This window comes from Octopus bimaculoides, chromosome 2 (genome assembly GCF_046866305.1).
Source record: "Octopus bimaculoides isolate indiv1 chromosome 2, ASM4686630v1, whole genome shotgun sequence".
In the NCBI taxonomy this organism is placed as follows: Eukaryota; Metazoa; Mollusca; class Cephalopoda; order Octopoda; family Octopodidae; genus Octopus; species Octopus bimaculoides.
In genome coordinates, this window is record NC_142929.1 from 37,888,992 (window position 1) to 38,033,170 (window position 144,179).

General features: G+C 34.7%; 5 protein-coding genes across 18 annotated transcripts in view; 3 read left to right on the plus strand and 2 right to left on the minus strand.

Annotated features, from left to right (window-relative positions):
- Window positions 1–2,405, plus strand: part of LOC106873459 (uncharacterized) — a 45,631-nt gene extending 43,226 nt beyond the window's left edge. The window contains exon 5 of the mRNA XM_014920827.3: window positions 273–2,405. Coding sequence (XP_014776313.1) covers window positions 273–1,253 — 981 coding nt within the window. The 3' untranslated portion in view covers window positions 1,254–2,405. The remainder of the gene's footprint in view (window positions 1–272) is intronic.
- Window positions 2,406–4,722: 2,317 nt separating this feature from the next.
- LOC106873456 (actin-related protein 5) lies at window positions 4,723–50,308 on the plus strand. Of its 6 annotated transcripts, none has more exons than XM_014920818.3 (20): window positions 4,723–5,446; window positions 12,034–12,176; window positions 13,376–13,464; window positions 16,089–16,193; window positions 20,139–20,250; window positions 20,820–20,915; window positions 21,762–21,955; window positions 26,458–26,574; window positions 34,881–34,979; window positions 37,511–37,600; window positions 39,353–39,478; window positions 40,159–40,311; window positions 41,180–41,263; window positions 41,365–41,473; window positions 42,320–42,387; window positions 43,116–43,210; window positions 44,193–44,273; window positions 45,941–46,058; window positions 48,054–48,165; window positions 50,121–50,308. In XM_014920818.3, the coding sequence occupies exons 2-20, from the start codon at window positions 12,047–12,049 to the stop codon at window positions 50,288–50,290; spliced, it is 2,148 nt and encodes a 715-aa protein (XP_014776304.1). In that variant the 5' UTR covers window positions 4,723–5,446; window positions 12,034–12,046; the 3' UTR covers window positions 50,291–50,308. The 6 variants fall into 6 exon arrangements, with proteins under 6 accessions (XP_014776304.1, XP_089199518.1, XP_089199525.1 ...); XM_089343392.1 differs by having other exon boundaries at window positions 4,999–5,065; XM_089343399.1 differs by lacking the exon at window positions 4,723–5,446 and adding an exon at window positions 5,460–6,266.
- Window positions 23,469–38,134, minus strand: LOC106873457 (uncharacterized). Of its 5 annotated transcripts, XM_089343415.1 has the most exons (5): window positions 30,135–30,339; window positions 28,290–28,358; window positions 27,891–28,018; window positions 25,929–26,218; window positions 23,469–24,109 (listed from the first exon to the last, which is right to left on the minus strand). In XM_089343415.1, exons 4-5 carry the CDS (start codon window positions 26,149–26,151, stop codon window positions 23,733–23,735), a joined length of 600 nt encoding a protein of 199 aa, XP_089199541.1. In that variant the 5' UTR covers window positions 26,152–26,218; window positions 27,891–28,018; window positions 28,290–28,358; window positions 30,135–30,339; the 3' UTR covers window positions 23,469–23,732. The 5 variants fall into 5 exon arrangements, with proteins under 5 accessions (XP_089199541.1, XP_089199548.1, XP_052832378.1 ...); XM_089343422.1 differs by lacking the exon at window positions 28,290–28,358; XM_052976418.2 differs by lacking the exon at window positions 27,891–28,018.
- Window positions 50,309–54,215: 3,907 nt separating the features above from the next.
- LOC106873462 (ciliary microtubule inner protein 2B) lies at window positions 54,216–68,692 on the minus strand. 5 transcript variants are annotated; one of them, XM_089343448.1, is made up of 6 exons: window positions 68,262–68,692; window positions 60,976–61,217; window positions 58,629–58,798; window positions 55,757–55,895; window positions 55,339–55,476; window positions 54,216–54,423 (listed from the first exon to the last, which is right to left on the minus strand). In XM_089343448.1, exons 1-6 carry the CDS (start codon window positions 68,441–68,443, stop codon window positions 54,335–54,337), a joined length of 960 nt encoding a protein of 319 aa, XP_089199574.1. In that variant the 5' UTR covers window positions 68,444–68,692; the 3' UTR covers window positions 54,216–54,334. The 5 variants fall into 5 exon arrangements, with proteins under 5 accessions (XP_089199574.1, XP_052832437.1, XP_014776315.1 ...); XM_052976477.2 differs by having other exon boundaries at window positions 55,261–55,476; window positions 68,262–68,686; XM_014920829.3 differs by lacking the exon at window positions 68,262–68,692 and adding an exon at window positions 62,983–63,252 and having other exon boundaries at window positions 55,261–55,476.
- On the plus strand, window positions 66,731–82,997 carry LOC106873449 (deoxynucleotidyltransferase terminal-interacting protein 2). Its single transcript, XM_014920803.3, has 6 exons — window positions 66,731–67,481; window positions 74,169–74,277; window positions 77,442–77,519; window positions 78,382–78,546; window positions 80,905–81,014; window positions 82,886–82,997. The coding sequence occupies exons 1-6, from the start codon at window positions 67,126–67,128 to the stop codon at window positions 82,962–82,964; spliced, it is 897 nt and encodes a 298-aa protein (XP_014776289.2). The 5' UTR covers window positions 66,731–67,125; the 3' UTR covers window positions 82,965–82,997.
- The last annotated feature ends 61,182 nt before the right edge of the window (window positions 82,998–144,179 follow it).

Sequence of the window (144,179 nt, forward strand, 5' to 3'; positions counted from 1 at the left end):
GTGATTATTCATGATCATGCATTATTTATTGGAATACAAAGGATTATTCATCTCCTCTTTTCTTCCTTAATTCTAAAATAGTTTCCTAATTTCCTAAGTCAATAATGTGTTAATGTTTCCAATGAAAGAAATGTGTTATGTCTCTGTACACAAAATATATTTTTAAATGATTTTTTTTGGAGGGGGGGGGGTTCAGTTAGGCTTTTAATGTGATTCTTTGAAATATTCTGCTTTTATTGTTTTTCTATAAATATGTGTTCTTTCTTTTCTAGGTTCACAAAGTTGTGTTGATTGCTCTTAGCCCACAACTTTTAACATTGCCAAATGCCACCGTAACATCGGGTTGTTTCCAGTTGACATTTTCTCAGGATATTGGTGGTGATGCTTTATGGGCATTTGCTAAATATATGTACGAAGGTGTTGTCTCCCTTAATGAGGAGGTATTAGAGGATATGGAGCATATTGCGAAAATCCTTGGTTTAAGTGATCTATTAGATATGTGTAAACTTTATCGGAAGCAGGTTTTGAGTTCTATTGACAATCCTGTCACAACTAAGGCCTTAATCTCTCAATCAACTGAATCTCCAGGCATTATAAGGGATGCCATTTCAACAGAGATTGTTAATACAATGGATACAATGCCTAAAACTGATGGCCCATCTTTATCAACTGGTGTATCTTTCGTGGGTCTACCCAATAGTGATATTACTCCATCAATCTCGAAACCAGTGCAACAGTTACAGAACTTAGCTACAGAATCAATGACAAATCAAATACAATTCCAAACAAAACAATCAGTTCCTCCGGTGATCCTTTATTCAGCTGATAAAGACTCTTCAGTTTCAAGCTATGCCAATGATTCTGTAGGATTAAAACAAGAACCATCAAGTCCCTTGAAAAAAAGGTGCAGTAAAAAAGATTTCTTATCTTCTTTTCCTTCAAGACACTCAGACACACATATTGTTGTCCACGATGATTTATCAGAACCTTGGCAACCACATTCTTACTGTGATAATGAAGACCCAAAAAGTCCTCCACCTCCAAAGCGTCTAAAATCTTCAGAACTACCTGAAGACTCTTTATCTAATTTATCTCACTCAAATACTGAAGATTTCAGTCCTCACACTAAAAGTGCCAAAGACTCTTATCCTATCAAAATTGAACTTGAACGAGACTGTAACAGTGATTTAGAAACTTCTGGGATTCCTTATGTTGTGTCGTTAATTCAAGCCAAAGGCCTGGACACGACTTGAACTTGTTTAATTGGCAAAGGATTCAGAAAAGAATGTTATAAAGTCATATATCAAATAGTTATCAATGATCTCAATTCATCTCATTTTAATTGGAAGTTCCAAGTAATATCCAGTTTTGTTTTTTTCTCTTCCAAATGAGTTCAGTTAAGAAACCTTTTTCTACTTTTTCTTTCACCTTGAACTTTTTCTGCTAATAAATTAATGATCTGAGAAAAATATAATATCAAGAGATTGCAACTTTTCCTTACAATTAGAGATTAAAATGACGAAAGATTTTTTTCATCATCTTAACATGGTTTCTTTCAAAACATTTAAACTGTCTGAACACCTCTTTTAAGGAGAAACAAGAGCTATATATTTTTCTTCTACTCAATTAGGTCACTTTAGCATTTGTGTCACCAGATGACAGACATGTCAAACAGATAATGATCAGCGTTAAAAATTGAACAATAATATTTTCAAAGTGGTAAAAGCTAGATAATGTATGTGGCTACACAATGGAGTGCTATTATTTTATTTATAATTTCAGCTTTATCAACAGTTCCTCATTTAAATTCGTTGGAAGGTTGGTCTTAAATAGTATGAAGAGTTATGAAATATTTCAGTCTAAAGCCTCTGGATTCTTTTAACTTTCAATTTACTCTGCTTTTATCTTTTATTTTCCAAGCATTGTTTCCAATGATTGTAATTTAAGATTTTTAAAAGTGAATAACAAATATATTACTTATGTGATCAGCCTTTGGTTTGGAATTATATCTGGATATTTAGTTTCACAGCATACAAAAGTTAGCTCTCATATTGAAATTTTAATATTTTAATTTATTAAAGATTTTTAATTGTGTGCTATTATTGTTAACAATGGCTTTGTCTGGATTTTTTTTTCAGCAATCCACTGGTGCCTAGCAACTGATAAATAGATTAATATATAGTGTATTCCATAGTTTGTATGTTGAACTGTGGATAAAAAAATATAATTTTTTTTTTTTTTATTTGTATCGAAACCAGTGATGATATGCATGTAAAAATTGTTATGGTTAATTTAGCAAACATTCTGTAACTGGATCATTTCATTGAAGGAAACATGGCATAAATATATTACATTTTTTACATTATTGAAAAGTTTACTTTGGTAAAATAAACAAAATAATCCATTGTCGGAATTTGCTTGTATTTTATTTAAATGTTTGCAACATCTTGCAATTTAATTTGTCAAATAAAATCTGGAACATTTTTACTAATGAAAATTATAACCAACTTTATAACTAAATGGTTGCATGAAGATTGAGGACAAAATGTCTTGTTGCTGTTTTTGTTGGATTAATAATTCATACTTGTTACCTGAGGGTTATTGTACCAATCTATATTTTTTTCCTTTTGATAAATTCTAAGATGCAATCTTTAAAGTAACAAACCATCAAATTTGTCATTGAAACCAGTTCAATAAACTGCTTCATATCTGCAACAAATACATTTGAGGTCACACCAGAAGAGATTATTAAACTGAAGTTTGTACAATGCGACAAAAAGTCAGACAACACAATATAGATTTGTGCATGGAAATGTCATTATGAGAAATATAATCCTTTCTATTATAAGCACAAGGCCTGAAAAGTATGAGTAGTATAATGAAAGCCAGCCCTGTTAGGTCTGAGTGGAACTGAAAGAAAGATCAGCTATATGTATTAGTTTCAGCATAATTGTTGCATGACTCTGCTGAAACTAACCTGAGATTTCATCATCATCGTTTAACGTCCGTTTTCCATGCTGGCATGGGTTGGACGGTTTGACTGAAGTCTGGAGAGCCAGCGGCTGCACCAGGTTCCAATCTGATCTGGCAAAGTTTCTACAGCTGGATGCCCTTCCTAACGCCAACCATTCTGAGAGTGTAAGTGGGTGCTTTTTACATACCACCGGCACAGGAGCCAGTCAGGCGGGCCTGGCACCGATCATGTTCGGATAGTATTTTTTACGTGTCACCTTAACAAGGTATCTTAATAATCTAAAGGAAGCTGTTCACCAGAGGTCTGTTCTCAGACCTGTATTTTGAGGTAACACAGGAGTCAGGAATTTTTATTGTGTGTGAGATTATAAAATCATTGCAGAATCTATCAGAGATTCATAAAAATGTTCAAACCTGCAAGAATGGTTTGAAGTCTAGAGCTCATCATAGCAAAAGTCAAAAGTGCTAACTAATAAATGAAAAATAAACAAACATTAATGTTTTGTTGAAATACAAAATGATACCAATGTTGATTCTCCTAGTTAAGCTGTCTGCCTGTGGGATTCATCTATTTTAGATTGGAGGCTTCTTGTCAGATGATACCATATTTGGATGGACCACTATATAACCAACACTCCATCAACTACTGTGTGCACTCATGGTTTGTTTGTGGCTCATAGACTCCTTTAAGTCATGTACAGTAAAAAAATTTTTCACTATCAATGTCTACTTCTGTGTAGATCAGTGGTTCTCAAACAGGGTCCATATAAGATTTTTTGAGGTCCACACAACAAAACAGTAAATTGGGGATCCACAATAGATTTTTAAGGGCCCTGAAAAAATTTTGATTTTGATGTATATATTGGTATGTATTGCAAGAAACAGCCAGGTTTCTTTCTCTAACATTTTACATATTTCAACAAGTTAATGTGTGAAAAACAAAATAGGAATTTTGAAACATGTTTCTATAAAACTAGTTTTTAAACATTGAATGGTTGTGGGGGTCCACCAGAATAAAATAGCAATCAAAGGGGTTCATAAGTAAAAAGTGGTTGAGAATCTCCAGTGTAGATTATACCATTCTTCATCCCCTTCCTTTAATACAACGTGATTGCATCCAAAAGAAGGCCATCTGGCTGATTGGCAAAGATTTACTCACCAACACATTACAGTCTCTAGCCTCTGTTGCTCCCTTCATGGTCTCAGCTTCTCTGAACCAGCTAATTGCATACCACTGCCACCTGACACATTGGCCCCACTGTTTCTCAATTCCCTCTGGAATTCCCTTTTCATGTGAACACCAGCTTACATATTGTCAATTTGAATATCAGTTGAATCATTCTCTGAGGACCTGTGTAGTTTATGAGCATTGTCCCTTCCTCCTGGCTAGAAGGAAGAGGCAATGCACAAAAAAGAGTAAAAACAGAAAAAAACTATATAGGAGAGAGAAAAGGAAACTGGATGCTTCTATTACAAAAGGTCTTTCAGTATTATTGTATATATATTATTATATGGTCCTTTGAGAAAGGATATTGTTTTGAGTTCAGAATTTGTCATATTTCACTCCACAGTTAGCTGTCGGCCAATAATGTAAGAGGCAAAAAAATAACTTGTTAGCAGAGTACCCAATGAACAGCAAGCTACTAGCTCAGTTGTGCGGCGCCAAAATAAAAACCTCTCTCACAGAAAAGTCGAGTAAAAGATAACATTTTGTTTAGTGCTGCTCTTAAGAGTAGCCTCCCTTGTCCTATGCTTTAAAAAAAAAACCGAAAAAAAAAAACCGAAAAAAAAAACCGACGCGTTTACATAGACTATATTTACATGATTTTGTAACATTTAATGTTAACGAACAATTGCAAAGGATTATTTTGAAATCGAAATTCAAAATAGATGGATGGATTTACGAAAAGGGGGCGAAAGTAGATACATTACGTAAAAAATACTATAAAGTAACAATACTTAACAATTACTAATAGTAGAAGTATCAGAGCTAATAACCTTATATTTCATATAAATTTTCTATATATTCATGGTTTTCGATACTTATGCCGGTGTTGAAACAATTTTCATTTTAAAAGGGTCATATATTCAAGTATGTTTTTTCTAATCTGAAGCATCCGCTTTCATTTTAGTCTTATTAGTGTTGATTAAAACACTCACACGTATCAGGAACGTTTTATACATTGTAATTTTGAATATCAAAACTAAACGAATTCCACTTTGTAAAAATGACAATGCATAATTCAGTTAATGGCTAATATTTTAATACTAGACACCATAATTTTCTTTGTGCCTTCCAATCTCAGTATTTATTCCTTTTTAAACTGACCGGTCTGAAGAAGTGGAGGTGCACAGCTTATGCAGGCTTTCCTAAATTGGCTTGACCGATGTCATTAGTATTCCTCCCGAACATTTGTAAACCAACACCTGTAGGGAAGGTATGAGCAGAGATGGCGGTGGTGGATTCCGGAAGGTAAGACACTCTTGAAAGGAAGGACTGGATGTACTGATTAGGGCAAGACTAAATGAGGACTCACTCACTAAAAGACGGGAATGCCTGAGTGGAGGCAGTATGAGTCTAGCTAGATCTAAGGAACAGAAGCCATTATAATAGCAGTTGACAAAGCAGACAGCATGCCTGTTGACCAGAGACTGAATCGTGTCAATAAGTTAGGTGGCTCTTAAATGGATGTAGTCGAGGATGTCTTGTGTCTAAATATGCTTTAAAACATAATGCGTCAAGTGAAGCATGAAACTTTAAAGAATATTTTGACAAAAAGAAAAACTTAAAGCAACATTATTTAAACCCAGAAAACAACTGCTTGATTTTTTATTTAAAGAATTTCCGCTAGATATTTAAAAAAAAAACCCGCTGATTAATGGCAGAGGAAAAGTATGACTGCTCATCAAAATAACAATAGAAGTCATCCCTTCTTAAACAAAGGTTTTTAGTGATGTAGTTTGAGGTGTAATAGCAATGCCATCCACCCAAATCAGTGCTGAAAGACTGTTTTCTGCATTATAAGTAATCAAACCACATTTGTGGGCGTCCATGAAGGATGATCTGGAAGAAATAATTTGGTTTCCGAGAGCAAGATATCACATTTTCGATATGAATTCTTGATTCTATAGAAATTTCAAATTCCATATTCTATAGAGATATGGTTTCTTTATAGGGGTTGTAAGGATAAAATTTTCAAATCAATCCTTGATGGTCATTGTTACGTCTACTTTTCCATAGATTGGACAAGATCTCTTGAGATAATGGCTGGATGCCCTGCCTTGTTTTTCAGGTAAGGTGTTTCACTGGTCTTTGCATGTTGAACTACTGAGTTGCTGAATATAAACAAACGTAACTATTACCCAAGTGGTGTCAGTGGGAAGACACATGACGACAAACACATACACATATGCAAGATTGTAAGGTAATCTTTTTAAAATATTAGGGTGCTATGTTAGCAGGTTGAGTGCCCAAACCCCCCGTTTTCGGATACGGAGGTCCCGCAAAATTGCCAAAAATTGGCATTGCAAAAAAATTGCCCATTTTTCTGAAAGTTATGAGTGAAGAAAGCTGATTAAAGTGAATTTTCCGAAACTTCTCACTCCACTCTCGGAAAAAAAAATTCCACCACAAATTGTAATATAATCGGAATCTACACCATTTGAGGAGTATTTGTAGAAAATTTCATTCCTGGAAGTTATGAGGCAACAGATTCGTGAGAGAGTATACGATTAGGAAAACCGAGTTTTCATAGAAAGAATTTAAAATCAGGTTTGAAAAACCAAAACAGACACACACACACATACCTACACTGCCCAAATTGTTGAAATTTTGGTTTCATAGGTATGAAGTCCGAAAAACAAAAGAACACTTTCATCACATTTGACCATCTTAACATCTGCTCAATCAGAAATTGTAACCTAAAGCCGAGTCTTGTTCCGAGTGCTCAACAATTAGGATGGAAATGCTTTCTTCTCAAAGTAATAATAGACTTAATTTAAAAAAATTCTTTTGCCAAAACCCCTCGTTTTCGTATGTGGAGGTTCCGGAAAATTGCCGAAAATCGGCATTGTTAAATTCCCCCACTCCCTTTCCCCACCAAATTCTTCAATTTTGACTTTTTCCCCCAACACTAACCCAAACCCTAACCCTAACCATAACCCTAAAACCCTAATCCCAACCCTAAAGCCTTATCCATAACTACAGAAATGTTTTGAAATTTTTGTCCGAATCATAATGTCCGTATTTTTCCGCATATTTAGAAGAAAAAAAAATTCTTAAAAACAAAATTTACAAAAATTTTTGGAAATTTTTTTCAGAATCATGATCTCCGTATTTTTCCGCATATTTTCGGAAAAAAAAAAATTCTGAAAAAAGTTAAAAAATGAAGGAAATGGGGGGTGGGGGTGGAGTGGGTTGTAATTTAAAAATGCCGATTTTTGCCAATTTTTTTTGCAGATTTGTATTCCCCGTAGCCGAAAAGGCGGGCTTTGGGTCGAAAATTTTTTTTTAAGGGTTGGTTTCGGGGGTGGGGGAGGGGCGGAAGTCTTGCCAAAAATTTGGAATAGACCTCGGTGGAATTTGAACTCAGAATGTAAAGATGGATGAAATGCTGCCGAGAATTTTGCCCGGCGTGCTAACGATTCTGCCAAGCTCGCCGACTTACTCCACCCAAAGACTGTTACATCCAATGGGGCTTAGGCTCCAACTTGAGCAACACTGAGTAGAGGCTCTAGTTGGCTAGAACTCTTTGCAAAGTTGAGTAGCAAAATTACCAAATTCAGTATATTGCTGGCATTTTTTGTTGACTTGAAATAACTTGAGAAAAGATTTGAAACTGTCTAGATATAAAGGATATTTATTTCGACTATATAAAAGTTGTGGATAAAATTTACTATAGTAATATAAATAAACATGCACCGTCTTGATGGAAATGTTTTCGTAATTGTAAATAATTGCTTTTAAACATTGCTTCAAGGTTTGTTAGAGAGCAGACTTTAGCAAGAATGCTTTAAATGTTACCTCGATACATTAAACAACTAAGCAGCATAATCATATCAACAATTATAAATCTAAAACCTTCTAATACTTCTACCATCAATAGAACTCTCTTATGTGGAGGTATAAATTGTATAGTGTCATGTCTGTCTATTGCTTTTTCTGAGTTGCAGCGGAAGGTAAAAATAGTTTTATTGTGTACCTAAATTTTTCTGAAATATTGTTTACTTAAATTTTTTAGTTAAATATACATTTTATTAGCGTTCTTATTTTTAATGCATGGATTAGATAATTTGAATAACTCTAACGTTCATCTGAGATCTAGTTATCCTTTCTGTATACAAAATATAGTCACTTTACACTTTTAAATCGAATTTGTCAGTTTTGGTATGTCAGAATTGTTATATAAAAACTTATATTCATATTTATACACAACAACTTTATCTGCCATTTCTGGTAGATTATTCATTAATAAAAATGCATTAGTTTTACTCAAGTATAGTACCTCGCTTAATACTAAGCCGGTTTCAATTCAGTTAAGCTGTTATTATCCTTGGAAAATCATTCTTTAAAATATCCCATTTCTTTTCACTAATACATTTAAAGTATTGTACTTTTAAAAGAATTATTTATTACACCGAATTCCCTTTTCTGTTTATTAATGCAAGGTATTCAGGTGGTAAATAACAAGTCGTTATTGTAACAAAGTAGACTCAGAACGATATTCTTGTATTTTCAGATTTCGTATTTTAGACAGCTATGTAATTTGTATTACTGTGCAGAGCTCCATGCAAAGCAAAAGTGATAATTTGAATTTTCCCGTTATGTGAGCAGCGAAGGAGCTTCCACGAAAGCCCGCTAGAAATAGTAAACAAATCCTTTTCTACTGTCATAAAGAAGGACCCAATAGATGATGTAGTTAACAATAAAAAGATGAGCGAGTACATGTAGTATACCTTTCAACATTAGTTTATCCAGAGTTGACCTAGAGGGTGTCTGCTGTTAAAAATAAATAATGAATAACGAACTACAGAAAACGTAGTTCTATAAGTGGTAGTTATAGTTGTTTACTTATCTATGTAATAATTAGTTATATAATATATATGTCAATTAAAAGAGCCTTCTACTCTCAGTAAGTTTTGTAACACCTGATGACACAGCAATGGTTTTAAATATATCACCAGGAGGCCCAACTTCACTACCCATAGGGCTAAGCAATAATGATATATATATATATTTTTTTATATACAGTGCATGGGACAAAATTATGATTACACACACATACACATTTATGAGAGAGGGAGAGAATAGATAGGGATATATCCTGGCAGGTACCGTTCAAACACTGAGTTATAATCTAAGTTATGGCTAACGATAACAAGTGGTAAGAAACACCTAGGATTATTTAAAGTAAGCAATCCAAATGTATTTCACACAATGAGTAAATCCTGGGTTTGCTTCATTGGATTATTATAGTTAACAGAGTGTACAACCAAGAGAATTACAATGAATATGGAGATTAATACATTAGTACATTTTCTATTTTTACAGATAATTACACAGCATATTCAATTTAAATCTATCTGAAATATGTTTCCACTGTACAGATGTCTAGCAATTGCATTTGCTCCCAGTTTCATTCATCTAGTTAATAGTCTATGCACCTTTATTCTAGGTTCAGCCACTGTCTTGGTTTGAAGTGAACTTAGGGTTTGTTGTTTTAGCTGGTATTATATTTAATAGGGGACTATAGTGTTTGAGTGCAAAGAATGTAAGAGGAACATTTGGGAATCTGATCCAGCTATAAAAACATTTATTGGGTTGACCCTATAATGCCCCAGGTTTGAATTTTGAATCATGGATACTAGATCCTAAATTAGGTCAGAGTATATTTCAATTACTAGCCTTAGGTAAATTACAAATTAATGAGTTTCAGTGAGACATGTGTACAATTATGGGTCACTAAGTCAGATATATTTAGAGATATGAAATAGGTAGAACTTACTTGTAAGATCAATCCAAATCTTTATTTTATAAATCAAGTTTAAATCTACATGTAGATTTTGTCATCCAAGATATGTAGTAAGTTATTTCATATTTGGAGTTTTACATCTGGAGAATACTAATTACTACTAGGATATAGGCAAACTAGATATTTGCTATGTAACTCTAGTATCTCTGATGTACAGGGTGCTTACCTAATTAAAAACTCTTTCTCTGAAAGTTTTTGAATGCCTTTCTGTAAAGGTGCTGACACCTTAGGACTAGTTCCTTATTATTTAGTGTGTTGATGTGAAAATACAGAACATCTCTTCTCGGCAAAAATTGCATTTTTTCCCCTCTGATTACATAAGGCTCTACCTCGCCTATTATTTCTCATTCTATATTAAAGTTAGTGATTCTATCCTTTAGGGACCAGATAAACCCACTTAAGCTTATGTTCTATATTATGCTCTCTATCCTTAAATGAAGCTAAATGATTTGCTAGTCTCACCTTAAAATTCTATGCAGTAGAAACACATGTAGGACAGATTTAAGTTAAATATGTTGTAAAAATAAAAATGTGCAGATGTATTAATCTCTTATACACACACCCACACACATATATTTATACACATATATTCATACATATATATACATGTATATAAACACACACACACACACCATAAATAATGTGGGGTTTTTTCAGTTGCATGAATTAAAAGTCAGAGGGGATGGGATAAACTACCTGCATCACCTTGCTATAAGAGCAGGTAGTAATTTTACCTTGGGTTTATCCTTATTGCTTTATGAGTTCAGTAAAGGCAACAACGCAACAGAAAATACAAGGAATATTAATGCAGTATATGAGGATTGGACAGTAAGTGTAAGTCAGTGCCAACGGTGGTTCTAGAAATTCTGAGCTAGAAACTACAGCCTAGAAGATGAGCTTCATCCTGGAAGATCTGAAGAGCTCAACAATGACGTCCTGCAAACCCTAGTGGAACAAAATCCCATCATAACTGTTGAGGAACTAGCAGAGAAGCTTAGATTTGGTCATTCAACCATTCATGGACACCTATACACCATCGGAAAAGTCAGCAAATTGGGTCAGTGGGTTCCTCACAAACTTTTCGAGTCTAATCACATGCAGAGAGTGAATGTGTGCTCTTCTTTGCTGTCATGTCTCACGAATGAACCTTTTTTTGACTGAATAGTGACTGGTGACAAGAAATCGGTTCTTTATAAAACTGTCAAGTGCCAAAGATAGTGGGTAGGGAAAGGAGAAACACTGGCACCCCAAGCTAAAGAAGGTCTTCACCCATGTAAGGTGTTATCTGTTTAGTGGGATATGAAAGGTTTAGTCCACTTTGAACTTTTAAATCCAAGCCAAATGATAACAAAGGAGATCTACGGCAAGCAGCTTGAGCGGCTTAAGTCAGCGCTAGAAGGAAAACGACCATCTTTGGTTTCAAGACGAAAGGTGTTCTTCCATCAGGATAATGCTTGGCCACATACAGTGAGAATGACATTCCAAAGGCTGGAACAGTTTGAATGGGAAACGATGCCCCACCCACCATATTTGCTGGACATTGCCCCATCTGATTATCATTTATTCTGCAGTCTTCAAAATCATTTGGATAGAAAAAGTATAAATTCTGTAGATGAGGTCAGAACAGTACTGGAGGAGTATTTTTTGTCACGAACAAGTGAATTTTGGAAGAAGGGCCTTGCAAGTCTACCAGATAGATGGAAGAGCATTGTAAAAAATGAAGGAGAGTATATTTTAGATTAAAAAAGAACTTTATCTTAATTTTGACGCATTATTTATGGGATGACCCAATATATATTCGAATACTAGAATACCCAAGAACATTGTGTGCAACACTGTGTTTGTATTCTACAGCATAGTTATATATTGTTAGATATATAAAGAATATCTCACATTTCTCATTTACTTCTGTACTGTAAAACTTGTTATTACATATACTACTTTAATTGTATATTTTCAATTCATTTTCTTTGTCTTATAAGTTTGTAAAAATTTATGCCTTGTTGACTAGTTCAAATTTCTTTTTAAGTTTATAACTGAGAATGTCTGCTGATGAAGAAGAGGAGGAAGAGAATGTTTTTTCATTTAAAGATGATCGCCCAGTACCAGACTCTGTTTACACATATCCTTCAGGATTGAGAGAAAGTGCTATTCCATTGGTTATTGATAATGGTATGGTTTCAATTTAATTTTATAAACATTTCCTTTTATCTGGTTTGATATGAACTGAATTTTTCAAGTCAACCAATCCATTACATACTAGATGACTTGGTGTTTCTATGAATATTATCTCTCTGACAGTCCTTCAGTTAAACTTGTAAATGTTTATTCATTGTACACTCTTCCAGTTTTCCTTTTTGCAAAACCATAAATATACCGGGAGAAAAATAGGTCTCCATTGAAATGGTATGAACTCTAGATCTTTGAGGAATTGTTTAATGAATAAAGCAGACAACTAATCTCACTCAAAATAAGTTATATGGATTGCATCATTCTCTGTGTTTTTCTTTTCACCATTATCTTCATTGTCAGTTTTTATATGTTTAACCATACTTACACAGGTCACAATGGCTTGTTGTGCGCATATTTATAACACTAAATTTTGTAATCTCTGATCTAACATTGCTACTATACTTTCAATACTCTATTTCTAATTGTACTCTATCTTTAAAATAAATGAGCAATAAAGGACTGAACAGTGAAATATTTTTGTAGTAGTTGGAATCTACTCACCTGCTATGTTAAGATTTAATATAATGTATACTTTCTTTAATTCAATGATTTATTATAGAAATTACTTCTGTTTAGCAGTGTTTTTTTTTTTAAAAAAAACTTGTGAGAGTGAACTGGTTGGTTTTATCATTGAAAAGTTACTTTCACAAAATGAAGAATCGTTTAAGTATGTTTTTTTTGCTGATTGTCTGTCTCTTTTTAAAAACAGAGTAAGGGTTCATATCCCACCTAGATCGAGACATTTATTTCTATAAACAACATAAATTTCCTGAGCAGCTGCAGGAAATCACAACTTTTTAGAGAAATTTTCTATTGCTTGAATTGTCACACTATGTTTTGCTAAAATAGTTCCCTAAGTGGCAAGAATTATTCTTTAACTTCATGAATAGCTGTTTTGATTCATAAACTTTCAATTTACCGTATTTTGAGTCAATAAATTAGATACCTCAGATTTAGAAAAAGACTAATGTCGTTGACACTTTTCCTATCAGAGTGAAATAAATAATTATTGATTCATTCATTCATTATACAAAATTAGCAGTTTGTTAATACCTCTCAAGTATTAAGCTAAATGAAATTGTTTTGAAATTCAAAGAACAATCTAATAGAGAGTTGCATTTTTTTCATGTATATTTCAGGTTCTTATCAATGTCGTGCTGGCTGGGCTTCAATGGATAAACCTCAGTTAATATTCAAAAATGTGACTGCTAAACAGAGAGGGAAAAAGGTATTTTTCATATAAAATATAATTTTTTTTTTTAAACCTCATTAAAATTCAAAAACTAAGACTTTATAGAAGACAAAATATCTTAGTATCTGTTCAAAGCAATAGTTTTTATCATCATCATCATCGTTTAACGTCCACTTTCCATGCTAGCATGGGTTGGACGATTTGACTGAGGACTGGTGAAACCGGATGGCAACACCAGGATCCAGTCTAATTTGGCAGAGTTTCTACAGCTGGATGCCCTTCCTAACGCCAACCACTCAGAGAGTGTAGTGGGTGCTTTTACGTGTCACCCGCACGAAAACGGCCACGCTTGAAATGGTGTCTTTTATGTGCCACCCGCACAAGCCAGTCCAGGGGCACTGGCAACGATCTCGCTCGAAAATCCTACGGGTGCCAGTCAGGCGGTACTGGCAACGGCCACGCTCAAAATGGTGCATCTCATGTGCCACCCGCACAAGAACCAGTCCAAGGGCACTGGCAACGATCTTACTTGGCTTGCCGGGTCTTCTCACGCACAGCACATTTCCAAAGGTCTCGGTCAGTAGTCATCGCCTCGGTGAGGCCCAATGTACGAAGGTCTTGCCTCACCACCTCAGCCCAGGTCTTCCTGGGCCTACCTCTTCCACGGGTTCCCTCAACTGTTAGGGTGTGGCACTTTTTCACGCAGCTATCCTCATCCATTCTCACCACATGTCCATACCAGCGCAATCGTCTCTCTTGCACACCACAACTGATGCTTCTAATGTTCAGCTTTTCTCTCAAGATACTTACACTCTGACGGGTATTCACATTGACATTACACATCCAACGGAGCATACTGGCTTCATTCCTTGCGAGCTTACGTATGTCCTCAGCAGTTACAGCCCATGTTTCACTGCCATGTAGCATGGCTGTTCGTACGCATGCGTCATACAGTCTGCCTTTTACTCTGAGTGAGAGTCCCTTTGTCGCCAGCAGAGGTAAGAGCTCTCTAAACTTTGCCCAGGCTATTCTTATTCTAGCAGCTACACTTTCAGCGCACCCACCCCCACTACTAACTTGGTCGCCCAGATAGTGGAAGCTATCGACTACCTCTAGTTTTTCACCCTGGAATGAGATAGAAGTTGTTTCCTGTTTGTTTACAGTCTTTATTGCACTTGAACATCTGCCACAAACAAAAACTAACTTGCTAGTTAACCTGCCTTTGATGTTGCTGCACCTCTTATGTGTCCATAGCTTGCACCGGGTACATCTTATAGAGTTACTACCTACTCCTTTTCTACATACTGAGCAGGGCCATCTACCTGAAGGGGTTTGTGTTTTATCTACCTTCCTACTTATTAGGATTTTGGTTTTAGCTAGGTTGACTCTAAGGCCCTTCAATTCTAGACCTTGCTTCCACACCTGAAACTTCTCCTCTAGTTCTGATAGTGACTCTGCAATTAGGGCAAGGTCATCAGCATATAGGAGCTCCCAGGGGCAACCTGTCTTGAACTCCTCTGTGATTGCCTGGAGGACTATGATAAATAAGAGGGGGCTGAGGACGGAACCTTGGTGGACCCCTACCTCTACCCGGAATTCATTGCTGTACTCATTTCCAACCCTCACCTTACTGGCAGCATCTCTGTACATGGCTCACACAGCTCTCACTAACCATTCTTCTATCCCAAGTTTCCTCATTGACCACCAGATAAGGGATCGGGGGACCCTGTCAAAGGCTTTCTCCATGTCAACGAAAGCCAGGTACAGAGGTTTATCCTTAGCTAGGTATTTCTCCTGCAACTGTCTCACTAGAAATAAGGCATCAGTAGTGCTTTTACCTGGCACGAACCCAAACTGCATCTCATCTAAATTGATTCGCTCCCTAATTAGTTGGGCTATGACCCTCTCTGTAACTTTCATAACCTGATCTAACAGCTTGATGCCTCTGTAATTATTTGTATCTAAAGCGTCACCTTTACCTTTGTAGCAGTTGACTATGATGCTGCTACACCAGTCATTGGGTATGACTCCTTCGTGTATCACCTGGTTCGTAATACGGGTGACTAGGCTATAGCCAACACTGCCAGATATTTTGAGCATCTCTGCAGTGATTCCTGATGGGCCGGGGGCTTTCCCGGTCTTCATACTCTTAATTGCTTTATCTACCCTGGTACTATCAACTCGGATAGCTGGTCCCTCTATTGGGTCGACATACGGCAGGCTCTCTTTCTCCCATTCATTCTCTTTATTCTGTAATAATCTATAACAATCACATCTAAATATATGTTGTGCTCTAACCATAATACATCATTGGCAGTTGTGAAATAGATTCAATATTATTAGTTGGTATCATTATGTCCCTTAAGTATATCTAAATAGAGAGCTTTGAATATTACTTACATAATCTGTTTTGGCACCTTATATATTTTGAATTTAAAATCTCCGGTGTTAAATTTTATTTTAATTTTTGACAAATTGGCAAAATGTATAAATAAACATCAGTAATATATTCTTGCTGTTGAAAAATGATTCAAGAGTTTTCCTACATATATATAATCTGTTTATTTACATACATACACACACACGCACACATTTTTGACTTATGTGTTTTATTTTATAGAAATACATTTTCAAAAATTCTTATTTTCAATTGTACATAGGAATCTGAACTGCAAGTAGGAAATGATATTAGCAATCTAGAAGTGGTGCGTTGGATTCTTCGGACTCAGTTTGACAGAAATGTGGTAACACAATATGATGTCCAGGTAAATTGAGTTGTGTGTGTATGTATATATATATATATATATATATATACACACACACACACACATACATACATACACAAATACTTATGTTTTTTATTCTATATTAATGTTTCATTTCTAAAATCAATTCTGGTAAGTGAACTTGTGTTAAAAAGTTTTTTTGGTTCAATGTTTAGAAGTAGTACACACACCCAGTATCTGTAGCCACTCAACTTTCTTGGGTACCAGATGAAGCTTCAGTGTCTCTTTGAAAGCAGTACGTTGAATGAAGACGCATCATTTTTAGAAATTACATAAAATTTTGTGTTATTGGTATGTTTTAATCATATATTTTTCTTTGTTAACCAGAGAAATGAAATCAAAGAGGATAAAATTAAAATTACAGTTTTTTAAATATATCATATTCAATCAAAATTATCAATACATTTAATAATCCACTAGATCATTTGGTTATTTTTAAGTTTCTATAAATTTCCTATAGAATCCAGAGCCAAAAAAATTTGTAAAAATAAACTTTAAAATGAGAACATTGCATTGCTAATGTAAAAGTAAGGCACAATATTGACTTATAAACCTTTAATATATTTGGTAGTATATTATGGTTGAAGAATGAAATACTGTGTCCTTGCTGCAATTAATATTTTGGTTATTGGAAGAAACATCTCCTTAACCTGGGATGTTCCTTTGAAGCCAATGCTTAGCTCTGGTTTTATTGCATGAAACAAATGAAAAGTCTACTGTTGGATGATATGCCTCTCTTCTGAAAACAAAATTTCCAGATAAAATATCTCAGGCGGATAGCTAGGTTAATAAAAAATGGAATAAAGTGTTCTGTGCCAAAATATGATTTGTTAAATGCAGATTTGAATTTATGGAACCTGAGGTGGGACATTACTTTATAGAAACCATGCCAAATCAGACATAGGAGTTCAATGTGACCCTGTGGCTTGCCTGTTATCCTATCAAACCATCCAATCTATGCTAGCTTGGTAAATGGGTGTTGAATGATGATGAAACATAATTTAAAACAGGCATGGCTTTATGGATTTGGTTTTACAACCACATCATGTATTCTATTATAGCCTTGTTGACCAATGCTTTGTGAGTGTTCAAAAGCCTGTCATATTTATATACGTGTGTGTATCTGTTACCATTTTCATCTGTTGACACTGCTTGGAAGATGGCACTCTAACCCTAACCCTATAATCTAGCATATATCAATTCATTAGTACCAGACTTAAAAATAAGTCCTGGTTCAACATGTTCAATTAATACTTTTGAAGGTGGTAATCCAGTATGTTAATGACTTCAAGTCGAGTAAACTGTATGAAAAAATATAGTTGTGATTTCTGAGTCATAAACATTTTGACAATGTATGTAAAAATTAAGATGTTTTTTTGTCTCAAATTATGTGTAGTTTGATGTGGCATTACCAAGTTATTCTGATGATAAATAAACCAAGATGAAATAAAAGTAGTTAAAATGACATTTTCAAACCGATAAACATAAAATTACAGGATGAATAAATGGTTTGCATAAGGGATGATGATAACTGGTTGAGAGGAGTGAAGGAAATGAATGTAGAAGGGAGCAGAGGAAGGGGGAAACTGAAAGACTTGGCTAAAGATAATAGAGGAGGATGTGAAGGCAATGGGAGTTTGTCAAGTGGTGTATAGGATGAGTCAAAATGTTAAAAAAACATTATGGGGCTCACAAAGCTAACCATTGTTCAAGAAAGAAAAAAAGATTTTTAAGGTTTATTGTTGAATAAAGAATTAACGTGAAATGACTTGATAACAAGGGGAAACGACTCTGGTAAAAGTTGTGTAAAATGTTTACACATAAATAATAATGAAATTATTGTGTTCAGTGCTCAGGTGCAAAATGTCGGGAAAGTGAACAGTGTATGAGTCATGATATATACATGTGTGCATGCGTATGGAGGTGAGGATATCAGGTGTAGTGTTGGCGAATTTTAGGAAGCCTGGAGGTTTTAAAGGATGCAATACCTCAGCAGCTAACAATTGATGCAGGTAATTTGTTCCATGCTTCAGCAACAGAGTGTGAAAGAATGTTTCCAAAAGTCATGGGAGCTGTGCTGTTTTCTGACTTTGTAGGCTTGCCCGTGTGTGTCAGACACTTGGAATTCAAAAAGGTGCTCAAGATTGTTGTTGGCATAATGGTTAATAATTTTGTGGGTGTTTACCAAGTTAGTTGCCAGATGTTGCAGCTTCAATGTATCCATGCCAGGGAAGCAAGGGGTTTGGAGTATGGTAGATGCCTGATGGAGGGTATTCGCTTGGTTGCATGTCTCTGAACAGTTTCCAGGAGGTCAATGTTCTCAGCAAAATAGGGGTTCCAGACAGGTGATGCAAATTCCAAGTGTGGCCACACCATAGTCATATACAGCGTTAAATAAATAGCTGGAGAGTGGCTGACAAAGGTTTTGTTGAGTGATGCCTAGACACCCTCTGCCTTCTTGACAGTTTTAGAGATGTGCTTTGTCCAGTGCAAATTGTTGCTGACAGTGATGTCCAGGTTATGTTTACAAGAAGACTTCTTGGTAGTAGCGTTGTGGAGGGAGTATGTGGACGCTGGGAGTTTCCTCCCAAAATGCATGGTGGTACATTTGTCCACAGCCATGATCCATTGCTGCATTGTCTAGGTCCAATTGCAGGAAAGATCTATAGTGTTCAGGATCTATCCTTTTGATCTCGAGGTACAGCTTGATGTCATCTGCATATTTCAGCACTGTGGCATTTGTCATTGATGTATGTAACAAACAAAAGGGGACCAAGAACAGATCCCTGCTGTACACCAGATGACATCTCATAGTGAAGAATACTGTCCTACAACTGTGACTACTTCTTTTCAATTGAGAATGGACTTCAACCAAACTCAAGATAACTAAAAACAAAATGAACAAAACCTGTTTTTCATCTTTCAAATCAGAGTCAGATTAAAGCCAATTAATGGTTACACACACATACATAAGGATAATGTCAAAGAGAAACATTTGTTCCTCTTTAAATCATATCTTTGAAACTGTTAAATGATAAACGACCATCATTCTCAAACAAACAGTGGTTATTTGTTTTTTCATTTGGGTGGTTGGAGTTAGGAAGGGCATCCAGCTGTAGAAACTCTGCCAAATTAGATTGGAGCCTGGTGTTTCCATCCGGTTTCACCAGTCCTCAGTCAAATCGTCCAACCCATGCTAGCATGGAAAGCGGACGTTAAACGATGATGATGATCTTCATTGTACAAGATCCAGTAGCTATAGTAAAGTCAGCAACATCAAATATATAGCCTTGCAATTTGTTTCATTGTCATTAGCTAATTCAGCAAACATTTTACATTAATTTAAAACTTATAAAAAAAAAATTACAAAAATAGATTGTTTTATGTAAGGGAGAAAAAGGAAATATTTGATAAGAGATAAGACAGCAGTAGAAGCATCTGTTATAATTTTACTTTTATAATGTCTACATTTATCTAAATTTTTGTTGTCTCTGATAAGTCACAAAGGAGATCATCAATCAACATTTCAGTGTTGTCTACAATGACTGCTTTATAGTAACAAGCTTACTCTGATAAAGCAGAATCATCTTGTCTTTTGTATGTCTAGGACTAAATGTCTGTTTTTTGCCTTCAAGACATGTTATATAGCAGGGAGACTTGGCTGTTTTCTAGCAAGTTGAGCAACTATGTAGATTCTGTCCTAGGTAAATGAAATCATAGTTCTGTTTGTTTTTTTTATATTTTATATCATCCTGGCCTTGAAATGTAACAAAGGGTTCTTACATAAAATTATGATGAAAGGTTTATTTTAAATGTGCACATTTTAAAATAGACAGTCTTGTATCATAGAATCAAAAGTGTCTCAAACAGATTGGTTGTGTAAGGGTTAAAATGGTAATTTTCTTTTCCTTATTCTTTTTTCAGGAGCAAGTGTTTGACTATATTTTTAACCATTTGGGTATTGATACTGAAAGTTGTGTGGATCATCCCATTGTCATGTCTGAAGCTCTGTGTAATCCAAACTATTGCAGACAACGTAAGAAATATTTGATATATCAATTTATTTTTAATAGCTGTGGTTAGGAAGCTTGCTTCCTAGCCATATGGTTTTGGGTTCAGTCCCACTGCTTGGCACCATGGGCAAGTGTCTTCTGCTATAGCCTCGGGCCAACTGAAGCCTTGTAATTGAACACTTACAAAACTTATTCTAATGAATCCAAAAGAGTTGCAGTTCGTTCATTATAAACCTTCAGGCAAAACAAAACAGTGGCACATAAAAAGCACTATCTGAACGTGATCGATGCCAGGCCCACCTGACTAGCACGTAAAAAGCACCCACTACACTCTCAGAGTGGTTGGCATTAGGAAGAGCATCCAGCTGTAGAAACATTGCCAGATCAGATTGGAACCTGGTGCAGCTGCTGGCTCTACGGACGTTAAACGATGATGATGATTGAAGCATTGCATCAGTTGTGCTGGGTCTGAATTTCTTTCTGCATTTTTAGCTAGCTAAACTATCATAAAGAGTGTTTGTATTGGAGAAGCAAACTGTTGATTTCTTGTTTATAACAAATTTGTAAAGATATTTTTTTGTTTTCATTCCAGAAATGTCTGAGTTGTTGTTTGAATGTTACCATGTTCCTAAAGTTGCTTATGGCAATGATGCATTATTCAGTTTGTACAAAAATCATCCAAAACCAGGTATTCTCATAATTCATTTAAAATCGTTTCAAACATGTCATTAACTTTTATTGTTACAATTTTTCTTCATCAGGTAAATTGGAAAAAAGATAGATGTGTTCGTTTGTATCCATCTCTCACATGAAAACAATAGGGAATTTGGAAAATTGCTTTTAAAATAGATGTATCCTGCATTGAATAACTTCGGGTGGATTTTATTTATGAATTTTAGTTCTATTTTTGCTGAGCTGTTAGCCTCAACTACAGATACTTATCCCTAGTGATGGGAAAAATGAATGATGCACATGTTGACAAACAAGAAAAAGTAAAATATTAGTTACAAAAGTTTGCAAATTGTTGATAATGTTTCTCATGTCAACTCCTGTTATTTTCCTTCTATTACTCCAGACATTGAACAGCATTATAACAGCTTTTACCGTCTACATGTTAAATGAAATTACTGTTTTAGATAACATAATTCCTTCCTGTCATAAGTTACTTTACTCATCTTCTCTCTACATTATGCAAGCCCAATTTTACATTTTTCCTTTGACACAGACAAGACTGTTTTTTAAGTTAATCAATCCCTAGATATGTTTTATATTATTGTATCAGTCCATACCAGCCAATTTCTACAGTCGCTTATTAAAAATTTCATCCAAATGTCCTTTGGCACATTTTACTCACTTAAAGGAAGGACACAATCTGATCTGAGACAAATATAGAATGGTCAGAACTGTTAAATTTGATAATGTCTGTCAATCTGGCATTTAACAACAATCTTTGTATTAATAATTTTCCATACAGATGTTAAATTTTTACATTTACTCTATACATTAGCAAGTTTTCTTATTCTTTTATTAACAGAATCAGCAAATGCTTTAATAGTTGACTGTGGTTATCAAACAACTCATGTCATTCCCTTTATAAATGGTCAAATTGTTGCTGAGAATTGTCGCCGTCTAAATTTAGGTGGTTTACATCTTGATTCATTCCTACACAGACTTCTTCAGTTAAAATATCCCAATCATTTGGCTGCAATAACTCTTAGCCGTGCTGAAGTAAGTATAATTCTTGAAAATTTTATCAAAATCTATATTTTTTTTTTTCTTTTTCCTACCAGCTCTTATTGCCCTCTATATTAATCAACTGAAAGATTTTGGGCTTATTGGCCAGAAAGCTGGGATTAAGAACTATATTGATATACTAGCATTGTATCACATGTCTAAGATGTATCAGTAATGAAACATAATAAAGACAGACTCACAGCAAGTGTAAAGAAATGAGCTAATGGATCTTCAATTAAATCATTAGCAGACTTGCAAGAGAACAAATAAAAAAAAATCTTGGTATTGATCAAATTTGACAAAGTACACTGTATGCTTCCCAGATTCACCACACAGTTATTGAGGGAAATCATTTCTTTCATTACTTACACATCTTTAAGCATTACATTCAAAAGCTTCCTTTTATTTTTGTCAAACTCTTTGATCTTCCTTTCTTTACAAATATCTAGTGTGTCCTATTTCCAAGTAGTGTAACATCACTGAGCATACAGGGGTTTTGCCCTGAATTGCAGCATCTCAAGTGGAGATGGATGTAGTCATCTTTTTAATCTCCTCAAGTATCTCTGTTTTTGATCCAGTCTCCATAGTCAGATTTGAGATTTCTATAGTTCACATCTTTAAGAATTCTGGCAAAGTGTAGTCATTGCCTGGTATTACTAATGTTGTCACCTACACGCTTCCTTCAGTACATTGAGTGGCTAGTTGTTAATTCTAATTTAACAATTTAATTCAAATAGTATCAATTACACTTCATGCTAGTATTCTAAAATCCAGGCATGAACTTCTTGCAATAGCAAGATATTTTCCATACAAATCGAGAGAAGTCTAGCACCAAGCTCTACATATGTATGAATAAAATAACTAAAACCCTCAGAAGCTACCACAAAGACAAGGACATAAAATCTGACTTCACATCCAAAGCATTACTAAAACTCCATGTGAAAACTAGTTTTCCTTTTCAGAGCAATTGCTAACTTACAACAAAGCTCAAGACTACTGCTGCATATTCAAATATCTTGTGCTGTATTAAAAACAAACTGACAAGTTCCAACATAATGACTTCTGATCCAGAGATAGCCATTGTCTCCTCTCTGAACTATCAAGTTGCATACTCTCTTGATTCAGCTCACTTATCTTCTGTTTGTTGTCATTCCCCCCAGATTTTCACACAAATCATTACTTCCAGAACTGCAGCTCTCTACAATAATTCGGCCATCTGCTTAGAGCCACCCATCAAAGGTCATGGTGGCTGCCATCTTGACAAGATACTGGGAGAACAATTGCTATAAGCTTGTTCCAGGTAAAATTTTAGATTAGGCTGGAGGTGTCATTGGCTCTCATTCATTAAAAAGATGCTATGTTCATTAGCAAATACATTGTATTATTAAAAAATACTATATTGATAGTGTGAAAGATACTGTTCAATCATCTAACAGAACGAAGATTTAGCTCTAAATAATGTAGTAAATAACACACATATGCACTAAAAAAGAAAAGAAATGGCAAAGAATTTTAAAAACAATATTTAATTAACTATGTTAATACAGATACTGTACATTTTTGTTTTCTTTTAATAAGACAAATATGTCTGGGTTGAAATCTACTTAAAATGGAAATATACTACAAAGACAATGAAATTAATCAACACTTTAGTATAAAAAATTAAGTCACGGAAAACCCATTACAGACGTTAAAGAAATATGAATTGGATTTGTAAATTTTCCAATGAGACTGAATTATAGGCAGAGTTTTTTTCCATCTCTATATGCCTTTACTTACGAGTACCTGACAAATTGCTGCTCTTACTGGCTGATGAATAAGCAACAGGCATACCCTGGCTGTTGTAGGTGTACATTGGAGCACTGGGGTTGTTCTTCACTTGCATGCATGTCATTGGGTTTCCAACCATAGGCATGTTAGAAGCATTTGCTGCTGACATCATATAGACATCTGAATACTTTAGGTCTTTGTCTAAGTATTTGTGTTGCTGTGAGTAGGGCAATTGGCTATAGTTTGCTCCTGACATATTCATTGCTTGCATCTGTTGTACTGCAGCAGCTCCATACATCTGATACTGGGGCAATGGTGCAGAACTCATCTGCATGAGGTTTGGATAGGTAGAATTCTGAAGTCCAACAGACATCATACCTACAATAAGAAATAAATAAATTTTTATACATTTGTCTGTATGAATAAAAAAAAAGTGGAGGGTGGTTTGTAAATATCTACATAGTATTCTACCTAATATTTTCTAAATACAAGAAAATTTTTGCCTAAATAGAGGATATCCAGAAGAAAATTAGATCCAAATATTTTCTCAAATTATAATTGAAAGTGTAACAAGAAAATAACTAAAGTATTTATTAAAACTAACAATCATTCATGAAATATAATTAATGTCTATAGTGTACATAAACTGTATACGCATGATGAATTAAAAAAAAATTTTTTTTTAAATTCCGGATTCACATCCAATAGGTGTGGTACAAATTTAACCCACATATTCAGATGATTTACAACTTTAATCTGTTGTCTCCAATATATAAATTTCTTCTGATGTAAGTTGTAAATACACCTGAAATATAAACACTAACACAACCCAAGGGGCGATATCTCTGGAAATTTTGTGAAGTATATACACATTTTGTGCCCTTCTGATTGATTTTTCTTTTGCAAATATAGTCTACTTTATTTCTTATGTATGATTGTTAATTCAGTGAATATCATTTTTGTGAACCATGTGCATTTGTATAAGTTTATATTTTTGTATAAGTTGTGTATTAGTTTTATATTTTGCAATTTTATGCTTTTCTATGAAAAAGTATAAAAATGCAGAAAACAAGCAAAACGTTAAAAAAAAAAAAAAAGAAAGATACTTATCTGTTATGTGTGTGCGATATCTCATCTGTGTGGAAAGTGATAAAGCACAATATACACTGCAAAACAACATCCATGATAAACAATGAAAGAAAACATTGCTACTTGGAGAAGCTCACCTCTTTTTGAGAGGTTTTACGATCATTTCTTTATAAGTTTACTTCTTTAATCTCACTTTTGGATGTTTTTTTTTTAATGTAAAAAGTATCTTTATTTCATATAAAGTCCTAGGGCAACTTTTAGAGTAAAATTTTTGAAATGCTTTTATTCAAAGCTATTAAAAAAATTGTGTAATTCATTAAAATCATTCAAGCATCTGAATTAGTTACATATTTCTTATTTTACTATGGTTCCTGATTAACTTACTATAACATAATGAAAACCTTTAATTATCTAAGCTTATAACAGCATCAAAATTCTTATCTCAAAAAAAAAGAAAAAAAAAAAGAAAAAATGTAACTGAATTACAATTTAGTTTTCTAATACTTTAACATGAAAATCCTACAGAAGCCAAGTTTCCATTGTCAATATTCAGTTTACCATGATTCTATTACTAAGAATTTCCCAAAAATAATTGGTTATTTACATTTTTTTTTAATTAAGCTAACACCAAAAAAAAAAAAAAAAAATGAATGTAACAGGTAGTGAAGAAGGAATTTTATCAAATATATTTGAGATTTTAATGATGTAAAAAAATATAATTGGAGGATTTACTCATATTTTTCAGAAATAATTTCTGACAAACATCAATATATTTATAGACTTACTTGAAATAAAGTTAAATAAATTTAAAATTAAAAATATTTATCACAAGATAAACTGGCTAATTTTTTTAATGTAATCTAAATGCATTCTAATGTTGAAAACAAATGTTTTCATATAATTAATATTAAAAAAAAAAAAATGTAGAATATTCTTAATCAAATATTTAATAGCTTAATTTTTTTTTCTTCAATAAATCTCTGAAAATTGGTCCAAAAAAAAAAACAAAAAAACATTATAAACCATTAAAAGCTATTGGATTTGGTCAAAATGTTTTCACAATGGCTACACTAAGAAAGTATTTGAAAGTTTAGAAACTTAAACATACCTGGTGTCTGATTAACAAACATGCTTTGCTGACCATAAGGGTAACCAGTATTTACACTGATACCTTGTTGAGAACCGCTACCATACATGATTCCTGGAAGAGTGACTGCTACCCCCTGTGCTGGCTGCAACACCATTCCAGAACCTACTGACCAGTCTTGTGATTTAGTGACATATTGTTTTGTTGCATCATATGCTTTTGATGTATCATAACCTTTTGACATTTTTACTGATCAGTTTCCAAACTTGCTGATTTTAAGTTTACTTTCTGATAACCAAACCCTTTCAGAACTTGAAATTTCAAAGAGACAAAGAAAAAGAAAAAAGAAAATTATAAGCAGTGACAAGTTTTTGTTGCTGTAAATGTACAATGTCTTTATTATACAATTGATACTTTGTATATTTCTATATTAACCTCTTAAAACAATTTGTTATAATAAATTAAAAATTTCAGTCTTGAGCTGATTTTTTTTTTAATGATTTCTACTTGTGCAGTGGAGTGTAATTAACCAAATTTTTCCTTGCTACAGGAGTTAGTACAACACCACACACATATGGCAGTAAACTACCATGAAGAGCTAGCAAAATGGGCTGACTATGAGTATTATGAAGCTAATGTTCATAAAATCCAATTGCCATTCACTCTGGTAAGTTATCTTACCTTTAAATTTATATAATTAATGTTACTATGATTTGAATGGTCATATGAAGTAATTGATTCTTAAAGTTCTTTATGAAGTATGATTTCATAAATTATTTAAGACCTGGTATAAAGATAAAAAATTAAAACTGATGAAATTAAAACTTATTCATGCCAATTAAATGTTAAGCAAATTCGATGAAGTTAACTTGATTTTTTTTTTTATTGGGATTACTGCTCTCCAATTTTTAATCATTACCACTTGTATAAGATTTTTCATGAACATTTATTACCAAGCAACATCATCTATTTATTTATTAGTCCTAAAAGTCATTTTATATTATGCGTAATACAAATAGCTAGAATGGCAGAATTCTAGTTTAAACACCTCATACAACCCTTCATAACCTTATTGGGGGGAGGGGGTCAGAAAATTTCTGCGAATTTGTATTCTACAGATGGGAATTCATACGATTATGCAAAAAATTTTTTTTTTGCAGTATGATTTAAGGGCAATTTAGCTGTTATTTTTAGCACATATTACGACCACCTGATACTGCCCTCGTGTCTTTGTCACTCTGACACGTATAGATGTTTTTCAATATTTTTCTCCACATGAACACATTTAATGGAATGCTGATGCACCTAAAGGTGGTATATTGCCGGAATTTAAGCAAAAAAATTCGGACTATTCATATTTTTTAAAAGATTCAAAACGTGGAACTTTTAAGATTTAAAGGGAAAGAGTTTGTAAAATTAAAAAAAAAAAAATTTTCTTTCCATAATCGTATGAATGAAATTCTTGTGTGCAGAACACAAATTCACAAAGACTTACTGAAAATTCCAAAAAATAAAAATGAGGAGTTATTATGGGGTGCTTAAACCAAAATTTCGCCGCTAAAATAATTTCAATATGACAAATAAGTAAAAAGAAAACCAACAACTTAGCAGTGAGAAATGCAAAAGTCCAGTCTACTAATGAAAAGCCAATGCATTGAAGGGAGTTCATAAACTTTAAACATGATTTATACATTAATATAGAGATAGTGATACAGATTAGACTCAAGAGAAAATCATCTCGGAAGAAGCGAAATTGTGTATAAGAATTAGCAGAAAGGACGGCTCGGTTTGCAAAAGTGTTAGTGATATTAATAACAAAAATGTTTCGAGTATCAGTTAAAGAAACTGAATGATCTAAAGATGTTAGGGGAAAAAATCTAAAGCAGTTTATATTTGCTATGAACCTTGCAGAGTTATAAATTGCGAAGTGTAGTGACAACATGCAATGTTTTTATGGCAGAGATAAACATTTATAAAACTTACATAGATCGTATTTATCTACAAAACAAATACGTTTTACTTTTTCTCTTTTTTTTTTTTGGTACAAACTGTAAATAATTCTGTTATTTTGTTAATTACTGAGAATTGGACGCTGTGTTATGAGATGCATGCTGAAAATAATGATGGAGCGGAGAGACAATTTTGTAGAATTAATATCAACTATAACGTGATAAGTGGATACTCTGGTTACTCATATTTTTTAAAATTTGGACAGAGCAAAAATCAGAGGAAATTGATCTAAAATCCACTCATTTGAAATATGAATCGAAAATAAATATAAGGATGTAGTATATATGCAATTGATTTTGGATCTTACAAATGATTACAAGTTAATTTGATAGTGATAAGCAGAAATGCAGAGCTAAAGGAAAACAAGCTCACATGTGGTGTAAACGGCATCATAATTCCACTTCAAGGGAGCTGGTATTTTTTAGGCTTATTTATGATGGGCTGAGGTTAAAGAAATAAACCGTCATGTTTGTCATAAAACGAGAAAACGAAAAGGTAAATTTTTACCATTACACCAGTCACACTTTGAAGGTGTGGTTTACATAAATAATGAGTGATTTCCGACTGTTTTGATGATCAGAATCGCTCAAAATACATCAAAAGCATACATTTACCCAAAATGAGACGGGTATAAATTTCACTCTCAAAACTAGACGAGTACAATTGTAAATCCATGCCGTTTAAATATATTCTATTGTGTTTATATCTACGTGAGACACAGGTTCAGATGCTAGTCTGATAGGGGTAACTTTCCGGTAAATTTTTATTACACTCCGTCTCATTTTGAGGGGTGGTTTACCTAAAAGAACGAGTAATTTCCGACGGTTCTGATGAACAGAAAGATGGGAAAATTACGGGTCTAATTATAAAAAAATTATCAATGAAAATGAAGTTTTATAAAGTCAAATCCATGAAGAAAAAGCATTTTGTCAAGACCTTCATTGAAAATTAATTTATGTACTATTTAGCTCTTTCAATCCAACTTCCATCATTAAATACATTCCACAACCCTCTTCATTATAGCGAGTTCTGATTCAATTATCTTTTTAATTTCACTCTTAAAAAACTGTATTCATTTCATAGCTGAAATAATTTACCAATTTATTTTTTTAAATAAAAATATTAACCACTGAAAGGATCTCGATTGAGTGTTATATAAAACTGTAAAGTTACATTTCGTCTTTTTAAAATCCCTCACATTTTTGCTTTGTTCCAAAATTGACGTTTGAAGAATTTTTGCTAATTAAACAGATTTAACTCAAAATTTTTGCTAATTAAACAAATTTAACTCAAAAATTTTTGCTAATTAAACAGATTTAACTCAAAATTTTTTACTTGTATAACTCAAGTAATTTTGTTCTGTACTTGTGTTTAAAAAATCCAAGATATTGCATCAATTCTTTACTTCAAACTGCTTTTCTTTTTAACTCTCAAAAGAAATGTTTTTTTTATCGTCATTCTAATATTTAATTTTGAAATAGTTGAGCATTAGTTGACAGAAGCATCTCTCCATTCTTTGCGGATTGAGTGGGATGGACGATATGGGTCTCGTTAAATGAGTCCACTTCAAGAATTTACAATAAATGGTTAAAAAAAAATAAACAAAGGTCTAAAACATTTCAGCTATATATTGAAATTAATTTAGGTATTTGGAAGTTTTAAAGAGAGAGGCTGTTAAAATCTTATAATAATAGATAAAAATAATGCACGTCAACCAAGCCAGCCATTCTGTGAGTTCACTGAATGGGAAGAATGTCGAGGGAATATCGAAATTATTTCGAAAACAAAAAAATTTACTAGGTATACGTTAATATTACCTCACATGGTGATGGAGCTTTAAGAAATTAGAGCTAATATTAGATTTTTAGTCCACAATTCTATGGATATTACCTTTTTAAATCGATTTAAAATAAAAATAATGGCCATTAGAATTTGGAAAAAGCCATTGTAGGATTGCAGCAGCAACGATGTATATTTCAGGAAAAGGACGTCAGTAAAAGATTTTATACTGTGCTATTCATGATATTTTATTTCCAAAATGTCAAGGAAATCACTTTAAAACCAAGAAAATGAAATTAAAACCCTTTTCTAATATTTAAAACGCCCGTGACTAATCCCTTCGTTGAAAGGCGTCAGAACCAAATTACCAGAACATGGAAAGAAAAGACCTGACAGAGAAACCCCCAATTCCGTGAACAGAATAAGAAGAAACCTTACTTTATATAAATATATATTTTCCACTTAATTGTGAGTAGCAGCAGTCTTGATACGGATGATGGAAGTTTTGTGATGGCACACAAGCTTGTTGAAGAAATGTCAATTATTTGCTTCTAAAGGCTAGCAAGTCAATGAATGATTCACATACATACGCGCAGCAATGGCTTCTTCCTTCACTGCTGCTAAGATCAACATTATCGAACTTCTTTTTTAAAATTGTGTATGTGTGTAGGTGTGTGTGCGTGCGCTTGCGCGCGCGTGCCTGCCTACGTGCCTGCGTGCGTGCATATACTGATGTATGTATGTATGTATGTAATTTTTACACAGTGACTCAAGGGGTCGAGAGTTTCGTGAATTAGGCACGCACGCACACATAAACATTTATTGTAAATTTGTTTTGCAAGAATTGTGGTTCGATCTGGAACCGTGTGTTGTTGAAACTAATATAATTATATTTCGGAAATAGTCGATAAAACTGATTAACAACAACTAGTTAGTGTTTATTACGATGACTCTTCTGAAATTAAAACATAAACAATTCAGTTATCCTTTTATTCGTTTCAGCCATGTGGCTGCGGTCATGCTGGAGCTCTAATATATATATATATATATAATATATATATATATATATATATATATATATATATATATATATATATCTGTTGTATTCTAAACACGCATAGACCTTTTTATATATTATTTATTTGATTTTTTTTGGCCTAAATAAATTTGAATTGTTTCCTCGTGAAAGGACTTTATACGATTCAAATTAAATTTGCACTTTGGTACTAGAATATTATTAACTCTCTAGATTTTATTCTATTATTAGTCATAGTAAACTAGATTCTCATTTAAATTTCACTTTAGAATCAGCACTAAAGTCTGATAAATGTAAACACACGCATATGTAAGCCATTGGATTAAATGCTTTGTATATTAAATCCTCATTTATTTCGTTTATAAAGATAGATTCAGTCGTTTATCTTCATGTTCAATGCCCTATTTTTTTTCTCTACATTGCATTATCCTGATCAGAGTCGTTCCATAATGACCATCACGTTTTTTTATATTTCATATATCAGGAGATTTATTACCCAGTGCGCGAAAGATTAATAATAAACAAAGTAGTCCATATGTTCAGTGCACGCGATAAGATTTCTGTATCCCTTTTTAGTTAGCGTCCGAGATCATGGCTTTAACGGTTTTTATTATAATTCTCAAAATACAATATTTTGTTTTTCTAATTGAACAGAAGAGAACTAGATTGTCGCTGTTTATAGTTAGATTGAAACAGATTCGCTTTTGTTTACAACAAAATTCAAATTAGTAAAAGAATACATATAGCTCCCCCCCCCCCACCCTTGCAATTTTCCTCATAGAGATGAACTTGCATCGAGCTGCTGAGCCCGCAGCATGGTTTCGATTCTCAGTTATGGCCATTTTATTCAAGTAGTGCCGTCGCTACACACGCATGCAAATGATGAATTACTTAAAATCAAGTACAACTCCAAAATAAAAGGTTGAATAATTAAACAAAGGCTTCTTTAATGAAATTTAAAAAAAATTTAATCTTTATTTCTTATTAAGTATTGTAGGGGAAGTCAAAATGATCTACTACTACTATTGTAAAAGATATTCATTTGAAGAATTGAAAAATGTGAAAGAACAATATGCGAACATCAAATGTTAGGTCTTTGTGGTGACAGTGTAAAATAAAGTGATATGTCATGAATATTATATTAATTATCAGTCATATCGAAATACCATTTCTTCAAATTTCGAATGACTTATTGTTTATCTTCTGAGCAGATCTGCGTTCAAAGGCGTTCCAGACATACCCATCCTCTCTTAAGCTTTGCGTATCTGTCCCTTTAGGGTATATATTGGAAGAGTTTTCGTTATTTGTATCAGGCTGAACGACCATGTGTTAGCGCTCTCGTTGGTCCACCAATTAAATATGTTGTTTATTTTATTGACAAAACAGCCGCAAGATATAAACATCGTTTATATTTTGCTTTGAAAAATATTCTCACATCCCCCTATTAGTGGTGTTGATAGTTTTTCGCGATTTCCTTTTTCTGTGTCTTTCTCACAAAGTGTTTTCCTCTAATTATACTTTAGTTTCGACACTATAATCATTAGGCCACATCTTATGACTTTCGTTGAATAGGTTTGTAAATTTAAATATATTTTGCCCAGTTTAAGTGAAATAAATTCCTTTTCGCAAGAGTTTCAACATTTAAAATTTTTTTAGTATCGAAGACTCAGTCAATAAAAGATTGGGTGTTTCTGGTCTACGTTACTGGCGCCGTTGTCATTCTGTAGCTTTGATCAACCAACGGTCGAACGACTGGATGTGAGTCATAGATCCAGCTTTCCAAATATACCTTCCTCATCATTCCGGCATACGGTGATTTATAGTGTGGGGAGGGTGCTGTTTAGCAGTCTATTCCTGAAGATGAAAGATTCTCAGTGTTCTTGACTTTGAAGTGTACAGAATGTCATAAATAAAAAAAATTATTGGCACACTTCACATGGCAAGTTATGAAGGAATGTTTGATAGTTTATATATATATGTTGGTTAATTGGTTTTACTAAACTTACATATATATAGCAATATTATGAATAATATATTTTCAAGACCCTCAAGCATGAGTAGGGATTTTCTAAAGCCCTAAATTATACTTCTAAAACATCTGCAACACCTAGATACTTGCTGCACTGCACTGTTTGAGAACTGCGTTGTAGGTACTAAATAACGGTTATGGCTTGAGTAGGAACATTATGTATATTCTTTATATTTTTATCATTGGTTATGTATATAACTAACTAGTACTCGGTCGGTTACAATGACAAGAGTTCCAGTTGATCTGATCAATGGAACAACCTGCTCATGAAATTAACGTGCAAATGGCTGAGCACTCCACAGACATGCGTACCCTTAACATAGTTCTCAGGGAGATTTAGTGTGACAAGGCTGGCCCTTTGAAATATAGGTACTACTCATTTTTGCCACCTGAGTGGACTGGAGCTGCATGAAGTAAAGTGTCTTGCTCAAGGACACAACGTGCCACTGGGAATCAAACTCATAACCATACGATCATGAGTGAATACCCCTAACCACTAAGTCATATGCCTTCACTGGTTATGTGTATAGCAGTATAGTGTTTCTGTTATATGCATCTCAATACAGTATTTGAGGAGAACATTGTACTTTGCAGTATAAGAATGGTTCTGTATTACATTACAGGTACAGACATGATTATGTGGTTAAGGAGTTTGCTTTGTGACTGTATAGTTTGGCATCTTATTACATGGCATCTTAGGCAAGTGTCTTTTCCTATAGCCACAAGCTGAAAATGTTTTTCACGGTCTTGTAAACCTACCTAGCCATCCTTGATTCTCACTTTGTACCTTGAGGGTACACCTTGATACTTCATTTTCACCATCCTTTCTCCCTATCCTGCTGAGTTAGCTATGTATCTCTTCTACAGCAAGACACCAGTTCCTGTCCCTCTTTTCTACTTTTAACCGCTCTACTATGTCAAAAAGAGTCTTGTGAGTTATTCAGTGACCTCACTTATACTGGTGTCTTGCGAAAAAAGTATCCAATACATTCTAAAACAGTTCATGTTAAGAAGGGTATCCAGCTGTAGAAATGTTGCCAAAGCAGACATTGGAGACCAATGTAACCCTCAGGCTAGTCGAATGCTGTCAAACCAAAAGACCCACCCACCATCATGGAATACAGATGTTAAATAATGATGACACCAATACCTTGAAGCAGAATATATACAAATAGATATTGTAATAAATTTACATCTTGCATACAAATTTATTTTACAAGTTTTAGCAACATTTTATTGGCAATGTAGACTATTGTTATTTTCTTCTAGGTTTTACCCCCTTTTAATTAATGAAGCAGGATAGCAAATGAAGTTCTCAATGTAATGTAGCAAACTGTTCAAGTACTTGGAAGAAATGTTTTTTAATCAATTTAATAAAATTGCAAGCATTCATCCATGAGATAGACTTTAGCTTTGATTAAATAGATAATGGTTAAGAAGATATTTACTAATGAATACTTTCAAAAGTTCAACATATTTATGTGAAGTAAAAAAGATTGCACATGGGGGTGTGGTTAGGAAGTTCACTTACAAGCTACATGGTTTACTAATTCAGTCTCTTTGTCTAGTACTTTGGGCAAGTATCTTCCACTCTAGCCCTGGGTTGACCAAAGCCTTATGAGCACATTTGGTTGATGAAAACTGAAAGAAACTTGTATGTGAATGTTTGTGTTCTCTTGTCTTGACATTATGAGATAGTTGTCATTTGTTTCAAGTCTTCTGTGAAAAATGTCTGGCCAAGGGGAAATATTACCTTGCCTGGAAAATGGAGAGGGACAGTGACAGGAAGGGCATCTGACACATGAAAGCATGGGAAGATAGATATTAAATAGACAATGGTGATGATAATCACCGTCATAACTGTTAATAATTAATAATGTTTTATCATATTGTACCTCATGTAGTTTATTTTGATACTTTCATGAATAAAAAAAAAATTCAATTGAAGTTTGGGAATGAGAACAAGATAGTGCATTAAACTTATTTGTCTGAGTCAAAATAGCTGAAAATAAATACTGCCTTAGTTGATATTAAAAAAATAATAAAGTTGTTCAGCATTATAAACGTCTTTGATAAAATGCTATTGCTTGTTTGTTTTTTTTGTTTTTTTTTCCTCCAGACAACAGAAGCTCAAATAACTCTTGAACAGCAAAAAGAACGCCGTGAACAACATATTCGAAGACTGAAAGAAATAAATGCCAAAAGAAGACTTGACAAGGTAAAATCTCTTCTTTATTACTATTCTTTGCTTCATGTGGTTATTTTTCTCTTCCATTTATTTTTTGAGCATTTAGAAGGCATAGTTTGAATATCGATTATTTTTTCATATGATGTTGATAAATTCTCACCTCATTCAGTTTCTAGCTTGTTACAATTTGGAGTTAGTTTGTGAAAAATTTGACTGCCTAATTTTTCTTTCATAGGCAACATTAACATATCAACTTAGGTTGTCTGAAACCAGAACCAAGATTCACTTCATCATCATCATTATATGTCCATTTTTCCATGCTTGTATGGGCTGGATGGTTTGACAGGTTCCAAGCCACAGAACTGTATCAGGCTCCAGTGTTAGCTTTGTCATGGTTTCTATGGCTGATGCTCTTCCTAATGCCAAACACTTTATAGTATGTGCTGGGTACCTTTTTTGTGACACCAGCAAGACAGAGAGAGAAGAAAGAAAAAGGCTTCTTTGACTATGGGAGAGGTGGCTTTATACCAGGTGTTGAAGTCTAAAGAATGACATTGTGACATGCACAGGTATCTTGCTATAGGGGAAATACATGGCTGCACTGCATTATGTGAGGTGGATAAGAGCAGTTGGAAGGGACATAAAGATGGTGGTGACAGGGTACCAAGTCATACTCAAGGTAAATGATGAGGATAAGGGAGATTATTTTAATATAATTGGTTATTCTTCATTCACAACAGAAACGAAATTTCACTGCAACTTTTGTTCGCTGGTATAAGACATTTTACTATTATTATCCATCTAATCCATGCCAGCATGAAAAAACAAAATGAATGTACTCAAAATGTAATACTTCCTATTGCTGTTATCAGCTCCAGTTTTTATCTGATACTGTTAGTAAATCTGAAGTTTGATTAATTATAACAATATATATATATATAGGCCATGACACTTTTAAAAATGAAAAAATTAAAAATTCGGAAATATTTTAAAATTCTGTGATTTATTGTTATTGGAAGAATTTGCTCAATTTCAATAGCAAGAAAATGTTTCAGAAGATTACATATCATTTCTCATATTATTTTCCATAGTTTTTCTTTTGTAGTCATTTACTTGCTTCAGTCTTTGAACTGTGATATTACTGGAGTATAGACGTTTATATTGTGATTCTTATTTTATTAACCATAAAATAATGAAGGTGACGTAAACCTGGGCAGAATTGAACTCGGAATGTAAAGGGACACAGGCATAACTACAGATTTCTACCCTCCACCTCCAACTTTCGATGATAACTTTCAGAAAAACGGATATTTTGTAATGAAATTTTCTACGAATATGTGTTATATCATGTAGATTCTGAATATACAAATTTTTTTTTGGAAAGTGTTTTAGGAGGGGGTGGGGTGGGGAATTTAGGAAAATTCACCGGAGTCCACTTCAATTCGTCTTAACTTTCAAGAAAATGGATATTTTTTAATGAAATCCCCTACAAATATACCTCGGACTATGTAGATTCCGAGGACATAAGAATTTTGAGGGAAAACAATTGGGGGTTATTTTTGAGAACTGTTCCCCACTTGGGCGTGTTTCAGAACAAGTCCATATTTGTTTCATTTTCTCTGTTTTGTGCGTTTGTGCATCCATAGATTTCTACTGACGCAACAAACAGGCAATGAAGGTAAATGAAGCCCTCACCAGAAAACTCGTTATGCTAAAAATAACAGCTGGTACACAGAAGTATGTTATTAGGACGACTTATCTGTTGCATACAATTTTTTTCCCACTTTAAGTAAATTCCCAGATAAACGTTTCTAATAGAAAGGTAAAAGGCACCAAAAGCAAAAATAAGGAATATACAGGCACAGTTAAATATAGAAGTATAAATTATAATTTGTTACATAATATCTATAATAACATGATATTGAATGGAATAATTCCACGTTTGAACTTTTTTAATTACATATATGTGCGTGTGCGCGCGTGCGTATGGATGGGTGGGTGGTAGAAATCTATGGACGCACAAAACGGAGAAAATAAAACAAATATGGACTTGTTCTGAAACACCCCCGAGTGGGGAACGGTTCTCAAAAATAATCCTCAATTGTTTTCCCCAAACATTCCTATGTCCTCAGAATCTACATCGTCCAAGGTATATTTGTAGAGAATTTCATTAAAAAGTATCCATTTTCTTGAAAGTTAAGACGAATTGAAGAGGACTCTGGTGAATTTTCCGAAATTCCCCACCCCACCCCCTCCTAAAACACTTTCCCCCACAAAAATTTTGTATATTCAGAATCTACATGATATAACACATATTCGTAGAAAATTTCATTAAAAAATATCGATTTTTCTGAAAGTTATGAACATCCTAAGTCAGGGTGAGGCAGAAATCTGTAGTTATGCCAGGACACAGCCGAATACTACAAGGTATTTTGTCCAATGTTTCAAAGATTCTGCTATTCACTCATTACCAGACTTTCAGAATATTTATTGTGCTTTTGCTTACTGTAATGCTATGCCTGTTCTTTATTCACCACAGGGGGTTATTATATTTATTTCAGCTACAAGAGAATGAAGAACATTTGTTGCAGTTGAAGCGTATTCAACTGCTGTTGGAAGAAGATGATGAAGATGCTTTGAAAAAGTATCATGTAAGTTCCCACAACTGTTTAAACAGCATACTAAGTTGTCAGTTTATGGTTTCCAAGTTTTACCATCATGACTGACTTTGAGATGTGCAATTTAAAGAAAAAATAATTATTCATAAGTTTTCTTTTATGTGACTTCTTTTGTTAAAAGAAATAAAGGTTTATAGTCAAGATTGTTAATTAAGGTTGATTACTCTGAATACTACCATCAAACTAGCTGGAAAAAGTACAATTCTTTCTTCAGCATTGAATGGTATTCAGAAGAATATTCTTCTATAAAAGCTATAATAATGAATATATAAATTATTAAAAAAAAAAAAAAATAACAATTACCTACCATATATTTGTCTTTATTTGCCACACCTTTACCTGTTTGTCCTAATTTATGTTAAATAAACATCAACTCTCCGCTTCATATGTGGCAACTTTCACCCACCTTACTGTTTCAAGTAACATTTAAATAAATTACCAACAGATAATATTAACTATCAATATGCTGATAAGAGTAGCAGATGGCAGAATCAGCAGAGCAGCAGTAAAAATGACTTGTAGTATTAAGGTACAAATCCTGTTGCAGTCATCATAGTTAATTATCATTATCATTTAATGTTCACTTTTCTATGACTAAATGCCCTTGTGTTTTCATTGTTTGATGGTGATGCCCATTTACAATTGTCACATGATGTCAAGACAAGGGTGCACACACACACAGAGGCACATAATTATTAATTATACACACACACATACATGCATATATATATATATATATATATATTTATGACAGGCTGCTTTCAGCTTCTGTCTGTCAAATCCACTCACAAGGCTTTGATTGGTGTGAGGCTATCATTGAAGATGCTTACCCAAGGGGGCCATACAGAGGGTCTGAACCCAAGACCACATGGTTAGGAAGCAAGTTTCTTAATCACACAACCATGCTGGTGTCTTTCTGAAATCTATGCAATAAATATACCTGTCAAGTATTGACCTAATTGACAATATTTTGCTTCCAATAATTTATGGTTTTCTGTTTATGTTAAAAAAACAAAACAATAAATGCTTACATTTTTACATTTACACTTTTTGTGTGTGTGTGTTTTGTTTGAAGTAGAAAATAATTTATTATTTAAGAGGTCAAATTGTGGGTTCTGTTTTTTTTGCATTTCAAGTGCAATAACTTTGAAAATAGAAAATGCTTGTACAGTAGATTTATTAACAATTTACAAGTTTAGTGTCAGATTGAGCAAACTTATAAAAAGGCCTGCCAGTCATGACCATCTCATCTTTCTAGGAATACATTAACTTATGTTGCTTCCCCACAACTTTCTTTTAGGGAAATTTAGTTGCTATTCCTAGCAACTAAATTTAAAGGTCTCCTTGTTGGCTCATAATAATTACATGTATTATAGCTGATCAACAACTAACCTATTAATATATTTCTTATTCTAGTTCACATTCTTGAGTGTCTCAACAAAAACAAGCAGATGGATTTGACAAAAGTAATATTAAGGAGATATTGTACTAATAACCATTCAAATGTTATATTATTGTTTTTGGTATTAATCTGAGTTACATTATGTGTAAGTTTTTACTACTTATTTCTGTGTGCTTTATAACTTTTCAGCAGAATGTAAATTCAGTATTTCAAGCCATCAAACACTTAACTATCCCTAGTACAAGTCATCCAGCTCTCTGCTATTATTATAAAATTTGTGGAAGGTACATTTTTTTTAATTTTTGGTTTTTATTTTCTTTCAGCAAGTTTTGAAGGACATGGGATTCCACTCCAGTGATGAACTCCTTGCTACTATGAATAAACTTTCTGCTAATATACAGCGCACAAGGGCAAAAATCCATGGAAAAGAACTTACAGAAGAACCAGAGGTATTTTTTTGAAAATAAATTTTACATAAATTGGTATAGATTTTTAAATGTTAAGAAAGTATAAATCAAGTTTGGCTCAACATTTGAATAAAATAAAGCTGAAATCTAAAAAATTGTTTGGTCACTAAATGAACCATGTCATGCTATCAATCCTGATATAGTTCTTTTAGTGTGTTGGGGTTTTTTTTGGGTGGTGGGAGGTCATGCTGGTACAGTTTAGATAATTTTAGCATAGCCACTACTTATTTAAAGGGTATTTATTTTCAAAAAATAAAAAGAAAAAAATTTTAACATTCAGATTAGACTCAATGGTTTTTGTTAAGTTATTTTGAAGTGATTTGCATTTCTACAATTTTGTTGCATTTTAGAGCACTAGGCATTTTTTGTGTATGTATATATATATATATATATATATATATATATATATATATACCAATTTTAGTCATGCTAAATCTATTATGAATGTCAGCATCTTAATTTACCAATCCCTTATTTTAACTGAGAATAATTGGTAGGTGTATTGAATTGACATATCATTATAACTAGTCAAAGTGTTTTAGATATGAAATGAAAAGCAAAAAAACTTGTTAGTGTAAGAGATTTTTCTATGTATTTATTCTTAACATCCAAATTCTGAAATTATCTGCTAATTTTGAAATTATCTTTTAAATCTTGAACAGAATAAAGAAGAATCTAAATTTGATCTTCTCAATATTCCTGATGAAATGCTTACCATTGAGCAACAAGCAGCTAAAAGGAAACAGCATATTCTGAAGGCTGCTCAAGAAGGCCAGGCACAGGCTCAGGCTTTACAACAAGCTAAAATCCAAACAGTATGGTTTTATTTATATTTTTTTAACATGCTGTACTGAATTAATTCCTGCACATCTTTCTATATCTTGTATATAGGTGTTTTTTTTTCAACATATTTTGTTATCTAATGACTAGTAGTATATGTCATTGTTGATTCTTCATACAATTGTCAAGAAGAATATAGATTATCATTTTGATTTCCGAGGAGGAAGGCAAAGTAACCTCAATGGAATTTGAACTCATCATAAAGGCACATGTCAAATGCTACAAAACATTTTATCTGTCACTCTACTGATTCTGCCAATCCCTATAAGATTTACCTTCAATATAAATTAGAATAAAATATTGCTGATAGAACAGATTTTGAATTGGTCATTTCACAATGGAGTGAACAGAAGTGAACATATGTGAGTTATTCATTTAACATGAAGTGAACATATTTGAATTAATGTAAATACTTCCAGTTGCATAATCAAACATGCTAAGATTCCTAAATATCATAGGTTACATGAAATACAACTAACTTCATTTTTTTCTTTCTTCCTACAAGTTTTTTACACAGCTGTATAACTTGGCTATAATTTAACTCAAATTTTTATCACTTAGAATTATACTCTTCTTTTCTTTCTATTTTATACTAACTTTCCTGTTCTCTATCTGTTTAACTATTCTTCCCCAATTTATTGCAATGTGTTGCCAATTATTTATATTTACTCCCCATTTATTTTCCATGCCAGTCATATCTAAATTTATTGACTAGTGTTAGAAAGAACAAAACTAAGACCATTCCATAAATTTTACTTATAAATCTAAATTTAATGTCATTTCAACATTATTGTTTCCTTTTTTTTTTATGTCAACTCATTTATTTATTTTTAACTTTTCAAGGAAGTTGCAGAAGAATTACTTATGGAGCAAAAACGTCTGACTGATTTTGACAGTTGGTTATATGAAGTCAGGCAGAAGCGAAAGGTAAAGTATTTTGTTGGCAACTTAAGCCAATTTTTATTGACGATATGTATCAACTGCCTAAAGAATCTCAATTATATGCTTATTATATCTACATCATTTAGAACTTATTGGAATCTCGGACTAACCGACGACAACGCAAAATAGACATGGCCAAACGAAGGACACTAGCCTCTCAGCAAAGGATGAAAATTATCTCCCAACTCGCACAAAGTATGTTTTATTTTCTGATTGTTATTTAAAATAGTTGTTTTTTCTCTCTGCATTGATTCTTTGTAATGTATTTTAACTTAGTAATTGCAGTTGTTACCTATGCAGTATGACATTTTGTGTTGAACAGGCAGCATATATGCCACATTTTTATCCATTTAATGGCAAATGTATCACAAAAGCATTTATGCACACAGGAAAAATAACACCAGCAGATGGTATAGAAAAAGAAGTGTATTGGGATCATGGAAAATACATTTAAAATTAGACATTACATTCACTCCTTTTTTACATTCAGACACAGAATTAAATCTACCTATCTCAGTACTCTTAGAGTAGGTTTCTCCTATCTTTGACTCCTCCCCTGTATGTTATGTTCAGCATTAATCATTTTTCCTTTTTGTTACCTCCTTCTCCACCTTCAATCTTTATCATACACTTTTCACAATACTCTCCTTTTGGTTTTTTTTCCCCCTTGTTTTAGCTTTTTCCTTATGATGAATCTGCAAATGGTGCAGTGACCATATTCCTCACTGTGAATATAGTGTGTGTTTGTGTGTGTGTGTGATTGCAATGTCAGCTGTAAAACACAGTGGTGGTGGTGGGGCATTGAAATTAAATAAATCTTTTGTTATAGATTGTCTCAACATACTGAAACCTACAACAGATCATTACAAGACTTGCATTGAGATAAGTAAAAAGTGTGTTAAATAGTTATTTGAAAGAACAAAACAAATATCCTGAAACAAATAGTATTGAATTGTTTTTTGTAATTATCTGTCGGCTTGAAGGTCGTGAAAAGTAAATTGTAAATTCATATATAAAAAAAGAGTTCTCTTTATCTTTCAGATAACAAAAAACAAAAGGATGATAATTTTGGACAGAATGATGCTGATTGGGATGTGTACAAGGAAATTGTGAGTATTATTCTGGATGAAAATGAAATTTTCACAGACACCTTATCTTTTACTTGTTTTAGTTATTAGACTGCAGCCATGCTGGAGCACCACTGGGAAGGTTGTCAAGTGGTGATGAGGGACAAACACAAAAACACTTTTGCAGAACAGTGAATCTCAAAGCACAGGAAGCTATAAGTAATCATGTGTAAATATTGGGTTTAAGAATATAAAAAAATCCTTGGCTAGAAAAAGTTGAAAGCTACATGGAGGACACGAACCCACATCTCATGCAAAGATTTTTGTATTCCATTATTTACACACTATTATTTGAAGATTTATGTGCTTCGAGATGCACTGTTCCAAAAAACAATTTTCATATTCTCTCAAAAGAATCTAAATTCTTATGTCAATAATACACACACACACACACACACAAGCTTCCAAACAGTTTCCGTCTACCAAATCCATTCACAAGGCATTGGTCAACTTGGGGCTATAATAGAAGACAACCAACATGCCATGCAGTGGAACTGAGCCTGAAACCATATGGTTGCAAAGTGAGTTTCTTAATCATACAGCCATACCTATGCTTATGTTAATTTTTTTCACTATTTTTCTAAATATCTACATAATGTATAAACATACAGAAAAAAAATATCTTGTTTATAGACTCCTTATATTTCTTTGGGTCTTTTTTTAATTTTTTGTGAGTTTGTTCTGTGTGAATGATTGTATTTTTCTTTTAGAATCCTGATGGTGGAGATACTGATTCTGAGGTTGAGGAGGAACAACTAGAAGAACTTGAAACAATGTTGAGGGAACATGATCCTGAATTTCTTAAGTAAGTACCTGTTTCTACAATTTTTTTCCCCTTTTTGTATATTAATGGGCTTAAAGGGTAAAGACACCCTTCAGTCATGAATGACCATGGGATTGCACCTAGGAAGTTCCCCTCCCAGGCACAAGTCTGGGCAAGCTTGTTTATGGAAGACCAGCAGTCGCCCATACATACTAATCTCCCCTCTCCATGCTTTCACTGTTTTAGTTGTCTATGTAGACATGCACAAACATAGATACTCTCTTGGCCCAACCATCTTTAATCCTGTGGAACAATGAGTACATAACGGCTTACAAGAGAGAAGGCAGCGAAGCAATTTGAAAATGTGCCTTGCTCAAGTGCACAAGGTGCCACCCAATCCAGATATCAAACCCATGACCTTATTATGAACACAACACTCTAACCACTTGGCCATGCTCCTTCATTATATAAGCAACAACAAATTTTTGTTTGTTCACAATGCTTAATTCTACTGTTACCTGAAAAAGAGTTGTCTAGAAATTAAATAACTGGAATTGAATAATAAGTTTCTGAATTCCAGAAGATAATCAATATTAAGTGAATCTGATATTTTAGTTTCGTTTGGTGTGAAAGCAGGTAAATGCATAATGTTTATAAAATTGAACTATTAATCTCCCCATAATATTGCTTCATTGATAGATTTTTTATCCTCACATTTGTCCCTTTGTATACTTTGTGTTTTGTGTCCTTTTATTTGTAGGTTAAATTTGCAATCATCGTTTTGTGGCTATATATATGTGTGTGTGTGTATGTATGTGAATATTCTTCTGATTCATTATTCATCTGCTTATGTTTGATATAATGATTTGTTGTCTCTCATTAAAAAAATTCTTTTAAATTTTCAATGCAGTTAATGTTTAATAATTTTAAGAGAATTAGAACCTGTCTTCTTAGACTGAAGCAAATGTCTTGAAATTTATTTAGTCATTTTCTTTCAAGTTGAAATTTCTGTGTTTATTATTAGGGAACTCGAGGAAAATGCTGGAATTGGAGAATTTGATATTGCTGAATATTACCGTCTCCATTTGGGAGTAGAAAGAATCAGGTTAGTTTTCTTCCTCCTGTATGTCTCATCTTTTATTTGCTAGCTTTACACATCCAGTGGTACCTTCTCATTTCATTTCTTTACAACCTTTGCATATCTTCCATTGTCAGTGCTCATGATTTACTACCATGTAATACCCTACTTCATTCACAAATATCATACAATCTATTCTTCACTTGTTGAAAGTTTTTGTTGCCAATATAGATAATAGTTCCCAGAACTATTCCCATTTTTCTCTTTCTCAAGCTATTATGCTTTCAAAATACTCCATGGTTAATTAGGTGACATAGGTAACAAGATGTCGAGTAGTTTTAAAAAAGATCCTTCCAAGTATTTGGAAGACTTGATTTCATGAATGTTCTGCTGACTGCTCCTGCACACCTGCAACACATGAAGCCTTTCTGTTTTTTTAGCTTACAAGTGATGCTACCTTATCTCTTGTGCACCTAAGTTTTTACAATGGATACACTATATAGAATTCATGCTTACTCTTTTTTTTGCATATGAAGCATAGGCACTTCCCATATGGCAAAGTTCTATATTTTTTCTAGGTATTCTTTTAAACTTCTTCTTTTACATTTGGAACTTTTTCTCTATTCTTTGATTTGTTTACCTATAAGAAGTGGGTTGCTAGGATACAGGACTTCATGTGGGCAGCTAAACTATAGTAGACAGGAGTGGGTTGAAAACTGAGCCATTCATAGAGGATAACACCATTCTTTGCTTGACTATACGAGTGACATAATTTGTCATATATTTTTTGCAACTCAATGGCTGTTCTAGATAATCTCTGCCTTTATATTTTTAATGATTCATTTGACTGTACAGCTCTCAACCTCAATAGTTCTTTTGAGTTTACTTGATGTACTCTCTATTCTATACATTCTCCTTATTCGTCAGCTTTTCATACCAACATTTCTATGTCTTTTTTTAGCTCTATGTTACTATCATTATCATCATTTAGCATTCGTTTTCCATGATGGCATGGGTTAGATGGCTTGACTAGAACTGGTAAGCTGGAGAGCAGCACCAAGCTGTTTTGGCTTGGTTTCTATGACTGGATGCCATTCCTGATGCCAACCACTCCACAAAGTGTAGTAGGTGCTTTTTATGTGTCACTGGCTTAGGTGCCTTTTACATGTCACTGATACTAGCCATTACAATTTCACTTAGCTTGACATGTCTTCTCAAGCACAGCATTTGTCATCGCTTCTGAGCAACATCTGAAGATTATATTTCACCACGTCATCCCATATCTTCCTGGGTCTACCTCTTCCACTGGTTCCCTCCACAGTTAGATTGGTACTTCTTTACACCGCTGTCCTTGTCCATATGCAATTACATACATATTTTTCATCAGTAACATCTTAATTTACACTGATGTACTGCTTTACAACTGAAGACTCCTCTCTCCTTTCTAAGTATACATGGTGTATAGTTTTTATGGCTGTATCTGATGCACCATTCACCACCATGTCACCTTCAGTCTCGCTAGAATCTTGCTTTATCTATAGATATGGGCTGTGTCTGTTAGCTTATTTTGAAACATCTAGTTCTCTTTGTTTCTTTCTTTGTTTCCTAGTTTTCTTTCTCATCCTCCTCCTCAACAAAGATATTACTTACTACATTTTTGAACTTATACATCTTATTTATTGAAATTACTGCAGAGTTCCAGAGCTATTATTCCAGCCTTCTATGATTGGAATTGAACAGGCTGGTCTTTCAGAAATGGTTGATTATGTATTGAAAAAATGTTCTCCATCTGAACAGAATGCCTTGGTTCAGGTAAGTCCTTGTAAAATTACTACTACATTACAGATATTTTGTAATCTGTAGCATATTGTACACATTGATTCATGATTATCAGTATGGTGGCAACAAGAAAATGTAGTAATGGCTTGTACAGGCAAGGGAATTTAGTATGCAACAAGGTTCTGTTCTTAGCCACTTTTTTATTCATTATCTTTCTGCAGGCTGTCACAAAAGAGTATGGACTTGGTTACTTATGGAAACGCCTTTATGCAAATGAAAAGATTTTTATAGTAAAAATTCTATCAAAGAACTACAGAATAAGTCTGAAACAACCAAATGAAAGTTTACTGATGTATATGTAAGAAGTAGGCAAAAATTTAATGTTACCAATACAGTAAGATGATTGCTGTTGGATTGTCATTTTTGTACAGCAAAGGATATGCTAGCTGCAACCAAGAAATCTTGCAACATGAGACATGATCTAAAGATCTTGAACCCCTTAGACAGTTTGCTAGAAGTAGTATATAAGATTCTAAGTGACCATCATTAATGATTAACATGATTAATATATTTGGTAATAGCAAAATGGCTAAGTTAGATAAGATAAAAAGTTTCATGACTTGATAGAAGGCTTCTGACTTTGAATGAAGGATAAATTGCATATGTAGTATACACTGAAACCTGAAGAAGAATAAGATGATTATGAGCTGATAAATGTGCATGAGTAGAGTGAGTGCAAGCAGTTTGGGAATATGTTTAACAATTTCAGCAGGGATATATAGTGTTAATAGAGAATGTATTGACGAAAAGGGTCTTGTTGTAAGCATAGGTGTAAGAATACTTGATAGAAAATTATTACATTTGACATAACTGAACCTCAGAGTAAATCATGCAAGGTTGTAGAAGGCTGGTTTTGTAAAGCCTTCAAGCCTACACTGGGAGACCCACCCATGCACCCCATCTCAATCATGATATTACTAACAGAAGCCTAAACATGGAACTCAGTGCAACTAATTGTATGAACAATCAAGAACTGTAACTGTAGATAACTTGATGGATAACCAACTAGCTCATAGTCCTTGAATTAAAATCCACTACAGATATTTTGTGTGTATCTGTATAATACACTCAATTATGTGTGCCTCAGTTCAACTAGTTGCCAGGAATAGGTACCAGGTCATCTGGGAATGTTACCTGGGATAGGAAATCATCAACCATTTGTCTTAAATAGCTCCTTACATCTAAGGAGACAATGTTAATCATCATCATCATCATCATCATCAGCATGGGTTGGACGGTTTGACTGAGGACTGGTAAGCCAGAGGCTGCACCAGGCTCAATCTGATCTGGCAAAGTTTCTACAGCTGGATGCCCTCCCTGATGCCAACCACTCTGAGAGTGTAGTGGGTGCTTTTTACATGCCATCGGCACGAGGTCCAGTCAAGTGGTTCTGGCAACGACCACACTCGGGCTCAAAAGGTGTTTTTACGTGCCACCTGCACAGTAGCCAGTCCAGCGGCACTGGCAATGACCATGCTCGAATGTTGTTTTACACGTGCCACCGGCACATGTGCCGGTAAGGCAGCGCTGGCTATGATCATACTCAAATGGTGCTTTTCACGTGTCACCAGCACAGGAGCCATTCCATGGCCCTGGCAACGGTCACGCTCGGATGTGCTTTTAACATTCCACTGGCACAAGTGCCAGTCAGGTGGTATTGTCATCGGCCACGTCAGTGATTTTGGTTTATATTGGTGTTTTATTTCTTATTAAGGAACTTTGTGATGAAATGGAGATGAACTACATATTTTCACTTAACATAGTTTCTGGTTTCAAACACTTATCAGAATTGTTTTTTTGTTTTTTTTTAACCTTCAAATTTTATTTTTAATTATTTCCCCTGGGTACCTAAAATGCAATTTGTGGGAAATACATGACTTGATAGGACAGAAATCATGTAATTTTATGTTTATCAGAAAGGAAATAAAGGTAATAATACATATTTAATAAAAGCTATTTTATTTTCAGTGTGTCTTCCTGACAGGATCAAATGCCATGTTTAATAATTTCAATAAAAGAATGGAACGAGATCTTCTTGCCATACGTCCATTTCAGACCACATTCTCTGTCTATCGTGCAGGTAAAAAACTTTAAATTCTCCAGATATTATTTCAGTGTTTAATATTTTGAAACCTTAATTTATTTGTGGACAATTTAGACAATCAATATTATGCATGCACACGCACACACTCACATGCATGCATGCACACATACACAGCATTTGCACTAAGTTCCCAAGATGGTAGGAAATATTTGTGAAGACTATCAGCTACGTATACCTCAAAATATCAAGCCGTTTTCTTACGGGGCAGAATATTGAATAGAACTGTATATAGTGTCATTTTTGAAAATTTTATTGTGAAATCCTTTGAGATTAAATATTCACCTTGTACTAGATGTTAGCATATAGGTTTAATGATATGGTTGCATATTTACTGCCATAGGCAGCTTATAGTGAGAACTGGTATTCTTGTTCCATTCACTAACTGTATGAACCTGTTGTATTTATTTACAGTTAGGTGAACTGAAATACAAACTGTTGAGCCTCCAGAGGGTTGTGCAACACAGGGATCATAGTCATCTGTGACTCTCTTGGATAGAAATCACAAACTATAGACAAATACCTTTTATCATAAAGTTCAGTGTTTAGTTAAATGTTTCTTCAAATGTAAGCACAATGAGAGAGTGCACATTGTTGGATTTATTTTACTGGTGATTGTAAATATTTTATTTAAATGCATTAAAAAAGAAGAAATTTTTGAGCAGTGCATTTGATATGTTGCTAAAAGTAGTACTGCTTTTAGCATTATAAACTGCACTAATGATTATTGGTAGAACTATTAAGAGATTTTGTAGAAACTGCTCACTGTGGCTGTGTGGTTAGGAAGCTTGCTTTTCAACCACATGGTTTCAGGCTCAGTCTCACTGCATGGCACCTTGGGCAAGTGTCTTCTGCTATAGCCTTGCTTGAACTGAAGCCTTGTGGTTGAATTTGGCAAGTGGAAATTCCTGTCATGTGTGAAAGTGTTTGTGTCTCCTAACAGAGAGGAGGGATTTACAATCACCAGTTAAGTAAATCCCATAATAGTACATGTGTTTTATACTCTTTCTCTCTCTCATTATGCATGAGTTAGTTTAAATTAGAATATTCCACCAAACTTTCTTAAACATTAAAGGTATTTGTATATAGTTTGTGATGTCCATCAGGAGAGCCACAGATGACTATGATAATAGTATTGCCCAGCCACCTGAAGGCTTCAAGATCTCATATCCTATTGCCAGTGCTACACTGTGTTTGTAACAGATATTTAATTCTTAAAATTCAGTCTATAAGGATAATGTATAACTATATACTGGATTAATTTGTTTTCTTAATTTTAATTATGAAAATTATTGCTTCTGGCAAATGAATGTTCAACATTTGGAAACCATATTTCTCATTCTTATGAGATATTGCAAAGAAATGAGTTTATCAGTTTAGTTTATCATCATCATCATCATCATCGTTTAACGTCCGCTTTCCATGCTAGCATGGGTTGGACGATTTGACTGAGGACTGGTGAAACCGGATGGCAACACCAGGCTCCAGTCTGATTTGGCAGAGTTTCTACAGCTGGATGCCCTTCCTAACGCCAACCACTCAGAGAGTGTAGTGGGTGCTTTTACGTGTCACCCGCACGAAAACGGCCACGCTCGAAATGGTGTCTTTTATGTGCCACCCGCACAGGCCAGTCCAGGGGCACTGGCAACGATCTCGCTCGAAAATCCTACAGGAGCCAGTCAGGCGGTACTGGCAACGGCCACGCTCAAAATGGTGCATCTCATGTGCCACCCGCACAAGAACCAGTCCAGGGGCACTGGCAACGATCTTACTTGGCTTGCCGGGTCTTCTCACGCACAGCCCATTTCCAAAGGTCTCGGTCCGTAGTCATCGCCTCGGTGAGGCCCATATTTACTTTTTTTTCTTTTGTGATTGTCAGAATTTTATGTCTTCGATTATTTTTGAATACTTTTGTTTTCTCTACCTATTTTCAGCTGATCCTATTTTGGATGCTTGGCATGGTGCAAGACAGTGGGCTCTTTCACCATTGGTTCATTCTTGCAGTGTTACCAGAGCTATGTATGAAGAAATGGGTGGCGAATATCTAATAGAACATGTTGCATCAAATCGATATTTTCCTACACCAGTTTTAGTTTCAAAATAAATTGGCTTTACATTAAAATGTTTCTTAAAATTTTTTTTTTCCCGTTCATTTACTATTCTGTAGCCTCAGGTAGCAGTACATACTTCTTCATGAGGAGTTTTTGCCATGACCATCTTATAATTACAGAGAGTTGACTGCTATTTGTAACAAATTGAGGGACTGAGTTGGGCTTTCCTGGATTGGTAGTGATTGTATTGGTAATAGTGGAGGTAAATGACAGTAATGCAAGGGTGACATTCATCAGGTGACAACACCTAGGGAAAAGTTTTTCAGAAGGAGTCAAGGTCAGAATATTGACACAGTTCACTGACATATCACCATTGCCACTACTTACAATAAAAACAATGCCCAAACCACCATCATCATTGCCTATAACATCACAACAATCATGACCACTATCTTTTATAAGTATGCAACTTTTGTCAATGGGGTTTATTAGTTCTGAGTTATATATAACAGGTCAAAAATTGTTCCCATCATTGTTGGATGTATTGCAACCTTTATGGGAATTACAATGACAAATCCACTAGAGTAGTATAATAAAGAGTAGAAAATAATATAAAAGGACCACATACACAAGCTGTAAATTCTCATCACTGGCAAAATTAAAATATCTGCTGTTTAAAGTGGCAGTTATATTTTTACTAGAGTTAACTGTGATAAAGACTTCTGGTATGAAAGGCAGATGAACAGATCACCTGGAGATCTGGATTTGGAAATCATCTGTCTTAGTGGTCACTAAACAGATACTGAAATTAAAGATGTAGCAGGTTGTTGTTTATAATTATCACATTAGACAGATAAATTTGTCAGTAATTGATGGTACAGATGTAATTTTATTTTTCTCTTGAGACATGCAGACAGTTATGTGCATGTACTTTGTGAGGTGGATATCTTCAGAAGAAGAAACTTTAGTATTGAAAATGAAAGTGAAACTTATTGGAACTATTTGGTTGTGATGGCTCAGATCTCTCTAAAATTAGTTGCTTTGTTAATCTTACAAGTAATCCTCATGCTTGTCAATATATATAGGTGAAGAGTATTTATCACAAAAGAGTAGCATAAATAAGTGAAGTAGACATATTGGCTATTGTAATGGAGTAATACTGTGAGAGCTTTCTAAGTTGATTGGCAGCAAGGAAAAAAAAAATTAGTGCATACATTAAGACACTCATGAATGCGAAAGGAAGATAAAATAAGAGCTTGTGATGTATCACTTGCAATCATCATCATCATCATCATCATCGTTTAACGTCCGCTTTCCATGCTAGCATGGGTTGGACGATTTGACTGAGGACTGGTGAAACCGGATGGCAACACCAGGCTCCAATCTAATTTGGCAGAGTTTCTACAGCTGGATGCCCTTCCTAACGCCAACCACTCAGAGAGTGTAGTGGGTGCTTTTACGTGTCACCCGCACGAAAACGGTCACACTCGAAATGGTGTCTTTTATGTGCCACCCGCACAAGCCAGTCCAGGGTCACTGGCAACGATCTCACTCTAAAATCCTACGGGAGCCAGTCAGGCGGTACTGGCAACGGCCACGCTCAAAATGGTGCATCTCATGTGCCACCCGCACAAGAGCCAGTCTAGGGGCACTGGCAACGATCTTACTTGGCTTGCCGGGTCTTCTCACGCACAGCACATTTCCAAAGGTCTCGGTCAGTAGTCATCGCCTCGGTGAGGCCCAATGTACGAAGGTCTTGCCTCACCACCTCAGCCCAGGTCTTCCTGGGCCTACCTCTTCCACGGGTTCCCTCAACTGTTAGGCACTTTTTCACGCAGCTATCCTCATCCATTCTCACCACATGTCCATACCAGCGCAATCGTCTCTCTTGCACACCACAACTGATGCTTCTAATGTTCAGCTTTTCTCTCAAGATACTTACACTCTGACGGGTATTCACATTGACATTACACATCCAACGGAGCATACTGGCTTCACTCCTTGCGAGCTTACGTATGTCCTCAGCAGTTACAGCCCATGTTTCACTGCCATGTAGCATGGCTGTTCGTACGCATGCGTCATACAGTCTGCCTTTTACTCCGAGTGAGAGTCCCTTTGTCGCCAGCAGGGGTAAGAGCTCTCTAAACTTTGCCCAGGCTATTCTTATTCTAGCAGTTACACTTTCAGCGCACTCACCCCCACTACTAACTTGGTCGCCCAGATAGCGGAAGCTATCGACTACCTCTAGTTTTTCACCCTGGAATGAGATAGAAGTTGTTTCCTGTTTGTTTACAGTCTTTATTGCACCTGAACATCTGCCACAAACAAAAACTAACTTCCTAATTAACTTGCCTTTGATGTTGCTGCACCTCTTATGTGTCCATAGCTTGCACCAGGTACATCTTATAGAGTTACTACCTACTCCTTTTCTACATACTGAGCAGGGCCATCTACCTGAAGGGGTTTGTGTTTTATCTACCTTCCTACTTATTAGCATTTTGGTTTTAGCTAAGGCCCTTCAATTCTAGACCTTGCTTCCACACCTGAAACTTCTCCTCTAGTTCTGATAGTGACTCCGCAATTAGGGCAAGGTCATCAGCATAGAGGAGCTCCCAGGGGCAACCTGTCTTGAACTCCTCTGTGATTGCCTGGAGGACTATGATAAATAGGAGGGGGCTGAGGACGGAACCTTGGTGGACCCCTACCTCTACCCGGAATTTATTGCTGTACTCATTTCCAACCCTCACCTTACTGGCAGCATCTCTGTACATGGCTCGCACAGCTCTCACTAACCATTCTTCTATCCCAAGTTTCCTCATTGACCACCAGATAAGGGATCGGGGGACCCTGTCAAAGGCTTTCTCCATGTCAACGAAAGCCAGGTACAGAGGTTTATCCTTAGCTAGGTATTTCTCCTGCAGCTGTCTCACTAGAAATAAGGCATCAGTAGTGCTTTTACCTGGCACGAACCCAAACTGCATCTCATCTAAATTGATTCACTCCCTAATTAGTTGGGCTATGACCCTCTCTGTAACTTTCATAACCTGATCTAACAGCTTGATGCCTCTGTAATTATTTGTATCTAAAGCGTCACCTTTACCTTTGTAGCAGTTGACTATGATGCTGTTACACCAGTCATTGGGTATGACTCCTTCGTGTATCACCTGGTTCGTAATACAGGTGACTAGGCTATAGCCAACACTGCCAGATATCTTGAGCATCTCTGCAGTGATTCCTGATGGGCCGGGGGCTTTCCCGGTCTTCATACTCTTAATTGCTTTATCTACCCTGGTACTATCAACTCGGATAGCTGGTCCCTCTATTGGGTCGACATACGGCAGGCTCTCTTCCTCCCATTCATTCTCTTTATTAAGCAATCTATCGTAGTGGCATCTCCAGACCTCTTTCTTTGCATCCTCATTTAGTGCAAGCGTACCACCATCCATGCGAACACATTTCTCTCCTACAACATCACTATTCTCTCTCCTACACTGTCTTGCAACACGAAATACCTCGAGTCTTTGGTCCTCACGGCGCAGAACATTGGCAAATTTTTTCTTATCTGCTTCCCCTCTGGCTAAATAAACCTGTCGCCTAGCCTCCCTTCTGGCACATTGGTACAATTCCCTGCTACCACCATTCTTCCAGTCCTTCTAAGCCTGTTTCTTTTGTCTAATAGCCCTGTCTACCTCCTTGTTCCACCACCACGTTACTCTGGGTTGGGAGGGGACCTTACACCACCCACAAATCTGGTCGGTGGCTTTCAACAGGTTGTCCCGCAGAAATCTCCAATTGTCTTCCACGTTGTATGATGCTATATCCCCTTCAATTATAGAATTTACTATCATACTACATGTTGATTATAAATATGACACTTCAATGTATTTTATTTGTCACTATTGTATAAAAGATATATAACATACACTTAAAAATTGTACCCCCCCCATACAAAAATAACAGCTTTGTTTGAAAAAGGAATGACTTTTTAAAGGAAAATGATTTTATACTGGATTTGTTAGTGTTCTTTACAGCTTAAATATTAACTCTTTACTTTCCTTGCAAAATGACCAAACCATCCAACCAATATCTTTCTGTATTCAGTATTTTATGATTCCCTCATTAATTAGTTGGTTTCTTATATCATAAGTATTGTTGCCTAATGTTTTCCCAAAAGAATCTCGTAAACCTACAAATGAAGAAAGAAAATGTATACTAGATGCATAAAAGGATATACTTCAAGAAATATGATTGCAGAAAAGCTATGGAACAAGGCTACAATACAAGGAATATGTGATAAAAGATAAGTAATCTTAAAGGAATTGTAAAATTGTTAGAAACAAGATTCTATAAAAATATTGGGTTGTCCGGAAAGTTCATGCTGATTTTTAAAGGAAAGAAAAAGGTCAATAAATACTTGCCATTACATTTTTAATCAACCAAATATGAACCATTTTGTTGCACAATGTGTCTCCATCTTTCCTTTAACTTGAAAATACCCTCTTCCCAGAATTGAGGTGGGTTCATGGCAAATAAGTCGAAAGGTAAGCTACTATAAATCGGCACGAACTTTCCGGACAACCCAATATTTGAAAGAAAACTTTTTATATTGTTAAATATCAAGAATCTTCCATCTTTCACATTTTTATTGCACATAATGTTTCTCTCTGATCTCCTGGACAATACTTCAGTTTTGTAGCATTAGGTAGATGACAAATTTTCACTTGGAGAAGGTACTGGACTATCTCTGTTAACTTTTACTATAAGACATAAACAAACCAACATCAGTTGTCAAGTGGTGGTGGGACACACACACTCATATATATATTTATATGTGGTGGGACACAAACATATATATACAAAAAGCTTCTTTCAGTTTCTGTCAATCAAATCCACCCACAAGGCTCTGGTCAACCCAAGTCTACAGTAGGCTGCGGGACTGAACCCGCAGCCATGTGGTTGGGAAGCAAACTTCTTACCACACAGCCACGTCTATGCCTATGTTGACATTACTGTAAAACTTTACCTGGAATATGTCCTGTATACATTGGTACAATAGAACTTTTTTCTGGATAGATATAGGTTTCTACAAGGCCTTTCTTACTTTCACATGCAGCTGCACTTGTAGGTTTCATTTCTCTTCTTTCCATTTCATCAGTAAATTGGCACAAAGCTTGATGTGTCAGCTCTGGATATACTCTTCCTATCAGTGGTCGATAACGAGGTACAAATCCTGCATATCCTGAAATTAGAAGTTAATTCAGTTTTAGCTTTTACTGAATTGTAAACCAGTTCTATGACTTTACTGTGAATGGTATCAAGAAAGCAAAATTATTGCAAGATTCACAATCTTTACTTAGTTATTCTGAATTTAAGGTAGATCTATTGACAATCTTAACTTACAAAACAATTCATAAAAATACATTTTAGTACAATTCCCATTCTCTTTTAAATATTTTAAAGAAAAATCTTTAGTTATGGAATTTTAAGTAAATATTCAACTCTAAATAATATTACATTACCAGGTATATGATATTTCTGTGGATCAATATTATCTCTCTGTAAAACTGATACATGTGGTCTGGTTTGACTCTTAGAGTAAAAGGGAAGAAAGTCAGGTGCGGTCTGTGTCATACTTAGGGTGGGAACTTCTGGGAGTTTCTAAAAATATAAGAAAACAGTAGATTGAGAAAAAATATATAATTGTATAAGCAACAATTTTTTGAAAAGATTTGTATGACAGTGGAAATTGTTATATCTGTTTGGTGGTATCTACATTCTGGGTACTTTAAATTAAAAGCTGTGGTTTTTCATCAATTAACACTTGTGACTGCAGAGTAATTTTGATGCTGCTTTTTGTCACCAATCATCAGCATAGCTGCAGTCAAATGACCGAAACAAGTAAAAAAATACTGATGATGATCATCATCGTTTAACGTCCATTTTCTATGCTGGTATGGGTTTGACGGTTTGACAGGAGCTGTCCAGACTACAATTGTCTGTTGTGGCATGGTTTCTACAGCTGGATACCCTTCCTAATGCCAAGCACTTTTCAGAGTGTGCTGGGTGTATTTTTAAGTGTACTAGCATGGGTGCATTTATGCAGCACTGGCACCTGTAAAGGACAAGCCTAAATGCATGGATGGCAGTGATTTTACTAGGCTTGACATGTCGTCTCAAGTACAGCAAATTGCCACAACTCCTGGTCCCTTGTCATTTCTTCAATGAGGTACAGTGCCTGAAAATCCTTTCTCAACACTTTGTCCCTTGACTTCCTGGGTCTACCTCTTCCACAGGTTCCTTCCACAATTAGAGCTTGGTACTTCTTTACACAGGTTGTCCTCATTCATACACATCACATGACCAAACTAATGCACACATCTAATGCCTTTTATACCCAGTTTTCCTCTTAAATCACCTACCCTGTCATGTGTGCTCACTGACATTACCCATCCATTGGAGCAAGGTAGCTCCATTTCTTTCAAGTCTTTGCAAGTCGTCTGTAGTCAGAGCCCATGTTTCACTGCCATGTAGCAAAGCTGTACATAGACAAACATCATACAATCTGCCTTCCCCTCTGAGGGAGAAGCTCTTAGTTACTAACAAAGCTCTCTGAACTTTATCCAGCCCGTTCTTATTCAGGCAACTACACTTTCAGAACTTCCTCCTCCACTGCTAACTTGATCTCCTAGGTAACAAGTTATTTACTACTTCTAATGACCCCCACACTTGAAGGAGTCTACTGTCTCTGCATTTTTAGTGCTTATTGTACCCACACATTTACCACACACAAAGACTACTTTCTCCGTTAAACCGTTAATCACATACAAAGACTGTTGTTTGAAAGAATTAGAGAAAGGTGTAAATGAATTGTGACAGGAACCAATACTGAAATAAGAAGTTGAATTATGATCTCATTTGTTACTTAAATGTGGACCTAGTCTTAATTATTTAACTGAAATTTTACAAAGCTTAAACTTTTATTTATTTGATATATATATAAATCACCATGTGGAAAATTTTTCACTCTGCAATTTGTAAGTTCTACTCATTTATCTGGAAAGGAAGGATTGTACAAAAATATACATCTACTGGATAAAAACTGAGATGGTGGACTGGAGTTGGTGACAGTAGATAGAATGAGATGTATTTAGAAGAGATTCTAGGAACTGAATAGTATGCTAATGAAAAAAAAAAAGAATGGTCAAAACTAGAAAGCTTTTTAACTGACTGATTTGAGGCTAAGTAACAACTCCAACACAGACAAAAATATCCTGGGAATAGTCTGCCATGAAAGGATCCAAGTCATAGTGTGATGTCATGTTGTTGACAGCAATTGCATATTCATATCACAGACAGAAAAAAAAACAAAAAAACAAGAATGGATGATATGGTTCTCAGTGCACTGTGCGCTGACTGAGGAAAGAGACAGGATGGTCACAGCTAGAGTGCCTTTCATCTAATGTTCAGTTGGAGATGATGACATTGCATCAGTAGTGTATATTACATAATATTTCTTACTGAATATAATCAAACCCAAGAAAATCTAAAGGTTCTATTAAGATGATTTAATGGCAATATGATACTAAATACAATTGCTGTAAGAGAGAGAGAGAGAATCTGAGCAAGTCAGGTCACATACAGACTATGATAAGTAAATACATAATATCAATGAATAAACAAATTAATATAATAATCAACAATAAGTTTGTAGAAATACAATATTAGGGTTCACCTCACAATGAGAGAGAGAGAGAGACATTATACTGACTGATATCAAGTAAGAAGTGACTATATATACAATACTATGTAATATATAGAGATAAATGTGAGTTCATAGATATTATGTGAGGTCTCTACATAGTAGCTAACTGTATCCAGAAATAGCAGTGAAATTTCCCTTGAATCAAACCCATCAGTCATTTTACATACATGTGTATATGTTATTTAGAGAGTGAGATTGGTCCTGTGTAAGATCTTTTCTCACTTTCAAAAGCCTCGGGCACTGACATCACTAGATTTTTAATATCTCTTATGTGTTGTGTACTTAGGCTGGCCATAGCCAAAAAATGCAAAACACTGAATGAAAAATTCCATGAGGGAATGAAGGCATGTCTCAGCTGCACCTGTGTAAAAAGAGTCTAATCTCTGACAGGACTGAAAAGCTATATCCATGTTTCCCATGCTTAAGAGAACAATCAAAATTGAGTTGAAGCCATCATATCATATGTATGTGTGAAGCAATAAAGGAAACCTCTACAAAATAGCTAGACATGTTAGAAATGTATTATTTTGATACAACAACCCACCATCACTGGGTTCCTCTGCTAGCTAATTATAAACTACATCTCAGACATACAACAGAAATAATAAAGTATGGAATATGAAAATTACCAGAAAACCAGAATGACATTTTATATCACAAACTTTTGAGCTTGGTTCAAAACCCAGTTGTTGCCTTCTTAAATTATTTTTTATTTGGTTATATTCAAACTCTGTCAGACTATCTCGCCAAATATTTCGAAAGGTTTGCCCGTGATAATTTTGAAGACAAGGAATACAGCCTAAAATGGAACAATAAAGAATTTAGTCATAAATTTGTTTGACTTCTGACAATATCAGTTTTTTATTCTTAACACTGTTGTGCTCAATATTTGTGACAGACAGGAAAGCATGAGTTATTAAATAACTCTTTTGCATTTTCTTGTCTGTCACAGATACTACTACTACTGTATGATGTTATTGTTTAGCTCATGGCCAGGCCTGATAGAGCAGACCTATGATGAAAGGCATTCCAGCTGTTTCTTTTATTTAGATATAGTGTGTCAATGACTACATTATCATACTATTGTTTAAATGAAAGAGTTATCTCTGAGGAAGATTTAAGTGGTACTTCTTGCAGGTCAAGCAACTATATAGATTTTTTATTTGTTGGTTCAATGTGAACTTGCTGAATGACCTGTAAATGAACTGGAACCCTCAGGTGTTCTCAGACCCCCACACTGCTGATTTCCTCTGCAAAATTAGGATAACTGTGGCCTGTCTAAGAAATTAACTCTGTGAGGTGGCTATTTTAATGAGACAGTTATTAGTTTTTGCCCAACAATAGTTATGACTATTAAGGAAATAAGGCAAGAAGATTCTGACAATCAAGATTAGTAATTAGAAGGGCTAGAAGAAGCTCAGGGAACTGTTGCCTCTTTTAGCATCAAAGAATTTCCATATTGTGCAAAAGGCAAACAGTATGAAGCCTGTGTAAGAAGAATGAAACAACTTAATAACGAACATGGGCATTGAATAGAAATGTTTTGTGAGTGGCTGCACAGAATTAAGACAAACTATAAGAAATACAATGCACATGTGAACTGAGATAACAGATGACTATTAAAGACCATCAACCAAAGTATACAGGAATGACGACTATACTAAAATTGACATGTAGTTGCATATCTATGAATGCTGAGGGTAAAAGAAATGTGTGACATCAGATGAGGGTACCAAAATTAGAAGAAGGTAAAGAAAGTAAGTAATGGTCAGATCACAGGATCCTGGACCTCATAGATAAGATGGTGGAAACCTTAGATGATTGATGATGATGTGGTTTAAATACAGTTATATAAAGCTGAGGTAAATTAAGAAAATTTATTATTATTTAGAAGAAGAAAACAAAAAAAAAATATTGACATGTTGTATGCCAGCTTAGAAAAGTAAACATAAAGACAAATTATGATATCAATGACATACAGAGAACGAAGAAAGAACAGCTTTTGTAGGTACTAGAACAAGAAGCTGCAAATGTTATATTTTCTGATAAGATATTTGCAAAAGGAAGTATATTGCAAAGAATAAACCACACACTATTATGACCTAAAAGCTTCTGAAAAGGGCTAGCAATCTATAACATAGAGCTAATTTGGAAATATTTGCTTATGTCAAATGTGAGGAAATTAAAAGTAGAATCAATAATCATTATAAATTTATTGGGTGTTTATAGTTCCTCTTCACCATAATATTTGAAGCCATCATGAACTTTTTCAGTTTCTGCACTTTACTTGTAATGGAAGCTTATGTAATGTTTATAACAAGATTTTAAAAGAGGAACATTATTTAGGAAGCAAAGAGAAGACAAACAAAACAAAAAATTGGTTGCTGTTAACTTTAAAGAGATCACAAGTTATTTTCAAATTCATTCTTCACCAACTGTCATGTTACTGAAAAAATAATAAAAGGTGATATCTTTCTCCATATGATTCTCAAAAGTCTAACAGGTCAATTCTAGCACATCAGATATTGTGTACCTGCCAGTTCTAGCAAACCAGATGCGGTGTATCTTGAACTAAGTATTAGTTTTACATAATTTGTGTACTGAGGCAAAAAGATGTTCAGACAATTAAATGATAACTTTAGTAAACTACACTCCCTTAACTATGAGAATTCACTGAAGAACTATTTATCAATAAGAGACTAAACTCAATTCTTTTCAAATCTTGATATTTTGAATGTACATAACATTAAAATATAAATATTTCATATGTTTTTTTATGAACAATAAACAATTTTTCAAGTGGGAATACAAAACTGAATCTAACTTTTGATCATTAGGTACCGCTGCCATTCTGATTTTATTAAGATGACATTTTTCATTATATAGAATAAAGAAAATTAAAAACATATCACGAAACTTATAATGTGAACAAATAAACAAGAAAATGGAGCAGGGAGAAACAAGTTTTATATATACCTGTATAACCAGATATCATATTTTCTTGAAATATGTTTCCTGGAGAATTTCGTCTTCTTTCCAAAATCTGGTCATTGTTATTTTGAAGTCTTTCTTCAAAAGCTGGATATTTCCGTCTTAACAAAGTTTTCTCTGTATTTGTAAGGTAAGGATTAATTTCGTCATCTTTAAATGATTTCTCTGTTGCATGCCCAAAAGTTTTTCCTATAGTAAACTTTAATTGTGGACAAAATCCAGTATATCTAAATGCAAAAAGTAAAACAATATGTAATTTAGAAAAAAACAAGAAAAAAAGATTTTATCTGAAAAATTAATTTTATATTTTTCATAAATACTTTATTTCTACCTTCTTTATTCTTTTACTTGTTTCAGTCATTTGACTGCGGCCATGCTGGAGCACCGCCTTTAGTCGAGCAAATCGACCCCAGGACTTATTCTTTGGAAGCCTAGTACTTATTCTATCGGTGTCTTTTGCTGAACGCTAAGTTACGGGGACGTAAACACACCAGCATCGGTTGTCAAGCGATGTTGGTGGGACAAGCACAGACACACAAACATATACACACACACACACACACACACATATATATATATACATATATACGACGGGCTTCTTTCAGTTTCTGTCTACCAAATCCACTCACAAGGCTTTGGTCAGCCTGAGGCTATAGTAGAAGACACTTGCCCAAGGTGTCACGCAGTGGGAATGAACCCGGAACCATGTGGTTGGTAAGCAAGCTACTTACCACACAGCCACTCCTGCAGCTAATTCTTTCATCAGAATTACTTTATAACCAATATTCATTGAACAAAATAGTTCATCATCATACCAGCAAAATATTCTACTTATGAAGGACAAACTTACAATTTCTTATATTATAGTCATTACAGGATAAGATATGCAAGGAGGGCCAGATTCAGTGTGTGTGTGTGTGTGTGTGTGTGTGTGTGTGTGTGTGTAATTTGCCCTGGGCCCTGCTACAAAGGATATTTAGCACTCAATACAGGAAGGCCTCATCTCTCAGCAATCTGACAGGAAGAGGCTCCCTTTCAATTTACAAAGGTATCTTGACTTCTTAAACAACGTAATGGATTCTCCTTTATAGTAAATAATTATAGATTTTGCCACTTTAGTGACACCAATTTATTCAATTAAAAAACAGTTTGCCACCCAGTCCCAAAAGCAGCTACAATTTATCTTGGGAGTGTAGCTGCTTTTGGGAAAACTACAGAGAAAAAGAACATGAATGAACGAATGAGTGAATGAATGTATGTATGCATGCATACATGCATGTGTGTGTGTAAGTAAGAATGTATATAGAGATTGATAGAAGTTACTGTCTCTAGGTCAAATTTCTTGTTTCAATGCATGACTGAGCAATGATCTTCGCTTGACCACTTGCAGTTAAAGGCACACACACACATATTGCTAAACTTAATTATTTCAGTGAGGCATTGAAAAATTTGGTCAACATATAAGTTAGGAATATGTTCCAAAATTAAAATTTTGAATTTAGTTTTAATTATAAATTACATCTCTCAACAGTTAAAAGCATTTTGGGGAGGTTTTAGAATTATTGCATAATGTTCAAATGTTTTACATTAAATTGATTTTCAGTTATATTGTGAATCACATTAGTTATTCAAACTTGCATGTTATCTATAGGACAAGGTTTAATTGAATAAATAGTAATCATTAACATATCCCCATAGAATAAATTATTAAAATGATTATTAAAATGGTTATTAAATTTTAAAAAATTAAACAATCAAATTCTTTGATAGATGATGTCAAAATAGATGTATCAGGCTCTTAAGTATTCTTTACAAATTATTTCAATCATTTTATAGACACTAGGCTTTAAAAATTAAAAAAAAAACTTTAAATTTAAATTTGATCAAGGATTTTATAATGACTCTATATAAGAAATAAATTTGAAATATATTTTTAAAAACCTCTTTAAAAAATCAAACAAAATTTTGAGTAAATAGAAATAAATGTTTTACCCAGGTATATGACATTTAGGTGCTTTTGAATATAAATTTTCATTATTTCTAATGACCATTTTTACGAAATTTTATTTTGTTCGAAATTCCACCTTTGCAGATAGATACTTCAATGAAAATGTATCAAAGCTGCTCATTCATGACATCATCAAATGATTTTGACAGCTGATGAAGTCATAAATAACTTTTTGTGCTCTGCAGAAGTATTTATAACTCAAAATCAATGCTGGTTCAGCAGTAAAAGTAATTAATATATAAAAAAAGGTAAAAAATAAAGATTAAAAACATAATTATTTTAAAACAATACACGGTAAGTTTAATAAACAAGTAAAAAGTGTATTAGAATCATTGAATATATAGACCAACAATGGAAACAGACTAAGTACAATCCATTTCAGAGAATAGGAGAGTAAGTAGGAATTGGTTGACAATTATAACCTCCATCTCCTATACATTTGTTTATTCAACACTAAATGGGATAGGATGCACAACTCAACCAGACATTGTATGAGTGTGCATGTGATATAATTTATGTGTGTGTGTGTGTGTATACATCAAATATAAAGACCACTGATATGCAGGAAACCGATTTCCCCAAATAACCTGGTGGCTCTCTGGAAGCTGTAGATAACTTTTGTCACTGAGGTGACCTAATTAGCAATGGAAGAGGTTGTACAGAGGATGTAATTGCTAGAATTATAGTAGATTGGAGAAAATTCAGAGAGCTTTTACCTCTGTCGGCAATCAAAGGTCTCTCTCTCTCCAAGTAAAAAAAAACATTGCATGATACATGCATACAAATTGTGATGCTGCCTGACAGTGAGATATGGGCCCTGAATGCAGAGGTTATATGAAGGCTGGAAAGGAACAAAGCTGGTATACTCCACTGGATGGGCAATGTTAGTGTGCATGTGTGACAGAGCAATAATGTATTAAGAGAGAAGTTGGGCATAAGAGGAATAATATGCAGTGAGCAACAGATAAGACTGCATTGGTTTGGCCATGTGATACAGATGGATGAGGAAGTGCTGATCACTTATAGTGGAAGGAAGTTTTAGAAGAGGGAGACCCAGAAAGACATGGGATGAAGTGTTAATGGTTGATCTCAAAACACTGAGTCTTACAAAGATGACAAAGGACCATATGTAGTGCATTTCTGTATCCTTGTGAGTGGATTTCGTAGACAGAAACTGAAAGAAATCAATTGTATATATATGTAAGTGTTTGTGTGTGTCTTTGTGCCTGTGTTTCTCCCTTATCACTGCTTGACAACTGCTGTTGGTTTATTACATCCCCATAACTTACTGGTTTGACAAGAAGAGACTGATAGAATAAGTACCAGGCTTATCAAAATTAAAAAAAAAAAGCACTGGGGTTGATTCATTCGACAAAAAATTCTTCAGGGCAGTGTCTCAAAATTTTGTTTGCCCACTCAATTGTATCCATCAATCTATATATATATATATAGTACACACACACACACACACACACACACATACATACATGTATGTATATGTGCATATATATATCTATTATATAAAAGTCAATGTCTTTATGTGTGTTACTTATAGACTCAAAAACTACTGCACCAATTTGGAACACAAAATCCAAGCCTAAGGAGAAGGGTAATGCTGTATGTTTCATACAATTTCATGGACCAAAATTACGGAATGGATCCTTATGATATTTGGATCTTAGATTCAATGCATAAGGGCGGGTATAATGTAGCATGTTTGATTTGAATTTGAGGTGGTTTAAAGGGGGCAAAACGCCCATGAAAATTCATAAATTTCTGATGTTAATGAAATTTCAACCATAGGTAATTAACACACATCATGAAGTATTCCCGAAGTTTCTGCTTCTCATGAAGATTCTAAGACCTCGTAATTTTTTATGATCCAAAACTAAGTCAAAAGTACTGAATGGATCTTTATGAAATTTGGAAATTATATTCTATGCATAAGGACAGATGTAATGCAGAATATGTTTGAAAGTGAGGGGGCATAAATGAGGTCAAAACCCCCATGAAAATTCATATATTTTTGCTCTTGATGAAATTTTAACCATAGATATTAGACACAAATGAAGTAATATTCCTTAAATTTCAACTTCTCACGAGTTAGTAAAACCCCTTAATGGGGGCTTAATTCCCACAATTTAGTCATTTTTCCTAAGCCAAGACGAATACAATTGTAGTCTTGGAAGCTGTAGAGTCACCCGAGCATACAAGATGAATGTTATTTGTAATTCAATGGTATAACAGTGTAAAAGTTTGCTCTGAGATATACTTAGATTGTGATTTCTGCAATGAGGTGCATAAATTGTCAAGTAAAGGAGAGCCATCTTTGCCTCCACTGATTCAGTTGCAAAGTGTTATTTTGAGTAAAATTATTTGGTTGCAGACCTCCTTTGAGTCTTTTTATTATCACTGGGTCAGAGATAGTCCCCAGATAGCAACATTGATTTCAAGGCCTTCCCAGTTAAGTGATTGGTCATTCAAAGAGATTTATAGATTGCAAATTTATTCTGTCCAGTTACCTATTGGCATAGTGATCATTAGCAAACTCCAGATGTGACACTTTCATTTCCCCTTAGCCCACGTCACACAGTTGTCAATGTTTATTTGAGTTAGGTCATGCCCTTTCAATTGCTATAGATCTGTAATGCATCTTACGGCTGTGCCTGTCACCTGTATGGTGAGGAACCCTACATTGGGGAGTAGTAACGACTAGGGTAGGGTGGCTGACTGCTTATTGTGATTATTCGTCTTTTGGTTTCCTGTAACTTTTCTCTCTTTTACAAACCCAGTGAACATTCACATATTTCCGATTTGAAAGAAATTTGAACAATAGATATAAGACCCATGTTAAAAAAGATTCCCAACAATTCGACTTCTCTGGTTGACTTTAAGACCCCCCCCCCCCGCCAAATAGGGGCCTTAACTCCCACATTTTAGAGCTCCATGTGCTCCATTTTTCAAGAGCAAAAGCCTTTGAATAGGTTTCATAAGATTTGGATTTTAGAATCTGGGCATAAAGATGAGTCGTATGGGATAAATATGTCATGATTAGAATTTTTGTTAGGGTGCGTAAAGAGGGAAAGAACCCTCATTAAAATTCTTAATCTGCAATTTTGATGAAATTCGAATCATAGGTATTCCAGTTCATGAGAGAATATATGAAAGAAAGGTCTGATTCTTCAATTCAATGTGACACGGGCAAAGCCGGGTATCTCTGCTAGTATATATATATATATATATATATATATATATATATATATATATCTGTATATATATACACACACACATGCATATATATATATCTATGTATTAAGTATTGAGAGATGGACAAATGAAACATCATTTCATGTCTGTATGAGGAGTTTGGGTATAGCTTTGAATGGATTATCCCATTTATATCTGTTTTAATTACTTATGTAATAAGCAATTTAGTTAACAAAGAGAGATCTGCTCCAATAAATTATATCTGTATACAGAGAACCCCACCGTGTATATACAGCAGTCCCTTGGTATTACATGGGGGTTACGTTTCTAGAGCACCTGCGAATAGTAAAAAAACTGCAAATATGGACGTGGTCCATAAAGATGCCTATAAATGTCAAAATATAACGTAAAATATTAATATATATACATACATACATACATATATATATATATATATATATATATACATACATTAATAAAAAGGAAATGAGAGAGAGAGTGAGAGAATAAGTAATAGAGCAACGAACTAAGTTGAAATAATGGTGTGAGGAATCAGCTGTAGGAGATGAACGAGAAAGCAGTGTGATGTACCAGGTGAATGAAGAAAAGTGTTAAAATTTGAATAAGCAAAGTAAAAGGAGTTATTGTTTCAAACAAAACAAAAATGTGAGCAGTTCAAGAAGAGTGACAACAGAGAACAGAGTAGCCTGTCAGTTTGGCTCATTTGGAGTTGGCCTTAAAATCAGATGTTATTCAGAGTTATCTACCCTCCAGGTTTTCATTCAAGGAAATCTGTATAGTCTAGTACATGTGTTTCTTAACAAAACATGAAACTAATCACTTCGTGAAAGCTATATAACATTCTAATAGATATTATAACTTTTATAAGAGCGAAAAGAGGCAGAAAGAGAAGTGACGAAATGGAAGACGTGGAATTAATTGCTGGGAACATTTCTACACCGAAACACGAGGAAAATGTTATTGATTTAATTCAGGACTCCAAAGATGTCTCCAACCAATATACTGAAATTATACAAGACAGTAATAGTCAAACGAACTGTTCTATGCCATTGTTCGTCTTGGATCGTGCAGGAGATAAGAAGATTTTGAAAAAATTTAGTCATAAAAAGAAAAATGCATTAAATGCGTTGCATGAACCAGAAACCAAGCTAGAAACACTTGCAGAAACATCCGTAGAAACATCTGTAAAAACGCCTGTGTTAAATCAAAAACCAAAAACTATTGAAACCAAAAAAGAAGAACGCAAAAAGAACAAGTGAGTACTATGTAATTTTCTACTTGTATCAAGGTTTGTTATGAAGTCACTCATCATTAAATTTCGGTATCAGTAGATGATGAAGACCTTATAAAGCTGGAAAAAGTTCATGAAAGCTATAACTAGCATCTATCACTTATCGTTTGTGCATTTGTATTTATACATAAGAAATGTTGAATTGAATGATTAAATTTTAATTATTTACAATTTTATCATGGGTAAACCCATTTATAGTGTTTTGTGTTGAACACATTCCATTTAATCCATACCCAGTCGTCTTGGCATAATTACAGATTTCTGGGTCAAACTAAAGCGTGCCCCCTCCCGAATTTGGATGATCATAACTTTCAGAAAGATGGATATTTTTTAATGAAATTTTCTACGAATATGTGTTATATTATGTAGATTCGGAATATACAAAATTTTTTTGGGAAAGTGTTTTAGGTAGGGTGTGGAATTTCGGAAAATTCACAGGAGTCCACTTCAATTCATCTTAACTTTCTAGAAAATGGATATTTTTAATGAAATTCTCTACAAATATACCTTGGACTATGTAGATTTCGAGGACATAGGAATTTTGGGGGAAATCAATCGGGAGTTATTTTTAAGAACCGTTCCCCACTCGGAGGTGTTTCGGAACAAGTCCATATTTATTTCATTTTCCGTTTTTGTGCGTTTGTGCATCCGTAGATTTCTACACACACACACACACATGTAATTAAAAAAGTTCAAACGGGGAATTATTTATGTTTATTATAGAGATTATGAAACAAATTATACTTTACGCTTCTATATTTAACTGTCCGTGTATATTCCTTATTTTTGCTTCTGGTGTCTTCTGCCTTTCTATTAGAAGCGTTTCCTGGGAATTTACTTAATATGGCAAAAAATCGTATGCAACAGATAAGTCGTCTTAATAGCATATTTCTGTGTACCAGACCTTTAGCTGTTATTTTTAGCATAACAAGTTTTCTGGTGAGGGCTTCATTTGACGGTAGGACTGGACGACAGTCACCCCACCACAAAAACCGAGCTTTCGAAAAATTTTTTTTTTCTCAGCGGATTCTTAGGTTTTCGATGACGGAGATACCCCACAATTTTTTAATTTTTAACTTTTTTCGAATTTTTTTTTTCAGTTTACGTGGGAAAATACGGAGATTAACAATATGGCAAACAAAAAATGGAAAGACTCCCCCCCCCCATTTTGACAAAAATCCCCGTTCTAGGATATGGATGTTCCGGAAAATTGCCAAATATCGGCATTGTGAAATACCCCCCTTCCCCCCCAACTTCTTCAATTTTGACTTTTTTCCCCAACACTAACCCTAAAACGCAAACCCTAACCCTAACCGTAACTGTAAGTACAGAAATGTTTTGAAATTTTTATCCGAATCATTATGTCCGTATTTTTCCGCATATTTAGGAAAAAAAAAAAAAATTCTTAAAAAATTTTACCAAAATTTTTGGAAATTTTTTTCAGGATCATAATCTCCGTATTTTTTCGCATATTTTTTTTCGTATGCTGATAGTTTTCCGGCAAACAGTACATCTCCAAGTTACTCTGTCAATTGAACGGGAATAACTTCTAACGCAAGGCGCTCCACAACAAATTTCTTGTCTTGATAGTAATCCAAATTTTCTACACCAGCAATGGCCTTTCCGTTGTTCCCAAATCTCTTCCGAGACGAATTTGGATGATCATAACTTTCAGAAAATGGATATTTTTTAACGAAATTCTCTACAAATATATCCGTTCAAGCACAAAATTTGACGTAATAGTATATATTAGTTATAAACTGACTATTGTGAAACGGTTTTCTTTATTTCATTATTTCATAGAATTTGCCATAAAGGCATTACAAAGATGGATGCAAGAAGCAAATGCGGGCTGGACAATAACACAAATGAAATGAATGATGAACAAAATAATGATATTGACGAGAGACGCTATCGATGCCCCTCGAAAACACTGTTCTTTTTTTTTTCTTCTTTAAACACAAATGAAGTAATGAACCTCTTACAGTCGTCAAAAAGTTCGAAGTTAATCGAGGCACGAAGACCTTTCACTCCACCTCCCCGATCAAATCTCTCGCCGCCTGCAGGCAATCCCGCAGTAGCAAGTTGGGGGCCCAGAAAAGATAATTGAATTCCTCCTTAGAAAAGGTATGCAATATGGTCTATCAATGCAGGTCGGGACCACCTGTTCCCGACCTTCAAAACTTTTTACAAAGTTCTCTACGCTCCCTCCCTTCTGCCTTATAATTCGCAGACGATATTGTCGGGCCTCTTGTATCATTAATAATATGACTGGTAAAAGTAAGTTACCACCCCTTGTATCGTCCGACATGTTTGTTTATTTTCGCGAGTGCTCGTTTTCTGTATTTTATTTTTTAGTAAAAAATATTAAAAAATTGATGAATCTTCCTAAGTTTTTGCATACTTCATTTATTTTGGATATATTTCTCATTTTCGTAACTTTTTTGACAAGTAATCGTTATTTTCTTGGAGAGGTTCGCTTCTAAAGAAGCGCTAATAATTCTCTGTCATACGTCTACTAAACATACTTCCAAAATGGGATTTCATCCATGTTTATTCGCGCGCGTCTATGTGTGGGTGACGAGGGGTGTGTGGATCAAATTTGGAGTTTTTCATATAAAAAGTAACTAATTTTTTGTTTGCCAAATTGTTAATCTCTGTATTTTCCCACGTAAACTTTTAAAAAATTTCGCAAAAATTTAAAGATTAAAAAAATTGGTGGGAATTTAAAATTTTAAAAACGCGATGTTTTTTTGTTTTTTTTTTGCATATTCGGCATCTCTGTCATAGAAAACCTAGGAATCTGCTGAGGAAAAAAAAAAAGAAGAAATTCGCAAGATCGTTTTTGTGTGTGTGTAGTGGCGGTTGCCTGTTTGTTACTTCAGTAGAAATCTACGGATGCACAAACGCACAAAACAGAGAAAATGAAACAAATATGGACAACTTGTCCCGAAACACCCTCGAGTGGGGAACGGTTCTCAAAAATAACCCTCAATTGTTTTCCCTCAAAATTCCTATGTCCTCGGAATTTACATAGTCCGAGGTATATTTGTAGAGAATTTCATTAAAAAATATTCATTTTCTTCAAAGTAAGACGAATTGAAGTGGACTCCGGTGAATTTTACGAAATTCAACACCCACCCCCTCCTAAAACACTCCCCTCTCCCGCAAATTTTGTATATTCGGAATCTATATGATATAACACATATTCGTAGAAAATTTCATTAAAAATTTTTCTGAAAGTTATGATCATCCAAATTCGGGTGGGTGGGGGCAGAAATCTGTAGTTAGGCTGTCGTCTTTACGTCATCCATCCTTCCATCCACGCTAATTATTCGTATGATATCAATTAATATGTCTAATAACAATTTGTGGGCATAGCTTCGTTGTGGCAATAAAGTGTTTTAAAACATTAATTTTTAAAATAGCAATTCTTTTAGTCAACGTGCTTATGAGATTCACCTAATCTTGTAGTATATTTAATCACGAAACGGCTATATTTACATATTTTCTAGGGTAAAAAACCGAAAGCAATAACAAGTGAAAAGAGAGTATTATTTTGTGAAGCCTGTCAACTACGTTTAGGGTTCCCTTCCTGCTGCTGTTAACAGTTCCTTCTATCTCTTTGGATCGATAGAATAAGTAGGTCTCCGATATGTGTGGATAATGAAGTGATTGTTTGTCTAATCAATATTCTCTCTTTTCTGGATCCAGTCATTTTGCCTCGGGCTGATGACAAAATACCAGATAGTATGATTTTGTCCTTATTGGTTGATTCTTTTGCCCCGTGTCATGTCCTAAATTTTGTTCTGGTGGGTTCTGTCGTTTTTTCGGCAAAGCAAATAAACATCTCTAAATATTCAATGTTATCTACTCATATTTTCCAATCAATTGCACTTAGTGTTTGTAGCTTCTTTAACAATCGTTTTATCTGATTTTAGTCCATAACTCTTTTAAGACAGTTGGGTAACTGTCAGACGACACATAACCATTATACGAAGTAATTTTGCAAGTTACCTCGCTTGTCTTAATTTTCTTTCGTATTTGTGTGAATCACATCCATTTTATTCAAGCTGCTAGCATTTAAAGTCGATGTGTTTTGGCTTCTTAGACAAAACAACCCGACAAAACAAGGAATCGTGAAACTGTAAAAGTAGCAAAGCTTAACAGCAATATGTTTTGATGAGAAATAATTGTGGAGAGTCAAATCCTTCATTTTATTTAGAAAGAATGTTTAATTTCAATATTTGAAGCAAGCACAAATGTAGAGATTCTGTATTTATTGCAAATCACTAGCTCTTAGCCTTCAACTAAAGTATACTAGTATACTATAATGCACCTAAACTGGAAGTGGTAATAATGATTTCGTAGTATTCACTATTGCTTTAATGATTTAGTCTTTCTATTGCATTTCAGTTCTTTGTTGAATGACCAAGAAATTTGAGTGGTGAAGCTGTGATTTCCTCATTAATAACCTTGTAGAGACTGGACTTCTCTCACTTGTTGAGCTTGTCAGTGTGACAATCAGTAACGGAGCATCAGCAGCAGACCAAATGCTTGCTTGGGTCACATTGTTCATCAATGCAGCACTTGGTCACCAATGTAACTCTCTTCAGTATAACTAGGGTTTGATCAAATTTCCGTGGAGCTTTGTCTTCCACATGGGGCTATATAATCTATCTTTGCAATCATATTGGTATTAGATATGAGCATAGTGTTGATTTGCATCTATTAATTTAACATTATTGACTTGTTTTTATTGTTAGGATTAAATTGTCTTTTGGCAAATTTAAGCAGATTTCAACTTAGTGTGCAGAGAGCAGGAAGACTACTGTCTCAGCCCATTGTCACCTTTTGTTTAGAATATTGACTAAACAAACCTTGTAATTTTATGGCATTCCTAGATATCAAGTAGTCATGGTGAGATTGCAGAGAATTATTTTTCTGCTGTCTTTCATGTACATTGTGGGGTGTGCAGTGTAAGTGTGCATGAATGGCATAGTAGAAATGTGCTGAGAGAGAAACTGAGCATGCAAGAAAGAAGAGTGCACTAATATGGACATATGATGCATATGGATGAGAATTGGTGCATAAAGAAATGGTTATCACTTACTGTAGATGGAACTCGTGAGAGAGGGAGACCCAGGGACACATTGGATGAAATGAAGGCTGATCTCAGGACTTGAACATTCTCAAAAAAGACCTGCCCACCTCAGCAAAAATGAGTTCTGGAAGTGCTGTGCATGTGTGTGTGTATATATATATATATATATACATACACACACAACTGGATCCTTTGCCCAATTTCCTTGTCATGGCATCGCCACCACCCATCACCTACCTGTAGCTCTTCCTAGGTACCACTTATTTTCCTTTTTACCCAGAACCATTTTCACTTGTTATCCATCGTTCATTCATTAATACTGTTCTTTCATCCCACACTTTATATTGATCATACACAATTCTCAACAGAGCCACCAAATTATCTCTCTTTACTACCATACATTTCTCGCTCTCCTCATGCACTAAACCTGCCTCTCTCTTCTTCCCCACTCTACTCCTACAACCTACTTACACATATCATCTCACATCCATCTCTTGTCATCATTACTATTCTGTTGCTCTCCCCACTTTTTTTTCAAGATTAATTGAAACAAAGGCAGTGTATTTCAACAGAATTGTTGTAACAAAAGGGTTAATAAAGCCAATTAATTGTCACTACCTGTACAGTAAGTGCTATACAAGTTTCAGAAATTGTGACATTAAATATGAAAGAGAAATACCGTCAATATCTTTGATGAGAGATATTTTTAATAGTTTGAAAAGTATATTTTCTCCTCATAATTAACATAATGCTCATAAGCTCTGAACAATGAACAAAGCAAATATACTTATCACCTAGTAACTACAGTAATGATTCATTATGATTGTTGTTTTTTGTATGTCTTTTTCCACCACCACTGTTTGATAATTGGTGTTAGTTTGTTTATGTCCATGTAACTTAGCAAGAAAATTACTTGTGTTGATTTGTTTGGCTAAACCCTTCAGGACAGTGTCCCAGCATGGCCACAGTCAAATGACTGAAACAAGTAAAATGATAATAAAAATAGTATTCTAATATTGGTTTCAAATTTTGGCACAAGGCCAGCAATTCCAGGGAAGAGGATAAGCTGATTACATCGACCCCAATACTCAACTAGTACTTATTTTATCAACCCGGGAAGGATGAAAGGCAAAAATGACCCCGGCAGAATTTGAACTTAGAACATAAAGATGGATGAAATACTGCTAAGCATTTTGCCTGGCATGCTAACAGTTCTGCCAGCTTGCTGCCCTAGATAGTATTCTGATATATTTTTTAAATAAATCTGTTTCCAAATGATTGTTAAATTTTAAAATATTCTTGGAACATTTTATTTAAAATTTTTTTCTTGACACTTAAGGACATATAAATCTTAAATATACCTATTTCTTGCTCAGTAAAATATTTATGTTCTTTGCAGCCTGTTATATTCAACGTTTTTTTGTTTATATACTCTCAGTTCAAATTTTCTTGGTAGAATATTGAAAGAAATAAAATGTCTGTCTTTTTGTTTGTAAATTTTAGCAAATGATTCTATTAAAATCTGGATCACGTTTTATTTTTTATAGGTCGTCTACAGGATTGGTCAGTTCTATTGATCCTCATCTTACCTTTAGCTCTTATTTAGACTCCTCAAAACATTGTGTTACAGTAAATAAACTTGTAGATGTTAATCAGGTAAGTAAATTGCTGTGCTAATATTGACATTTTATAATCATTCATCAACAAGGATCTTTATTTTGTTATTTTCATGAATTATATATATACAAGAAAGAAGTGATGCTTATAATGTTTATGTGTGTGTAGAAAGACATCAAGCAACCTACCCATAAATATTTTCCCCTTTTCTGCCAGGGACAAAATTTCAGGGCTACCACCATCAGTACCGGCACACTGAGAGGTATGTCAAGAGGTTTGTAGAGATGCTGCAGCATTGATGACTAGATTTGTGCTGATTGAAGGCAGCCTTAGCCAGACTTGCTCATGAGCAAGTAACACAGGTACAAAGTCTTTGTAGGTAACAACACTGAGGTGGGTAGTGTAGGCATATTGTTGGCAGAGAAGTGGATAGGTAAGTCATTGTGATAGAAAATGTGACAGACTGATGAAACTTTGTTTAGTCATGGGCAGTATGACAGTAACAGTGATCTCTTCTTGTGCACCATGTGCATTGATAGATGAACAAATGGACTAATTCTATGAGGCCATCTTTCAGACAGCTGCTTCATCATCATTGTCATTGTCATCATTTTACATCTGTGACCATACTAGCATGGGTTAGACATTTTGACAGGCTCCAACAGGTTCAAAGGCAGTGTCTTGCTCCAGTGTCACAATTTTGGCTGGATGTCCTTCCTAATGTCATCCATTCACAGGGTGCTTTGTAGAGTGCTTTTTTTGTTTTGTAGTACCAGTACTAATGAGGTTGCTTTGCAACTTGCAAGACTGGAGAGACCCCTTTGCTAAGAGGAAAGATAAGAGATAGGATGGATGCTTTAAGTAAGTTGTTAAGAGGTTAAAATATAGTAGGGGAGCAGGAACAGATTGACTGTTTCTAAACTTACTTCTGCTCCCTTTGGCTCATTATTTTGGCTAGAGTAATTAATGGACATACTGGGCAAGACCATGACTAATGTGGTGTACATGGGGACTATAGATACATACTCCAACCCTCGTCTGCTAACATAAAGCCCTCTCTACCTTCAGCTTTCACAGTTTTGTGAGCAGCATGATGATCTTACTAGTGTCAGTGGCATGAAAAAGGCACCCATTACAGACTGTAAAGTGTTTGGCATTAGGAAGGGCATTCAGTCAATGGAGCATGATTCAGTCCTTAGACTCATTGGATACTGTCAAACCATCCAATCCATGCCACACGGAACATGACCATTAAATGATGATGATATGTGTGTGTATAGTCATCTACTAACAAATTACCTTAGGTATTTGAGTTGAAACTAGACATGTCGATTAATAAAAACTTCAAAGTGTTCAACTCATTTTTGATCAAGTTGGACAAAGAGTTTTTAACTCTCTGAAGACTAACAGGTTAATGTCAGAATATATTTAATGTATGCAATTATATTTTTCATCATTTGAATATATAATTACAATAATAATTAGATCTGCACTAAATTTCTATCAGTTTTTCATTGTTTCTTATTCATAGCTGATTTAAAAATGCAGACTATCCAGCAATAAGACACCTTATAATTGGTCAGAGATTAAACCGTTGCAAACAACATAGTGTAGATATTAATATTGACCATATACATCCTAAAGATATCTAGAAAATACATAATCTCATCTCAAACTAATATAGATATACCTTGATTTAATGAATTTAAACTTTTGTGAGTTTTTATTACAAATATATTATATATATTTGTGAAGGTGCTTGGCTTAGTGGTTAGGGTATTCAGCACATGATCGTAAGGTCACGAGTTCAATTCCTGGCGACAAGTAGTGAGGAATTCAGGGTACAAGTAGGGATTCACCAAGGATTGATGCTCAGCCCCCTTTTGTTCATCATAGTCCTCCAGGCAATAACAGAGGAATTCAAGACAGGCTACCTCAGGGAGCTCCTCTATGCTGATGATCTTGCTCTAATAGTTGAGTCACTACCAGAACTAGAGAAGAAGTTTCAGGTGTTAAAGCAAGGTCTAGAATCGAAGGGCCTTAGAGTTAACCTAGCAAAAACCAAAGTCATAGTAAGTAGGAAGGTAAACAAATCACAGATCTCTTCAGGTAGATGCCCCTGCTTAATCTGTAGAAAAGGTGTAGGTAGAAACTCCATGAGATGCACCCAGTATAAGCTTTGGACACACAAAAGGGACAGCAACACCAGAGAAAGGTTAACAGGGAAACTAACTTTTGTATGTAGAAGGTATACAGGTACAATAAACACTGAAAATGCTCAGAAAATAGACTCCATCATCTGCCAGGGGACAAGCTAGAGGTAGTAGGTAGATTCCGTTATCTAGGTGACCAAGTTAGTAGTGGAGGTGGGTGCTCCAAGAGCGTAGCTGTGAGAATAAAATTAGGCTGGGCGATGCTTCACTGGATGTGCAATGTCAGTGTGCATGTTTGACAGAGTGTAAGCATCTTGAGAGAAAAGTTAGGAATAAGAGGAATCAGATGTGGTGTGTAAGGGAGATGATTGTGCTGGTATGGTCATGTGATGCATATAGACGAGGAAAGCTGTGTAAAGAAGTGCTGATCTTTAACTGTGGAGGGAACCTGTGGTAGAGGTAGACCCAGGAAGACATGGGACAAGGTGGTAAAGCATGATCTTCAAACTTTGAACCTCACAGAGGCAATGACTGGTGACTGAGACCTTTGGCGATGTGCTGTGCTTGAGAGGACCCGCCAAGCCAAGTGCACCTGTGCTGGTGTCATGTAAAGAATATTTTTTGAACGTTGGGCCTCACGGAGGCAAAGTGGCTGAGTTCCTTTCAAGCATTGGGCCTCAGGTCTCACAGAGGCAAAAAAGTTGAGTTCCTTTCGAGTGTTGGGCCTCATGGAGGCAAAGTGGCTGTTCCATTGATCAGATCAACTGGAACCCTTGTTGTAACTGATGGGATGTTAGTTATATATATTTAGAATGACTTTTTTTTTTTTACCTTTACATGAAATTTTATTGTTTCTGTATGAATAATCTCTAATTTTTTTGTATTTTGTGTCTTAAATTGCTTAGCTAAGAAATACATTTTATGTTTGATACTTTCAGCAAAATAGTTTCTGTATATTTAAATAATTCAGTCCTAAATGCTATGTTGTATCCTTTTAATGATTTAAATGATTTCATTCTATAAAGACACTCACTTGTAATATTGTTTCAGATTCTCAAGTCAACTGCACCACCACCTGATCCAACAAAAGAACTCATTAGCAAAAGAAAACAAAAACTACTGAAGAAGGTAAATGAAATCCCCTTGTATTTTATTAATCTATTATTATTCTGTATTTTATGAATTACAATGTTGGTTTTATATAGCTGAAAGAAAAATACCTATTCCACTTCCCATAGGGAAGGATAATAATTTCTAACTGTAAAAAGCATGTTAATAGAACACAGATATTCTATACATCTATTCTGATGATAATTTGAACAGACATCTTATATATTTTTAAACACAGAGAAATGATTAGTTTACCACAAAGCCTGAATATGAACATATCTACATTATTAAGGTATATAATTAAAGATTTGCTGGTCCAGTGTTTTGACACAACATTCACAGAATGAATATATAAGGACTTCACAGATAAATTACAATTTATCAGTTCTAGTTATCACTTATTTCTCTGAGGATAGAATTCTTATTCTTTTACTTATTTCAGTCATTTGACTGTGGCCATGCTGGAGCACCACCTTTAGTTGAGCAAATCGACCCCAGGACTTATTTTTTGTAAGCCAAGTACTTATTCTGTCGGTTCTCTTTTGCCGAACCGCTAAGTTACGGCGACGTAAACACACCAGCATCGGTTGTCAAGCCATGTTGGGGGAACAGACACACACACACACACACACACACACACACAATGGGCTTCTTTCAGCTTCTGTCTACCAAATCCGCTCACAAGGCTTTGGTTGTCCCAAGGCTTATAATAGAAGACACTTGCCCAAGGTGCCATGCAGTAGGACTGAACTCGGAACCATGTGGTTGGTAAGCAAGCTACTTACCACACAGCCACTCCTGCGCCTATATGTAAAAATATTTTTAATTTTTATTTATTTAGTTATTGCAATATATATATTTTGTTTATTTTCATTTTCAGAAACTAAGAAGTAAAGTAGCTGGAGATAACTGGTTTAACATGGGAACACCAGAAATGACGCGAACAATAAAGAATGAATTGTCTCTAATTCAGATGAGAAACTCTCTCGATCCAAAACGATTTTATAAAAGTAATGATAGAAAGAGATTTCCCAAGTACTTCCAGGTCTGTATATTGATTATTTTTACAATTCCATTATAGATGGTTCTTAGAGTCCCTAGAGATTTATGTAATATAAATGGCAGTATGGTGGTCAAAACCACAGAACCATTTAGCAAGAGACTTGCAAAGAAAGGTCATGACAGGACTTGAACTGTTTCCTCGAAATGGAGTCATTTTTTTCAACAATTTCTCATTGGTATCTATCATATGGATAAAATTCTCTGTTCTATGATGACAACACCACCACCAACAACAACAACAATGTTGTTGTCCTCATTGTTGTCTTCTTCATCTTGGACTCCTCTGTATGATAAACAAAAGGGAACAAAGAACTGAACTCTGAACTCCAACCTGCCTACTAAATTCCTTATAAAAATTGTTGCTGATCTCATTCTGACAACACCCTTATGGCTTGTGTGGTTCTTGCAAGCCATTCATCTACACCAAGTTTTCTTAGTGACAACCAAACTACAGGGTAGAACCGTCAAAGGTGTTCTCCATGTCAACAGATGCTAGTATAGTGAATTGCTCTGAGTGAAGAACTTCTGTAGTTATCTTACTAGGAAGAGGGTATCAGTGTCTCCCTAACCTGTTGTAAACTTGAACAACATCTATCCTAAGCTGTGTTATTTTTTCTTTTATTGGGTTATCCCATAAATAATGCAGTTTTTTTCAATTTCATGAACTAAAAGCCGGAGGGGGAGGGGATAAACTGTCTGCATCAACTTGCTATAAAAGCAGGTAGTAATTTTACCTTGTACTTGTTCTTAGTGCAAGTTTTGAAGAGTGCAGTTCGATTGTAACAGTTATTCTTTCAAACCTGTAATGGAAGTGGCAAAGGAGCATATTCGGCATGTTTTGCTTTATGAGTTCAATAAAGGCAACAGTGCAATGGAAAGTGCGAGGAACATTAATGCAGTATATGGGGATCGGACAATAGGTGTAAGCCAATGTCAACAGTGGTTCCAAAAATTCCAAGCCGCAAACTACAGCCTTGTCCTTGAACATCTGTAGAGCTTGACAAGGATGTCCTGTAACCCCTGGTGGAACAAAATCCCATCATAACTATTGAGGAAATAGCAGAGAAACTTAGATTTGGTCATTCAACCATTCATCAACACCTGCATGCCATTGGAAAATGACCATCTTTGGTTTTAAGATGAAAGGTGTTCTTCCATCAGGATAATGCTCGGCCACATGCAGCAAGGATGACAATCCAAAGGGAGCAGTTTGAATGGGAAATGATGCCCTACCCACCATATTCGCCAGACAATACCCCATCTGATATTCATTTATTCCACAGTCTTCAAAATCATTTGGCTGGAAAGAATATCAGTTCTGTAGATGAGGTCAAAACAGTACTAGAGAAGTATTTTTCATTACGGACAAGTGAATTTTGAGGGGCCTTGCAAGTCTACCAGATAGATGGAAGAGCATTGTAGAAAATGAGGAGAATATGTTTTAGATTAAAAAAGAACTTTGTTTATCTTAATTTTGAAAAATAAAAGAAGTATAAAAAAAACCCACATTATTTATTGGATGACCCAATACTTTCAAAACTTGGATTGTTAATTTTATGTTAATCTAGTTGCTCCTTACTAGAGTATCCTTTTTATCTCAATGATACTGCTATGCCAGTCATTGGAGATGACATTTCCTTGTATTATCTGATTGACTATGTATGTCACTTCCACCTGTCATATTTTGCTAGGTATTTTTAGTAACTAATTCTGATAGTTCTGATGTTCTCCTCCTGCCTTCATATTCTTAGATGTTCTTCTGAATATGCAGCTGTCAACTTCCATGGCTAATCACTCTGTTGGGTCTACTTGTGGTGGTCCCTCTTTTTTTCATCCATTCTTTTCATTGAGCAATTTCTTACAGCAGCATTTCCACATCTCTTCCTCTTCAGTGTGAGTGAGGACAAATGTTCCTCTCATTCCCCACAAACTTTTCACCAAAGATGTCTAGATTAACACTGACACATTGCTTTGCAATCTGGGATACCACATGCCTCTGATCCTTTTATTGGCAAACACAATTTCTGCTTTATCCTTTGTTATGTATATTTGCCCATTTCCTGACATTGCTCTTTGCTACATTTTTCATCCATTCATTTAAGGCCTGTCTTTTAGCTAACTTGGGTTCCTAAATATTTATTTCTGATTATGTCACTGCACATTTGCCCAATATTTCTCAATGTAATTATTCTATATTAATAATTTCAGGATATAAATAATTTTTTTTTTATCATTATCATATTTATCGCCATCAAATTGATTATTTATATAAACAAAAAATGATTTTCTTTATATATTTTTATGCATTTTATTTATCTGTGCCTTGTAATATGTTTTACAGATGGGAACAGTTGTTGAATCTGCAGCAGATTTCTATCATGCTCGTATTCCAAAGAAGCAACGGAAGGCAAATATTGTTGAAGAGATGATGGCTAATGCAGAAATGAAACAGTAGGTTTACTTCTTCTATTAATCCTTGTTTGCCATTTTAATATTTTTTTTTTGTTTAAAGGATAACAGACTCCATAATCTGTGACTCTTGAGTTTGTTGGAAGAAATGCTTAGGCTGCTTTGCAACCATGTGCTTCCAATTTCAGTCCCACTGTGTGGCATGTTGGGCGAGTGTCTCCTACTACAGCCCTAGGTGACCAATACCTTGTGAGTTTGGTAGATAAAACCTGTGTGGGAACTCATTAGGTTTACATATGTGTGTTTGTGTTGTTTGTTACCTCTTCCCCCACTTGACGACTGGTGTTGGTGTGTTTACATCCCTGTAAGTAGTTTCAAAATTGTCAGTACCTTATGATCAGAACTTGCTAAAAAATGTCTTCTAAGTTATGTTAAACATTTTAGCCTAAATTATATTTAATTTATGAACCAAGGGTACTTAATTTTTGGAGATAATAAACAAATTGTATTGCAATGAATGCAAAGAGTATGTCTTCATCATTATCGTAGTAATAATAATATTTTATTGTCAACGTTTTCCTTCCTACTTTTAAGATGGTAGGGTATGATTCGAAGGTCAAACTGTTATTTTGCTGTTCAAACAACTTAGCTGATCCCTCATTGGTTGATAAATGTAATTTAGGCTAATATAGTTTAACATGAATTAGAAGACATTTTCTTTTTCAAGCTCTGATCATAGAATATTGACATTTTTGTATGTCTATATCATTAAATAAGTTTTATAATCACTTATTTTCCACATTGATGTAAACTTCTGAGGTAGACTTACCTGTTTACTGATCCAGATCCAGATCCCAGTATCTCTCTCCTCCTCCATTCAACAATAACTATTTCTTAAGAAAGAGTGATAGTAAGATCATTTCACTCTGCCTATTGCTCCTGATAATGAACTTCATTGAGCTGGCAGAATCATTAGCACACTAGAATTCAAATTTTGTCAAGGTCAACTTTGCCTTTCAATCTTTTAGGCTTGATAAAATAAGTACCAATTGAACACTGGGGTTGATGTAATCGACTAGCCCTGTTTCCCAAAATTTCAGGCCATATACCTATAGTAGAAAGAATTATTCAAAGAGAACTATGAAATCACTCAAATTAGTAACTTCATTATTGTGTTAAATTGGATCACTGAAAAATGTAATTCCAGATTGGAACTGCAGCAACAGCTCCTCCATAAGGTTTTTAAAGGTTGCAGGGTTAGTGTGTCCCTGTGCACTGACCACAATATTCCTCATATTTTCATCAGTGGCACTAACAGTTGAAACAGGTCCATAAGAAAGTGGGAGCTGAAATGAGCCATTGGCATGAGTTTGTTTAATGCGGATGACAGCTTGCTGGGCTGAAGCCCACACACTATGGCTCCAAGTCTTTGTTTTGTAGCACACATAGTGACTCAGACAAGGAGTTGTGTCAATCTCTTGAGAAATCCAGACCTTTGGATTTCACCTCTGAAGTTGTAGCTCCCTATCTATGAAGCCTTGCCTTCATCAACCAGATGGACTGGCAAGGGGATTTTAAGTCAGGGTTTCTCTTCTCCAGATTGGAACTATATTATTGCTATTACTTTATCTTAGTTGTCTTTTTTAATAGAAATGGTTCTATTATCTTTTTAATAATTGGTGTGACACATGATAGGCAAGTGTTCTTTGTATATGCTGGATGCTGAGTTATATTATTTGTTGAATTGAATCTTTAGTATATGAATCTCTTATAATTACTTTATATGAAGTAGTATTTTGAAGATATACAGTATTCACAATTTGAACAGTGGCACAAAATATTTTTATTCATAGGTATTTACAAGATTGTATTAATATTTTAATTATTAAATTGCTTTTTGGTTTTCATTTCAGATATGTCAAGAAAAAATATGCAGATCTTGCTAAAAACAAAAAAGTAAGAAACAGAAACAAGAATAAAAAGAAGAAATAATTTAGAAATAAATTTATATTTGAGAAATCACAATTTTGTTTTCCATATTTACTTTATTGCTGTAATATTTATTTTTCCATGTGTTTTTGCATATACACAATCGTACAATACATATACACACATACTGCAAATATCCAGTCACACTTAGCAAAACCACCTCTGTCTTCTAGAAAGAGAAAAGGAGTACATATTCTTTAATATATATATATATATGTGTTTATATGTTTATTGAGCTTCATATTTTAAAGAAATCATGTTATCAACATTTAATCCATTTTCCATGCTGGCATGGGTTGGATGGCTTGACAGGACCTGGAAAGAACAGGTGTTACACCAGGTTCCATAGTCTGTTTTGGCTTGGTTTCTACATCTCGATGCTCTTCCTAACACCGACCACTCCACAAAATGTACTGGCACCATCACCTGTGCTCTTTACATAGCATCAGAACCAGTGTTTTTTATGTGGCACTACCACCCACACCAGTGCTTTTCATATTACACCTTGGTTTTAGGATCTCAATTCTGTTGTGGTGGACAGGTTTTCTCAAGTACAGCCATGCGACATATTCGGTCCTCTCATCTTCATAAGGTTCAAGTTCTGAGATTGGCCTTCAATGCTTCGTCCCATGTCTTCCTGAGTCTCCCTCTTCCACAAATATGCTTGTTTATAGCATTCTTATTTTTATATGTAGCTCCTAAAAAGGATTTCTTCTTCATTAGTACAGAAGGATCAAGTTTATTCAAATCTAATTTTAGTTCTTTTCATTTAATCTTCAGTTTGAAATGTGTAATACTTTTGTTTCTTTTGCAATAAATTCTGAGAAAGAGAGTATTTACTTCACTCCTTCAAGAATGAAGTTAAACATAATAATATACAAGAAAATTTACAAAATTTTTTGGTAGAATAGATAAAAAGTAATGTATTTTACCAATTAAAACAAATTTACGGAAACCTGTCTGCAGGATAGTTCAAATGCTACTGCAATTTTTATGTTCTGGTTAGTACAAATTATTTACAAAAACGCGTGATAGACCATGGTAAAAGGTTCATGGGAAGGGAGCTAAGCGTCAAGTACTTGTTTATCGAGTTATCTACCTTACTTTGTTCCAATGAACCCGTGTGACTAGAAATGAAACTATCGTAAACAAGGCAATTGTGACTAATTGTCTAGCCATATACGTCATCGCGAAGGCTTTCAATTAGATTATTACGTCACTGTTGTCATGGAAATAGATGTGGATCATCCAAGAGACAGAGTTTTCGTAATTTCTGTCGTTCTTTCCATGGACATTAATGATGATTTATAACCTTAATTATTTTTGCTTCGAAGAAATAACAGAGTATTGTTATCATGCCAATATCGGAAATCATTGATATATAAGTTTGATAGCATAGACGATATTGAACTGTCATAGATGTGTAAAGTAAGCTATTCAAGAGTTTACAATCTTAGATGGCCGACTTTATTTTTCATCTTTATGTGGGTGAGAAAACATGTTAAAGTAACATGACTAGATCCATTCAATCGATTATAAACGCTCGCTTGAAAATTCGGTCTTTTATTTATTCATTTATCTTTAATATCAGTAACAATTTATTTTATTTCAAAATAAGGCTGATTTGTATGTGTATGTATTTATAACTTATTTTTTGTCTTTTATAGGTCAGGACTAAATACCTAATATTTAGTTTCGGTCCTTACATTCTGAATTTAAATCTCACCTGAGTCGACATGACTTTCCAGAGTTGATAAAATTACTAATATGTATACTCTCAGTAATATATATTTTGTTAACTATTCTCTCGTCACATGGCATTAGGTGCCATATTAAAATATGTTGATATTATTCTTTACTGTTATTTAGCTCTTTTAGTTTTTAATATTTCTCTTTGACAAAATGGATTAAAAAAAATATCTTATAGTTACAAGTGAAGGCAGTTTTCATGACACTATGAGTCCTATAAGAAAGTGATATAAACATGTTCGTACTCCTAACATTACAAAATTGAGTAATATATATATATATATATATATATATATATATATATATATATATCAGTTCCTCAATCACTGAGGTCAATTTTGACTTTCATCTTTGTAGGGTTGATAAGAGTACAGGGGTTAATTTAATCGACTCCCCACTCCCACAGATAAAATTCCTTATGCCTATATATTAGAAACTGAGCTGGCAGAATCATTAACACACTGGACGAAATGCTTATCAACATTTTGTCTGCCTTTACATTCTGAGTTCAAATTCCAACAAGGTTGACTTTGCCTTTTATCCTTTCAGGATCAATAAAATAAGTACTAGTTGAATACTGAGGTCGATGTAATTGACTAGCCCTCACAAAATTTTCTATAGTAGAAAGGATTATTATTATTGTAAGGCAGTGAACTGGCAGAATTGTAAGCATGATGGCCAAAATACTTAGCTTCATTTCACTTGTCTTTATGTTCTGAGTTCAAAATCTGTTGAGGTCGACTTTACCTTTCATCCTTTCTGGGTCAATAAATTAAGTACCAATTGAGGTAATTGACATCCTCCCCCACTCCCCAAAATGGCTGGCCTTGTGCTAAATTTGTAACCATTATTTTTGTAAAGTTTCCCAGTGATCTGGTTTGGATTCTCTGTTATAGGCATTTTACTTTAAAATGTTATCACAACAGAAACCCATATTTCTTGATTCATTTCAAAGAAGTTTGCCATATAGATAGATAGATATAATGCATATGAGTGTATTTGTGTGTCTCCTTGTCTTGATATTACAAGATGGTTGTAAATGAGTTCCACTATTCTATAAGCAATGCTGGTCATTTCCAGTCTTCCATGAAAGCATGCCTGGCTGTGGGGAAATATTACTTTGCTTGGAAACAGGTGAGGGTTGGTGACTGGAAAAGCATCCAACCATAGAAAATCTGCCTCAACAAATTCCATCTGACCCATGGAAGAATAGAATAGATATTAAATGAAATGACTGACTGAAAATAAAGAGCAAACACAATTTTGCAAAACTTTGCCACAAAGGCCACCTTTATTTTCGATTCTTCTGGGGTTCTTAAAAAAGTACCAATCTAGACCTGTAAATTGGCAGAACTATAAAAATGCCAAACTGGATGCTTTGCAGTATTTTTATTATTCATTTTTGCATTGTAATCTGAGTTCAGATCCTGCCATGTTCTACTTGGGTGTTATCCTTAATTTGGCTTCCAGTTTAACACCACTACTTAGCACCTTAGGTGCCTTTATCAGAGCTCATTCTCTCATCAGCACTCAGGTTCAGTTCTGTGGCTTAACCCCTTAGCATTCAGATTATATATCACTGGGAGGGAGATGAGTTGCTGCTATCTCCAGCGGTCATGCGTCCATCATTGATGAGACCAAGGAAAGTAAAAAATCACATGATCTGGAGGTCTCGACGCTTGAGACGACAAGGATTTATCTCCCTACTAGTAATATAAACAAGTGTGCATTTTGCACCAAAAGCCAATGTGTGAGTTTCTCTCATGGTATCTACTCCAGTGAAATTTGTTCTAACAGAACATCCACATTTAAGAGAGGATAAATATTACCTTTCAGATTACTCTGTTGAATGAAATGCTTATTTATTCACATTGTTTTGAATTAATCATGCATTATATAACTTCAAGATTTTGTTGATGCGATTGTTTATTTTTATAACAACATTGTAGGGTAGGTGTGATAAGCTGGATCTAGCTGGTTTTAACATAAAATATGTAGAATATTTGGGTTTGATATGGCAGATTTAAATGCTAAAATGTTAATCCTAGGAGGAGAAGTGTCTGTAGTCTTTCCATGCATTGAAATGCTTAGCATTCTGAGTTCAAATTCCGCCGAGGTCGACTTTGCCTTTCATCCTTTCGGGGTCGATTAAATAAGTACCAGTTAGGCACTGGGGTCGATGTAATCGACTTAATCCCTTTGTCTGTCCTTGTTTGTCCCCTCTGTGTGTAACCTCTTGTGGGCAGTAAAGAAATAAGTAGTTGATATTACACTTGCTCTTTAAACTTTCTTCTGCAGATCATATTAACAAAGGTGGTTGTTTGGAGAAGAATGGTTAGGTTAAGAAAGGTGCTTACTATAAATTTTGTGAAGGTGAGACTTAGGGGTGCCGTAAATGAAGAGACGTAATTAGGATAGGTTTGGATGGGGTGTTACTGGTGATATTTATGTATGTATTTTGATATGATTATATCTTGCATGGGATGAATGAGTTCTGAAAGCTTTTTTTCTGTGTCAGTTAAATTTATTCTAAAACTTTAAAATAAAATGCATGTTCTGTAGTGAGTGAGTAACAAAGGAAGGTTTGATTATGGAATGGGCCTAAATATCTGGCATGGCAAACTATTGATATAGCTGCTGCTGCTGCTGCTGCTGCTACTACTACTACTACTTCACAGCAATGTTTTTACTCGTACCACTACTAAACCAGTCTCTATTTCACTGAGTTTAGCTTTGCCTTTCATCCTAACATTGTTAAGATAAGCAAAGGAGTTGATTTAATTGACTAACCCCTTCTCACAATTTCTGGTCTTTTGTTTATGTTAGGAGCAATTAGTATTATTATTAAAAATCATATATATTGGTACAGTTCTAAATTAATAATTGTCACCTGGACTTTTAGTATCTTGGGCTACTAAATATTGGTTTAAAATCTTAGCACAAAGCCAACACTTTTAGAAGGCAGGGATTAGTCAATTAAATCAACCCCAGTGCTCAACTGGTACTTCTTTTACTAACCCTAAAAGGATGAAAGGCAAAGCTGAATAGTATTTGAACGCAGAAGAAAAGCCATGAAACGTTTTTTCTAACATGCTTAAGAATTCTGCCAGCTTTTTGGTTACTAAATAAATAGAAAAAGAGAGCATAAGCTGACCATTATAGTATTAAATGTTGTGTGGTTACAAAGTTTGCTTTGCATCTGTGTGGTTTCAGGTTCTATCCCATTGCATGGTTCCTTGGAAAAGTGTCTTCTATAGCCTATGGCTTAACAATGAGTGAAATGTAAATGAAAACTGCATTGAAGCCTGCTGTGTGTGTGTGTGTGTGTGTGTACATATATATGTAAATATAATGTATGATGCGCGTGTGTGTGTGTGTGTGCAAGTGTTCTGCATGTCTTCATATTGACATTGAGCAGCTTGATGTGAAGACTAGTGGAATATAAACAAAATTCTTGAAAAACGAAGACTGGTGACAGAACTAGCATCCAACCTTAGAATACTGCCTTAATAAGTCTTATCTAACCTATATTAGCATAGAAAAAGTAGATGTAAAAACAATGATGATGGATGATGATGACATATTGTACTTCTCTATCAGATTAAATGATAACTACGGCTTCTAATTTAGGCACAAGGGCCAGCAATTCTGAGGGGAGGAGTTAGTCAATTTTGTTAACTGCAGTACTTGACTGGCATTTTATTTTATTTTATTTTGTTGACCCGTCCCCGACAGGATTAAAGGCAAAGCTGATGTCAACTGAATTTGAACTCAGGATGTAAATGGCTGGAAAAAATACCATATGGTATTTTGTCTGATCTAATAATTCTACAACTAACCTCCCTGAACTAAGTAATAATAAAAATGCCAGCATATCATCATCATCATCATCATCATCATCATCATCATCATTTTTCCATGCTGGCACGGATTGGATGATTCAACAAAAGCCAATAAACCAGAGGGAAGCACTGAGCTCCAATGTCTGCTTTGGTATGGTTTCTACAGCTGGATATCCTTCCTAATGCCAACCACTTTACAGAGTCTATTGGGTACTTTTCTTGTAGCACCAGCACTAGGGAAGTTACCAAGTACTTGCAAGACAAAACCCCTCAATTGAGTGGGGTGTAGTATTGGAAGTAGTGTAAGTATGATAGAGGAACAGAAACAGTACAGATGGTAGATGCTTTAGGTTTTATTACTGAAAATCTTATGAATTTCTAGGGGCAAATTATTCTTTCATAGTCTTTTGTAATGATTGGCTTGTAGTGCTTGCTTTTAATTTCTATGGTGCCAAGATAAAAATTTCTCTCTTGAGTGTCTGATTACAGCAGGTGATTTTTTTTCTGATGGTGGAATTGAACATAGCACTGCAAACCAATGAAACTTTAACTTAATAATTAGTGATTATCAAGCAAATAAGGAAGTCTTTATGCAGGCATACCAGATAGTGGAAATAATCTGCTCCAGATTATAAATTTGTACTCCATTGTCTTAATGTGAAAGTCATATTAAATAATGTAGTTCTAAATATCCCTATAAAGCTCCACACAAATAGTTATTATCCAACATTTATTGGAAAGGGGAGTAAGTTAGTGCAATTGGTCAGCACATTTATAGTGAAAATAAGAGGTGTGGGTTTGATTCCCATGTGTACTCACCCATTTTTTTTTTTTTCGCTGAGGGCTTATATGCCCCAATATTAAACTATTTTCTATGCAATATATGGTGAATGCTTATAAGCTTATAATTATATTACAAAAATTGTTTTCCTCAAATTTAGCATCTAATGGTTGACCCATTTTAATAACTTGGTATTATCTTGTTTTATATAATGTTATGGTTTTAAAAATAGCAAATACTCTTCAGTTGATTCAGATATCTTCAAATTAACCAAGAAAATTGCCATAGTTTCTTTAAAAGAAATTCTGTCTTTTAACTGTTTTGATACCAACCTGCCTGAGACCAGCCCTGGTTCTGTTATACAAACTTGCTGTTTTAAAGTGACCTAAATTAAAACTTTCCATCACAATTTCCATGAAAATTTTATGTTAATTTATGCCAATTTATGTTCTAATCAATAGTATAATAATGATAGTTATTTCATTAAATTTTTCATTATTTTCAAAAGTAATTGAAACAAAGGCAGTGTCTTTCAACAAATATGTAACAATCATGGGTTTCTTATGTTTTCAAGTTTAATCTCAATTGTAAAGCTTAAATGTCAAGTAGTATTCAGAAAAAAAAAAATCTTTGAATGATTATTCATAACATTATTAAACAGGATGGTCACGGTTGGAATTCCTGTAATCATGGGCTTGCTCTATTAGAGTTGCTTTAGGCTAAACAACAATAACAATTAGTGTTTGCATCAATAATAATGTCTGCTGTGCAAAGTAGTACAGACTTTGCAATAAAAGCTTCTACCACTTTGCACTCTTAGTTGTATGACCTTTACTGACTGCAAAATTTTAGATATATTTGTTGCAATATATCTTAGAAGCATCATGCCGACTCTTTTTTGCTATATATGCCTAGAATCTGAGCTATCCATTATGAAAGTCCCTGTTTGATGAAGACTCTCTACTAAAGGACTTATGCTCAAAAAAGAATGAATTTGAATAATCTGAATAACTTACTGGATTTGTAATGTAATCATATGAAATGAAGTAGCTAGGAGAAGGACACATCAAAAAAATTAGATCTGCTTTATGGGGATTAGTCTTCAGAGAAGATAGTGATGAAGAAAGGTAATGGAATTTTTACTACATAGGAAAATGCATGGCTGTGTGGTAAGAAGCTTACTTCCCAACCACATGGTCCCAGGTACAGTCCCACTGTATGGCACCTTGGGCAAGTGTCTCAAGACACTTGCCCAAGGTGCCGTCTGTTGTCCATGTTAGCATGGGTTTGATGGCTTGACCAGAGCTAGTATGCTGGAAGGCTGCACCAGACTCCAGTCTGACTTGGCATGGTTTTCTACAGCTGGATGCCCTTCCTAACACCAACCACTCTGAGAGTGTAATGGTTGCTTTTATGTATCATCAGCATGGGTGCCATTTGCGTGACACCAGTATCTGCCACAACTGTGGCTTGATGGGTCTTCTTCTCAAGCATGACATAATGCCAAAGGTCTTGGCCATTGCCTCTGTAGGGCCCAACACTCCAAAGGAACTCAGCTACTTTGCTTCTGTGAGGCTCAACTCTGGAAAGGAACTCAGCCACTTTGCCTCTGTAAGGCCTAATGCTTGAAAGGAACTCAGCCACTTTGCCTCTGTGAGGCCCAACTGTCCATAGTATATGTTACATGTACTATTATAGTTTTTGATAAAATATTAGATAGCATATACTCTTCAATTTAGTTATCTTTAGTTTCACCCAGAAAAATTACTATATAATTTCACTGAAAATGAGTTTTGTCTCTTAGTTATAGATTTCCTATGTTTTCAAGTCTACACTCTTAATGAAAATGGCAAGTAGCAATCAAAATAATGATAGAATTCTTGTGAGAATTATCTAGGGTGCCATAAAATTGTATATGTCAGTTGTTTGATTTATCTGGAATATTTCATACAGACTTAACCCCTTTTGTTATCTGTTATCTTTTACTTGTTTCAGTCATTGAACTGCATCTATGCTAAGGCGCCATCTTAGAGTGTTTAGTTGAACAAATCAACTCCAATGCTCACTTTTTAAGTCTAGCACTTATTCTATCATTCATCCATTCTCTTAGGCTGAACTGCTAAGCTATCCATCCATCCATCCATCTGTCTGTCCGTCCGTCCATATGTCTGTCTGCTATAAACACAATGGAATCTCAGTTGATGAATTTAATCTGTTCCTGAAGGCTGTTCATCACCTAAAATGTTTGTAAATCAAAATAATTTTTCTCAGAGGAAATTCAAAGGAAGGTATGGTGAATTCAGGCAGGATGTGCACTGAGAAAAGGCTGGACAGCAACTGATGCTCTCCTGTTGAAACTCCCAGCTTTTTGCCAACTGTTCTTGCTGGCTTGCAGGCTCATTACTCAAGACTGTTCATCACCCAAAACATTTTATGTTAAAAAAGTTGTTTGTAAACTAATTTGTTCATGATGAAAGGCATTTGCAAACTGAATACATAAATACATACAGACATGTCATCACAGTATTATCTATTGATGAGACATGCTGTTATAGCTAGGACACTGTATAATGAGATCTGTCGGAAGGATAACTCCGAGGACAAAGAAATAAGAACCTACAGCATCGTTGAAGTCATAGCCACTCATAATAAAAAAGGAGTACTGGTGGAATGTCCCAGTGAAAACCTCAATAAAATGTAAACATAATAGACCTGACATAATGATTTGGGATAGAGAAGAGAAACTGTGTACAGTTGTGGAAATCAGTTGCCCAGCAAATGTTAACATAAAGCTAAAGATCAACGGAAAAGAAAATACCTACACTAAACTATTGAAGAATTTACAGCTACTCCATCTGGATTACAAGTTCAGGTTTATACTTGTAATTATTGGAGCATTGGGATATGTAACACACTGCTTAAATACCAATCTTTAGAAATTAGGCTTCTCAAAACCAGAAAAGAGAAAGCTGATTCGATGACTACAGATCCAAACCATCACTGGACCTGTAAAAATCTGTAAAACTTTCCAGAAGTTTATCATTTATTGCCGCTGGACTGGCTCCCATGCAGGTGGCACATAAAAAACACCATTTTGAGCGTGGCTGTTGCCAGTACCATGTGACTGGCCCTCGTACCGGTGGCACATAAAAGAGCCACTACACTCTCGGAGTGGTTGGCGTTAGGAAGGGTATCCAGCTGTAGAAACTCTGCCAGATCAGATTGGAGCCTGGTGCAGCCTTCTGGCTTGCCAGTCCTCAGTCAAATCGTCCAACCCATGCCAGCATGGAAAGCGGACGTTAAACGATGATGATGATGATGAGCATGTCTAGACATGCAACTATATGCATGAGAATACATGCATAAAACAAAACATAAATTTGCAAATATGCATACATACACATACATACATTTCGGCTAAAGGTGGTGTTCTTGCATGGCTGCAGTCAAATGACTGAAACAAGTAAAAGAATACATGACAAGCTTCTTCTAGTTTCTGTTTTCCAAATCCACTCACAAATCTTTGATCAGTCCAAGGGACTTGACCTAGGTACCATGCTGTGGGACTGAACCTGGAACCATGTGGTTGGGAAGCAAGCTTTTCACCAGACAGCCTCACCTGCACCTATCCACCCCACTACAGAAAATTCTGCTCCAACATACTCTTGTCTGGCTCATGCAAGCATGGAAAAGTAGACATTAAAATGCTGATCTATACATGACAGAACTCTTCAGTTTTCATCAACCAAATTCATTAACAAGGCAGCTTTGGTAACTCCAATGCAATAGTAGAAGGCATTTTCCCAAGGGGCTGCACAGTAGGACTGGACTAAAATCTTGTGGTTGGGAAGCAAACTTCTTAACTACACAGTCATGCTTATACCTACAATATAAACTTAAAAAGACTGGTTGGAGATCTCATTGAAAATTATGAAACAATACTGGTTTTAGAAAATACTTTAGATTTGACAAAGTAGCTTATAACATCATTTCCTTTGTTAAAAACCGAAAGTGGAGTAATATGGGAATTGTATTTTGTTCAAAAGATTTTATTACTAAATGATTAAAAATCAAATTAAATGACACTGACATCTAATAACACTTTATAAATAAAAAAAGATGAGAAAGCTTACTGTTCCTGTAATTAAATCTATTGATCAAACAACACCAGTTAAATGTACTCAGGTAAATATTGTTGATAATTCAAAGACGTATTGGAGAGTATAAAGAATACTGTTAAAAGCTTCAACACAAATCTGGGATAAATAACTTTTGCTATCACAACTTAGTATATTAAAATTATATTTTTTCAGTTTATTAAATATTTCATTTTATGTTTACCGCTACCGTTGTCGTTGTCCTCATTTAACATATGAATTTGTTGAAGCTAATTTTTTATGGCTGGATGCCCTTTCTGTTGCCAACTTTTGCCTGTTTCTAAACAAGGTGATATTTTTCAATAGATAGACATGTTTTTCATGGAAGACTGAAAAATGGACAACCACACTTAAGTGTCAATGATTTTCGTTTACAACTGTCACATTATGTCTAAACAAAGGGCAGACACACACACACACACACACACACACACACACACACACATGCATGCACGCACACACACATGCATGCACGCACACACAGATACATACATACATACATACATACACACAACAAGCTTCTTTCAGTTTCTGTCCACAAAATCCATTCACAAAATTTTGGTCAGCCCAGAGACGACATGATTTGGAAGCAAGCTTCCTAACCATACAGCCACACTTGTGTCTATGCCACATCTGTTCCAAAAATATTTCAATAGACTTGATTAGAACAAACAACTTATATGAGAGAATCACTTCATGGTTGCTTGACGCGAAAGTTTAGCAGTCAAAACTCCCTTAAATCAAACCTTGCCATCCACACAAGAAGACGACAATGAATAATATAATCCTAGATACATTTGTGTAATTAAGGAAATATACTGAAGTTAACAATCAGAATAAGTCTTCTTTATTCCAACATAAGACCTTGAGCTAGGTTCTTAAAACAATCATTGATAAGATTATAGTACAGGGAGCTAATAAGTAATTCCAACTTATAAAGTGATTCCAATTTATATCACCTTACTAGAATGATGTCATAATCACATGATATATGTCTGTGGATGCCTTAATATAGGTTTCAGATTTTGGCACAAGGCCAGTAATTTCAGGGGAGGGGTAAATTGATTACATTGATCCCAGTGATAAATAACCAGTACTTATTTTATCGACCCCGAAAGGATGAAAAGTAAAGTCGACCCCAGTATAAGTCGAACTCAGAAGATAAAGACGGATGAAATGCCACTATGCATTTTGCTTGGCATGCCAACAATTCTGCCAGCTTGCCACCCTAAGATACCTTAATATAAAGAGGCTTAATGGAAGACTCAGCTGAATCATATCACATTGTAACTTAAAAAATTAAATATGGTATCATAATCTGCTCAGTCAGAACTGACCTGATCTAAATAACAACTTAATTATTCTAACAATATTAAATTCAGTTTCTAATTTTGTCAAAGTCGACTTCACTTTTCATAAAATAAATACCAGTTGAATGCAGGGATCAATTGACTTACCCATCCCCTAAAATTACTGGCCCTGTGCCAAAATTTGAAACCAGTTTTAAATTCAATTTCCAGTTTGCTCTCAGATAATTCTTACTATTACAGCCATTAAAGAGAACATATAGTTCATCTCATCATTGTAGGTAGAAGTCAAAGAAGACCAGATCATGGCTATTACTTTGCACTTGTTGGCCTTAAAGATTAAATCAGATCCATTCCATTTGTATTATCTGTACCGTCCAAAAATTTCAACTAATCTTATTAGGGTAGGTTCCCTTGCTTGTTTTTAGATTTTAAACATCACTAGAGTAAGTTTTTCTCTACTTATTACATTGGTAATCACTGCCGATTGAATATTTTCAACTAGTAGTGTTATATGTGAGACCTGCAGTATTTGTACTTTGTATGCATTTAATACATTTAGCTTCATTTTGGTTCTGATTGAGTAGACATGATGAAAAGCTTTCCAGCAGTGGCTATCCAATCTGTTCATTTATGCTATCAAGGCAAAGTGTTTAATAATTAGTTTTCAATAAGAATCAGATGTAAGTCACCATATTAGTTGTTCAATAACTTTCCAGCTCATACCTAGTACTTAACCTTACTAAGGACCATTATTCTATTTAACATCACTTATATTTTCAAATCAAGAACTGGAAACCACTATAAAATCTAATTTATAAGCTACTAATAAATTAGAATGACTTTTAATTATGTTGAGTGTATGATAGTAATATTCTGTTGCTGTATTCCAAACTTCCAGTGAAATATTAAGGCATATAATATCAAAGTAAATCGATACACACATCTATGATTATAAAAAATAACTAGTCAGAAAGATCTAGAATAATAATGATACAGAAGGTATCTACACTTTCATTAAGCAACATATTCAATTTTCAAAATGTAAAGTTTCAAATATTTCATTTTTTTGGGGGAGTTTTTAAAGATATTTCATTGAGTAAGTCAATAATGTCTAATACATCTTGTTTGAAGATCTACAAAAAAAAAAAAAAAAAAAATCGAAACTTTATAAATGTCATTCTATGAAGTCAGTGGAATTCTGAGACAAGACTGAGTCATTAGATCTTGACATATGATAAATGTCTAGACAGTGTTGATACTATAATATCAAAACCAGGTACAATAGGCCAGAAACTTCTGACATAATTACAAATAACAAGTGTCAGAAAGTCAAAAAGGGGTTGGGGTGGAGAATGGATTTAGGTGGAGCATAAAGCTAAATGGGAGCAATATTTTGTAAGCTTAGAGAATTTGTGAAATGTCAGATTAGATAAGTGAATGTCATCTGCATAAGCATAAATTCTTTTGGGAGAATTGTTCCTTTGATATCCTAAAAACTAGTTACTAGACAGTAGGCTGTAAAAAATCTCATCAGTTTGTGAAAGGGTGATTAAAATAAATTGAATGTCAGAAACATACTGTTGATCAGTTTCAGTGTTAAAAGTAACTCAAGGAAAGATTGAGACATTAACATGTATGTGGCAGAAGAGTTCTGAAAAAGATCTACTTCATTTGTGGTGGTCTTGTATTGGTGTTTCACTTATTGCTAGTAATATTGTCTTTCCTCTTTCATTAGAAAGGATCAGTAAAATAATTACAACTAATAAATTGGAGTTAATTCATTAAGCTAAATCCCGTAACAACAAAATTGGCCTTATAGCAAGCAAAAAAGAAATTAATAATTTAAATGGAGTAAAAAGTGTTTGAACCTACACATCATAGTTTAACACTCAGCCATTCTCACTACATAACATACATTCAATACACAAGATTTATTTCTCTACAGTTTCCTTTATATATGGTAGATACACATTAATGAGTATCCACACATAATTTTATTATACTACACTTTCCTGTATATAAGGTAGACACTGTACTGTTAACACTGTACATTTTCCTCTATAAGTGGCCTCCATGTATTTACACATTTATGTGCAGAGCTGGGCAACTTTTATTTCAAAAGGCTGGCAGTTGTCAACTCATGCAAATCTCCCCTCTTAATGACACCAATGTTATCCAAGGGAATGACCACCACCAAAGGACTGATACAGCTTAGCACCAGTGTCAGTGCAGGCATTGCTCTCAGACCTCAAAAAGTTTGAACAGAACCACAAGACATCCTATCTGATGTTCTAACAGTTTTGCCAATCTAGTACCCTAGGTTTGTACATTTAATGGCCCCAAAATGAGGTTTTCTTGGGGTTATTTCTTGTATTAATTATAAGGATTTCAAAATTGGTCTGTAATTTTGTGGGTTAGACATTTCAGTGGATTTGGGAATTAGGATAGTTTTCCATTTCATGAGCCATTCAGGCTTTGTCTCTGGCTCTGCTAGTATGTCATAGATTGTTGGTTTCCCAGGGATCTGGTCAAAAATTTATCAGTAGTACCTTCCTTGATCCTTCCCAGGGCACCTACAACAACAGGGATGGTTTTGGTTTTTAACTGCTATGTCTGAGATATCTTAATTTCAAGGTCCTTATATTTTGAGAGTTTTTCAAATTCCTTTGCTGAGATATTTCTATTAGTAGGCATTGTCATATCAATTAACAGGCATGGGTTTTTTTTTGTTTGTTTTAGGTCTTTGATGATGATGTCTGGTCTGTTATGATTTATTTACCTGTCTGTATGTATCCTATTATTATTATTGTTGTTGTTGTTTATTTGACTCAGGTTTGGTCTTATTCCTGGTAGGATTTATGTGGGTAGCGGGTTACTACCTATAACCGTAGGTATCCATTGGCTTTCAATCTCCACTAGCTTCCAATCTCCTTCAACCATTTGTCTATATCTTTGCTTACAGTTCCCACTGCACCAATTATTATAGGCACAACCTTTACAATTTCCATATTCCAAATTCTTGCAATTTCAAATTTTAAGGGATTGTATTTTTTCGTTTTTTGTCTTCTTTCTTTATGATCCTGGAATCAATTGAACACAATGGATCAATTAATAGGCAACTTCACTTTTCAATTATTGTTATTTGATTATTATTGTTGTTGTTGTTGATGTGACGGTTCCCAATGCACCAATTATTATAGGCACAACCTTTACAGGTTTCATATTCCATTATTATTATTATCATTATTATTATTATTATTATTATTATTATTATTATTATTATTATTATTATTATTATTATTTATTATTATCATTGAGTGAGAGAGCAAAGCATGCCATCAAAGTGATACTGGGGTAAAATATACGAAGCCCATTATACCCATCATGACTAACCGTCTGATAAGGGTACACCAGGCACATGCATCACAACCATATGTGTGTAACATGGTGATCTCATATCAAGATAAACAGCGCATGACTTCACAGGTGGGGCCCAGTTAGAATTTTCTTCAGGTCGAGTAGCCCATCTATTATTATTATTATTATTATTATTATTATTATTATTATTATTATTATTATTAACATATTTTCAATAGTTTCATGCCCATTTCTAATGAACTGTAATGAGCACCTCTGTATTCTTGAGGTGTGTATGCTACATCTATTTATCAACCACATGTTTTAACAACAAAATTATGGCTGTGTGCCAAAGACAGAAATCATCATCACCTGTGTAAATATTATTATTATTATTTTTGCTATTTCTGCCTTCACGGCTGTTTTGCTACTAATATCCATATTTAACAAGACTGTATCTTAAACTTCAGATGATTATAGTTGTAAGATACTTAGTTATATTATATGACTTTTAGGATGATGATGATTAATGATGATGACGATGATGATGATGTTGATATATGTATGAGTGTGTGTTATTAGAGGTGGCATCAAATTGACTGTTAATGTTCAGAGTTGGAGAAAGTCTTGTCAGTCCATGCTAAAATAATACAATTTGAAAGGAAGCTTCTGCTCCAAGATAGAAGGTACATCTAAACCATAAACAGGCAACTAAGTTAGGTTATTTTGATGCTAGGCTGTAGGTTGTCAAAAATTATGACAATGATAATGACAAAAACAGCCATGATCATGAGGATTCTGATAGAATACCTAAGAGACTTGCCAGTATTTCAATTCAGCATTTTAAATGTAATGTAGACTAGGTACAGTTGAAATTCAAGTATAAGGTACATCTTCACTATTTGCATTTGACAGATATTTGTCCTCATCTTGTTTGTTGTTAACACACCATTTTGGTTGATATACTCTCCAGCCTTCATCAGGTGTCTTGGGGGAAATTTCAAACCTGGGTTCTCATTCCTAACATATTTTTTGATGTTATAATAATCATAGTAATAATAATAATAATAATAATCATAATAAAAAAAAAAAAAATACAAAGACCTGGAAATAGAGGTAACTCGAATGTAGAATCTAAAAACAGAAACAATTCCTATCATAGTAGCACCTACTAGGTATAATAAAAAAATATTCAGACAAATACATAACAAAAACACCAGGACTTACAAATATATATAACATACAGAAAATTGCACTACTGGGCACTGCACACATCCTACGCAAAACACTTTCAATACAGTAACCATAAGAGCATCACAGCAAACCACGAGAACCTTGTTTCCTAAATATCATTTACAGTTGGTTAAACAAAATCAAATAGAGCTAAATTCTTTGAAGAATCATGTATTTTGTTCTTATTTTGCAATAGAAATTAGCAGTGGTGAAGTGGCACAAAAATGCATATAATGAAATTTTGACTGAAGAAGCTGAAAGAAAAAAAAAAAAGAAAAAAAAAAAAGAAATAAAAACATAACGGAAAAAAAATTCTTTTATAAATAAAACAGTACTCCCTAGTATCATTTGAAGATAACATAAAACAAATAAATGGAAGTTGTATTATTTATGAAAATACAAGTAACATGAGGTTTTGTAGCTACATCAATGAGAGAGAAAAACAGATGGCATAAAATATGAATATCCAGGAATACAAAATGATAGACCTTTACAAAGTAAATAACTCTGAGTGCTAATATATGTGCCAAAACATGACCTAATATATGTTGATAGCTTAACAGCTCTCTTAAATAAGGTGGCTTACCTTGAGTATCAGCAATAAATAAAAAAGACAAACTTTGCCTAAATATAGGTTTCAAATTTTGGCACAAGGCCAGCCATTTTGGGGGGAGGGGCCAAGTTGATTAAATTGCTCCCAGTGCTCAACTAGTTATTATTTTATCAATCCTGAAATGATGAAAGGCAAAGTCAATCGCAGTGGAATTTTGAACTCAGAATGTAAAGATAGATGAAATGCCACTAACCATTTTGCTCTGTATGCTAATGATTCTGTCAGCTTGCCACCTTACTTTGCCTAAATAGTGAATAAATCTGAGAAGAATTCATGGATGGAAGGAGGATCCTAAAACAAATGAAAAAGAAATAAGAATATTCCTTCCTTATGGTGTATAGTCATGTCATATTTTTAAATGGTTTCAAATTTTGGTGCAAGGCAAGCAATGTTAAGAAGAAGGATAAGTCAGTTTCATTGACACCCTTTCCTCACCAATGCTAACCTGAAAGGATTAAAGGTAGAGTCAACCCTAGCTGAATTTGAACGTAATGAGTCAGAAGAAATACTGTGAAGCATTTTGTCAGATGTGCCAACAATTCTAACAGCTTGCTTCCTCGTATTACATTTTAAATAATCAATTATTAAAATAGTTTAATTCAATCCAGCAACACTTGATTAATTTTCCTTAGAGGGGAAAAGGAAAAAATGAATATTCATTTGAAGAACTTGTATTTTTGCAATAGATAATATATTTAATGACTAATAGTTTACCAATGCAATGATGGACCATAAATTAGAGAATGGTGCACTATGGCAAAGATTTTATCACAAGTGAGATAAACTATTTCTACATTGTTGACCACTTAAGTTGGTCAACAGTGTAGAAATAGTTTATCTCATTTGCGATAAATTTTTTGCCATAGTACTCCATTCTCTAATTTAGGGTTTCTTCTTAGGAATATAGAAGAGTGGGTTACATAGCACCTGGAAGACTATAGTCTCACTGAATACAGTTCTAGATTTGATTCTGTTCTTCATTCCTATCAGCAATATTAACTCCAGTATTAATTAGTTGATCAACTTTTTACTTGCAGCTAACTTTAAAATTTTGTAAAAAAGTAAAGATATTTTTCTTTGATTTACTCATGCATGGCACCCTCCCAGGCTGCATGGCAACAGCTGCAAGGACAACGATGACAAGAAAGATGCTGGTGAAGATGGTAGTGAAGTGAGGGGTGAAGATGGAGGAGATGGAGAAAAAGCAAATGACCATGGGAGGAAGAGGAGGGGGAGGAAAAGAACAACAACAGCAACAAGAAGAAGAAAAAGAAGATTAAAATCATTTCTTTCCACAATACTTATTTATTACCAGGTCTTATCTACTGGTGATACTAAAGGAATGTGAAAAGATCTCTATAATATAGATAAGGACAGTTTCATTAGAGCTGCTCATGAAGAACACATAGGGATGCTCAACAACAACAGTAAATTTAAAATGAGTGGTTTTCAAGTGATTATGCAAATAACTTGTGTTTTTGCAAGAGTTAATTGATTTAATGTCTCATGGTTTGGTCAACAGTATAGTCGATGTTTACAAATATAGTTATTATAAATTGAGAAAAGTAAGAATGAGCACATCTTAGTCAACTCCTTTTTTGCCATGCAAACTTTGAATTATTGTTTTAGATAATGATGAATTCAGCCATTAAAATTGCACTAAGCAAGCTAAGATTTTGAGAACCCTCAAAATAAAACATGTCCCACTTGTTGACTTTTTGGAAATCTTACTTGTTTACCAAAAATAGGTTTTGAGGCCTTAAATATCCTTTATAAAATGGTATATATAATTGAAATCAGTAAAATACTTAAAATGAAACTCTTTTGATGGGAGTATTATATATATATATTAATATTTCTAAGTCTCTCTAAAGAAGACTACGGCAGCGGTACTGGATATTAATAGTTATCGCCAAGCTGACATGGCAGTCCAGAAAAATAGGACAAATGCTGCCGTTGATTAGCTCCAAGAGGCCATCGCCTCTAGCTAACTATGTGACACACAAACCTGTGTCCATTATAATACCCTGAAACTAGTCTGTAGATGCCAGACCAGCAAGGGGAAGCGGCTAACCTCCCCTGTTCGAAGGTTATAATGGACACAGGTTCGTGTGTCACATAGCTAGCTAGAGGCGATGGCCTCTTGGAGCTAGTCAACGGCAGCATTCGTCCTATTTTTCTGGACTGCCATGTTAGCTTAGCAATAACTATTAATATATATATATATATATATATATATATATATATATATTCCTGGGCTTGTGAATAGCATTTCAAGAAAAGAGGTTAATAGAATAATACCAGGTTTAAAAAGAAGTCCTGGAGTCAATGTGTTTCACTAAAACCTTTTAAGGCAGAACCCCAGCATGGTTGCAGTCCAATGACCCAAACAATTAAAAGAAAGACAGAAAATAACCTGAATATTCTGAAGAAAAAGTTACAAAAATATTGAAGTTTCAACAAAAACCATAATTTGAGAAAACCTGTCATGAAATTCTAAGAGTAAAATGACTTAGTAGTGTTGAATTAAAGCTCCATCAATCATCTTTGCATAAAAAACTAAGAAACATTAAACTTCACATCTGAAGTAATGGAACAAAACTTTTTTTTATCAGGAGCTGAAAACATACCATGGCTGAAGCACAAGAAAATATTTGTAATTTTTTTCTCTTATGCTCAGAAGAGAAGGACAGTGCTTGTAACTCTTCACAGAGCTTCTGAAAGTGGTAGGAGGAAATAATTCTGGAGGATATTCTGCTTTTGATAAAGTATGTAAAGAGCTGGAGCTAAAACTGCATGACATCTAGTCAAAATTCTTACAGTTCAACCAGTTCACTACTTAGGATGGATACTTTTTATTATCAACTCCAAAAGAATGAAATGCATAACTGACCTTGGTGTGATGCGAATTCAGAATGCAGAGAGTCAGAACAAATATCGTGAGGAACTCTATTTGATGCTCCAACCATTCTGTCAATTCACTACTTATTAATGAAATGTAAATGAAAGAATATATAAGGCAAAAATTAGAGTGTTGCTCCTATTCATACTACAGAAACCTTAGGAAAAATAATGCCAAGCTGTACAAGGAAGTTGTTGTGAAGTCACAAGCCTGTTTTATTTAGCAGACCTCTGATCAAAGGTATTCCAACCATGATCATCCTGTTCTTTTCCTATGTGTGGGGAAAGACGCCCACAGTATTTGATGTGTCCTTTTCTAAGTCAATGAAATGTGATGTGAAGGAGATTTGTCCACTATTATTATTAGGTCAAAAGACTACCCAGAATCTTCTTCATTGACTTGTGCATAAGGAAGTATTATGTATTAGTTGATACTTGCAAAAAGAAAAGGTATACATTTACAAGTTTACTAAGGTATACAGAAAATGTATATCTTGTAATCTATAGAATAAAGTGAAAAATGAGCCTCAAATTTGGTAGAAGAAATAATTAGTGGTTTAAAAATATGTTAGTGGTAGAATTTCTTAATCTATAATAACATAGAAAAGCTGATATTGAATGATGTGAAAAACTGATATTGAATGGTATAAAAAACTGAATATGATGATATTTTTAAATGAATCAATAGTTCTGGTGTATAATAGAGGTGAACTTGTTTTCTGTGATTTTTTCTGCTTTCTTTTTCTTTTCTGATTTCATTTTAAAGTATCGAAACTTCTCATTATTCAGATAAAAGTATTGGACAAGAATGATCAGATTTGCTTTCCATATTTATTTGTTATTTGGTTGATGTATGTGAAATAATACAGTAATGTGTTTGCTTTCGAGTCAGTAAAAATCAGTGTGTTTCTGAGAGATAGCAATAATATTGTAGGACAGAGGTATTTAACTTACAGTTATTAGTTAACAAAATTTATGATTCACATGGAGAATATTTTGAATCAAAATTGAATACTGACATAATTTGAATTGACTTCCAATGCAAAAAAAAAACAAAAAAACATACAAGTGTATTTTCATTTTGAATTAGTAACATCAGAAGGTGGGATTGAGAAATTTTAATTTTTGGTGCAATATATAAATTACACAAGTTAAACTGGAAAATTGCCAGCTTGAATCTAGGTGAATAATGTTAGTATAGCACAGATACAAAACATATGTTTATAGTTCTGAGATAATGAGGTTAGAACAGAGCAGGATAGGTGTTTAGCTATCAAATTATTTCTGTGAATAAATGGTTTTTCTTCTTTTCCTCGTCAAGTTTCAATTAAGGCAGAAGAAAATATTTTTCTCTTGAGCTATATGAGAATTATAAAATTAGATAAAAAAATGTCTTGTACAAAAGTACACATAGGGAATATGATGTATGGAATTTGAAGTGCTTGGTTAAATAGTTATATTATTTCCGAATTTTTTGAAAGAAATACAAGCCAACATTCTACCTGTATTAGTGTTGATTATATTTACAATATATTAAAGAATGAGAAGAAAGAAGAAAAGCAGAGTAAAATGAAGGATAAAGCTGGAAGAATGAAAAACAAAAAAAAAAATGTAGATTATATACAAATATAAAGATAAATAAATAATACTTTATATATACTACATACTATATGTAAGATAAATTGTTAACACATGCACACACATTCATATATGAAAACATATATATATCTACTTTTACTGATGAGTTGCAGTGCACCCGAGTACTGTTTACAAGTTCCTCATCACCATCATCATTATTATTATTATTATTTCATATATATATATATATATATATATATATATATATATATATATATATACTTTCTTCTTTCAGGGGAACCACTCACACATATACACCCCACCCCCATATATATATATGTAGATAGTTTTTGTGTGTGGAAAATGCTCAGGGGCAATAAACACTGAAAATGTGCAGAAAACAGCTTCAGTCACATGCCAGGGATAAAAACTAGACGTAGTTGATAGCTTCTGTTAACTAGGTGACCAAGTCAGTAGCAGGGGTGGATGCTCTGAGAGTGTTGCTGCTAGAATAAGAATAGCCTGGGAAAAGTTCAGCGAGCTCTTAACTCTGCTGGTGACAAAGCACCTCTCGCTCAGAGTAAAAGGTAGACTGTATGACACATGTGTGCAAACAGCCGTGCTACATGGCACTGAAACATGGGCCGTGACTGCTGAGGACATGCTTAAGCTTGTAAAGAATGATGCTAGTATACTTCACTGGATGTGTAATGTCAATGTGCATATATGACAGAGTGTAAGTGCCCTGAGAGAGAAGTTGAACATAAGAAGCATCAGATGTGGTGTGCAAGAGAGACGACTGCGCTGGTATGGTCATGTGTTGCGAATGGATGAGGACAGTTGTGTGAAAAAGTGTCACACCCTAGCAGTAGAGGGAGCCTGTGGAAGAGGTAGACACAGGAAGACCTGGGATGAAGTGGTGAAGCATGACCTTCGAACGTTGGGCCTCATGGACGTGATGACAAGTGTCCGAGATCTTTGGAGATATGCTGTGCTTGAGATAACCCAGCAAGCCAAGTGAGACCGTAATCATGGCCTATGCCAATGCAGCATAACTGGCCCATTTAAGAGTACCCTTCAATCATTGAGCTATAAACTGCACTTGTGAAGAGCTGTTGAGTCAAGTGAAGTCATTGTTGTGACCGATGACAATACTACCTGATTGGCATCTGTGCCTGTGACATGTAAAAAGCACCATTCAAGCGTGGTCGATGCCAGTGCTGCCTGACTGGTCCTGTGCTGGTGGCATGTAAAAATCACCCACTACACTCTCAGAGTGGTTGGCTTTAGGAAGGGCATCCAGCTGTAGTAACTTTGCCAGTTCAGACTGGAGCCTGGTGCAGCCTTCTAGCTTGCCAGCCCTCAGTCAAACCGTCCAAGCCATGCCAGCATGGAAAGCAGACGTTAAATGACGATGATGAGGATGATGATGATATATATATATATATATATATATATATTTGCATTTCTTCTCTATTTCATGAATGTAGCTTATTTTCAACCTTAGTTCACAATGGTAGAACTATATCAAAGTGTAAAAAAGAATTACACACACAAAAAACCCAAAATAAATTTTTAAAACAAGCAGCCAGAGGCATAGCCCTCATTATGGAAATGTTGCATTTGTGAAAATCTTTCTGTAATGTGAAATTTCATAACGCAAAAACACCCTTGACTTGCATGTGACATGTTAATCAACAGGAAATATATTTTGCATTACAGAATTCCATGTTACATGAAGATTTTTCAGGAATGCAATGTGGGGGATATCTGTACTGACAGCTACCACTCTAGTCTGTTTAACATACACAGACTACGTACCTGTTTCTTCATAGCCTCATAATTTTAATGTAAATATATTATTTATTGACGAGATGTGTTAATTCAATTTCCTAATAATGATGTTGATTATTTAGCAAAGTGATTCTGACAATGATATCACTGGAAGGCTGCTTGCGAAGCATGTGTGAGTGGGTAGCTGACTATCCTAGGAACCCTATAGTTCATTCTCTTCTTGTGATTCAGGTATTTTCAAGCAAAGCATTTTGCCATTTATGGAGCTGTCTTATTTTTTATTCATTTATTTATTTATCTTTCTTATCATTTATTTATTTATCAACAGATGTCTTTCTTTTTTTTAATTAACAAGTAAGTTGAATGTTTACATATATTTTAGAAATATATAAAATCATCGTAAGAAAAAAATGTCATTTGAATAAGTAGAGCAAGAAGGCTACTGAGAAAGTAAGTGACTATAAAATGCTGAACACACTTAGTAAATCAAAAGGGTGTATTGAAGTTTAATAGGCTACCAGGTGGGATAGTTTGGATGTTGAAAGTATTCTGTGTAAAGGAGAAAAGTGAGGAGTTATAGACTTAGGATGAAAATGGGAAGGGGAAATGTAGGCCAACTTTAAAAAGAAGAAAATGAAGCAAGAGGAGTAAACAGAGCAACATAGATAGATAGTGTCTCTATAATACAAAAATACACACACAAACACACACACACAATCGCACACATACATGCAAAATCAAACAAATGCACGCACATACACATAAACCAATCCTCACACTAATATATGTATACACAAATACACTAACACACACTCACATAGACATGCACAAATACTCATAAATATGTATAACTATATTCATGTGAGTTTTTTCACAGGCATGAAGTACAAGAGTCAAACATCAAATAACTGCTTTTCCACTTGACTTTTAACATCAGAACTATGGTCTAATAGGTAATTTGCTTTACTGAACTCATTGAAGAGAGAAAAAGTGTAGTAGCATTCATACCTTTCCCAAAACCACAAGTAGTGTATAAATAAAGTGCAACACTTTCAACTAGGAATCAATACAGTGTTATGGAATAAACACATGCATGCACATAGTGATGATGATGATGATGATGATGATGATGATGGTGGTGGTAGTGGTGGTGGTGGTGACGATGATGATGATGACGACAATAATGATGACAATGGTGATGTCAGTGGTGATGACGATGACAACAACGACAGCGATGATAATGATGATGATGATAATGACAGTTTCTAATTTAGGTACAAGTTCAATAATTTTGAAGGAAAAGGTCAGTTGATGAGATTTAGCCTCAGTACTTCACTGGAGTTATATTTTATCAACCACACCCATGGAAGGATGAAAAACAAATATTGACCTAAGAAAAATTTAAACTCGAAATGTAAAGAACAAAAACAAATATTGCATGGCATTTTGTCCAGTGCTCTAATCAAAGGAAGCAGAAACACTTTCACACATACATATACGATTATGTGAACATTGTTCAAAAATAATTGTTCAAAAACAATTATTCGAAAACAATTATTCGAAAAAGATTTATTCCAATGGAAAATTGTAAGAATGAAAATTATTCAAAAAGACAATTATACGAAATGCTAATTATTCTAAATTTTTTTATTTTATATAAACAAAAATGATAAAATTAAAAATCAAGTACACAAATGATATTTATTTCAAATAACTGTTTTTCGAATAATTGTTTTTGAACTATTTTCATGATACGACATATACACATGACAGAACTTCTGCTGACCAAATTCACCCACAAGGCTATGGTTAACCCAAGGTTATAGTATAAGTCTTTTCTCAAGGTACCATGTAGTGGGATTGAACTTGAAACCATGTGGTTGGGAAGCAAGCCTCTTACCCACACAGCCACGCTTATGTTTGAATCTGCCAATCCATAACTACTACTACTACTACGAGCTCCCCAACCCAGCCATGCCTATGCTTGAATTTGTCAATCCACTACTACTACTACTACTACTACTACTACTACTACTACTACTACTACTACTACTACTACTACTACTATTACTACTATCAAAAGTCACAAAACTACAGTATTCATCTACACAAGAAGTTTTCCCATGTAGTTTTGTGACCTTTGATAGCACATTCACATTAAGTAACACATACCAAATGCTATTCTAGACCAATACTGCTTCCATTGCTAATAATGAATTTTTTACCAGGTCTGCCAGTTATTTGCGACACCACTGATTTGTTAATCACTGTTTTTTTTACATCAGTAGAGGCTAAATTTGTCAAAGCATGCAGTCGAGAGTGGATACTTGCTACTGATGACATGCAAAGACAGACATTATGATTTAGCAATTCTACCACAATTGCTGGATGCTTTTGTCTGGTGCTGATAAACATCTGAACTTTTTTAGCATCGTAAATCTGTACAAGAAGCTTTCTCAAAATGAATACTGTAGCTTTCAGCAGCATACCCACATTAAGTTAGATATACTGAATTCTACTTTGAACCAGTACTGCTTCTATTATTAGTATGTATATATATATATATATATATATATATATATATATATATGTATGTATGCATGTATGTTGGGGTGTGTGTGTATGTATGTATGCACACATACACACACACACATATATATATATATATACATGCACTCACTCATATACGTATATTCTTATATAAACGTTCCATGTTTAACCCTTTAACATTAAGATTACTCTGTCAAATGTATAGTCATATTGTTTTGAATTAATCGTGCATCAAGATTTCGATGATGCAATTGTTTATTTTTAAAATGACATTGTAGGCTAAGTGTGAGCGGTTGGATCTGGCCAGTGTGAACATAAAACAGGTAGAATATTTGGGTTGGATATGGCTGGTTTAAATACTGAAGGGTTAAATATATTGAGTTCTCCCTTGTGTGAATGATCTCATCAATACTGGGTTTAAGGGAATTCTATCCTGTATGTATATAACCATAACAGAAATATCAAACAAAATACAAATCCCATATTTCATGGTATCATTTGTTTGTCATGATCCAATTTTGTGTCCAAGTGACTGTTTAATTTATTTTCACCTATATACTTGATCTCATTAGAGATTACAATTACATTTCCAATGATTAAAAAAATTCATAAGTTTACTATCTACTTGTCTTTATTCTACATTTATACTTTAAATGAAACGTGTCAGGAGACATTTTATCTGATATAGACAGACAAGGAATGGAAAAATAATTTTTGAGCTTGACTACTGATGATGTATATATAAGGTCTAAAATTATCTTGGATATCTTTGTAATAAATAAATCCTAAGAAGAATTACTCTGTCTCCAGATCATTACTTAATAAATATTGTGATCATTATTTTTGCACTCTCTTTAAGTTATCAATTGCTAAATGTAGTTTATCAATTGCTAATAGAAGTTGTAATGATGTAATGATTGAGTATATAGATTTAATGAATGTGGTATACTTTGCTAAATTCATTAATTAGATCTGTCCAGACAGAGTATATTTGCCATCTGGTGAATGTAAAATCTTTAAATGTTTCTATTAATATAGTAGTAAGTAATGAAGGCATATAGTCTAGTGATTATAGTTGTTCAGCTTGTGATCATAAAGTTCAGTCCTCAATTCCAGGATGAGGTAGCACATTCTGTCCTTGAGTAAGGCACTTCATTTCCCATTGCTCTAGTTTACTCAGCTGTAACCAGTATCATTTAGGTATTGGTGCAGATCTCTCTTTTTCTCTTGCTCTATTCCAATTTCCTTTATATTCCTCTTGATGCCTTCTGATACTGTCCTCAAGGACCCGACAATAATTGGCACTATCTTCACCTTCTTCATTTTCCATAGCTAGGCTATTTTGTACTTAAGAGGGTTGTATTTATCTATTTTTTACCTTCCTTCTTGACTATTTGTGGGTCAACGGGGCATGCAAAATCAGCTATATAGTACATGTGATGCACTTTGTCCACCACCATTAGGTCCGGTCTGTTATGTTCTAGCACCTGATCTGTTTGGATTGGGAAATCACAGAGGATTTTGCTAGTCTCTGACTTTACCCCTCTGCGTGACTTGTGCTCATACCACGTCTTGCCTCTCTCTAGCCCCCATTTTTCACACGGTTTCCAATGTAGCACTTTCACTACCTGATCATGTCACCATAGCTTGTAGTGGTTTTGGGAAAGTGTAGAGCATTCTTTCATGATATAGGCAACGGTTTCATCCACTCTGTTGCAGATGCAGCACTGCAGAGAACATTATTATTATTATTATCATTATTGTTGTTGTTGTTAGTTATGTTTAATCTGCATGTTTGATGCAATCACTTGCCAAAAACACATACTGTGCCCTCAGGCAAGTGAAGGATAAGAGATGTTAGAGTATAACTGAAAGCTTTGGAAGGGGAAGTGGCAGGGGCAGTAGCAAAATATCTCCATGTAATACAACACAGACTTTTAAATTGATAGGTTTTTTTAAGGATATGGGCAGTACTTGTCAGCACAATCTTTTGGATTTCTCTGAGACATGGTTCTCCTGGGATGTTGTCAAAATGTTTCTGACATCTCTTTATTATTATTTTTAAGTGAGGCTGGGGTACAAATATGCAAAGCCCAATATACCCATCATGATTACCTGTCTGATAAAGGTACACTAGACACATGCATCACAACCATATGTGTGTGACAAGGTGACCTTATATTAAAATAAACAGCACATAACCTTGCAGGCGGAGCCCGGTTCAAATTTTCTTCCGGTTGAGTAGTCCATCCTGCTCAAAAAGTCCCTGAATGAGGTTTGTTTAAAGATGTTGAATGAAACACCCATGTTTCCAGAGGTGAATTATTCAAACCCCATTATTATTATTGAGTGAGAGAGCAGTGCATGTCCTCAAAGTGACACTGGGGTAAAATATATGAAGCCTAGTATACCTATCTAAGAGTATATCAGGCACATGCATCACAACCATATGTACATGACATGGTGATCTCACTCCTCGACAGCAACTTCCTTGACTTTCTGTCTAAGTTGTTTAGTTTGTCTACTGTCCATGAAATTACCTCTGCTCCATATCTAAGGAGTGAAACAGCGCATGACCTTAGAGGGTTGTTTAAAGATGTTGAACAAAACACCCATGCTTCCAGAAGTGAATTATTCAAACCCCAAAGAATTCCTCTAAACACAGCTATGATGCTCCCCCACTACTTCTGCTCATGATCAGAGATGCACTTATCATCAGCCACCAAAGGACATGCTCAATTGGTTAAGGTCAAGCAACTGATTAGCAAATCTGTGGTATTGAGCAGAATATTTGCTGTAGAATATCTTTTATACCAAGACAAAACATGTATATGATAACACTTCCAATAAGTTAAGATCAGAAGCCATGAGAGTCAGTGCCTGACACTGCATCATCATCATCATCATCATCATCATCATCATCATCATTATTATTTTATTGTCTTTGCACAGCTTCTAATGACACTGTGGTGTCAGTTATTCACTACCGGTGAACTAAGGTAACACCCCTTATTTTTCAAGCACCATCCGGAGTATTTGAGCGGTTCCAAGCAGTGCTAATTTCTGCAAGTGCTCCACCCTTATTGCAGCCCCTATTTGTTCCATGTACTTCTCAAGATTTTTACTCATTGTTCCCAGGGCTCTGAAAATTATTAGTACTACTACCACCTTTTTCAGCGGTCACAACTGCTTAACCTCTCAAGCTAACCTGTTATATCTATTGACTTTTTTCTTCTTTATCACATACCTTATTGTCAGCTGGGCATGCTATATCTATGATCCAGCATTGCTTGTTTTCTTTCTCAATTAACACTATGTCTGGTTTCCTATTCTCATGGTTGCACTGAATCATAAAATTCCATAAGATCTTTGCATTATCATTTTCGATGATGCCTTTGGGTTTATGTTTGTACAACTTTTTTGCTCTGTCAAGTCCATACTTGTTGCAAAGTGTTCAATGGACAATCCTTGCTATTCTGTCATGACGTCTCTTATATTCTTTCTGGGCTAGTGGCATACATTGACTGGTAATATGCTATACGGTTTCACCATTTTGTCCATAAATTCTGCACTTATCACTTTCTGATATGTTGTCTATTCTGTATTTGATGTAATTGGTTCTTAATGCTTGCTCTTGGGCAGAGAGTCTCTGTTTCTAGTTTTAAATCACTTTTAGTCATCCATAGCCATCTCTTTTCTCTGTCTGTCTTATCTTCAACATCCCTATGAAATTGTCCATGCATTCTTTTCTTTATCCATCTATTTTCAGTTTCATTCATTCTCATGTGCTTGTACAGGGCTTTATCTTTGCAATCTTTCATCCTACACAAGCCTGACCTTCTTACTTCCAACAATAGCAGTTCTGTGGCATTTTTTACAGACCATGCTATGTTGTTTTCTTCTGCTCTAATGCTGTGTTTGCATCCAATCAATCCTCTTCCCCTTTTTTTTGTGGTACTTACAGTCTGTCTGTGTCACTCTTTAGGTGGAGTATCCCATATCTAGTTAGCAACTTCCTTGCCTTTCTGTCTAAGTTGTTTAGTTTGTCTACTGCCCATGCAATTACCTCTGCTCTGTATCTAAGGAGTGAAACCAACCAGGTGTTGATAGCTTCAATCTTATTCCGTCTGTTTAATTTTGACTTAAGGATCAGTCTCGGTCTGCACAAGTATTCCACCTTAAATTTTTCTGTCATTTCTTTCTCTATCAATTTATCTATTTCCAATATCCCCAAGTACTTATAGCCCGTCTCTTCTATCTGCTTCATAACCTCCCCTACCGGTATAACTAGCCTGTCCATACATCTGATTTTGCTTCTCTTTAAGACTAACACACCACACTTTTTCAGTCCAAACTCCATTCTGATATCAGCACTGAAAGTATACACCGTATCAATGAGGGAACTGACTTGAGATTCATCTTTACCATAAAGTTTGAGGTCATCTATGAATAACAAATGGTTGACATTTTGTTGGCAGCTTTTGAATGCATACCCAGCCTTTGCTTTTCTCAGAATCAGTGTTAGTGGTATCATGCACAGTACAAAGATCAGTTGGGACAGGCATTCCCCTTGGAAGATGCATCTCCTGATTTCTATTGTCCCTAAACTTCTTCCATATGCTGTCAGTTCCATCCTCCACTTCGTCATACTTTTTCCAACATTCGATGCAATACCAAATAGGTTCATACATTCCATAATCCAAGAATGGGGATCATATCATACACCTATTGAAAGACAGGGCCTGAAAGTGGTAACGGAAGAACTGAAACAGTGCCTCATTGCAAAGAAAGCAAATATGGTAAGATATGACCAAAGAATGAAGGGATACCAGCAGAATAGGTTATTCAGACTACATCAGAAGAGATTCTACAAAGAAATAAATGGAGAATGTACAGATGAAAAGTTGATACCAGATAACATAGAAAGTCAAAGGTTTTGGAGTGACATCTGGAGCAAAGACAAGGAACACAAGAAGTATGCTGAATGGTTGCAAAGAACTGAAACAAACAGTAGTCTGTCCAAAACAGGCAGAACTAGTCATTTCAGTTAGGGAAGTGAAGGAAATCAGCAAAAAAAATAGGCAACTGGAAGGCCCTGGGACCAGGTGAAGTTCAAGGCTACTTTTTTCTGTGATAGTATTCAAAACTAAAAGGAAGTCTTGCTTTTTGTGACTGAGAACAAATAATTTTCAAATCTAAATTTATTTTTTAAAAGATTTTGTGCAAATTATAAAAATTAAGCAAAATTGAGCTAAGAACAGATTAGACAGGGGCATGGGTTAAGAGAAATTAAATAAGAGTACATGAATGATGTAGGCAAAAAATTCTTAATGAATTGCTGTTTCACTCTTGGAGAAAGAAAAAATCCTAATGGAAATTGTTAGAAACTCACAAAGAAAAAGGGGGAGATAATTTTAGATTGAGTCGTCTGGAAGCCAGCAGTAATGAGTCATGTGACAGATCCTTATTCATTACACACTATAAATATTTAATTATCATCATTGTTCATCTCTTTCTCTCTTCATTATTGCCATTGGTATTGTTATCACCAATGGTGACATTATTGTTATCCCATCACCATTAACAAGATGAAAGCAATGAAGACAGCAACTATAATGATGACAGTGTTGATGATGATGATGATGATGATAACGATGGCGACGACAATGAAGACAACGACGACAATGATGATGATGATAAAGATGAGTTTGATGTGTGTGTGTGTGTGTGTGTGTGTGTGTGTGTGTGTGTGTGTGTGTGTGTGTGTGTGTGTGTGTGTGTGTGTGTGTGTGTGTGTGTGTGTGTGTGTGTGTGTGAATGAGAAGACCTAAAAATATATAAATAGATTAGAAGGATTAGCAACTGTTGCATTCTACTCATGGATATAATTATATTCCCCAAACGAATTATGCATATTTAAAAGCAAATTAAAAAGTACTCATGAAAGGATGAAATATATCATCTTTGTGTATATACAACCATCTCTTTAAGAGTTTGACTTCAGATGTGTTATTTGGTAACAGATGAGCATGTCTGTTACTGCAAGTGCCATTTGCACTATTAATGCCAGCAAATCAATATTATTGAGTGTTTTGTTGTGTGAAGCCAGAAGAAAATACATGTCAGATTCTATTACATGACATAAAACAAAACAAAATTTAAGCAAAAACACAAAATAAAAAAGCAAAGAAAAACCCATACTGCCAGAAGCAGAATGTTCCGTGTATGTATGTATGTATGTATGTATGTATGTATGTATGTATGTGCATGTATATGTATATGTATGTGTGTATGTATGTCTGTATATATGTGTGTATATGTAAAATATATATATATATATATATATATATATATATATATATATATATATATGCATACACATATGTATGTACATGTGTGTGTGTGTGTGTATACATACATATACACACCCCCATATATGTACGCACATATATACATTCACGCATATATATAAACATACATATATACATATATGTACATGTGTGTGTGTGTGTAAATACATATAGAAAATGGATGTAAAAATGATATTGATAATGATGATAATGATGAAGATATGTATGTATATACATACACACACACACCTATATAAATACATATGTATATATATATATATATATATATATATATATATATATATATATATATATATATATATATGTATATCTATCTATCTATCTATCTATCTATCTAAATATATATATATGTACACACACACACACATGTATATATAATGTATGTATGCATGTATATATAGCAATCAACTTTGTTTACAGTACCATGAGTTTAGTAACATTCTTATTAGAGTAGAGAAAGCTACAAGCAGCTACCATTAAGCTAGGCGTATGTCTATTGTCACAGCTATTTGTACTGTCACTAAGGTTGATGTCTGTCTCTAGAAACTGCAGCTGATATGATCTTAAGACATATCAGTGGAAAAAGGAGAAAAATAATAGCATAGCATTAAATACTACATTGCAATCATAAGCAATTGTACTATTCTAATGACAAGCAAAGCATAAAATAACTATAGCTGTTCTCCATTATATTCAAAGCAATTGTATAATAAAGGAAATAGAAGGTTGTGCTGTTCATGACTTTTGCAATAGCAATATGAGAATATGTTTCCAAGGAAAAAATGAAAAATTGAATTCATTTACAGCATGTTCACCAAGGACTTGCCATAGTGAAATGAAGCCAACCATTTATATGTATTATGTACTCATGCACGCTGGTCAAGAATGTTATGTACTGGAACATAAGTCAGAATAAATATCTATGTGAATGTGTGTGTTTCTGTGTGTGTGTGTGTGTGTGTGTGCGCATGTGTGCATGTGTGTGTGTAATTGTATCATCATCATCATCATCATCATCATCATCATCATCATCGCCACCACCATCATCATTTAATGTCTGTTGTCCATGCTGGCATGGGCTGGTCAGTTTGACTGGGCTGGCATGCTGGAAGGATGCACCAGACTCCAGTCTAATTTGGCATCATTTTTTTATGGCTGGATACCCTTCTTAATGCCAACCACTCTGAGAGTGTAATGGGTGCTTTTATGTGCCACTGGCACAGGTGGAATTTACATGACTTCAGGGTGCTTTTACATACCACTGGCATACATGGACTGATAACCTAGAATTTTGTCTCAAATCCGAAATCTGTAATATTCCAATAGCCCAATTAACTTTGAGCACTAAATAGTTTTGTTATATACAGAGTATAATTCTCCCTGTTCATTTTATATATATATACATTAAAAGTAATATATATATGCATAAACATACATACATATACATACATATACACACAAACACACACACACACACATATACATGCTTACATATATGTAAATGCACACACACACACACACACACACACACACACACACACACACACACACACACACACACACACACACACACACACACACACACATATATGAGTGAGTGAGTTGACAAATGAAATAAAAAGGCACCCAAAATATTTAGTGGATGTTACATGTATTATTTAAAGCAATTTGATTTGGCTCCATGTGATGTACAGTTTTATGGGCAGCTATCAGAAGCCAGTCTGTTTCAGGCTTAGATTACTGGTAATATAAACCTGAAAAAGTTGGGCTTCAGTCATGCACGCATAAACATACATACATATACATACATATACACACAAACACACACACACACACACATATACATGCTTACATATATGTAAATGCACGCATGCACGCACACACACATTATTATGAAGATGCAACTGTACAGATTTAGTCTATTTTAATCTATTTTACTAACGATTTTTCATGTTTCATTATTCCACTTTTATATTTATACTGGAACAATATATAAGTTTGTAAATTTTCAACATTTCTAAGCTTTTCTAGTGTTATCTTCTGCATACAGTGATTCTTTAGTGGCATTTTCTCCAAAGAAAGATTTTGGTAGCTAGTAGAACAAAGGTTTTCTTCCACTGCCTACAAGCTAATATGTATATTCAAGTGGATGATGTAGCTATAGGTTCTCCATTTGAACCTCAATTTGTGGTATTCTGTGTGGCCAGCATTCAAAAACATAGTTATTCTAGAGAATAAGCATATCATCTACATCTGGTATGTTGATGATATATCATTTTGAAAGATATTGCTTTTTCTGGCATACAAATTGATGTAGTATATCAGAATCATGAATCTGGCATACAATTGATGTAGTATATCAGAATCATGAAAATGAACAAGAATACTCCGAAAAGACTGTACTTACCAGAAAAAACTGATTCAACTATATAGCAGCCCCGTTTCTAGGTTAGGCTCAAAACTTTTCATACACCCCTCGTAGTATAAATTGTTAGTGTAAACGTTCGAATATTGTCACTATCTTTTCAAATCCTGCTGCATTTCTCATAGGAGGTTTGGTCAGCCAAATTTGTCTTGGCTGTAAACTTTGGTCAGAAAAATTCAATCAGGCTGATTGATTAAAAGAAGACCTAGAAAGTACTGTCATGCTCAAATTAAACATTCAAAACGTTGGAAGCATAATTCAAATGTATATCAAATATATATTAATATGTATTAATATGTATTAATATATATTTGATACATGTATATATATATTCATATATATATTAGTACACATACACTCACATACATATATTAATGTACATCAATCACCATCATCATCATCATCATTTAATGTCTAATATATGTAAAATAAATATTAATATATGTATGTATATATATATATATATATATATATATATATATATATAAACATAAATATAAGAAATATTCCTTCTGTGTCATCAGTATAAAGTAAAACTACCAAAAAAATCTTATGTATCCAAGGAAATTTGAATAACCTTATAAATATTTAATGTTTGTAGCAAAATCCCTTCAAAACAAAATGAAAAGAATTATTCAACAATAGATAATTGAACAAGTTTTTAGAACAATATATAAATCCAATTTACCTCCACATATATAGCCCACAGCCAAAACAAATAAACAAATCCCACCTATATAGGAAACTACATGAATCATGTATGTACTAGTTACAGAATAGATATATATATATATATATATCATAAAATGTACTCATAAGTTAGAATACATGTGTTACTAACATACATATATTGAAATATATTAAAAACACTATGTGCAGGTGGCACATAAAATACACCATTTTGAGCGTGGCCATTGCCAGTACCGCCTGACTGGCCTTCGTGCCAATGGCACGTAAAAGCACCCACTACACTCTCTGAGTGGTTGGCGTTTAGGAAGGGCATCCAGCTGTAGAAATTCTGCCAAATGCTGTGCGTGAGAAGACCCGGCAAGCTAAGTGAGACCTAAATCTAAGGCCTCAGCCAGTCCACTTATGCGTACCTTCCTTCATTGGACACCAAACTCCACTTGTGAAGACCTGTTGAGGCAAGTGAAATCGAAATCGAGTTAAATTCAACGACTGGCACCCATGCCAACATCGTCTCCTTCATTGAACACGAAACTCAGCTTGCGAAGACTTATTGGGGCAAGCGAAAGTGAAATTGTGATGGCACCTGTGCCCAGCATCGCCTTTCTGGCACTTGTGACCACAGCACGTCTAAGGACTATTGAGCGAGATCGTTGCCAGTGCCCCTGGACTGGCTCTTGTGTGGGTGGCACATAAAATACACCATTTTGAGTGTGGCCATTGCCAGTACCGCCTGACTGGCCTTCATGCCGGTGGCACGTAAAAGCACCCTCTACACTCTCTGAGTGGTTGGCGTTAGGAAGGGCATCCAGCTGTAGAAACTCTGCCAAATCAGATTGGAGCCTGGTGTAGCCATCTGGTTTCACCAGTCCTCAGTCAAATCGTCCAACCCATGCTAGCATGGAAAGCGGACGTTAAACGACGATGATGATGATGAATACAAATGATATGTGAGCATATGCATATATGCATACATATATGTACATACCTACATCTACATGTATATATGGATGCATATCCGGGTACAGGACGTCGAAAAAACGTGGACAAAAAAGGAACGGGAACATAAACAAAGCACAAAAAACGAACTTTTTTCGGACAACAGAATGAACACATAGGAAAACAGACAAGCCACATATGGAACTTTTCCTTCATCAGGTGCCTCTATTCTAAACTATATGTGTATATATATATATATATATATATATATATATATATATATATATATATACATATACATAGTCAATAAATCATAATTTTGCAAAAGAAGCACACTCTAAGTTATAGAGCAGTAGAGTATATAGATAAAGAGAGAGAAAGCTGGTTCATGGGGTTACCTTGGATTTCGTATCCGGCCATATTTATCTTTATCTATCTATCTATCTGTCTATCTATCTATCTATCTATCTATCTATATATATATATATATATATATATATATATATATATATATATATATATATATATATATAAGATATATATAAAGATATATAAATACATGCATATATACATATGTTGTTATGTCCTGTTAATTGTATTTGTGTAACATTCTCCATTTTTTTTCCGTCCTTGTTTTCGTATACATTCGCTGCTTTCTTCCAAGGAATCTAATGTTCTTAGCTTAGTTTTACCTTGGGGCTGGCCAGATTGGAGCAATCTCAAGTATAACCAGCCGAAATAGCAAAGATAATCTGGAACTCGACTGAGGAAAAAAAATCTCTGAATGACCCGTCCTTGTTTTCTTTGTATCGTCTATCTGGATGTTTTGTTGTCCCTTTTTTGTATCACCTAACTGTCTAGATGTTTTGCGTTCTTATCCCATTTTGTACTTTTTATATACATACATACATACATACATACATACATGCATACATACATACACACACACATATGTATATATATATATATGTATATATATATATATATATATATATATATATATATATACATTCATACATATAGACATATATATATATGGATATACGGACAGCTAGATTATATAATATATACATTTTTAACCAGTTGACATATATTAGTTAAGACAGAGAAAGACAGAGAATATCTATTAGTGAGCTACAACTCAAATACTGTTAAGTAGTAACATTTCTGAGTTTTAAGTATTACCTCTCTGTTGTTGACATGCTCTCTTTGATGTTAAGCATGATATATGTTTAACAACAACAATACCACCACCAGCTGCTGCAATAGCAGCAGCAGCAGCAGTAGCAACAACAACAACAACAACAAGCAAACACAAATAAACATATTCTTTTGTATTTTCCTTTGTTATGCATTGCTATGTCAAAACCTTGATTGAAGGCAAAATTACTGAAAGATATTCTGTAGTATTTATATTTCCAACAAATACAATGAAAACTGAATGTTTGTTTTTGAAGAATACATTACTTGCTTATAATGTAATGTAACTGAATATTTTGAAATTTGATTTGGAATTTCAGCAAGATTTATTATAAAAAAACATTATTCAAAAATCAAACTAGTATATTTTGAATGAAAAAGAAGTTGAAAAATTTCATTTATATGATTTACAACAAAAGCCCTTATCTGCAAGGAGACTTGCTACTTGACATTTTACAAACATCAATAAAAAACTGAAAGTTTATTTTTAAAGAATGTATTATTTATAATGCTTCATTACAATTTTTCTTCAATTAATAGTGTTTTTTGCTTTACTTACTTGAAATTATCAAATAATATAAAGATGATTTATGATTTCTACGAGATTTTGAATAAGAAATAGATTAAGCATGAAAGATTTGTTCCCTGTTTGATACAAATTTATATGAAATGCAAATCACTCACTCATAACCTTTAAGAGGGTTCTTTCTGGAATCTCTGAATTCATGTAATGTAACTGGCCAAGTTCATTAGGAAAAATTTCAATGTGAAGTGTTTCCATGGGGAACCAAAGCTAAACTACAGACTCTACTAATCAGGAATTTACACCAACTCTACAATACTTGCACTAATTTCATACACCATAAACATTTTTATTTATGCATTAAAAAAAAAAGGAAAAAAAATCATGGCTTAATTATTTCTTATAATTTATACAATTTATATGCAAATATCCAAATTTTAAAAATTCTCCAGTCTCTCCAAGAATGAAAATATGAGTGGAAAAAAGGTTAATTTGATTGTTAGAGTCTGTTTCTATAAGTTGATTATTTTTTTCTTTCTGATTAATTTCTGTAATCCTTTCTCCATGCTTTTGAATATTTTTCTCTTTTATCTTTTGCTTGTTTCAGTCATTGGACTGTGGCCATGCAGGGGTACCCCCTTGAAAGGTTTTACTTGAGCATATCACCCCCAGTACTTATTTTAAGTCTGATACTTATCCTGTCAATCTCTTGACTGAACTACTAAGTCAAGGGGACATAAACAAACCAATACTGATTGTCAAGAGGCATTGGTCATCCTAGGGCTATAGTAGAAGACACTCACCCAAGTTACTGTACAGTGGGATTGAACCTGAAACCAAATAGTTGCAAAGTGAGCTTCTTTACTACACAATCATGTCTTACTGGAAATTTTAACGAAAATAAAAATAGAAATTTAAAGATAGTATCTAAATCAAGTTTTTAATTTTCACATTTGTATCCAAAGAATTTCCCAACAAATAGTTTCCTTTGAAGGAGATTCAGAGCCATCAAGAGATTTAGTGATGGTAGCCAGTTGTTAATAAGGAGTGACTCTTAAACAAGTGCTGTTTTTTTTTTACTTAAAAGGTTGAAAAGAAAAGATTATTTTCCTTTGGGTATATACTTCAGGCTTGATGTGTATGCATCACAGAATGATTTGAAGTACATTGATCACTATAGGACATCTTGGCTTTTTTGCTAACTTGTATTTCTAAAATTTGCAAATTCTTTTGTGTAGGAACAAGATAGTTGCTTTGTTTTGCATATTTTGACCTCTTCCAACCAATAAGAGGTGCCAACTCTATCTTTTTCAGCCTTACTATCATAACTCATTCTGTTGGCTTAAATTATATAAAAAGATAATAAAATGTCATTTCTCTGTCAGTTGTAGTCTAGTTTCCAAACCAAGAACATGGTTAAGCCCTCAACTTTTGGCCTGTGGCTGACAGTAACAGGTACTAATACTGCCATTATAGCAACTGAACTCACCTACAAGACAATGGAACTGCTATCCTGTCACCACTCTCACACTAGCACACATATACAAGGTGCATTCAAAAAATATCTGACTTATTTTTTCCTACCAAATCTAATGTTGCATGGGGAAAATCCTTTGGGTGGGAGGTAACATCACTCTTTCTGTGCATGCAGGAAAATTTTCAAGCTAGTAGGTTATGTCAGTTCTCAGCTGTTACAGCTAAAGTACAGATGTGTAGTGCATGCTCATTGCATGCAATGAGCATATATTTGCATACAAGATGACCAAATGAGACAATAAACCCATGTCTCATCACGAATGATAATGGTCTTCATGATGTCTGGGTCATAGTTTGTACAGTTCAGCATGTCTTGAGTGATTTCCACGAAGAGTTGCTTCTGCTGCTCTGCTAACACTTTGGGAATGATTTCACTGACACTCCCAGCATGCACAAATGCACCATTAAAATGAATGCACTTATCTTGAGCTTATTTCCACTTTGTCAGAAATTTCCTGGATTGTTACATGATGGTCTTCCAAGACTAATCACCAAATGTTCCTAATCAGCTCCTTCTTTTAGCTTGTGGATGAGCTGCCTGAGCGTGTCTTGCTCTGAGTTTTTCCCATGGCATCATCACCAAAGGCCTGCTGAATCTTCTGGATGGTTTGAGCTTGAGTATCACCAAACTTTTGATAAAACTTGATGCAATATCTCTGCTTGATGCATTTAGTGATAATGAAAACCTGAGTGTACATTACATGTCTTTACTGTAGGTGTAATAGCTGGAAACTAACACAGCCTACAAGTGTGATAATTTTCCTGTATGTGCTGAAAGGGTGGTATCACCTCCCACCCAAAGTATTTTCCTCATGTGGCATTAATTTTGGCAGGAAAAAATAAAGTTGGATACTCTTTGAACTCATCTCTTATACTGCTCACAATACAGAGTGGGCAAAAAGTCACACACCAAAATTGAAACTCATTTATATATATATATTGCATATTCTGAAAGCAATTTTTTATAAATTGAATAAAATAAATAAAATAAGGATGAATACACATATGCTAGTACATGATGAACAAAATAATAATAATAATAATAATAATAATAATAATAATAATAATAATAATAATAATAATAATAATAATAATAATAATAATAATAATAATAATAATATTCCTTTCTACTATAGGCACAAGGTCTGAAATTTGGGGGAGGGGGCTAGTCAATCTCAGTGCTCAACTGGTACTTATTTCATTGACCCAGAAAAGATAAAAAGCAAAGTTGACCTTGGTGGAATTTGAACTCAGAATGTAAGATCGGATGAAATGCCTTAAGCATTTTACTCAGTCTGCTAACAATCCTGCCAGCTCGTCACCTTAAATAATGATGATGATGATGATGATGATGATGATGATGATAATAATAATAATAATGATAATAATATAAATAAAAATGTCAAATGTTTTGGTGGTCCACCTGTACAATCATTGATACAACCAAACATTATAACATAGACACCGCCAAACTAAAGTTTTTTTACTCTCACAGGGTTAGTAGAGATTTACAGGAGATTATTATGTAGCATTTGAAAATAAATAAATATGTTTATATAACAAAAATTGTTAATTTATTCTTTCACTCAAGGTGATAAAATCTTTCTATCCACCTGAACAAAAGAATAACTACAACACCACAAACCCAGAGGTTACAACTGTCTCAGCAACTGCTGAAAGCTAAGATAATTTTTGTCTCTGAAGAGAATGCCTAGACAGCTTGATTCAGTTTGTTAATATAAAGAATATTAGATCCCTAGAAAATAATACATGATAATGTGTATATATTGAATATGGAATAATTTTTATGATCGTTCTTGACTACTTAAAATTATGTTGTAGACTCTTTCTGGTCTTTCTTGTTATGACTACATTACAGAGAATAAAGTTATAAGTGGTTAATAATTTCTTAAATGAAAAAATCATAACAACCAAAGGCTGATTTAATCTATATTCAATGTTGTTAGTACCATAGAAAAATAAATCATTAACAAAAAGACAACTTGGTACTAGCTGTTTGGTAACACCTGACCAGGGCCAACTGTTTAAAAGAAGACATGAAATATAAAATATGACTCCTCTTAACAGCAGTTTAGTCCAAATCAGTATGAAATAGTTTTAAGTGAAATTAATAATTTGATACACTATATATATATATATATATATGCTGTGTTGACTAAGGTTGAACAAGTATAAGAAGATTTAATATGAGAAAATATAATTTGTTCAACACCAACATTATAACTAAAATGGTAACATGAAATTACAGATGATAATTTAAATGAAATGAAGGGTATGGTTTGCTCAATTCCATTACTAATGATCTTAACATACAGTTTTTCAAGCTAATGTGATATTTGATAGCAATTTTACCTCAAATATTCTATTTGGAAAAGGTCATAAAGTCCAATGCACCTTTAATATTTGTCAATTACAAATGTAGACCCCCATAACTTTTGTAGTAATTACTCAGTGCAAGTTAATTATTTGTGTTCACTTCATGTACTGCTTCAGCTTCAAAGTGCTTTAATCAATGATTTCACTTACAAATGAAAGCAAGTATACTTTTGATCATGTGCAATAAGCATCTGAAAGCAGCACTCTTTGCAAACATTGCAATAGCAAAGCATATAGTTTGTATTATTGAGATGGAAAAAAAACAAAAATAAAATAGAAATAACTATAAAAACTACACAGAAGCTTTTAAACACTGATATCATTTGTCTTATTGTCAGTTTATTTGTTAAGTAATAGGCCAAAGAAATCAATATTATCAATGTTTTTACTACTATGAGGTGTCAGGTTTCAAATTCTTTTATTCATATCCAGTTGACTAATTTTACTATTAGTAAGGAAAATGGAATACAGTAATACTTTCATTAAAATAATAACTAATTGTTAACAGGACCCTATAAAATTTGCTTGATATATATTTAGTGCAAACATGATTGAAGTGCAGTTTATATTTTGGAGGTAGGATCTTACTGGCATTACATGTTTGTATATCATAATTATTTGCTTGCATGGGTCCTGTAGAATTGAGATAATTTCCCAACATCCAAGGATGAAATTTCAATTCTCGACAAAAGCCTTTTCTCTACTAATACAATTATAAAAAGCATGAACAAAACAATTTCCTATTTCATATATCAATGAATTTAGTTATAGCCAGTAGCTTGGAAAGGGATGGAACTTACTTGATTGACTTGTTCTTCATATATTCTATACAATGGGAATCATAATGATACCACTAACTACTGAACAGGCCATGAGGCATACACACACATACATACATACATACAAACTTTGTGAACTCCTCAAGAAATAATCATTTCCTGACAACCATTAATGCAAGCTCAGATTCGCTGGACTTGAATACTTCAACAAAGATCTGAAAGAGAAATACTCTTCATTTCACAAAAAGATATGAGTATGTTATAAGTAAAGTTGAGGATAATAATATTAATATGAAGTGAAGCCACTCTTGGACTCATCATCATCATCGTTTAACGTCCGCTTTCCATGCTAGCATGGGTTGGACGATTTGACTGAGGACTGGTGAAACCAGATGGCTACACCAGGCTCCAATCTGATTTGGAAGAGTTTCTACAGCTGGATGCCCTTCCTAATGCCAACCACTCCGAGAGTGTAGTGGGTGCTTTTACGTGCCACCGGCACGAAGGCCAGTCAGGCAGTACTGGCAACGGCCTTGCTCAAAATGGTGTATTTTATGTGCCACCCGCACAAGTCCTACACATGCCACGGGCACAAGTGCCAGAAAGGCGACGCTGGGCACAGGTGCCATCCCGATTTCGCTTTCGCTTGCCCCAATAAGTCTTTGCAAGCTGATGGCTCTTATATCACGTTTTGAAGGTTAGGCATTTGAAAATCCAACAAAAGACAGCTATGACATACCTAATGGATGAAAGAGACAGCCATGCCCTTAAATATCCAAGATGCACCTGAAAAGTTAATTTTGTCACATTTTTGTGGAAGATAGTATGGTCAGCAGCTGCCTCAGAATGTCATCTAAGTACTTTCTCCATTGTGGCATAATGTAGTTGTACAGCAATATACAGTATCATCTGTAGTAGCAAAGACTATCCTGGGATAAATGACAACAGTGCTCCTCTTATTGAATAAATATATACGTATCAACACAAGGAATGCATTTCAGAGTGTCTGGGTGTCAATCTGAGGACAGTGTAGAGGATTCAGAAAGAGTTGGATGAGTCTAATGGTGATTACAAAAGTACAGCAGCTTGGAAGACTCACTTTGATCATTCTGATAAGAAAAGAACTCCTGGATTTGTTGGTGAGATCCAGGCCATGATTGACAACAATCCCCCCAAATCAATCAGGTCCATCATCAGGGACATGGGAATGTCTGAGCTTCTTATCAAGCAGGTAGTGCAATGAAGACATTTGGTATTTCTCAGACAAGATGAGAAAGGGCCAATTTTTATCCCAAACCATCAGGACAAGAGGAAAGACTGTGTTATGAAGCTTTTGAATAAATTCAAACATCCCTTTCAACCAAACATGCTTTGGTTTTTCTTAGACGAGAAAAATTTCTGCCAGGATCAGATGGAGAACACACAGAACAACTGTTGGCTTGCCATGTCCCCAAAACATGTACTGGAAGTGATAAAAGCCAAACATCCAATCAACATCATGGTGTTTGGAGTATCCATAATGATGGGGATGTTATGTCTCCTTTCATCTTCCCACTTGGCCTCAGACTCAACATGGAGGACTACATCAGGTGCCTGGAGGAAGTAGTGCTGCCCTGTGTCAAGAGGGTGGCTGTGGGAAAACCCTGTGTCTGACAACAGGATTCTGCACCATGCCACACAAGCAGGAGAACCCAGTCATGGCTGTCAGACAATTTCTGCAATCACACCACTCCTAACATCTGGTCACCTAACTCCCCAGACTGCAACCCTCTTGATTATTATGTGTGGGGTGCAATTGAGCAAGAGACCAACAAAACTCCTTGTAACACCAAAGATGAACTAAAGGCAAGGATTATGGCAGCATTCACCAATTTAAACAAGGAAACCATCCAGAAGAGTTGGGGAGATTCCAAACTTATCTGGAGGCTGTGGTTGAGGACAATGGCAATTTTCATCATCATCGTTTAACGTCCGCTTTCCATGCTAGCATGGGTTTGATGATTTGACTGAGGACTGGCAAGTCAGAAGGCTGCACCAGGCTCCAATCTGATCTGGCAGAGTTTCTACAGCTGGATGCCCTTCCGAACGCCAACCACTCCGAGATTGTAGTGGGTGCTTTTACGTGTCACCAGCATGAGGGCCAATCACGCGGTACTGGCAATGGCCTTGCTCAAAGGGTGTTTTTTATGTGCCACCTGCAAGGGAGCCAGTCCAGCAGCACTGGCAACGACCTCACTCAAATGATTTTCTAACGTGCCACCAGCACAAGTGCTAGAAGGCGACGCTGGTAACGATTTTATAGAACAAATTTACTCTTTAGTATTTCATGATATTCTTTGTAACTTTGGTAAATATATCTGTTAAAATGAGATGTTAGTGTTATTTTTGTTTCTGTGTAACTTAGACAACAATTTATTCACTGCACGTTGTATATATGTATATGTGTGTGTGTACATACATGTATATATATGTGTGTGTGTGTGTATATACATACATACATACATACATACATATATATATACATATATATATATACATATATATATATATACATATATATATATATACATACATACATATATATATATATATATATATATATATATATATATATATATATATATATATATATATATATATATATATATTTGTTTTGCAAGATTTTTGAAAGGCCAGGCAACCCTATTAAATCCCTTATCAGTAGAACATACCCTTTCAGTAGAACCCCCTGCACTGATAGGAACTGTATCGTATGTAGATTTAGCCCACAAACGAACTGCAAAACCAGAAATGTGGTCTATAGTATAAGATGTACAGAGGGACGATGCAGAAATAAGACAATGTCATATGTAGGCGAAACAGCAAGGAGCATAGGGGAGCGGGCAAACGAACATTGGAGGGAACTTAAGGAAGGGAAGAACTCATCAGTTCTGTACCAGCACGCTGAGCAAGAACATAGAGGCTCAATCAACAACATAGAAATTAAAATCTTATCTACACATCGCAGTGATGCAGCACTTAGACAAATTACTGAAGCTACACACATAATAGAAGAGAAACCTAGCCTGAATAGGAAACTAGAATGGAACACTAACACACACCACTAACAAACCACAAACCACAGCATGTGACAACATGTTACCCATAAACCAATAATAATATGAACACAGTATAATACAATACATAGATAAACAAATGGAATTAAATACTACATACGTTAACAAAATTTAATTAAACACACAAAACACCCCCCCCACACACAAAACACACACACACACACACACACACACATGAACAAATAAATAAATAAAACAAATACAAACGAACACGTATTAACAGAGTATATAGGTGATACAGACACTCCCCATACACACATGCACTTACAAAAGACACAGACACATTGAAAGACATGCATGCGTAGACACATACAATAGGAATACAGAATACAAAATGGCTGATATTTAGCAAGGTGAGACACACATAAGAAGGAAGGAAACAAAGGACCACTGATGAGGTCACAGAAGTGTGACGAAAAAACTCTGGCCGAAATAAGATTAAGATTAATGTAATATAAAGCTGAAGCAAATTAACACCAAATATACAGTGCGTGTGTTTTTATTGGCTAAACTGGCAATATGACCATCCCCAAGTACAACAACATATATATATATATATATATATATATATATATATATATATATATATATATATATATATATATATATATATATGTATATATATATATATATATATATGTATGTATACACACATATACGCACACTCATGTATGTGTGTATGTATACATATATATAAATATATATGTATTATATGTAGTTCATCAAGTAGTATAGCACTCAATCAATTAAGCAAGTAAAGATATTACAATAAAAACCACAAAAAGCCTCTGGTAGCTGCATCTCACAAGGTTTTTTGTGGTTTTATTATATTAAGACACACACACACACATGCGCGTGCACATACACATATATGTGAGTGCATGTATGTATGCATGTGCACATATCACCTGCCAACACACAGTTTCTGTGTTTCAGATTCCACTCAGCCTATGATCACAGTTGAGGATATTCACTGAAAGTAGAATTTAACCAGAAGTACATGGTTGGATAACAAACTTCTTAACCACATAGCCATGCCTACAGTTGAATACATTAGATGTAAAGGAGTATTAACAGCCAAGAAATAAAGACCATGACCTGTTATGATAGCTCATTAGATATAATGGATAGCTTCTGTCACCTAAATAATCTAATTAATGCAGAAGGAGATTATAGTTAGATCTACAGCATCTTGTATGATGGATGGAGTTCTGGAATCTGGAGCTTTTATTAACAACAAATAATTTTTTGACTGTTATCATTGTTGTTGTCATCATTGTTGTCGTCATTGTCAGCAGCAGTGGTAGTGGCATCATCATTTAATGTTCATTTTCCAGCTGACATGGGTTCGACAGTTTGACAGGTGCTTTTGAGCCAGAGGACTGTGTGAAGCTCCAGTGTTTGTTTTGGCATGGTTACTACAGCTGGATGCTCTTCCTAATGCCAACCACTTTGCAGAGTGTACTGGGTGTGTTTTATGTGGCATTGGCATCAGTAAGGTCACCAAATTACTCAGTGGAGGTACGTGGCTTAGCAGTTTGGGTGTTGACATCATGATCGTAAGATTGTGGTTTTGATTCCTGGACCAAGCAACACATTGTGTTCTTGAGTAAAACACTTCATTTCACACTGTTCCAGTCCACTCAGTTGGCAAAAATGAGTCATCCTGTGATGGACTGATGTCTCATTCAGGTGAGGAATATATATATGTCATGAAACTGGGAAATCTGCCCTTATGAGTCAGTATGACTTGAGAAGGTAACTTTACCTTTACTTTACCACCACGTTACTCACAAAACAAGAACCTTCAACTGAGATGGTGAAGTATTGAGGGAGGTGGCTTTATGCCTGGTGATGAAACATTAAAGTATGAGAGAGAGACAAGTGAAGGTGTCTTGCTATGAAGGAGATACATGGTTACCCCAGTTGGAAAACGGTGAGGAGATGGTGGTGAAGATGTTCAAAGTGTACCCTCAAGTTACAGGAAGGTGAATATAAAAGAAATGATATAAGAGAAATGGAAAGAGTGAAGAGGTAGGTAAGTGAGTTTGTGAGAATATGGAAGGAAAGTGACATGAGGGGAATGCAGTGAGTGGTAAACACAGATGGAAGCAGAGACACTCATGAATATCAGTTGGAAGGGAAGGTGGAGGAAGCAGGAATGGGTCCACCTGCAAATCCTATTCTATCATTGGGAAGAAAGAAGGGACACATTGGGCATTTTAGTTTATGATATATAAAAAAAAGATGTGATGTGCATTGCTGGAACACCTAGATTAGGACTAACTTGGGGTTCAAGAGTTACAAGAAAGTTTTTCTGTTGGTGTACCAAAGTCAGAGTGTCTAAAGTATGTGTAAGAGTTAAATGCTAGTGTGTGTAGAATGAAGCTATGTTCATTAGAGAAATTATAGGCAGTAGGAGCAGAAGATCTGTATATACTGGAAAGAAATGCTGAAAAGCAAAGCACAAGTAAGCTGAGTGAGTGGATATGTTATAAAAGTATAATCTGTTATGAGCATGAAAAATGACTGAACTGGTATGGATACATGATGTAAATGAACAAAGCAAGTTAACTATGAAATTATTATGTGCTAAAATATCGAAGTTTCATACTTTGGCACCTGTGTGGTATAGTGTTTTTTGATTCTTTGCCAAAATATCCAAGTGTCATATTTTGCCACAAGTGTGGCATTGTGTTTTAATTACTGAATTTTCTAGCATACAAGTCAAAATTTTCAGACCAAAATTTCCAGCTGAAATAGGTAGGTCAACTTATACATCAAGACAACTTGGTGAAATGCTGCAAGATTTGTAAAGATAGCGATGATATTTGAATGTTTACACTACACATTTTCACTGTATACTAGTTTGACTTGTATGCCAGAAAAGATGGCAATACATTTAATTTTGAAATATCTAGCTCAAATAACAGTAAACAAGTGTTGCACAGTAAAAACAAGTTTGTTGCTGTAAATTGTAACTATAATGTTACATACATGTATGTTTCATTAGTTGGGAATGGGTAGAATTCATTTTTTTCAAGATGTGCCAAGGTTCAGTGCTCATAAGCCCTTTTTAAAAAAAATTGTAATTTAATAACTGTAACTTTTTGAATAAATACTATTTATTAAATTGAAAACATGTTTTAGTTATGTTTCCTCAACTTTTATTTTCAATTTTTTTTTAATATGTTCTAAATATGTACAATAAACCAATGTGCAAAATCAATTTCTTTTTAATTAAAATAATATGCTTTTTTTTTTTCAATGAAAGTGGGTACTGAGCTACAAAAGTCTGAAAACCGCTGTGTTAGAATATGAAGCAGTTGTTGCATATCAACCATGTAAATTCTTTACCTCTACTTGCAAATAAATAAGACATGGAAGGCTTTTGGGCCTTGAAGAAATTTTAGTTGAATGAATTGTACTTATTTTTTAAGCCTGGTACTTATTCTATTGGTTACTTTTTACCAAACTGCTAAGTTGCAGGGACATAAACATACCAACACTGGTTGTGAAGTGGTTGTTGGGGACAAACACAGTCAGAAATACGTGTCTTTGTGTTTGTCCCCACCCCCACCACCTGACAACTGGATTACAGTTTTACACCTGTTCTTTGATTATTAAATATTTGTATGTATCTATAGCTGAATGCTCTTATAAATGCAAATGTATTTACCAAGACATGAAACTTGTACTGTTTTGTTATTTTACTTTTTTATAAATTGAATAGATTAAATTAATGGGCATTTGGATGTCAAGAATGAATGTTATTATGATAATCTTAGATTTTCTTTTTCTCACAATTTATAAAATGTATATTTTCTATAATTATATCTCACTTCTTGTTTGAGTTGGCAGAATAAAGCAGTCATTGATTCAACCTTTGTTTCACAAGAAGCAAACGTATATTAATTTACGTCACCATTAGGAAAATTTATTGTAAACTTAATTGAGCCAAACATTCCAACAATTATTTTGAATGATTTCATATATATATATATATATATATATATATATATATATAGATATGTATATTTATAAAAAAGAAAAAAACCCAAACAAAATATTGACTTTGTTATATCCTTTCAGATTTGCCAAAATAATTTTTTTGAAAACAATAATAATTAAGGTTTTTTTTTCATGTATAAAGATAATATTTAAAATAGTACACTTAAATAAATTTGTATTTTGTTGAGTCAATATCTAAGTATAATATTAGACTCAAATATTATGTTTTCTCTGCTTGTAATATCAATAAATATTAATAGATATTAAAATTGTGAAATAAAACATTAAAGAAGTAAAAGTTTGAGGATGATTAAATGTCGTTGAATATAAATACATAAACTGATTTCAGGTTTGAATTTAAATGCCACACACGAAGCAAGCAGATTGAAAATAGGTAGGATTTTATCCAATGACTAAAACTACCATTATAGCTTTTGCTTTTGGAAATGCAAGCAATTAATTTACTTCATATTTTACAGTGAAAGTAGTATTGTTTTTTTTCTCTCTATTGATCAATAAGTTTGTGTAACTTGCTTTTTCTTTCACATTTTATTTTATAATTCCAAGGTTTTCTTAATATGTCTTCATACCGGTTACCAGTTAATACAAATTTATGGGCAGCCATTGCTCACTGAGTAACCAATGCCTTTTTGGTTTTCTTATAAAGATTCTCATGGTTTATTCAATTTAACTATTTTCTTACATCCAGTCATATATTTAAAATTTCGGCTATACATTTTATGGATTATATTTATCTTATTTTTATTTCATTTTCTTTCTTTGTTTTTCGTTTTTAGTAAGTCTAGTTCTAGTACTTTATCCAAGATTGATTTTACATTCACCCACAAAGTGTTGCTATTATTAAATTCTGATTAACTTATGAGAAGTAAATAATGTATTAGGTTGACTGTGTGGTAAGAAGCTTGCTTCCCAACCTCATGGTTCCGAGTTCAGTCTCACCATGTGGAACCTAGAGCAAGTGTCTTCCACTATGGCCTTGGGCTGACCAAAGCCTTGTGTGTTGATTTACTAGACAGAAACCGAAAGCAGCCTGTCATATATGTATATACAGAGCTGGGCATAAGTCTGTAAATCCGTTAATCATTAATTAACAAAGTTAACATTTTCATTAATGGTTTAACTTTTAAGTTAACTTTGAAAATCATTATCAGACTAATTAACTTCCATTACATTTAGCTTCTGTTAACTCAAGTCCGTTAACCCAACAATTTCATAAAAACCAGTAAACATTTAAAAGTTTCTATTGCTTTCAGATTGTCTTAGCATATTTAATATTGTACACGTCATTCTTTCAATCCCAATATAATGCTACTTATTATTATAAATAACTTGTAGGACCTCATTTGGCCCTGCCTAGATTTGAAACCAAATCCACCTGCTTGTTGTTTGCAAAGACAGCAGGAAATTTCTTTGTCTGTTTCCACTTGATCCGTGACCTCATTGAGGTGGATGTTAATAGAGAAAATATCAACTTCCATAAAGTGCAAAAGATTAATGGAAGGTAAAAAGTTAGTAAATATTTGGTGTGAATGCAAATAGCTATTTCGTGGTAGCAGGGCATGCTAGAAATAACAGCCAAATCTTTCCTTTTCTGGAAAAAGGAGCCGTTTACATGTAATTTATTGAAAGCATGCAAAATAACTTGGGAAAGAAAAAAGACCTGCAAAACAAAACTCCCACTTTTCTTTTTGGAAAGAAGTGGCTTGTGGCGGGTTCGGAGGTCAGATACGTTGATTGCACCTGAAAAAAACTGTGAAAAAAAATTATTCCACAAACCAACTTGTCAAGTGTGCTAGGAGACAAACACAGACACAAAACAAAGACACACACATATGCACAGACATGAATGCATATACATGCACACACATGTTCACATGCATACGAGCACACACACACACGACTGACTTCTTTCAGATTGTGTTAATCAAATCCACTCACAAGGTTTTGATTGGCCCAAGGCTATAGAAGAAGACACTAGTCTAATATATCATGCAGTGGGACTGAATACAAAGCCCTGTATTTGGAAGCAAACTTCTTACCACACAGCCAAACCAGCACCTATCATGTAGTTTTTCTTTTCAGGGGATGAGAAGCAATGTCAATGTCTTTTGATGGCTTTCTCTAATTAGGGAGTTTGATATGGCTGATGTCCATCCTGAACATTTACAAGAAAAACATGTCCAAAATCTTCCAAGAGCATGAGTTTTATTGAAAGAACTCAAGGGCAAGATGGTGGTGTTAAACTAGATGTGGTGGTCCTTATGATATACAAATTAATATTAGGAGACACAGAGGATAACTGAGTGGTAGATGGTGATTATTAGTAGATAAGTCATCATGACAAAATGTCTCACAAACTAGAAAACTTCATTAAGGCTGAATTTTTTAAGGAATTGTCAGAGAACAATTTTAGTATCTGTTTGGTGTCCTTTAAACATGCATAAATTAAATTTGTCTAAAAGTACCAAGCATTATGTATAACAGTATTTAAAAATATTGATAATAAACTGCGGGTTGGCTGAAAGGGTAGCTTAATATTGGTTTCAAATTTTGGCACAAGGCCAGTAATTTCAGAGGAGTAAGTGAATTACATTAATCCCAGTGTAATTCACTTACTGACCCAGAAATGATGAAAGGCAAAGTCAACTCCAGTGGAAATTGAACTCAGAACAAAAGAGGGATGAAACAAAGTTAAGCATTTTACCTGGCATGCTAACGATTCTACCAGCTCACTGCCTTAGGGTTACATAATATTACAAACATTTATAGGTATGTTTGTAGTAGTTGTGTTTATAAGGCCTCTCTCAAAGTAGTAATAGCCAATGTATTATGTAGGATCAGGGAAAAAATCTGAAGAGCTTGGGTTTATATTTTACAGGAAATAGAAAGAGAGAGAGAGAGAGAGGTATGTGTTCTGTAATGAAAATATGTGTCCCATGATGAAGATATGATTCCCATAAGGAAAGTAGCATATGCAAGATATGTTAGATAAAAGAGATATGTATGCTGTAAGGAAAGAAGCATACAATCTTTGGTGTAGAATCAAGAATATTCAACAAAGCATAGTGATGAAAAACAGAAAAGCAGGTCAGTTAATAAAATTTGCAAGAAATGATACAGAGTCAATAAAAATATTCTCTGATGGTGGACATAACAATCTAATCTCCTTCAAGAACACCAAGATAAATCATGTTCTATTAGACTCTTTCTATACATGTTAAAAACAGATTAAATCCTCAAAGTCACAACTGATGTTAAGCCTAGAGTAAACCATAAAATGTCAACCAACTGATTGGCAAATACTACGATCATTAACCACAGACAATTTGCTTTTTTTTTCTCAGTCAATTGTACTGATACTACAATGACTTCTGCTTTTGTAAGCTCTGTATCATCTTCATCAAATAAAGCAGTTTTGGTAATATTTTCCAGGAAGTTAATTAAAGACAATCCTAGCATAAGAAGTGAATTCTTTTAATGGTAATTAAGTTGTTGTCAAGCTTCTGGTCAGCTCTGGATGAGCAGACCAATGATTAAAAATGTACCAGATGTGACCATAATTTTTTCAATGCTTATATGAACTATAATATCCCAATATGCTTTTCTTTTTTTAAAAATTGTAGGGTATGGTTTCAAGTAGATTCAATCACTATTTGCTCCAAGTCAACAGACTATGTAAGGAATTTTTGTTAGCTTTGGAACTCAAAACTTACATGTGCAAGTTGTTTGCAAGACACATATAAGACCTTGTGGTAGGTAGCCACTGACAAACCGGAAAGATGGTTAGGCATCTTGAAAAGACAAGAGGACTGCTCGGAAAGACGAGCGGACAATAGGAAAGACTATCGACACCAGGAAAGACTGGCGAAGGCTGCGGACTTACAATCCTCGCCTTTGTATTAGTTGTAACAGAAACAAATAAGAATGACAGCCCCATGATTGACCGAGAGGGGGGAGTCGAGAATCAATCAAACCCAGTTGACACGGAAACGACCTTGGATTTGAATATGGCTATTCATTCGAACAGCGAACGAAGTGCGAACAACTTTGGATGCAAGCTGTGCTGTAGAATCTTTGCAACTGAAAGAGGCTTGAAGATACATCTGGGAAAGACTTGTGGGAAGAAGACAGAGCAGTGTAGATCATCTGATCATAAAACACGTGGCAAATCATCCCCGGACGCAAACCACAGCGGATCGATAAATGCTACAGCAAAGACTTCTTCCCGTCAGGAAACTACAAGTCATGAGTCTGGTGCATCAGATAGTACTCAGAGGAGACCGAGGATTTTGTGGCCTGCTGCTAATGAGAAAGAGAAATATAAAGAGTTTGAAAACAAGGTATGTCGAGCTCTTTATAAAATGACAGGCTCTACAGTGGAGAAACTGGGAAAATTAACATGCTCAATTTACAATACAGGGAAGGAATTGTTTGGAGTGAAAGAGAACATCCGGTTAGAGAAAGGAAAGTGTAGACCAAACAGGAGGATCAGGAAAATGAAACAGTTGAGGAAGGAAAAGACCAGCCTAAGAAAGTGGTGGAAATGTGCTGCAGAAGAGGACAAACCTGGCCTCACGCTGCTGTATGATGATTTGAAAAGGAAATGTCGTTATGTGCAACGACATATCCGCCGATATGAGCGTCGAAAGGAGAGTAAAAGGACTCGGGGACAGTTTCTGAAGGACCCGTACGGGTTTACTAAGAAGCTGTTCACTGAACCGAAGAGCGGTTCTTTATCATGCATGAAAGAAGAACTGGACGTTCATGTCAAAGAAACATACAGCGATCCGCACCGTAACCAGCCACTGCCACCTTTACATGGGCTAAATCATCTCTCAGAACCTGATATCAAATTCCAAATTGGGGACATCACGGAGAGAGAGGTGAATGATTTCGTAAGAAAAGCGAGAGCAAAGAGTGCCCCAGGAGGTGATGGCGTCTCATATAAAGTCTATAAATATTGCAATCGTCTGCGAAAGAAGCTCTTTGTCCTACTCCGACAACTGTGGCGCGAAGAGACTCTAGTAGAAGACTGGTGTAAGGCAGAAGGTATATACCTGCCGAAAGAGGCGAATGCAAAGACTTTAAAACAGTTTAGGCCGATATTGAATGTGGAATGCAAGATCTTTATGGGAATTCTTTCCAGGAGAACAGTAACATATTTACAAAATAACGGGTATGTTGATGAGTCTGTTCAAAAGGCTGGAATCCCCGGGATCCCTGGATGCGTTGAACATAGTTTTTCGATTTGGAAAGCGATCCAGGATGCCAAGCAGAAAAAGAGAAGTTTGAACGTGGGATGGCTTGACCTAGCTAATGCATATGGCTCAGTGCCACACGAATTACTGATAAGAGCCATGGACCACTTCCACATTCCAGACAAAGCGATCAAAATAATGAGGATGTACTATGACAGTTTCGAAATGAGGTTTACAGCTGGAAATTTTACAACAGATTGGCACCGATTGGAGATTGGTATTGCTGCTGGCTGTACAATATCTGTCACGTGGTTTATCTTAGTCATGGAGTTGATTTTGAAAGCGGTGGATTTTTCGGTACAAATCGTCCATGTACAATCGCCTAAGAAAGCCTTCATGGATGACGTGACACTTCTAGCTACAGATAGACAAGTCATGCAGAATGCCCTCTTGAGACTAAACGAACTTGTGAGGTGGTCTAGGATGCGGTTTAGAGCAAAAAAGTCGCATAGTCTGACATTTGTTAAGGGAGTGCAGAAAGAATTCAAGTTTTGAATAGCTGAAGAAAGCATTCCAACAGTCAAAGAAGAACCCGTCAAGAGCTTGGGGCGTGTATACGCTGGAACATTGTCAGATAGAAGTCGCGGAATGGAAATCATGAAACAAGCCGAAGCTGGATTATCAGCGAGTGATAACTCAAAGTTACCAGGTAACTATAAAATTTGGTGCTTGCAGTTCGGTTTGTTCCCGCGACTTTCGTGGCCACTCTTAATATACGAGGTAGCCTTGTCACGAGTTCAAATCATTGAACAAAAATGTAATGTGTTCATTAGAAAGTGGCTAGGCCTACCTCGGATGTTGAACAGTTCAGCTCTTTATCGTAAAAGAGATTCGTTGCAGTTACCACTAGCATCAATAGTTGAAATATACAAACTAGGGAAGATACGGACGGTGATGATGCTGAGAGAATCGAAGGATATGGAAATCAGGCAGAACCCACCAAAGGTGAAAACAGCAAGGAAGTGGAAAGCAGAAGCAGAGGCTGATGTCATCTTGTCTTCTCTTATACACAGAGATATGGTGGGTACAACACAGAACCATCGGAGAGGACTTGGTTTTGGCGCAAATCAGTTCAAACCGTTTGCAGATATGATGCGGAGCGAACGCAGATCTGTTGTTAGCAACAGCGTCAAAACAAGAGAAGCAGAGAGAAGAGAGCTTCATTTGATCCGATGTAGTCAGCAAGGACAGATAAAGAGATGGGAAGAACATGTTGTTGAGAGGAAAATACGTTGGGATGAAATATGGAAGTGGACGTCATCTCGGCTAAGTTTTCTGATTCGTTCATCCTATGATGTTTTGCCATCACCTAGGAATCTCGTAAGATGGAACGTCTCAGAGAATGACATATGCAAATGCGGAAAGGTCGGAACACTGAAACATATTCTTTCCAACTGTTCCTTAGCACTGAATAGATATACATGGAGACACAACCTGGTCTTGAAGGTTATCTTCAATGCTATGAAGAACCAAATTCATCTCAACAACACTGAGAAAAAACCGTTGAAAGAACCATCTAAAGATTTTATTACCTTCGTGCGCTCAGGTCAGCGGATCCGTTTCAAGAAAAAGATCAAGAAACTTCCTGTGAGAAATGAAAAGTGGAACGACTATTGGGAAGTGACTGCAGATTTGCCTGGGTGCCAGGCATTCTTTCCCATCCCAGTTATGGAAAAACCTGACATTTTAATGTGGTGTGAAAGAAGAAAAGTTGTAAATCTAGTTGAGTTAACGGTTCCTCATGAAGATAATATGGACGCCGCGCGGGCTCGAAAGATGGACCGTTATGAAAACCTCCTCGAGAAATGTGAAGACGCAGGCTGGAAAGCGGAGCATTTTCCAATCAAAGTCGGATGTAGAGGATTTGTAGGAAACAGTGTGAAACGACTGCTGTTATCGTTAGGCCTAACTCATCGGAAGGTAAACACCACCATTACCGATATCCAAACTACAGTGGAGAAGGCTAGCCACTGGATTTGGTTAAAAATATTGAGCTTTGTTTAATAATCAGTTGATCTAGCAAGCGGGGCCTCATATCAGTGAGGGGGGCCGGTGCGCATTGATGCCGTCGAGAGGTAGGCCCCGAAACGGCGCGCATTCTCTCCTGATGACCCCATACACTTGCTGGCTTCCGGTATACGGAGTTCTTGACTGGTAGCACTTGCATGTGCAAGTTGTTTGCAAGACACATATGATGCAAGACACATATGATGTAATTCTTAATGCTTTTTTTTTAAACTAACACCATTTGTGATTTTGTATTGGTGCCCATGGACAGATTACTGCCTTTTCTTGGGGATATGGTTCTCAGTGATGGCAAAGCATAGATATTTAATGGGAATGGTAGAAGATTTCAGAATACAGAGAATTAAAAATGTATTGACTATATAGGATTGATGCTTATTGAGAAGAGATAATTGAAAAAAAGAAAAATTTTGATCCTCACAGACACTATTGATAAATCCATAAATACCAGGTTTACCCTTTACGTAAAGTCCTTTTAGGTATAGTGAAATTTTAAAAGTGATTGTTGTTGTCTAAACCTTAAAATTGTCAGAGATTATACTTGTGAGGTATAACATATCTTGCTAATTTTAAGATGTAGAGAACATGGCAGAATCAGAAAACATTAGGTAAATAATGTTCTATGAGATCAGTAAAGAGAATAATGCTACTGAAATAATGTGAAAAGTTCAAGAAGTTTACTGCAAAGATATTCTACACATGAGAAAATGTCAAAGATAGTTTGAAAAGTTCAGGGTTGGTGACTCATGTTGGACAGATACAGTACACCTAGAGTTGATAAGTTAATGTAGCTGCATTTGAGAATTGCTTCACAACTGTTGAAAAATTGACCTAGAAACTCAATTCATCTTGCAACATTCATCAATGTTTGATTTGAATGAAGTATTCTGGAGTCAATGTAATCGACAAGCTCCCTCCCCCCAAATTTCAGGCCTTGTGCCTATAGTAGAAAGGATTATTTGCCCCAGAAACTTGTTTGGTGAGATGATGTTGATGAGGTAATATTTTCAGTGATGATCATCCACTTGTCAGTCACTGCTGAAATTGCAACAAAATCAATTAAACTTTGGACTTAAAGGAAAAATACTTATGCTTTATTCTATGCAAAACTATCTGTATTCTATAATCATGGCAATGAAAAAAAAAAAAAAAATTTTGAATCATTTAGGCTGTTATTGATTGTAGTGGATTTAAATGTTTATTGCATTCTTTTTTAAGTTTTTAAAAAGTTAATGTAAATAGATTACAAATGAAATAACTTGATTGTTGAGTTGGAGAGAGTTTTTAGTGCCAGGTAATTATTACTAATAGTAAATTGCAGGTGTAGGCAGGCTAGGTGCAAGCAGGCTAGGTGTAGGCAGGCTAGGTGCAGCTGTGGTTGTGCAGATGTGCTTAAAAGTTTTCTTCCCAACCACATGGTTTCGGGTTGAGTCCCACTGTGTGACACCTTGGGTAAGTGTCTTCTAATACAGCCTTGGACCAACCAAAACCTTGTGAGTGGATTTGGTAGACAGAAACTAAGAGAAACTTGTTCTAAACAAAAAGAAACTGAAACTAAAAGAAGCTGAAAAGTTCATAGGATGACTATGAAGGAGTGATACTGGAGCTGTGAAATCTTGCATGTGTTAATTTCAACTCTTCTTATTAATAATTGTATTGTTTCTTTCCAGGTAAAATGACATCTGGCTCTTCAAAGAAGACTTGGAAAGTAACAAGTAGTGACTTCTCTTGAAAATGAACAAAATTTGGCATTGTGGTGTTATCAAGGACCGGCAGGAAAAGGATTTAGCCCTCATAGACTGCTCCAGCTTTATCAACAGTGCAAAAATTGGCAGCTGAATTTAGAAGGGGAAAGGAGAGTCTTGAAGATGACCCAATGTTTGAATGTCCTGCAACTGCTTCCACTGAGGAAAATATTGTGTTCATCATATGCTGATGAATGACTAGTAATTGACTATAAATCAAATAACCAATGCTATTAGCATATCCCTTGAGAGAGTTGAGAATATTCTGCACAATGAACTTGGTATGATGAAGCTTTCTGCTTGGTGGGTGTCACATCTTCTGACACCAGATCAAAAGTACACTAGGCTGATCACATCACGGGAAACTCTGACATTGTTTGAGGCAGATCTAGCTGGTTTCCTAACCCAAGATGAGTGTTGGGTTCATCACTTTGAGCCAGAGACAAAGAGACAATCCATGCAGTGGAAACACCCCTCCTCAGCTGCTCCAAAGAGGCCCAAGTTGTTTCATCTGCAGGGAAGGTGACGGGCTCAGTTTTTTGGGATGTAAAAAGCATTGCGTTTATTGACTATCTTCAAAAGGGCCACACCATCAATGGAGAGTACTATACCAACTTGCTGAAGCAGTTATAAAAGGCTGTCATGACTAAACACCCAGGAAAACTGATGAAAAGAGTCTTGCTTCATCAGAACAATTTTCCAGCACACAAGTCCTTGGTTTCAATGGCTGCTGTGCATGACTGTGGCTTTGAACTGGTTGATCACTTTCCCTCCCTATTTTCTTGATTTGACCCCCATCTGACTATCTTCTGTTTTCCAACATGAAAAAACATTTGGCTCGGAACCAGTATTGCAGTGATGACGTCATATCTGCTGTTGATGAATTTTTTACCAACAGGACAAAAGCTTCTTCACCAATAGGATCCAAGCACTGCAACACCGATGGAGGAACTATATAGATCACATGGGGAGGGGGGCTATGTTAAAAAATAAACCTCATTTGGTCACATTCCCTGAAAATATCTTGGTCAGCCTATGAACTTTTCAAGCAACCCTCATATATGTATGTGTGTATTACTGTCTCCTTGTTTTGTATGATTATTGTAAATGGGTCTCACCACCATACAACTGCTGTCCTTCATTTCCATCATTCTGTGAAAACATATCTTGTCATGGGGAAATATTACCTTACTTGGAAACAGGTGAGGGTTAGAAACAGAAAGGATTAACAGATTTTGAGGTATTATGTAAGAAATAGAAAAATGTGGATATATTTGTCTGGAAATCCTTAAGAATCAAGAAAAGGAGTGGAAGACATAAATTATATTAGAATGTCTTTAATAATTATTGAATCTATTATTTTAGAAACTGTAGAAGAGCAATAGGCTGTAGGTTGAAAAAATGTTGGTGTCATTTATGGCAATGGTGCATATAACTTCATGCTTCTTGATTATGGATGAATGCATGTAGAGGTTGAATAATTTAAAGACAGATGCTAATTCAAAAGTATATTGTCTCAGGTTAATGGATGTGATGTGACTGGATGTTTTTAATATTCAAATAAATAGGTGTATGTTAGGCTGTGTGGTAAGAAGCTTGCTTCCCAACCACATGGTTTTAGGTTCAGTTCCACTATAAGAGTACTTTGGGCAAGTGTCTTCTACTATAGCCCTGTGTCAACCAAGCCTTGGGAGTGGATTTAGTAGATAGCAACTGTAAAAAGCCCTTCATGTATATATGTGTACCTCTCTCTCTCCCTCTCTCTCTGTAAGTATGTATGTATATATATTTATATATGTATATATATAAATATATATGTATATATATATATATATATATATATATATATATATATATATATATATATATATATATATATAGGATAAAATCTTTATAAGAATTTATCAAGTAGTCAGCGTCAAAAAACCTCATAATGAAAAAAAACTCAGCATTTTCTTCCATAAATATATATAATATATATATGTATATATATATATATGTATATATATACTAGCTGAGTAACCTGTCATTGCCAGACTATTTTCACAATAGAATGCCTTTATTTCAATTTCTTTTTTATTTCATGTCAGACTATGTTTTCCCTGATGGCTATGTCTCTTGACAAGGATGGATTTCTGTGTTATTTGAGGCAATTTAGAATTTTTTTGTTTTCCCATTTGGTACATAGATGTAAAGAGTTTTCTCACTTCTTACTCTTGAACATCTGATGTAAAGCTGGCCATGGGTGAAGCAGGGCTTTCCAAGGTGTAAACCAGTAACTAAAAATGTTTGCCATTGTGACTTGAAGATGGGCATGGCA

Bases quoted from the DNA above. Each gene is read 5' to 3' on its own strand.
- LOC106873456 (XM_014920818.3), top strand. From the start codon at position 12,047: ATGTCTGCTGATGAAGAAGAGGAGGAAGAGAATGTTTTTTCATTTAAA. The intron at 37,601-39,352 runs GTAAGTTCCCAC...ATTTTCTTTCAG, and splicing joins ATGCTTTGAAAAAGTATCAT to CAAGTTTTGAAGGACATGGG. The intron at 41,474-42,319 runs GTATGTTTTATT...TTTATCTTTCAG, and splicing joins TATCTCCCAACTCGCACAAA to ATAACAAAAAACAAAAGGAT.
- LOC106873457 (XM_052976416.2), bottom strand. From the start codon at position 26,151: ATGTCAAAAGGTTATGATACATCAAAAGCATATGATGCAACAAAACAA. The intron at 24,110-25,928 runs GTATGTTTAAGT...TTCTTATTGTAG, and splicing joins GTTTGTTAATCAGACACCAG to GTATGATGTCTGTTGGACTT.
- LOC106873449 (XM_014920803.3), top strand. From the start codon at position 67,126: ATGGAAGACGTGGAATTAATTGCTGGGAACATTTCTACACCGAAACAC. The intron at 74,278-77,441 runs GTAAGTAAATTG...ATATTGTTTCAG, and splicing joins AACTTGTAGATGTTAATCAG to ATTCTCAAGTCAACTGCACC. The intron at 78,547-80,904 runs GTCTGTATATTG...TATGTTTTACAG, and splicing joins GATTTCCCAAGTACTTCCAG to ATGGGAACAGTTGTTGAATC.
- LOC106873462 (XM_052976477.2), bottom strand. From the start codon at position 68,443: ATGCTAAAAATAACAGCTAAAGGTCTGGTACACAGAAATATGCTATTA. The intron at 55,896-58,628 runs GTAATTTTCATA...TTATATTTTTAG, and splicing joins AATGTCATTCTGGTTTTCTG to AAACTCCCAGAAGTTCCCAC. The intron at 55,477-55,756 runs GTAATGTAATAT...TTCTAATTTCAG, and splicing joins ACAGAAATATCATATACCTG to GATATGCAGGATTTGTACCT.